At 39.8% G+C, this 144,179-nt stretch overlaps 2 protein-coding genes across 9 annotated transcripts in view; both read left to right on the plus strand.

Annotated features, from left to right (window-relative positions):
* Positions 1 to 23,827: 23,827 nt before the first annotated feature.
* ITGB1 (integrin subunit beta 1) lies at positions 23,828 to 70,279 on the plus strand. Of its 3 annotated transcripts, none has more exons than XM_069859373.1 (17): positions 23,828 to 23,930; positions 45,412 to 45,481; positions 45,721 to 45,806; positions 47,298 to 47,520; positions 49,454 to 49,624; positions 49,875 to 50,113; positions 51,226 to 51,381; positions 52,322 to 52,417; positions 53,685 to 53,774; positions 55,018 to 55,158; positions 55,267 to 55,469; positions 57,424 to 57,662; positions 59,134 to 59,356; positions 60,542 to 60,774; positions 62,449 to 62,615; positions 63,447 to 63,527; positions 69,066 to 70,279. In XM_069859373.1, the coding sequence occupies exons 1-16, from the start codon at positions 23,922 to 23,924 to the stop codon at positions 63,519 to 63,521; spliced, it is 2,421 nt and encodes an 806-aa protein (XP_069715474.1). In that variant the 5' UTR covers positions 23,828 to 23,921; the 3' UTR covers positions 63,522 to 63,527; positions 69,066 to 70,279. The 3 variants fall into 3 exon arrangements, with proteins under 3 accessions (XP_069715474.1, XP_069715473.1, XP_069715475.1); XM_069859372.1 differs by having other exon boundaries at positions 23,907 to 23,933; XM_069859374.1 differs by lacking the exon at positions 63,447 to 63,527 and having other exon boundaries at positions 23,907 to 23,933.
* A 41,758-nt stretch (positions 70,280 to 112,037) lies between these two features.
* The window catches only part of EPC1 (enhancer of polycomb homolog 1), a 67,938-nt gene continuing 35,796 nt past the window's right edge, over positions 112,038 to 144,179 (plus strand). For 3 of the 6 annotated variants that reach the window (XM_069859392.1, XM_069859394.1, XM_069859393.1), the window contains exon 1: positions 127,958 to 128,418. In XM_069859392.1, the coding sequence (XP_069715493.1) occupies positions 128,266 to 128,418 (153 nt within the window). In that variant the 5' untranslated portion in view covers positions 127,958 to 128,265. Of the gene's footprint in view, positions 112,191 to 112,569; positions 112,586 to 112,893; positions 112,998 to 127,957; positions 128,419 to 144,179 lie in introns of those variants that run through there. The other 3 variants (XM_069859396.1, XM_069859397.1, XM_069859395.1) reach the window with 3 other exon arrangements.

Below are 144,179 nucleotides of genomic sequence, written 5' to 3' on the forward strand. Positions count from 1 at the left end.
GACCCAGGATGTGGGACATTCCTCCTGTGGGAACTTAGGCAATTTTCCTCAGAAAGCCTGCTTCATGTGAAGAACACTAGATGGCACACAACAACCACTGTATTATTCCTTTTTTTGGTTCAGAAAGCATCGGCCTGGAATGTGACTAAAGGAGTGAGGGCAAAACATGAGTTTAAGTATGCTATAAAAACCCACTGGGAAGATAACCTTTCCAATAAAATCTCACCCTGCTTCCTCCATCAGAATTATTATTTTTCTATTTATAACTCTGTCTAACTTGGCAGCTTCAGAAAATAAACACAGATTTTTATTTAGTGGGTTGTTGAGAAGCAAGGGAACACTGCCATTTCAGTACAATATAAAATAATAGAGTGGCATGCAAAGTAAAGCCCACTTGGCTCAGCAACCTCTACAATTCAAAAGATAACTGCTGGGATGAGATTCAAGTGATAAAATAACCTATTAAATGGAGTCTGGATCTGTGCTTCACTTTGTTAGTAAAATCAAGTACTCATTTCCAATCTTTAGAAACCAGTAAGTATTTTTCTTTTGTCCTAATTGATCTAAAAGCCCAGAGAAACAGATACATTTTGCTATTCCAACTTCTTATACTTTATTGTATTTGTGGTTAGCATGAGTCTGTTTTCATTCTGGGGGCAAAAAACCTCACACAATAAACACCGTTTTGATCACAAGAATCTGCTATATTCTGTTGTTCATAAAAACACAGCACATAATAAGAAAAAAACATTTACAGGACTCTTTGCACTTCTTCTCCAAAGTGTTGAAGCAATCAGTTCCTGATGCCACTTCAAATTCATCACATCAGCATAAAGTGGTGCAGCTTCTGCACACGGGCAACTTAATGGTTTAACAGAAAAGAACTTTCAGCTTCCTGCTAACAGGTAGTAATTGTCACAGCTTCTTTGGAAAACAGAACCATGACCATGATTACCTGAGACATGTCCAATTCTACACTCACCTAACCAGGAAGCTGTAAACGTCAGTTTACTGGCAGAAGGGTGTTAATCCCTTCTTGCTTGCATTAATAAAAAGTAGCTGATGTAGGGGTCGGGGAGGGAGATTTAGAATCATAGAATAGAATAACCAGGTTGGAAGAGACCCACTGGATCATCGAGTCCAACCATTCCTGTCAAACACTAAACCATGCCCCTCAGCACCTCGTCCACCCGTGCCTTAAACACCTCCAGGGAAGGTGACTCAACCACCTCCCTGGGCAGCCTCTGCCAGTGCCCAACGACCCTTTCTGTGAAAAATTTTTTCCTAATGTCCAGCCTAAATCTCCCCTGGCGGATCTTGAGGCCATTCCCTCTTGTCCTGTCCCCTGTCACTTGGGAGAAGAGGCCAGCTCCCTCCTCTCCACAACCTCCTTTCAGGTAGTTATAGAGAGCAATGAGGTCTCCCCTCAGCCTCCTCTTCTCCAGGCTAAACACCCCCAGCTCTCTCAGCCGTTCCTCATAAGGCCTGTTCTCCAGCCCCCTCACCAGCTTTGTTGCTCTTCTCTGGACTCTCTCCAGAGCCTCAACATCCTTCTTGTGGTGAGGGGCCCAGAACTGAACACAGTGTTCAAGGAGCAGTCTCACCAGTGCCGAGTACAGAGGGAGAATAACCTCCCTGGACCTGCTGGTCACGCCGTTTCTGATACAAGCCCAGATGCCATTGGCCTTCTTGGCCACCTGGGCACACTGCTGGCTCATGTTCAGTCGCTGTCAACTACACCCCCAGGTCCCTCTCCTCCAGGCAGCTTTCAGTCCCTGTCTCAGAAGTGGGCTAGAAGGAGACCTAGTGTCCCGCTAGTTTCATTCTTCTGCGAAAGCAACCTCAAGCTGCAGAGTCAAGACCAGTATAAAGCACCCACCAGGTTAAGAAGTGACTCATCTAGGGAGAAAGGGCCTTTAGTGGTAACCAGAGTCCCTGGCAGAGATGACTGTTGGGGTTTTTTTTTAACTTTCATTTCTGTTCATGTATTTTTGCATGTTTTGCATTTCATGTTACCTGTTTTCAACTGTGTAAATAAGTGGTTTGGCGTTTTTTTTTTAACTCTGGTTTGTGTCAAGAATAGCTTCTGAGTAACTGGTTGAACCTTATGGTATTCTAGTCCTCCAGGATGGTAATCCTAAAAAAACAGCCAGGGTCCTGGACTTCTCTCCCCTACCTCTCCTCTTTGCCTCATACAATAAAGCACATTTCCACAAAGTTGCAAGGACCAGTCTGAGATGGAAAAGTAGATGCATTGGGAGAAGAATTCATGCCTGCAAGTATCATTAACCTAGAAAGTTCTCTAGTATTAGGTAAAAAGAGGATGAGGGAACACATAAATTCATGGGATTTTTAAGGGATATGTAATAGTTATTACTGATACCTTATTTTTCAGGGCTTTTTTTCCTACCAAACATTGCTGTCAGTTTAAGTTAAGTAATATCTGTTTTGAGGATGTCATGGTAAGAAAACTCATGAAAAATTTTGAGTACTTTGTAAGCCTGGCTTACAGGAAATACACTTCCAAAAATACTATTGCAAACTCGTGTGTGTGTTTTGACAATTTGCTGTAACAGCTGCATATAATTAAAGGACAGAAAGGAGCTAAGCATACGTAAACACTCCCATCTTTTGTAGAGAGTCATAAATTTTTGTGTCACTTGGAATTGTAGTTGTTAATTCTGTGTTTGTTGCTTGAAATGAATGGTATTTTTATTGGATTTGTTATTTATCCAAAAGATTTCATGCAAGATATTAGCTGAACTTAAGCCATCTACATACCCACTTCTTCCATATTTCTTTCACCTCCATACCGTGCTACAAATTAATGTCATTAAATCCTTAGTTCTTCAAAAACAGACTTTTACCAGCATCTCATGGGAACAGCAGTTTGATAAAGAGTGATTGCAAGCTTCCTAACAGTATGGGAAAGATGGAACATATCTATTCCAAGCACAGGGACAGAGTGTGAGAAGCAACTGCAGGAGCTGGAATCCTGTGCTTGCGATCAGTTGAATGCCAATCCATCTTTAACACTATCAGAGCTACACTAGTGCCTCCACAAGACATTGACCAGTTCCAGTTGTACTGAGCTGATGGGAAATAAGTGAAATAACAAAGAGCCATTCCTTTACAAAAGCATTGACGTCTCAGAATCAGAAGCCTACCAGTCTGTCTGAATATGCCCTTGGGGTCTTTAACCTATATACACCTGCATAATTTTCACTAACCTTCTACAGCAATTCTTGAAAATTCACCTTAGGACCTTAGTAGCAACTTAATAAAACTATACATAAATTAAATGTTAATATTTTAAATAACATTTTATCTAAACATATCCTATTATTCTACTTGATATTTCATTCTATCTACTGCACAAGAAAAATTAAAACGTGACTTGGTCGGAGGCCAGAGGAAACAAGAGCAGACTGGAAATGGGAGCAGTGTGATCGAGGCTGTAAACTGGCAATTCAGGCTGTAAATTGCAAACACTAAAAGAACATGCAAGGGCTGTGGTGGATTTCCCATCAGTTGAGGCTTTCAAGCAAAGAGTGAAAAGCTCTCTGAAAGATATACTTTATTCCAACTGGCATTTATGCAAAGCTTGTGTTATGTAGGAGATAAACTAGATGATCTCAAGGAACCCTTATGGTTTTACCATCTATGAATAAAGAGCCTCTTTCACTGTAACAGACTCTATTTCAGCTACTTAGGACCAAACATGGTGTTAGCTGGACTGCTACAAAGCAGAAATTGTGTCAGATGCTTCTAATGCTGCAAAGGGCCCTGCAGAACACAATGGGGGACAAGCATGTGAAAGGAGTTCTTTCAGGGCCCCATCAGGTCAGTTGATGGAGCACAAAGCAGTACTGAGTAAAGAATTACAGTATCTTTGTTCTGTACTCACGTTATGAATCCTTTTCATGGACATACCCGTGGACTCATTAAATGTGATATTATGGCTGCACAAACAAGAAGTCTTCCAAGATTGGGGAGAGGTACACAGGTCTTCTGTTTCACCATTTCATGTAATCATTACTGCTTGGGGCGATTCTGAACAGTGTTGAGCTTGGTTTCTTTCAGACTCAGAAGTAGAGCAGAAAAGTGATTCGTTTTTTAAAGGGTAAAAGAGAAACACTGATAGGTTGTCTGCACTGAACTCCAAATCACAGAAAAAATGCTTCGCTAGTACAAGCTAATAGGTATAAGCATCTAGACAACAGAAGAGCTGAGCTGTCAAAAAAGATCACATCTGACAAAGAAAAGCACTTTGTTTCTTATTATAAAAATGAAAACAATTTAACTGATGTAATCAGCAGCAACTTGGTTGTAGGAAGCGCTTGAATCGGTAACTATGATATCTTAAATAGTGAACGTGAGTCGGCTTGAAGAAACCCCAGGTATGTCTTGACCATAGCTTCTGCAGTATTTTTGGCTAATATATGCATAAACTAGCTCTTCCCCCTCTACTTCAGATATTACAAGGAACATAACCATGACACCACAGAGCTCAACTCCAGTTAACCACAGAACCACCCTAGGCGTATATTGCAAACCATTCTCTTTCATTTGGCCATTTCTATAGAGCTCTCAGTAACCAAGCTAATTTCAATTGGAAGCCAGCTCAGATAATTTTCATTTAATGCTAGTTGTAGCAGTCACTGAACCACAGGCATACTCAGAGTAGCTGGTGATAAAATACAAAGTAATTCTGAACAAAATAATTTTGAGCTGGAACAGAGAAGAGTACACGTCCAACAGGAAAACTGTTATGTCCCATTTAAAATATTTATTTAAGATTTAGAAGAGGGATAAACAGTACATTTTGAAACAAAAATTATACTAATTTAGAATGGGTGGCATATCTACAGCTCACATAAATCACCAGTTATTTCTGGAATGTAAAAGATTTCTCAAGCAGAAATATTTGCTCTCAAAATCCATTCTCAAAACTCAAATTCTTGTCTTGTTTACTGGAGTAAACTTCAGTTCAAAGGTTACTTCTTGATGCCTTTCAAAATTAAGCATATTAGATATGTACTTCTTGATGTAGCTTAGCTTTATGGGTGTTTATGTTTCTTATGTTCATTAACATCAGGGATAATGGCCAAAGTCCTCAGTTTAGCAAGGCAAAATCTAGGAAAAAGTAGAAAAGGAACAGTTTCAGTTCAGGCTGGATTTTAAGCATGCACATTCTTTCCCTCTTCACTTTTTTTACCGACAGTGCCACACCACTTCATGAGTAAGAGCTTCCTCTTTGTTTCTCTACCCTCATTTCCTGCTGCTTCCATCCTGTAAGTCTCCTTCAGGATGTTCAAAGTATTTTTCCACTCAGGCTGGGAGAATGCATTGAACTGAACAGATGGTGGGGGAGATGGTATGGAAGAAGAAATAGAAAAGGAAGTAAGAGAGAAAAAGGTGAAAAGAAGTCGAAAAAGAAGGGGCAGGTATAAATGAAATTGAGAAAATGGGAAGAAGGTACATGAATAAACATAAGAATGAGTAGAGTGGTGAACAGCAAAGTAGAAGCAAAAGGGAGCTTCTACTGCTTCCCATAATTTCTGAATACTAGTCCATGGAATGAAAAAAAAACCAACTCTCATTCTAATATTCATTATTTGTAAGAAAATTAAAACAGGTAATTTCTCCAAAATCTAGCTGAGCTGGTAGTGTTGTATAATTCAGACAAATCCTTCAAACTCTGATGCTACATTGGCAGCTAAATGGAAGAAAAAAAATGTCCCTCTGCATGCAGAGGTTGTAAGGTGGATTTAATGAGTAACTAATAAGTACACCTCTGATTTCAGGTCTTAAGAAAGCCTCATACTGTTCAATTTCATGTTTTAAAAATAGATAAACTTATGCGGCAGCTGCAACTCCAACATCACATGGATTTCAAATGAAAAAAATGGAATGGTTACCAGAACCACAATTCATTTTAAGAGTGTGTTAGAAGGCAGGACAGAGATCACTACTGATCTCATATCTTCATCTCAACAGGGAAGTCTTTACATAACTTCAAATACGTTCACAGAATCATAGAATCACAGAATCACTAGGTTGGAAAAGACTCACAGGATCATCAAGTCCAACCATTCCTATCAACAACTAAACCATGCCCCTCAGCCCGCATGTTCATTGAATAAGTTATAGGGTTAAGATATTCCAGTTAATTCTTTTTAAGTAGAAAAACCAGACTTTTTGTACATGTGAAAATAAATGTCCAAAACTAAAATAACATGCCCCCAAGCAGTTTTCTGTGTAGGTTCTGTACATAACTCACACAACAAGAGAGCAAACATAGCTTTGGGGTTTGTTTTGGACTGTACTGCAATCATTCAGTTTGAGAAGACTTATTATCCTAGAAAAGGACTAGGAGGTAAAGCCACAAACATTTTCAAGACTCAACCCTTTCCAGGCAAGTTACTCAAAAAAAAAAAAAAAATAAGGGGAAGGGCAGTTTCTCCTCTGCTCACAGATCAGGTTAGTCAGGTGGACAAGTCCATTCTAGCAGTATGTAAGGATGTCTGAACATGCACTAGCAACTTGTGTACTGAATCCCAGGCTGGTAAGCAGTCTTCAACATTAGGCTGTGCTTCTCTCTTTCACCAGTATTTAAAGAAAAGTGCAAAGTAATCTCTCTGCCACATTTTAGAACAGGACAAAGGCATCAAATGGAACAATTGAAGCTGATGAGCATTTTCCATCAACAACTGTGTTTCCTAGAGATCCAGGTAAACCAAATACCCAGGGCTGTGCTACCTACACACTTAGTGGATACAAGCCGAAGCTGTCTCTCTTCATTCAGACCTTATTCTGCAGCCAGATATGCAGCTCTGCAGAGCCCTCCAGGCTCTGGATTTCCATCATGCTGTGTCTCCAGGCTTCATTTCTACAGATATAGCTGCAGGATTAGGGTCTTTCAGGGCATGGATGGTACCTTCCTTTTATTTTTATTTTCTGTCTGTAGACTGCCATCATATAAATGACACCAACAGCAAATTTGTTTCTTCCTAGTGAATTTTGGTCATGACTCTCAGGTCGTCTTTTCCATACTTCTACCACATGCGTCCATCTGGAGTATTCCAGAGCACTCTGTAAATGATGGGATGTAAGGATTTTATTTCCGGAGTCTCTACTACAAAGCAGTAAAGTTGGGAAATATTTTCCTTGTACCTGTCCAAATATACGATTTTGCTCTATTTTATTCTTGATTCTAGTATAAGCTCTTGGATGCCCCTAGAAAATTCCTCTCCCTCTCTGATGCCAGTGCCCTTTGAATACTTGTAGGAATTAATCCATCTTCCTCCACTTTCTAGTCAAATTCTGCATATACACATCATTCCATTTTCTTACACAGATTGTAACAAAAACTCAGCAGAGGGACAGAAATCTCTTCAGAAAATTAAGTGCCTATAAATTTCATCAAAACAGGCAGAGGGGGGAAATCTGTCAAATTTCTTCACAGAGGCAAAGGCTACAAGATCCACTGATGTACTGGTAGGCAGCAGAATACGTATTTGGAAGCAAATCTGCAGAAACAGGGAATATATTATTGCTCAACAGCAGAAGAAGGTTCAACAAGGCTTTGTCCTTGCACACCTAAACAATGTCAGAATGATGATACCACAACCACTGAATCTACTGCTGTGTCTCCAACAACGATGAATAGCCTGGGGAAGAACCAGAGCAAGCAGACACCCACTTCCCTAGAAGTCTTGCTCTGGAGCCATGTGGACCAGGGTCACAGCTGCTGTTCTTGCTGATGACAAGGTCCAGTAAGCCAGTACTTGCATCACAATTTCTATGAAGGGACAGAAAAGCTAAAATCCATTTACAATCTCTATTAAAATTGGTATTTAAGCTAGATTAAGCCCAAGGTCACACTAAAAGATAGTATCTCCTACCTCCACACTTGGTGCCATAGCAAAAGCAGCTGAATTTAAGCTAAAGGTTATTAGAAGAGCACTTCTGCAATAGTTTTTATTTCCAGACCTTCGCCGATGCCAGGGTTTCCGAGGAAGCCTGGCAGATGTGGGCTGGACACCATCGCAGGAAGCAAAGAGTTACAGCCCTGTCATCAGGTACAGATCTGTGCTGGGAGACATGCAGGTTCAGAAGGTTCTGGCTCACCAAAATGTTTTCTAAAAATTGTATATTTTTTAAATAGATGCATTGCAAATGGAAACTCATCTTTTTAATCAGTTGCAGTAAACTCGGCTGACACTATCTCCATACTGATTTGCGTCTCTCCACTACTGGACTTAATTTAGTGCAGAGATGAAGAAGAATGCTGGAGTTTCAGGTCTGTTGGCACAATTTCAGTTTTCAGAAAAATGTGGGAGGAACTTTTTTCCTTTCTTCCCGCCCAAGAAAACAAGAGACACAAGGAGAGCCTACTGCCAGCTGAGCATTTTCCCTACTCTCCAGCAAAGAATCAGAGACTCAGAGAAAGCTTTGGTTTGGAAGGGACCTACACAGGTCATCTAGTCCAACTCGCTTGTAGCAGCAGGGACAATTTTAACTAGAGTATTAGTGTCTCTATATACTAATTGTTGATATTTCTAATTCTTTCTAGAAGTTGTTATCTCTTCTTTTCCAATTATTTGTGAGTGAAGAATTCTGACTTGTTTTATAAAATCCAATTTTAAAACAATTTTGGCAACATTTAGCAGAGAAAAAAATCATACCGTAACCACTCACTTAACAGTGTTAAAATGAGACAATCCCACATGAAGCAACGCTGCCCTGCCTTGCAGAACTATTGCCCAGAGGAAATACACACCACACCTATTGTACAGTTTCTATCTTCAGAAGCCTCTGCAAGAACCTTTAGGGTGCTGTTTTCTTTAACTGTCTACACAAGTGAGTAAACAAAAAAATAACAAAGTAGTTCTGTATTATTAAAATAGAAAATTAAACCAAAATTTAACACTAAATGGTTATTTAAGTTATTAGGAAAAAAAAAAAGCCCACACAGTTTTGTCATGTGAAATATAATTGTTCTATAGTTTCTGCATTTTCCATTTTTGTTCCTTATACCACTATTCCATTAAAAATATAGTCTGGCTAAGGTACCAAACCTTGCAGGGTACTCTAGAGTTAGAAGCCCAGAAGAAAATGAGCCTAGCACTTGCAAAAACAGCTGCTCAGGATACCTTGCAAAATCAGAACCATGCTTGATTTTGACTAATTTCCCTTTTCAGTATCACAATTTAAGTCAATCTATGAGGCCAAAGGACTAAATGGGTTTACCAAACTGTTACAAACAAATTGGTAATTTCTGATAGTCATCTCTTCTGGATCAAGTCCATGGAATTGTTAAGGACATAAACAACATCATCTGCACAGTAGAAATGTGAAAAGAAAGGTTTGGTAGTCTGTCAGGGAGGAAACCACTGGATTTACACTTTCATAGATTCAGTGATTACAATGGAGATGTGGATGAGAACAACAGCTGCAAACACAGCTGACACCCCCAAGTTTCCATAGAGTTTCCACCAAGCCCTATCATTTATTCAGAAGCTATTTTCCAGGACAACAGCCAGCCAGCCTGGAGAAGTGTTTTCAAGAAAGTAACTTTCAAAGGATGGTGGAACAACAGAATAAGCAGTCCACAGATATCAGCTTCCCAGGTTTTTCTATTGGGTTACCAAATTTGCATGTTTGAATAATAATTTCAGGCTAGTGGTAGTCTGTTAAACAGGTCTGACATCAAAAAAAGATACTGTGCCTGTAACTCTTTTTATTTAATAAATTTAGAAAATCAACTACTATCACCTTCAAAATAGTTCCTCTCTGAGGTGACACACAGCTGCATACAATGCTGCAACATTTAGAGCAATTCTGCAGAGCATTTTCTAAATGGCTTTGGAGGTTCTCCACCATTTTCACCTTCACATCTTCTACCAACAAAAAATGGGTTCCTTTGAGCACCAGCTTGACCTTTTGGAAGAGGGAGCCAGATGTGGTGAATAGAGAGAGTACTCAAGCACATTGATGTTGTTATTAGCTAAAAATGGTTTCACAGACAAAGCACTGTGGGCTGGCGCACACTGACATTTTCCAATCAAGGGTAAGAAAACGTCTACATTTGAACACGCATCCATTCATACTGAGTGGATGTGTTCAAGCTGAGCCTTGTCTCATTGTGACAGGTTAGAACATGTTCTGTAGCCATCTCTTTGTCTCTCCCCTCCTGCTTTTGCTTCCTAAGCTATAGGGTTAGTCTTGGGGGGGTTGTGTTGGACCTCATATTTCTACTCTGTGTGGCCAAATTATATTGCTACCCTATTTGCTCATTTTTTAGCCCTATTAAGTATGGAAACATGAAAGTTTTTCATCCCATCACTAGAAAGAGGTGTATATATGTGTGTCCCAGAGTGTTTGGACCCTTTAATGGAATTCCAGCTAATGTGGAAAGAGATGAGACATGAATATTTTTAGTTGCCTGAGGAATATTTTTTACAGAAGAATGTATCTTGAACTACCAAATACCTTTTTTTTTTTCTTTTTTAAAGGGATGTCTTTCTTCCTTCTCTGCCCTCAGATCTGTTCAGGTGAAACTTCAGCTCCAGGTGCTTCTGCCAAGCGCTCTGACAGCCTCGTCCAAAGCCAGAGATTTTGAACAGTGCATGGGGCAGCATGAGAGGAGACATCAAGGAGATATGAGATTGGGCCAGCAGCACCAGTAGCAAAAAAGACTACAGCAGCTGACCAGGTGGGAAAGCAGAGGCACAATGCTTTGGGCAGCCAGGGACGGACTGGGGCTGACAGCCCACAGCCTAGGACAACTGTTTGTGTGGAGGCTGACCTAGGGTAGGGACATGAGGCACTGGGATTAGAAAAAGGGCTGTGAAACAAAAAGCTTTGGCAATCATCATGGGACATCTCCTTGCCAAGATAAGTCAACCCAGGGGGCTAATACGAGGCAAGCATTATAAGCAGAGGGCTGCTGCACTATGCCATCAGCACAGCAGCACCCTTCATGCTGTTAAAAACAGGGTGCTGCAACCACAAACACAGGCGTCTGCATGCTGCTTCCCAAACATCCTATGGGAGAAGGGAAGAACAATTTAGTTTAACAGTACATGTTGATAGCAAATTGAAACGTTGTCATAGCTCATTTAAACTGCAAGGAAACCACAGGGATACAAACGCTCAGCAAAACAGGCTTCATGAGTTTCTCACAAACTCACATGTTCACTAAGGTTCATGTTTTCACTAGAACAACCATGAATACTGGTGGCATCCAAGGGCCACACGGCAGTAAAAGTGAGAAAAATTATCTATCCAAAATCTAGTGTAACTGAACTCATTTATTTCTAGAACTAATGTTCTAGAACTAATGTTCTAGAAATAAATGAGTTCAGTTACACTAGATTTTGGATAGATAATTTTAATAGGTACACTGAGGGGTATGAAACATGACAACTCAAAGGCTGATGAGACATGTCATTCTACTCAGAGAATGATCTTCCAACACTGCTAAATAAATCAAAAGAACTATTTTTGTCCTGGATTTAGCCCATAAAGTTTAGCCTATACAGTTCTTCATTTAGATTAGTTATTTAAATATTCTGAATCAATACTGAAGTCAGATAGTATAGACAGTTATCGCTTTCCTACAGTTAAAGAAATAAGCTTTTTTAATGCAAATGAGAAACTGATTGCTTCCTAGAAAAGGATGAGAGCAGAAAAAATGAAAATCTTTGTAAAACATATGCCTACACACATATATGTGTTTCTATATCCATGTATGTATATGTACAAACATAAACAGATGAAGATTTAGATTCCATTCACACAATACTTAATCCACTTTTCCCTCACTTGAAGAAATCTAAAACCAGAATATTTTGTCTTTTGTTTACCAGCACTGGAAAGAAAGGGAGCTAACAGGGGGTGATATCAAAAACTTAAGCAGCTAGACACAAGAAGTTACACTCATTCTTCAGCCAGAAAAGTGCTCTGTGCACTCTGTGCACTGGGAGGACACACTATCCCTGGATGTAAGCTTGGGAAATTAACCTTTAAATACCACATGAGAAACCAGTCAATGGACACCTACATGAAATTAACTGCATAGTGTGAAGTGTGGTGGATGAGACCTCCTCTGTCATAGAGTAGATCGTTTAGTACAAATGTCCTGGGATTTCCTTTTAGACATAAATTATGTTTAAATACGTGCCTAAATACTATTTTTCTCCTTCTACCAGTCTATCCATCATACTTCCTCCTCCAGTGACCAAAAGACTAAATCAAATTTCAGAGTACTGCAGAGTCAAACTGTAACAAACAAGTATTTTTGAGAGTCAAACAAAAATATGCAATTATCTCATAACTGAGCATTTTCTTCAATAATTTCTGCGAGAAGATAAAACAATAAAGTGTGGAAAATAAAATTCTGTTCAATTAGCTCATTTTTCTGTATTCCAGGACAAAACTTATTTCCAGAAATACCACAGAGGTTTTAAGGTAGCAAATCTCATAAGGAAAAGGGAGCAAGGTGATAAAACAAGCTCAGCATATAGATTTATCAGTGCTGTGTCATTTGGTTTTACTCCAATAACTGAATCAGAGCAAAGGACAAACCTGCTGTTGCAGATGAAGTGTAACAAATCTGGACCTTTTCCCACCGGTGAATCAAGTTCCTGTTTTCACTTGGAAGTCAAGGCTATCTCTTAAGAGCATGACTGAAATGAAAATGTCAGATAACAAGAATGACAACCTTCATTTTCAGTTCATTCCTGTCCTTCTCCAATAAAAAACAAAAAACCTGAATGCAAATGTTCTACCACCTTTATTCAGTTTACCTCCACTAAAAAGGACAAGGTGTAGCAGATGAAATAGTTACTGAAACACGCAAGGGCTGCCTGGTATAAAATTAAATTTTAAATAAGGGTGAATAAATAAGTCACTTGAAAGCCTTAGACATTCTATATAAATAAACCTGTGATGCTATCCAGTATCAGCTGAGCTGTAGACATCATCTGCCCCAACCATGAGTCAGCTTGAGTCAGTTCAGTGTACTTTTATGGTACTAGCACACTCAGAAAATAAAACTCAGTGGCACAAAAGAAGTCTCTGAAATATGGAACGAGTATTCGGGTGGGTAGGCATTCTCTACTGTAAGCTGGCAATGAAATTAGTGGAATAAATAAAATGCCAGCATACTTAACATTTCTGTCTCTTTATTTTTAGCCCAAACAGGGGACTGAAATCAACACATAGAATGAAAGGCAAATCACGTGTTCTTAAGGCCAAACAATTTGAAACTCTTTGTAAACTGTTCCTTCTGCACAGCACTTCTCCAACTCTGCAAAGAAGCACTGTGGCAATATGGATTCAGTAAACAGGGAATGCTTCCAGCTGTTTGAGTCCCTCCCACTTCCAGTATGCATAACATCCTGTCTGGTGGAAGTTATATTTGTGTTTAAACATGATAAGACTGATTTACATTAGGGGAATGTTTCTGATCAATCATTCATGCTGAATACCCAGTGACTAAGTAAAAATGCTTCACAGACAGCACTGCCGAATAAGAACTGAGTAAGAAGTTTATAAAACTTGAGGACGTGGGCAACAGTCTCTGCTCAGCAGACAGCAGCTTCCTGTAACCACTCAAACTGGGCACACACATTCCTTCCAATACTCAGAAAAGTCCCAGTATTCGTAAATCTGGACCGTAAAAGGTTGGGAGGGTTTGTTGCACATAACTTTGCCAAGGAAAAGTTAGCTGCCAAGTACAAACAGATTATTACAGCCAACGGAGGGAGATACAAGACTTTTCAGGCACTTATCTTCAGGTAGTATGAATCACTCTGTCCGCTGACTATGGTATCAGACTAGAAACTAATCAGCTTCCTCTGTCTGAGATAGATCCCACTAAAACTTTGGTGTTGTCCGCTAGTAGGATGGATCATCAGATGATGTTCTTTGTCAAACTGTCAACAGGTCTGGGTCCAGTGGAGCTATGGAAAACAGCAGAGGCGAAGCTCTGCTCCTAGGTGTTTGCCAAGTTTACAATCCAGTGGCCTAAGTACAACAGATCTGCTCTCAAGGGCTTCTTGCAGAATACTTTTACAGTGCACAAATAAATATTTACACAAGTAAAATATTTATTCTTTGATATTTGAAAAATAATAAAAGAAAATTATTGAATTTAAAATACAGTGTTAGTCTTCCATGATGTCTTCATAAAGAAAAGCTTAAAAAGGGGAAAGGGGTGAACAAAGAGTCTATATTGCATTTTGTAAAAGACATGTCTTGCCAGTAATGTCAGAAGATGTCAAATTATCAAGATGGACATATTTCAAAGTTGGTTTAATACTCACAATTAATCATAGCTTTTTAACTTACTGTGTTGGTTCTGGATAGACAATGAAAATACACAGGCCAATTTTAATTTAGGGTTCACATGTTATCTCAGTGCTATGCAACTCAGAGAATTATTTAAATTGAATAGCATCTTTTTGTTTTACAGTTTTGCTATAATGTTAGCATCACAGTGCTCTATTTTAAAGTACTAGGAATTTATTAATATCACCTCAGCAACACCCCTGTAAACCTACAGAAGAAATGTGTAGGTATTACTGTCTTCAGTCAAGGCTAAATTTCTGTTTATTTTGCAGTATTTATGCATTAGGCTGGAGTCACCTTAGAAAACCATCTTCATGAAGTTGTATGTTTTCCTTTGGAAAGCAAAAAGGGACCTGCTATTTCCAATAGTGTAAAACCAACATACAAAAAATGAAGGTAAAATAATTCCTACAACCTCCTATCCTCTGAGCAAAGGTCTTTGAGCCATTACAGGCATCCTTGGCCTTTCTTATGACAACTTGGTTAGTCAGGCTACTTTATGATTTTGGACTATCTCAGTTCACATGTATTTGGACTCGGTGATCCGGTGGGTCTCTTCCAACCTGGTTATTCTGTGATTCTGTGATTCTGTGATTCTGTGATAGAAACTCACTAGCATTTGACATTTTCCAAAGCTTTGTCTCTAGCAAGCAGATTCCAGTCTGGAAAGGGGGAAAACTCTTGGCAGAGTTTTCTTGGAACCTGCAGAAAGCTTCAGAGAACACTTTGTGACTCAAGTGACCTCAAAATTCATCCTTCCTGAAGGGCAATTAGGAACAGATCAGTGAAGCTAAAATGCACAAGCGTGAAGGTGTAGGTGTCACTGTTGAAAGGGACAGCTGAGAGTCCACATTGCAGACCAGAACAAGGGCACTATTCAACACAGGTGAAGAAACCTGGAGAGTGACAGATGAAAAAAGGGAGGAATAAAAGGCAAGACAGGATGGGATGGAAGGTGGATCTCATAGGGAACAAATTTTTCTGTGATACAAGCAAAGAGAATGAAGATCCACATTTACTAGCTTGAAGATAGTTTAATTTTCACAAAACTTCAGCTACAGCAGAAAGGCAATGCCACATATGAGGGAGACTGCATCGCTCTCTATAACTACCTGAAAGGAGGTTGTAGAGAGGAGGGTGATGGCCTCTTCTCCCAAGTGACAGGGGACAGGACAACAGGGAATGGCCTCAAGCTCCACCAGGGGAGATTTAGGCTGGACATTAGGAAAAAAATTTTCACAGAAAGGGTCATTGGGCACTGGAACAGGCTGCCCAGGGAGGTGGGTGATTCACCTTCCCTGGAGGTGTTTAAGGCACGGGTGGACGAGGTGCTAAGGGGCATGGTTTAGTGTTTGATAGGAATGGTTGGACTCGATGATTCGGTGGGTCTCTTCCAACCTGGTTATTCTATGATTCTATGATTCTATATTCAGGTATATGGTCACAGAAAAATACTACAGATCCTGAGAAAGCTGTGAGGCAAAACACAGAAAGCCAAACACCTTTCTACCACCTGAGCAATGAGACATCCAGCATGGCCTGCATGTGCATTATCTTAATAGTAACTTTAAAATACTTTTTAACATGAACTAGACTGATAAATTCACCTCACTGTGATGTTCTGCCTCATTCTTCTTGAGCTTTTCTAAGAATTGCTTGTGAATCTTTCTATTATATATTAATTCATTGACAACTATCTTTTCACATTCATTCCTTGATGGTTCTTTATACCCAGCTGAAATCAGAGTGAAATGTTGTGTTCATTACAGTTATAATGTCAGCTGTGGCCAGAAAACCCTGCTGTGAAGTATACTAGCCAATTACAATACTTCTTACTGTAGTTTCACAACTAGATTTTAATTAACGACGCATTTCATTTAAGAGCCTGCACCTGCAGACTGAGAATGAATTCTTCTTTTGATGAGTCCTATGAGTTACACAGTTTACTGTTGCAAAATACTGCAACTGCTGGCAGAGTCGTAAAGGAGGGGAGAAGAGATGGATGAATAGCACAACAGAAAGTTGGAATTGCTTTGAATCACCCTCTCCTTTGATGACAAGGTAGTGGGATAAATCATTAGTCAAGCAAAACTGCTATTAACTTCCATATGTAACCTATTAAGAATAAGAAAATTCATGATACTTGCGCTATAAAGAGCATAATATATGCAGATTGTTGAGAGTGTGGGAACAAGAGGTTTTGGCTGTAAATCACTGCCATCTTCACTCAAACACCATTGCTGCCAAAGCGTTTTAGATACAAGTCTAGGAAAAAACAAAAAAACTGTCAGTGAAACAAACTATTTGAAGAAACACAATCACGAGAATAAGTCCAAGTGTGTAGGAATGGGGAGGATAACTTGAGTGTTTCAGAACAATCTCAATATAGGACTCTTCTGCTTGACAGAACTAGTATAAAAATACTGTTCTAACTTTTTTGCCACTGTTTTCTATTAGAACAGCCAATCATCTTATACAATAGTGATTCTATTTGTCTGAATCTCCTTTCCCAGAGGTATCATTTCTATTTATTTCTTTCAGACTTTATTTGTCCTGTTTCTTGTCTTCTAGTCTTGCTTAAAATGTAATGTTTTCCACATAGCTCCTCTTTCCCATACAACCAATGAACATAAAATCTGTCCTTACTCCTGCTCTCACAACACAAAGCCTCTCACTGCTAGTAGGCTGTCCCCCGCTTCAACTTTTTCTGCACCAGATAATATCAAAATCCTCCTCTCTCATTCCTATCTCTCCTCTCCTCTAAAAACAAGTCTAAAAGGCAGTAATCTCATGTAGGAGTAACTACTGCATTGAGCTTAAAAAGTTGCAGCATGTCCCCACAGCAAAAATGAGGTAAAAGAATTCTGCAGTGGAAAGCTCTCAGAGACCTCCTTACACACTTCCTTGAGGCCAGTACTATTCATTTTTCCCCAAATGAGCATGAGCTGCCTGTCTAAGCCATGGGAATCCCCTGAGAAGGAGGGAATGGAATATGTAGGCACATGATCCCAGAGCCTCACAGAATAAAAGCAGCACATGGTAAGAATTAACTACTGAATCTCAGAAAATTATTGTACATTCAAAATTGCCATCCTTTGGGGATATTTCTAATTTCCCATAGGCATTTTTTCTTGAGTACCTAAACACTCAAATATCTTCAAGCTTGGAGTTTTTAAACTAGTTTCTCTAGAAAACATGCTTTATTTTAAGCAACACAACTAGCTGGTGCAGAAGTCCTCTGCCCTGTGTTAAGATCATAAATGTTCCCTTTGAACATGAGGCTCAAAGACTTCATTCTCTTCACTTATCTCCTGCCCACTTCCTTACTTTGGAACTCAGGAGGAACCTGTGCATCACGCCTAGATGTAAAAATAATTATTACCTTGTTTACCAAGAATCAAAATATCTTATAGAATTTCTGCATACAAAAAAAAATCTTCACAATGACATAGGAGCCCCATAAAACAGCTTTGGCAGAAATACATCCCTGTGACAAATAAGAGGAAACATGTATGCTAGCGGCAGCGGAGAAAACATGGGAGTGCAACAGCAACAGCTTAGATTATCCAAACAAAAGAGGAGAGCAGCTTTTTAGGTGAAGTGAATACAGAAAAGGAGTCAGAGAAAGGCAGAAGGGCCACAAGGCATAATGCATTTGTAACAGAAGCTGCCCTTCAGCCCCTCCACCCTAACAGCCTGCGCTGTGCCCATGCAATGGATGTCACGGGCTGGTCTCACCAGAAGGGCTTCGTGTGGCTGACCTCTCCTTTTTCCTTGCCTCACACCAAGAGGGGACAAGTTGCTTTTTAAACAGTGATGAGCTGAAGGAAGGGTTTGGTGGACTCTGCCCTTTTCAAGCTCACGCTCGACAAGACTGTTGATTGAACATAGCAGGGATCTAAGCGTTGATCATAAACCATGTGTTAACATATCTGGCTGATTGTGGCTGTGTGCCAAATGTTGCTCCTGTGAACAGAAGCAAGTCCAGCAGGTCATTCAGTGTCTTACAGGTAGATAATCATGGAGAGCAAACCTTTGCCCACAGACTACAACCTACCGCAATCTTCTAGCTGGACATATCTGTGACTCACTTCACTCCACCTCTTGCATGGGGCAGGAGAACCTCACTCCAATGTAAATGTACTGCTCCATATAATGGCGACATTGTATGTGGCTGACAAGCTGCCAGGTTTGCTCACTGACTGCCTCCAGAGAAGTGTTCCTCATTGTTCCTGAGGAGACAAATAGAGGTTGTTATCAAAAGCGATTACCACAACCATTTAGCACCATCACTTCCTGTGCTGAGTGACCCTATCTTCTAATAATACTTTCGGTATTAATCTTGTGTCCACATCTAACATCTCCCTCATCCTCTGTACTGGAAGGCATAGCCCAGTGCTGACAAGCTGCCAGTGAGGCCTCAGCGCTCGCTGTGCCCCTCAGCGACCGCACAGCTGCTGCAGGAATAAAACAGCAGAGGCAGCTGCTGCTGCTCTGCCCCAAGGTCAGGCCAGTAAAACCTGGTGCTCCCACAGCTGGCACAGCCCAGGTGACTTCAGCCTGCTGCCCTCCCAGGAGACCTGCCTTCTGCTCCTGGGTCTGTTGCTATCCTTGGGAAAATGGCTTTGGCTTTCTGTTTTCTTTCCCACCCTTCATCTGTCTTATGTATTTAGACTATGATTTCCCACCTCAGGTTTAACATTTCATTTTCTTTTGTTCGGAAAGAAAAATTACCTTAGACAGAGTAGGAGCAGTTTGAAAAGGCAGGGTAAGAAAAGAGGAGGGGTAGAAAGAGAAAACACATACTTTGCTTTCAGTAACAAAGTGTGTTGGGAAAGAGATGCTTTACAGATAAATGAACACTCTCTGAGGCAGAGGTGGCTGAGGTATCTTGTACAGTATGGGGAAGTAAAGCAAAAAGGATTTGTGTTAGTGGGTGGAGAGATTAGGAAGCTGCCCGGTAGGGTGCTCTGATGGGAGGCATTTGGGGGCTAATGTTCAAACCATGGCACTCCAGACTGTGGCCCTAGTTGCCAAGTATCTCCCTTCAAGCCCTTTGCTGAGCTTCAGGAGAGAAGGAGGAGATGGTGGGGAACAGGACAACAGGCTGTGTGGGCTTTAGTAACTCAGAGCTCAGTAGCTTGGCAGCAACATGGGGAGACCAGGAAACTGCAGCAGAGAGAAGACCCCGATAACGGAGTAGGAGCTGATGCATCTTCTACCAAGCAGCTGGTGCTTCCCGGGTAGCAGCAGTTCCCAAGGCAAACAAATGACCACTCAGCCCTGTGGTCACCAGCCAGGCAACAGGACAGACAGCAGTGTGGCTACCTGGCTTGAGGATGCTCACCCCCAGTCCTCAAGCTGCAGCTGAGCACCCACTCCCATTTATACACTTGGCCTCTTTACATATGCAACAATGAACACCCCAAAGCCATGTTTGGCATCCCTGGGTGTTCCTGGGTGTTCCCGTATCTGCAAGACAAGCTGCAGCTATTGATTCCTCCACAACAAAACCTTGTCATGTTGATAATATGTATGAATAGTATTTATTTAAAATTACTCACTGACACCAGGCCAAAGATTCTCAGACTGTGACCTATACACCCCTGATGGTCCACCAAGCTCTTCCCTTCTGCAACACCGTGGTCCTCTTTTGCCAGTGGCATAGATTAAAAAGTAGATAGAAAGAATCAAAATATATTCTTTAATAAGCTTTTAAAGTAAAACTCTAGTAGGTGTAAAAGATAATGCCATGTAATTAAATCAGCTGTATCTACTAAGTAATACATTTTGCCAGACATACTGTAAATACTGTAAATACTTCGAAAGCAATAACTAAAATACCAAAATATTTATTTTTTTGGTTACTTGTGTGGATCTTCCATTAATACAATACATTAATATATGCAGACATCACTGTAATAGCTCCCCTGTGACACTACATTCTAGACCACAGAAATTTACTTCTTACATTGTTCACAGAAAATTAACACAAGTTACATAACCAAAAGGCATCACTACCGAATGATAGCCCTTATTGTCTTCCAGATATAACCTGAGTATTACATACATACAAATAATCAGGGAAAATGGTGTGTTAATTTAATGTAATGAAGACAATCAAATAAAATTAAGTTAAACCAACTGGAGTATTATAATTCTGATATTTTCCAATTACTTATGTTTGACACATGCAAATATTTGGAGAAGGAAGAGCTGAAAACTTATATCCACATCCTATTACAAAGAAACATAGCCTCTCACAATCACAGAAAAAGTAACAGCAAACACAACAGTAAATCCAGCAGTTTCAAACAAATCAGTATACACATTAAGTGAATACATATCATTCACAGTCTTGCCTCCAGTGTCAGATTTCATTACCTGTTTTCTGTAAGACGCAAGGATGGGGATTTCCAGAAATGGTACCCAAGCCCAGCAATGACCCACACACTTCCTAGCTGCCCACTCAAACCATGGAAACCTGTCTTCTCTTGAGCCCTTCCATATAAAAATGTTCACTCACTTTCCCAGATGTCATGTACACTGCAGTATGGAGATGCTACATTAAACATTTTGACATCATCTGCAATTGCGTCTGCAGGCTCAGACACCTTGAGCAGTATTTTATGACATCTTTAGTACTTCAGAAGTGTTGGAAAATATCAAATGGTGTTCATATGCATCTGTACTCTCTAAAGGAGTCCAGAAAGCAGCCAGATAATTCAGTGATTTTCTTTTCAGCCTTTTGAGGGATTTTTCCCTGCCAATTTCCTATTGCACAGCACAGTCAGCCACTGGCAACTTGACACACAAATGTCTGAGCTAAGTGTTGGGTGGTAGTTGAAGCATCAGTTTGTTAAGCAGTTTTACTTACTCCTCATAGCCCCAGCAATCTGAGGAACCTTTTGGCCACTCCTTGTTTGGATTGCACCAGCAGGCTTCTGCTCACCATTTGCATATTCTGGCAAAATGTGCTTTTTTCCCCCTGCAATAAGGAAGAAGGGAATAATACCTTGGCTAAAAGTAATTTTTCTCCCCCAGTACTTAAATTTATTACATTTTTGGCAGATCATTATCCCTCCAGCATTTGCTTTCACTTTGCAAGGCATACATTTCTACCTGTTTAGAACTTTAGTTTTATGGCAGCTTCTTTCCCCGATACTGGCAGTATTAATATTATATACTAATTGATCTGTGGAAACATATGGTCTCTGACTTCCCCATCTCTGATTGTCAAAGTTATTTCTCTTCCACTTCATTTGTCCAGTGCTTGTTTTTGATGAAGCTGCGTGGAGCAGCAGCCTGTCATTTCAATATCATTTTCCAATACCACTAAAACAGCTTTACAGTTACAGATATGCCAGCATTAAAAGATTCTGCGAATGTAGCTGTGTTCACAGACTACATCCTCAACAACTGCACTGCCCAAACAGAACAGAGGGTTGGATCACGGGCTACGCCTGAGTCAAGGCAGAAACATCGTTATTTTTTTTATTTTAAAATGCAACTAGAAAAAGCACAGAAAAGTGATAAAACTATCAATTTGCAGCACACTTATTTAGTTAATCTTACCAACATAAGAACTGACACCAGCTCCAGCAGCTACACAAACCCACAGCTTTTGTCCCTGTGAGCTGTGAGTCTAGAGCTGGCGTTTGCCATCACTCCTTACCTCAAAAAAAAAAAAGCCACATCTTTATTGTTTTAACCAGTATATCCTGTAGAAACAGGACAAGGGGTAATGACTTTAAACTAAAGGAGAAGAGGTTTAGACAGATAGAAAGAAGCCATTTTTTATGATAACGGTAGTGAAGCACCGGAACAGGTTGTCCAGGGAGGTGGCAGATTCCCTGTCCCTGGAAACATTCAAACTCAGGATGAACAACCTGATCTAGTTGAAGATGACACAGCTCACTCCAAAGGGTTGGACTAGATGACCTTCACGGTCTCTTCCAACCCAAACCATTTTATGATTCTATGATCCTCCCAGACCCCACTGTAAGGAGCACTTCAAACTGCTCTGCACATGCCGAACAGCAGCAAGCTCTGGCCAGGGGACTCGGGGAATACCACTGCGCAGCCTGGGCTACCATCACTTTATGAGAAATACTCATTCACTGGTAAAATACTGAAAAGTACAAAGTCTTTGAAGCAAAGGCAATATTTTTTATTTTACAATTCAGCGTTGAATTGGATGTCCTTCTAAAAAAGGCATAACATCTTACAAAAGCAGTGGTATATATTCTAGTTTTAGACAAAGAACCGTGTTAAGTCCTCTAGGAAGATTTATATTTTTTAGGTTATCCAACTATGTCTGGAGACTTCCTTTGGGTTATCTTTTGACCTAAAACAGACACATCTTGCAAGACAATTAAGCGTATCAATAAATTCTTGCAACTCTCAGGGAGTGTTTATTCTTTCACGTTATTTATCCAGGTCTGCAGATTGTCTGCATATTATCCCTCGATACAAGAGAGATTTATGCAACAAGGTAATTAAACATACACACCACCTGCAGCAAAACTTATCAATTAATCCTGGTTTAGTGATTGATGGGAATGGTTGGACTCAATGATCCAGTGGGTCTTTTCCAACCTAGTGATTCTGTGATTCTGTAGAAACGAAGCTGGTGAAGGGGTTGGAGAAAAAGTCTTAGGAGGAGTGGCTGAGGGAACTGGGGTTGTTTAGCCTGGAGAAGAGGAGCCTGAGGGGAGACCTTATTGCTCTCTACAACTACATGAAAGAAGTTGTAGAGAGGAGGGTGCTGGCCTCTTCTCCCAAGTGACAGGGGACAGGACAAGAGGAAATGGCCTCAAGCTCCGCCAGGGGAGGTTCAGGCTGGACTTCAGAAAAAAATTTTTCACAGAAAGGGTCATTGGGCACTGGAACAGGCTGCCCAGGGAGGTGGTCGAGTCACCTTCCCTGAAGGTGTTTAAAAGACGGGTGGACGAGGTGCTGAGGGGCATGGTTTAGTGATTGATAGGAATGGTTGGACTCAATGATCCAATGGGTCTCTTCCAACCTAGGGATTCTGTGACCCCTCACAACTGCGGGACGTGCCCTGCTTTGGGGACCAAGCTGGGAGGGAGCGGGCCGGGCGGCCTTTCTGCCCCGAGGGCCACACGAAGGCCACCGAGTCGCCGAAAGGTCCAAGGGGAAGGCGCAGGGGGGCGGCTGCGGCCACTCGCTCGGCTAAGCGCGGAGCCCGGTCGGGGCCCTCAGAAGCTCGCTGGTCACTTCTCTCCGGTGACCGACGGCGGGACCCGAGGGGACGGGCGGCAGGAAGACGAGCCGGGGGGGTCTGGGGATGTTCACGCAGCGGGTGGCGGAGCGCTGGAACGCGGGGGAGCGGTGCCCGACCTCTGCAGCAGCGTTCGGACGAGGCCTTCGGGCACGGCCGCCGGGACTCCCCGCGCGGGGCGGCGGCGGCGCGGCTGACGGCAGCGCGGAGGAATGCGCTTCCGGGGCGGGCGGAGCGCGCGGCGGCCCCTCCCCGGGCTCCGCTCGGCAGCGCGGAGGCAGCGGAGCGAGCGCGGGCGCCGCGTCCCGCTGCGGCCATGGCTGAGGTACCGGGGCGGGGGGGTTGCGGCCGAGCCGGGTTGCCGCGCGGAGGCGCCGCCGCCGCCTCTTCGGCTCCTGGGCGGGCGGGCGGCGGGGCCCGCGCCTTCCTGCGCCCGCGGCCGCCTTTGTCCGGCCGGGGCGGCGCGGGGCCGGGGTGGGGCCGGGGAGCGGGGCGACCCCCGCGGGGAGCCGGTCGAACGGCGGCTCTGGGGCTGCTCGGCGCCGTCAGGCTCCGGCTGGGCTCGCCCGGCGCCCGGTGTGGAGGGACGCTTCGAGGCCTCCGTGTGCGGCGGCTCACGTGCGGAGCGCCGGGACAGCGGAGCCGGGGCAGCGCGGGGCCGCTTCCCTCTGCCCGCGGCGGGGAGGAAACGGGAAGGGATAGGAAACTTTTTCTGACTCGCCGTTTAGCCCGTGTCAGACGTCTTTTTCTTAGAATCATAGAATAGTTTGGGTTGGAAGGGACCTTAAAGATCATCCAGTTCCACCCCCGTGCCACGGACAGGGACATCCACTAGCTCAGGCTGCCCAAGGCCCCATCCAGCCTGGCCTTGAACACCTCCAGGGATGAGGCAGCCACAACTTCCCTGGGCAACTTGTGCCAGTGCCTCACCACTCTAATAGTGAAGAAATTCCTCCTTATGTCTAGTCTAAATCTGCCCCTCTCCAGTTTATAGCTATTGCCCCTAGTCCTATCGCTCCAAACCTTTGTAAACAGTCCCTCCCCAGCTTTCTTGCAGCTCCTTCAGGTGTTGGAAGGTCGCTATAAGGTCTCCTTGGAGCCTTCTCCAGGCTGAACAAGCCCAGGTCTCTCAGCCCGTCCTCATATGGGAGGTGCTTCAGCCCCTCTGATCATCCTTGTAGCCCTCCTCTGGACCTGTTCCAACAGTTCCATATCTTTCTTATGCTGAGGATTCCAGAACTGGACACAGTACTCCAGATGAAGTTTCACAAGAGAGCAATAGAGGGGCAGAATCACCTCCCTTGACCTGCTGGCCACACTTCTTTTGATGCAGCCCAGGATACGGCTGGCCTTCTGGGCTGCGAGCACGCAGTGCCAGCTTATGTCAAGCTTCTCATAAGAGTAAGAGTTCAACTGCCTGTTAGACTCATCAGGTAGTCTTTGTGACTATTTTTCTTCATGGAAAAAAAAAATAACTGTGTTCTTGGTTCCTTCTGCATTTACCCTTGATATAAGATGACAGTCCATTCGTGTCAACACATGTGCACATACTTGTTGGGTGAAAATGCTGATTTTTCAGGTAGGTTTACTGTTGGTGCTACGGTCCTATTCATGCCAAGACACACAGACCTTCAGGAGTAAGAACTGTCTCCATTCATATTAGTGGAACTGTTCATGGCTAATGCTGCACGTGTGCTGAAGTGTTGAAATGGAGCAGGATTTTATGTATGCGAAAACAGACTTATACAATCTGTACTCCTAGCACATTAATCACTCAGTAGGCGATGGTGGTAGGGCGAAAAAAAATCAGTTTCCTATTATGAAATGAGATGACTTGGTAGCAGCTTTTTTTTTTTTTTTAAAATAAGTATTTCACTTCTAGAAAGATATATATTAGACAAATTAAACAAAGCTTTAGAAGTAGTGAAGCATTCATTGTCCACATCCATGCCAATGATGAAACTGATGATTCATTCTCCTGTCACAAAAAATATTACTTGCCTCTGGCAAATGATTAAGTGGCATTTTGCAAGCCTGCCGAAGGCTATATTTATAAGGGTTGCAAAAACATTGAGCCATTGGCTATAGGTAGGCAAGACAAGGCAAGTTTATGATGTGAACACCTTCAACTTTTGTCCCTTTCGAAGATGTTTCAGCTGAAAGGTGCAGGCATGACAGGCATGCGGAATGAAATCTTACTTTAATGAGTTGGAGCTGGTAAGTGCTCTATCTGTTTGCCAACCATATGATAAATGAACCAGACTTATTTAAAAATCAAAACTCGGCAATTAAAAAATTGGTGTCCTTTGAGTGTCCATCCAGGGAGCTTATTCTGCTCTGTACATTTGGTTATCCAGTCTGCATCATGTTGCTAGTTATGGCCACCCTTGTGAAGAAGTGATTCAGAGGGATGAGAGTTTTAACTAAAATATGCATGACTTTCTGATGTCAGTGCAGAATTTGTTTTGTCAAGGTTTCAAGGGACTCAAGTGGTTAATCTTCTGCCACTTCCTTTGGGAAGCGATTCCCACAGCAGAAAGCAAACTGTCCGGAAACTTTTCCTGCTGTTCTTTCTTCCTGATTCATGTTTTCATCCCTGTGCTCTTAACCATCCTCCCTATACCTCCCTTAGGGTAGCTCTGCTATGCTACAGTTTTAAAAGAGTTCGTATGCTATAGCAAGTGTCTCAGGAAGTAGATAACTTGGGTAGCAGAAAAGCAAGCTTGGGGAGAGTGATGCAAACACAGGGTGGACACGTGCTCTGTTCTGTGTTGCCCTGAATATAATTCTCTTGTTGCCAGTGGTATGAATCCTCTTCAGTTGTTTGTAAATAGTTGTCATGCCTACCTTTCCACCCAGTCTTGATTTAGCTGAGTGATGTGATGTTTGCTTAGCTCGCGGTTCTCCCAGCCCTCTGATTAGGCTGCTACAGGCTTCCTGGCCGTCCGTGGCTCTTGGTAATGTGGCCTTCGAAAGCGTTTCTGACTGTGATTGCAGCAGGACTGCCCTGCAACAGGCCATTCAAGTACCTTTTCTCGATGGGACCATTTTTGTAAGCCATTACCAAAGGCTGTTTAGGAACAGGCTCCATCCCTGCTTCCTTTCCTTCTTGTGGACACGCATGAAGAGTCCTTGCTGTTCTTCCCCTTCTGTGGGCCAAGTGGCCTGGGCTTCTTTGAAGCAGACCTGCTTGGGATGTCTGGAGCAGCCTTTGCTTGTGTCACCTATGTACATGCGGTGCTGCTTTACCTTCTGTTCTCTGGTAGTTGCACCCACCACGTGGTGTGGGGAGGGCTTTTCTGGGCAGAAGGTGCAAGGCTAGATGGAGCCTTGCTGGGAATTGGTACGCTTGGGCTCCTCTTCCTCCTTACCCCTTTCCAATACATTATTTTCACTTCTGTGTGAGAGAGACTATTCTAATCAGTGAGACATTGCAAAAGTGAAGTTAAAACAGGCAGGGATTTTCGTAATTAGTATTAACTGTGGCAAGCTAGCTAGCTTTAAGATTGTTCATGCCTCCTGACTCACTTGGAAGAGATATTGGTTAGACAGATCCAGAAAAGCGGGAATCCAGGCTTGGCAGTTGAGGGGCATGTTCTGCCCTTATTCGCTCTTCTAGAACTTCAACTGATTTATTTTTTCCAACTTTTTTTTTTGAATGGCCAATCCCCTTGGCATCTTTTTTTATTCTTGGGAGCTGCAGTCAGCCCTCTGAGAGGGAATCCTTGTTGGGAATGCCTTTTTTTTTACTAGTTTTTTTTTTTTTTTTGATCAAGCAATTACATAAATTAAATGATTCTGAAAAACGTAATTAAGGCAATATGTAGTTTGATTCATTTTGGAAGCTTCATTAAAAAGTACTTGCCAGTATGTGTACTATCCCCCTGTGAGTAGATTTTAAAGTCGTCCGCTACATTCTGTGCCCTGTGGAAGATTTCTTGTTTCCCAGCAGCAGAAAACTTGGGAGTTAAGTCTGTTTTCCCATCTCCCTTTATTTTTTTTATATTTCCGATTCTACAAATTGTTCCTGCTTCCTCTGCTCACTGTGCTTTGAAGGCATTTAATGGTAGTAGTGTTTTCATTAGCAGTTCTAATATTGCTGATTAGATGACTTGAGATTTTTCAGGCATCTGTTCTGATGTGTGTGTGTGCATGGGTGTTTTTTATACAAACGTGCATCTTGGGGCTTCACAGGAAAATGAGTTTTTGGTGTAGGGTAGTTGTTGTTTCTGAAGAGGATGTTTGTTTGTTCTTCAAGAAGGGAGTGTCACAGAATCGTGAACAAATTCTGCGGCTTAGTCTCCTGGACAGAGACTGGCAATATCTCAGTGTGATTTAAGGCTCCTTTTGTGTCAAAAAGATCAAAATTTGTTGGTTAGTTCTAATGCTGAATAATGTTGTCATTTATGATGGCCCATACCATCTCCTTTTTTCTGTGTAGTTCCTCCTTGCACTGTTGCTGTGTTCTGTTGCGTATTCTGTTGCCAGCTTTCTGAGTAGGATGATGTTACATGCTGTACAGTACCTGTGGTGGACCACAATATTGACTGGTGTCTGCCAGTTGTTGTGGTTATGGCGTTTCTCAGATGACCCACAAAGTAATTTTTGTCTTTATCCACAAATGGGAAGACAAATTCTACTTTTTTCTTTTTTTTTTCTTTTTTTTTTAATTTGCTCTGCGTAGGTGTGGCCCAGAACCTGAACCATTAAATCTGTAAACCAGGATCAATTTATGACAAGACCTTTTTCTAAACTTTCCTTTCTCCCTTTATGTGGATTAGTACTGTAAGTACCAGTAGAAAGTACAGCTTCCTTGTCGTGCACTTCAGCTCTGTTTGTAACAGGCCGTATGAGTTTATAGCCCAATTTAAGACATCTCTAGGCTTTCTGAACAGTGTGTATTGGCGATGTCATGCAGAGAAAAATTAAAATTCTGACTTCTGTGAATAAAAAAGGAGACACCGGGCACCTGATTATACATCACTAGACAGTATAGTTGTCTTTTTCAGTAATAAGAGTGCTGTCTCTAACTGAATGTTATTACTAACCTTCATGCATTTTTTGTAATAACCACCTTTGTTTATTTTTCTATTCTTAGACTAAATGGAGTTGGTTAGTGGACTTCTTACACTATCATATTCTCCTATGAACGCACTGAAGATGTTCAGAGACAGTAAAATTACTGATTCAATACAAAATTAGCATATACCAAGTATATGGTAGAAAAAGTAACATGATGAGACTATATTAATGCTTTCTTTTGGGAAAGATTATAGGATTCCAGCCTGATCCATAATACTTCTGAGGTGTTATTGAGTAAAGGCTTTTTAATATCAGTGACGTTTTTGTCTGTATCTTTCTCAATTTCTCTTTATAGCCAGCTGCAAAAAGGGTTATGAAATATGCTTTCCGTATTAAAAGCTGTTTCATGTGCTTTCTTTCTTTTCCAACAGCAGCAGCAAAATATCATTAGTATTCTTGTGGTTTTTATTAGCGGGGCAAGTTTTGAATAACAAAATGGAGGCCGGAATCTTAGCTTTGTTATTGTTACTAAAAGCTAAGAAGTTACTGGTGCTTTCTCGCCATCCTTTTCTGTCTCCCACAGAAAAACAACTTGTGTGTCTCCGATAAATTAATGCAGTTTTCACATTCTGCCAACAAATCATTAGTCTTCTGTTTATAGTAATTTTCTCTAAATTTCTAGTTTGTAATACCATGTTTTTTGTAGTACCAAGTCGAGATTCTTCTTAAAATGCTTACAAGCTATAACATATATGCTATACAAGTGCCAATATTTTCTCCCAAAAAAGATCAGCGTAATATTTGCAGTTAATTTATTTCTGATTCATGTTTTGTACAAGACCACTTATGCTTAATTTAGTCCTAGTTTTGACTTAACTTAGTTTTAACTTTTGCTCTTAGTACATTCTAGTGTTGAAGCAGGAAGGAGAGCCATTGCTTACATATATTCTTATTGTAGTAAACTATATGTTTCTGTGTAGTGCACACACTACATACAATTACTCACATGTAGTTGTTTTTCTGTTACGGCTATTAATAAATAAAATTTTTTACCTTTAGAGATGTGCAAGTAAAAGCACTTCTGGCGTGGAAGCCGAACAGAAAAAGTGAAAGCTTTCTTGTTTTCTTGTCCTGTGTGGTAGAATGAAAAGCAATAATTGTATTGGTTTGAACTGAAACACTGAACTCGCCTGCCTGCAAAGATGACTGATCTGTGGTTATTTAAAGGAGAAGAAAAATAATTGCATTAGATTAATTTAGAAAGAGTCGGTATTTCACTTGGGAAATGGTGATATTGTGGGTCAAAGGTGGTATCTTGGATATTGATGCGCATTTTGTCCCTGAGGTCATGGTTTTGGAAAACAAACTTGAGACTGGGATGTATGGTTTGATAACTTTGACCTTGAAGTAAGTACTGAGATAAGGATGGGTGGCTGTGTCCTTTTGCAAAGGAGAAAGGAGGATAAGCTGTCTTTTTAGGGTTTGTTAATTTTCTTTGGTGGAATTGTAGTTCAGATTGTCTTTACGTGGTGCTAACCTCCAGCACTGGCACCAAGAGTCACGTCTGCCACTTGTGCAGTGAGCGTTCAAACTGTCCTCATCTGCCCTGTGTTTTCGTAGCCTGGCAGGACGTGCAGGGAGTGGTGTGTGGCCTGGCGCTGCCATAAAGCACAAACAGGACCCCGGGATGCTCTCCCAATGAGTTGTGGGGTAACCTGAGTGTCAGGCGTATCAGGGACCATACGAGGTCATTTGAAGGACCTGGCATTCTAGTAGCTTGGCCAGCATCCTCTGCAGATTTAGTTGCTCGAGTATTAAATTGGGCAACATGTGAGCCCTGTCTAGACCCTCAGCTGTCTGGTTTTCCAGATCTTAGGTAAAAAGGGGTTACAGCTGAAAGGAAAGGCTGTTTCTGAAGTGGAGATAAATACAGAAGAAGGCAATCTTTTTTTATTAAATAAACCCCAGGGGTCGAACAATGACACATTTTAGTAGTTGGTCATCTTGAAATTCAGATTAAATTTTGCATTGGGCTGGCTTCTCATAATATCACCGTGTCTTTGATACTGTAGTGGTTGAATACATCATGCTTGTTCAGTAAGCAAGTGCAATGCTCCCTCTTCTGAAAATAAAAAGGAGAAATGAGGAAATATTTGCTAGCGTTATCCAGTTAATTGACTAGGGTAAGTAAGGCTGATTTGGGGCTGCCAGTGTGTTCTGGCTGGGGTTTATTCTTATTAGGCTGATGGTTTATTTTCTTGTGCATTAGAAAATTAGTTTTGGTGGCCATAGGATAGAGTCAGTAAATACCTTCTTTGAGGTTCCTTTTCTGTTTTTGCAAGGTTGAATTTAGTATATATTTATGTGCTGGCTTTCTGGTGCTAGCTAAACATTGTCCTGGTGCTGAAAGGAGTACTGTAGCCTGTCGACATAAAAATACAAGGCTTGACCAGTTTGAAATGTCAGTTTGCTGTGTTTGTGTCAGAATAGATTAAAATTCTGTCTTTCATTTGTGCCTGAATGTAACCTACATGTATTTCCAGAATTTTAGGAGATAATATTTGTTCTTCGCACTGTACAGTTCAAAAATGGGGAATATTTTTGGTGCTGTTTTTGTAATTTCCATGCAAATACAAATCTGGTGAGAAATTATTGTTCAAGAATTTCTGTGTAATTTTTCCTGGGTGTGGACTTGCATTTTTTTTTTAAAAAAAAAAAAGGAAGCAGCATATTTCCTTTTTTGGAAGAACATGCTATACATATTGGCTATAGGTTGTTTAAAATGCATCTTAAATGATAAACAGGGATAAACATTTTTTTTATCTAGATGTTACCTTCCTCCACTGCAGATGTTCTTTATGTAACTTTTCAAAGACTGGACTAAAATGTTACATGGCCATGTTGCTGGGTCATCAGTTTCAGAAAAAAAACTCCACTTAGCACTAAAGCGTAACTAGTGCGTAAGGTTGCTGCCAGCACTTTTATCACTGCCAGCTGACCAATTTGGAGAGTGGTTAGATAGTAATAAAAAAGCTTATACAGATACTGGCTCTTTTTGGTGCAACTCAATGCAGTTTCACTTTCTAAATGAATAATGCCTGTATTTAATATGATTAACATTTGCTTTTAGCTGGAAGCAATTTTAATACTCTGCCTATGCAGAGTTAAAATAAGGAAGAGTTCACTCATGAGTGATAACTCAAAGCTCTGCAGTGGTTTGCAGATTCACCTGTATTTCATATTTTGTAAAGTGTTCCAGTGGCTCTTGAGTCACAAATTCAACTAAAAATTTGTCTTATTTTAATAGGAATGTGGCTTTGCAGCAATTTATGCCAGTGTAGTTCTTAACTGTCCCTCTTGCCTGTAGCTGTGCAGTCTTGCCATCCTCCTTGCATCAGCAGTAGAAGTCGTGAAAGCTGTACACTGAAGTCATTCAAGTAGCAGATATGGCTGAAAAATAGCTTGGCAAAAAAAATAGTCTTCAGCTAGATCAACTTTCAACTGAGTGAGGTGACCACATGTGTTGCTGGTAACATGTGTCAGGCCAAAGGGAGGAATAGGAAAATGTGCCTGTCATAGCGGGAGGATTGTGGAGCTGTGGTAGTGCAGAGGTGAGTTGGCATAACCTGCTGTGGAACCTCACAGTATCTGTTCATGCATGCTTCAGTGCTCTTCTGGCTTGAGTAATCTATCTCAGCTTCCTAGGTCAGGTGAGAAATAACTCAGCAAGGAGTTACTGCTCAGCTTGCTCTACTGTCTTTTTTAAAAGGTGAAAGTATCGTCCACGGTTGGCACCAGACAGATGAAAAGGGCAATGTGGGGAATTTTACAGCGCAGAGAAGTTGAGCTGTCTTGGTTCACTAGTGACAAACTGGTAAATCAACTTGGCTATTTGAGGAACCTCATCTTTTATTATCTTTTGCAGTCCTCTTGGAAGCAGGCTGTGGACTCGAGGCTTAAAATCCTGCTCTGGAAAGCAGCAGAAATGTATCAGTGGGCAGGTTGTATAGACAAGGACTGTTTTTTAATAAAGTGTTTTGTGATGGATCTGTTGTGTAAAAAAAAATAAAATAAACCCAAAACAAACCAAAACCAAAAGACATCCTTTAAGGTCAAAGTAATTTTTTTCCTGCGATCTATGAGTTTTTTGCAAATGCTCAAACCTCAAGATTAAAATCTGGGTAAAGTTATCACTACCATTGAATTACCATCATTAGTTATATATATATATAGTGTATATATAACATATATGTGTAAAATTAAGTATCTAGAAAAATAAATATATATTTTTTAAAATCTCATAGCTAGATACAGGTCTGTATGGCTGTACAGGTCTGTGAGATGATCAGTTTTTTATCGCTTCTGCACGTTCATTTTCCTGACCACTTACCCAATGTTGAAAGTACATTGAGAGAGAGAGTTCTTTCAGTACAAGTCTCATTCTAAATTGTATTAGAATAGTGAATTTCTTATAAAAATTACCATCCAAATATTGATAGTATCCATCTGCAAACATTATTCTATGTACTTAGAATCATAGAATAACCAGATTGGAAGAGACCCACCGGATCATCGAGTCCAACCATTCCTATCAAACACTAAACCATGCCCCTCAGCACCTCATCCACCCGTGCCTTAAACACCTCCAGGGAAGGTGAATCAACCACCTCCCTGGGCAGCCTGTTCCAGTGACCAATGACCTTTTCTGTGAAGAATTTTTTCCTAATGTCCAGCCTAAACCTCCCCTGGTGGAGCTTGAGGCCATTCCCTCTTTTCTTGTCCCCCGTCACTTGGGAGAAGAGGCCAGCTCCCTCCTCTCTACAACCTCCTTTCAGGTAGTTATAGAGAGCAATGAGGTCTCCCCTCAGCCTCCTCTTCTCCAGGCTAAACAACCCCAGCTCTCTCAGCCGCTCCTCATAAGACTTGTTCTCCAGCCCCCTCACCAGCTTTGTTGCTCTTCTCTGGACTCACTCCAGAGCCTCAACATCCTTCTTGTGGTGAGGGGCCCAGAACTGAACACAGTGTTCAAGGAGCGGTCTCACCAGTGCTGAGTACAGAGGGAGAATAACCTCCCTGGACCTGCTGGTCACACCGTTTCTGATACAAGCCAAGATGCCATTGGCCTTCTTGGCCCCCTGGGCACACTGCTGGCTCATGTTCAGTCGGCTGTCAACCAACACCCCCAGGTCCCTCTCCTCCAGGCAGCTTTCTAGACAGACTTCTCCTAGTCTGTAGCACTGCATAGGGTTGTTGTGCCCCAAGTGCAGGACTCGGCATTTGGCCTTGTTAAACCTCATGCCATTTGGCTCTGTCCAGCAGTCCAGCCTGTTCAGATCCCTTTGCAGAGCCTCCCTACCCTCCAGCAGATCCACACTTCCACCCAGCTTATTGTCGTCCGCAAACTTGCTAAGGGTGCACTCGATGGCTTCATCCACATCATTGATAAAGACATTGAACAGGGCTGGACCCAGCACTGAGCCCTGGGGAACCCCACTTGTCACTGGCCTCCAGCTGGATTTCACACCATTTCCCACCAGTCTCTGGGCCTGGCCATCCAACCAGTTTTCCACCCAGGAGAGTGTGCGCCTGTCCAGGCCAGAGGCTGACAGTTTCCCAAGCAGAATGCTGTGAGAAACTGTGTCAAAGGCTTTACTGAAGTCCAGGAAGACCACATCCACAGCCTTTCCCTCATCCAGCAGCCGAGTCACTTTGTCATAGAAGGCGATCAGGTTAGCTTGGCAAGACCTGCCTTTTGTGAGCCCATGTTGACTGGGCCTGATCACCCGGTTCTCTTGCATGTGCTTCACGATAGCACTCAAGATCACCTGCTCCATGACTTTCCCTGGCACTGAGGTCAGACTGACTTGCCATTGGAATCCTGAATTAAAAAACAAACACACGAACAAAAAAACCTACCCCAAACAGAAAAAAAACTTCCAGTGTTTTGTTCTTTGTCTTAATTTTTTTTACCAACTACTTTGTTCCAATAACCTATTGGAATAAATAAAAATAAAATCAGAATAGTTCCCCAAACTGGCTGGCTGTGTTGCAGAGCATCCATAAGCAATCCACCCAAGGCCAGCAGAATACGAAGGTGGGCTGGTGACAGCCCAGGTTTAGGCTGGTTTAGCAGCACTTGAAGAGCTCAGTGTAGTTCAGAGGTCAGTCAGTCTGACTGCCACTGCCATTTGATAGAAGTTGTTTACTCAGCACATGTGGAGATCTGGTTCAGCTCCCTGAAGTTTGCAGAAAGCGAGTCTCAATATGGAGGGGAAAGGGATGGCTGACAGTATCACTCTGCCAGCCCAGTGCAGGGAACTGGTGGGGAGGTAGGTCCATGAGTGGGAGTGTGAGGCAGAGGTTGCCTTTTTGGAGGTAGGGATGCTGTTGTTCCTTTCAGCAGCAGTTAGCTTTTACCTTGGTTTTGGTTGCTAAAACTGAACCCTGAGCTTGAATGATAGCTACTGGTGGGTTACGCTGCCATGTAAAGACAGAGTTTCTGCTGCGTTTGTGGTGTGCCAGCTTCTGGCTTCCTGCATACCTGCAGCAATAACCAGAGAGAGGTTTGCAACTATTTTCTCTTAAAGAAATAGATAAGTGAGACATGGTACTAACTATGCTGTAGCTTTTTACTTAAGAATGTACTTGCCTCAGTTCTACTTTTCCTTCTTCTGTTCTGCTTGGATTAAAGTAAGTTTAGCGAGATGTTGTGACAGTCGTGGACATTAAGACATTACAGCCTCGGAAGCATCTTTTGCAGTCAGCTGTGTAACAGCTATATTTAGATGTTTTAACTAAACTTTTCGTTTCCCCCTGTGTGGATGAATGTGAGGTTTAAGTTGCACAAAATTCAGTAGTCTCTTTATGGGAGTTCTAAGTGGTGCAGAGTATGTGGGAATTTAATACTACCACAAGGAATAGACACACATATTTTCTACTAGAATGGCTTAAATTGTTATGTGGCATTCCTAATTGTAATCTGTCTGAGATGGAAATGCTAAACTTAGCCCAGAAGTCCTGTAGACTAGCATGACCTATGTAAACAAGCTAAATATTCAGTTCATACTCCTCCCTCACCAAGAGAAGTGTCACAGTTAAGCAAGAGAAGAAATAGAAGTATTCCGGCAAAAATGCCTGATGGATCTAAAAGCATTTGGAAAGTGTTGAAACAACAGATTTTTTTTCCCTCTCTGTTTTATTCACAGTAGTGTAAAGAGGTGCTTGTAATAATGAAAACCCTGAAATATTTGTTATGGAAAAATGCCTGCTGGTAACAGTGAGTTTGGGTACAGTGGGAATTGTTGCGAATTATTGTAGACTATGTGCTTTGAGTTATTAAGGCTGCAGGGGACTTGAACTAGGGGGAACTTCTGTTGGCAAGAGTGTGGAAAACGCATATTTTTTACAGTCATGGTTTTAAAAGGCAAAAAAATTAGGTGCCTTGGTTGTTAACACTTACATGCCCTCATTATATATTTATCCCTAAAGAGGAAGCTTTCAAGGTGCACACGCACAGAAGCTACTGCAGATACAGAAAACAGTGGTTTCAACCACAGTATCGGTACTGTGGGCTTGGTATGTTGGCTGTTTAGCCTAAGAGAGGTGCCATCTTTGCGGTGTGCTAGCATAAGCAACACATGAATAGGCTTTATTATTTTGTCCTTGCTTAAAATTCAAGGAGCTTCACGATGTCCCAGTAGGAATCCCAGCTTTCTGTGCACAGGATGCACAAACATAGGATTTCTAAGTGAAAGAGAGGCGTGTGGCTGTGTGATGGTGGGACATTGTCTGGTTTTCCTGTTCTGTTCTTTTGTAAGCACAACAGTTTGAGAGGTGTAGGGTGGCAAGAAGTAGTTTCAAACTGGCTCTTCAGAAAAAGATGCAAATGTTTTAGTTGAATCTAGTTGTAAGCTATCAGTAGTAAACAGTGAAAGGAGATTGTTGGTATTTTAGTTAGATGTAGCTGCAGGCCTCTACCTGCTCCACTTGAGAATATGCAGGGTTGTATTTCTCTCCTAATTTAGTGTTGGGCTTTAAGCACAATATACCTGTTTGTTAGTCTAGTTTACCAAAATACAGTTGTAAGGGTTTACCCTATAAATTACAGATTGTGGATAATTGCCTGTTAAAAGCATCTTACATGGAAAAAATAATATTTCCATGAAAAAGAGCGCTTCACTCGGCTCTTAAATGCTTTCCTGTATGTGGTGATCACCATACAGAGGTTGGTTTTTCACATGAGCTATGTCCAAGTACTGCTTGCCTTTCAAGCATTAAGATGCTTCCCAAAGCAATTCCTAAACTGTGAAACCTTGGCTTCAAATTTTTATTCAATGGGTCAAGAAAACATTATGCAAAAGCCTCTTTGTCAACGATAGGACCAAGATAGAGACAAGAATAGTTAATACATCTAAGTCGTCTTCTTAATTTAGTAATTATTGGTGGTATCACAGTACTAAGGAGGTCTAGTCATGAATTACAAACATGTGTGCCTGGCGGTGTGTACATACCCTATTTGCAGAGAGGTTTCTATTTAAATAGTGAGGCTGACTAACCAATATGAGTCCTGCCCTCACTGCAGTGCTTTCCAAAAGACATTAGAACAAAGGGAATAGATCAAGGTTGCTTGGGGTTTGCTGCCTTGACAAATGAAGGCTCTCTGTTAGTGGCAGAATCTTCATGTTCCCGAGTGTCTTTTCTCATTCTTCTACTTTACATAATAGTTGCAAGCATGAAATCTGGACTTCTGTGACTCCTTAAGTAGGATTATATTACAAAAAGACAAACTGATAGTGCTGCTAGAGCCTACTTATTCTTCACAATTACTGGGCAGCTTGGTTTGTTTGTGATGAGTATTATTTAGGTTTTCAGCTGATTGCAGGAGTGTGTTATTAAGTGAAATTTTCAGTGGATTTTGCTAATGCAAACATGATTAGAAATACAGTATCAAGAAACAAAGCACGGTTTGTAATCTATCCTGACTAAACATGTTTGCTATGTTCCATAGAAGTCTTTTGGTAGGTATCCCCTTGCTTACCAGAAGCTCCTTTGCTGTCTTTAGGTGCACGTTGGGATAAGAATTCACTTTGACTTCTTCAAATTTATAGAGAAGTCCATATAGGTCAGATTGGCCAAGTCTGCAATTAAAAAGGGTTTTCAGCTCAATGTGCAATAATTGGAGTAGTCATGCATGATACAAGATGTTTACAGTTGAGGCTGTCCTGCATCTGAGTGTGAACATACACCTTCCTTCACTTTCCTACAGGTTAGGGCATTTGGTGAGAAAGAGATAAAGCTCATACTCCAGGTCATGCTCCCATGACTCTCTTTGCTTTTATCCATTGACAGTATGCTGTAAAATCTGTCTATATACGCTGGAACCTCACTTTAATTTTTCTTCTACCTCCCACCATCCGAGTGCATCAGTATATAAAGCTTTGACTTGTTTATCAGCTTGTTTTCTGTCTCCATGCCTTTCATTCTTGGCTGCATAGCAGCTTTGCTTTTATAAGAGCTGTGGAGAGTACTTTTAGTAGTATATCCTGTAGGATGATAGAACATTCCTAGGAAATGTGAATTCAAACCCTTTGGGACTGAGGCCCATTATCTTACTTCCCAAGTATGCCCCACTGCTGTAAAATATCTGAGAACCTTGACCACCTTCTGTCCTGTGAGCTATATCACAACTGGATCTACCACATTTTATCTTTCGCAAGGAGGAGGGATGTTAAATATCAGAAAACTTTATCATCTGCAGTTGTTCTGAAATCAGTACCTCTTTGTTTTTTTCTATTCAGAGGAAACTTATGTGCTTTATCAAGAAAGATGAACTTCCCCACCTCCTTCCCTGCAGCCAAGCACCTAATCTGAGTGGGTTTGTTTCCACTCAGTAATTCAAATCAAGACCAAAAAATGCTTTCCAGAAAAATCCCTAATTGCTTTTTGTTTCATTATGTAAAATTGTCAATAAATTGAGGGCTCCTGTGAAACCCAAGAACAAATATCAATAAATCCTATTTAAAGGAATCAATCATATGATCAAACCCGATGAGTGCTTGTGAAGTTTGAGCTTCTCTCTTGAAGCAGATGTGACCCATGTAAACTAAAAAACACCTTGTACTTTGGGGACAGAAGACAATACCATGAACAGCCTTCCAGATCTGCTCTCATGAGCTGTGGCCTCAGCCTGGTGGTACTTGTGCATGAACATTTTCATGTGTTAAGATGCAATGCAGGTGCCCATGTTAGGGTTTCAGTAGTGGTTTCAGACCCACAAGTCTATTTTAAAACCTAGTCCTTATTGATTTCCCGCCCACGCACTCCCTTTGAATCCAGACCGTTATGGTGAATTTTAAGCAACTTGTTCTCTTGAGAAATTGTTTAGAGAAGTGTGAATAAACTGTGGGTAGTAATGCTGTGTAACTGAGAGTCTTGGCAAACCAGTTGTGTTACAGTGTATGTTTGTCTGCCTTACTAAGCATAGGAGAGAGGCACAGTACTTGCCATGCAGTATTTGAAGAATTGTGATATGTTTCCCTGTGGTTCTGGCATGCAGAAATGTGTATTCTCATCTTTTCTAGGCCTCCCAGCCCTGCCAGGACTCTTCTGAACTAACCAATGGCATACAGTATTGTGGCATATAACCTCAGATAACTGTACTGGAGGAGCTGGTCTCCCTAACCTACGCAGAAAGTCTGTTTCCTGTAGTTTTTAACTCTTGGTAATGAAGGATTTAAACCCTAACTTATTTATTATATATTATTTTAACATATGGTGTCCTACTGAAACAGTAGGTTATGGAAGTGCTTATTATGAGTGTTTGGTGACTATGGTTGTTGTATTCTGTTAGCTTAGGTGTAACTGGCAGAGGGAAATGAAATCCAGTGCGAAATGCTGTTGATTCTTTTATCCTGTAGTGTCACAGTAGCTGAAGTGGTTATGCCTCGAAGCTTTTTCAGAGCAACTTGAGTATGTAGTCTTGATGTATTAGCTGTTTCAGTGCTAAAGAATTTATTTTTCACTTTAATGTGGGTTGATGTCCCATTCTTTCCACATTACTGCAGGCAGTTCTAAAACTGCTCCATTAACATCTGCAAGATTGCCAGGGAGAGAAAGGACATTGTGGTGTTGATGAACCATGCTGTTGGTAGCCTGGTAGACGGATAGACTGTTGAAGGCAGGTTTTCTTCTGGCATTTCCATTTGGATCAGGGTGCTGAGAAATCCTGCTCTTGAGACTTTACGTTTGTTGTCCGTCTTGACTATTTCCATCAAATTCACTTCTCCTACATGGGGATAGTCCACTACCTCATCTCTTATGGTGCAAGGTCAGGAGCTGGGCCTCTCTGTGACAGGCAGCCATCACAGGGCTGGTCTGCATCCAGGGAAGAAAGTTTTGCAGGATCAGTTAAGGTTTTGGTTCTTCAATTAAAATTTCTTGCTTTTCAACTGTCAGTGTTTACCCCAAACCTCTTCCAGAAGAATGCATGACATAATTTCTTGGTCTGGTGGTCCTGGAATTTACTGTTCATGCAGTGTGTTCCAGCTATATTTAAGTATTACAGTAACTTTTACATTGATTAAGTAAATAAAATAGCTGTTAAGGTCACAAATGAAGAATTACCTACTTAAGATTTGTTGAAAAATCAGCACCATGAGGTTGAAAGTTTTAATCAAAACTAACTCCTTGGTGTGATACATTTTGATTTCTGTACCTGTGCTTTTCTGAGCAATAGATTTCTCCCAAGACAGAGTAGCAAGATATCGTTTTGCCACTCTCTCTTATAGTGAATTGCTGCTCTGCAGTGAATTGTTGTACATGCAGACATGCTTAGAATTGTTGCTTGTCCAGGCAAATTTGAGTTAGTAATTACCAGCGTCTGTTGTGGGAGTTCTAGCCTTCAGGAGTGCTTACAGAGATCTGGGTCATTGCTGGAGGTCTGTAGTGTCTGTGTAATTGCTCTACTATGTCACTTGGATTGTTTGGTTTCTCCAGTTAAGAAAATCGCTGTGTCCTTTTTTCATGGGTTTTTTTTTTTCAGAAATGTGGATGAGATTCATCTTGCCAATTCATAAAATCCACGCTGAAAAGTGTGGCTGTTAGCTAAAGCCAGTAAACCTTCTGGAGTGAGGGCAGAAGGAACTTTTTTAGCAGGGTAGCCATCAAGTCCTGCAACAGGCATCTCCAGAGACTAATTCTGCTTATTTTAGAAACATGTCTCTTCCTGCTCTTTTTATAACCAGACCCTTGATGGCTGGGGGTTGGGGCTGACTGTGTGGCCAGTGCAGCCCAGCATACAGCCATGGCCTGGGGCTGAGAAACGGCATCCTTTGCTTTTTTTCCTCCTACTTCTCTTTTTCTCCATCCCCATCTCACCACCTCTACCATACCAGGGCAAGCACTTCTGTACCCAGATGGCTGAAACTAGCAGCTTACTTTGTTTGAATCTCTCTCCAGTGCTTTTTGATGACTGCACTAATGCTAGCACTGGTCAGAAAGGAAAGTGGTAAGGGTAATCAACCAGGAGGTTTATTAGCAAGGGTAAAAAAATCAACAAGGAGGACAGGAGAGCTCTCAACTGACTTTCCATCTTTACACAAGAGGAAGGTGGCTGTAAACATAATCTCAGCTCTAGAAGGGACCAGTTCCATACAGCATTTCTGAATCAGACTTTAAACCTATGAAAACACAGCTGATATAAAGAAGTGTCAGTCTCCGGGATGCACAAGAACTAGTCCAAAAGTGTGAGTTGCTTATTCATTTCTAGGTTTATAAGTGTAGTTAAGAGTGGTGTATGCAGATGTGAATAAGTATACTGTCTGGTTACTGTCTCAAAGAAGTGGCATTTGCACAACTCCTGAGCTCTTGGTAAACGTTTTCCCCGTGGTTTAAAGAGTGGTTAAGTATTTTAATAGAAAGCTTTGCAGCGAGGCACACTTCAGTACGCAGTGGAAACAGATGCCTTGTAGTGTTTTCCTTTGCTTGGCATTGGCCTGGGGGGTGCTGAAGGAGCACTGGGTCAGATGAGGAGCTGCTCAGCTGAGTGGAGTAACGCTGCAGCAGCCCAACGGCTTGTTATTGATCCCTTAACATCCGTATAAATTGTGGCCAGCATCAGGGAGGAGTGGTGAAAGGAGAGCAGCACCACCATCGATACCTAATTTCAAAGGAATTAATGTTTCTATAACTCTCACTCTTTTTTCTTGATCTCGTTTGCCTAGTTAATTTTCTGCACGGATGCAGTTTCTGTTCTAATAAATAAATTTTAAACGCTACAAAAGGCTTTAGTGCTGCAGGGTAGTAAACTTAATTTCTGAATGTCTTGATGAGTAGCAGAATACAGAAGTGCTAAATATTTGATTTACAAATTCAAAATTAGTCTCACTAAAATAATCCTTCCTTTTTCCTTTTGTCACTTGATGAGTCTCATTTAAAATTAGAAGCTCCAGAGATTTCCATCAAAACTGGTTTTACAAAGAAAAATTCTCTTCAAGCTTTGCTATTTGTAGAGACGATTAGCAAAAAAACTTGGAAAGCAATGAGTCCAAACTTTCAAGGTTATGTCCATGTTTTTCTTCCTAAAATATTTAACAAAAATAGACTAACAGACTGCGGTTCACAAATGTGCAGAAGTAACTTTAAAATCAGTTTTTCAACAGCACACCATTTGCAGCCTTTTAAAAAGGATCCAACTGGTGATATAGTTGTTAGAGAGATTTCAGTTCTTGGCAAGCTTACCTTTTGTAAGCTTTGAGCTGCTTTTTTTTGTGGGAGGGAAGGATTCATGGAGGGGAGAAATTCACTTTTTCAAGGATTCTGGGATGTTTTATAACGATTTAGTTAAAAGCAAGAACAAATATAATAGAAAATACGTAAATATTGCAAAAAAACAAAATTTATTTGTTTCTTGTAACAACAGGTTCTTTTCTGTTCCTGTCATCTGTAGTTGAATACTGACATGGAGTTTAGTTCCAGCTCCACCAAAGGCTTCCAAAGGCTTCATGTGGCTGTTTAGTGTAGTTAGGCGTTATTTGTTTTGGTTTATTCCCTTAACAAAAAAATCTGCATCGGGGCCATGCGTGGTAGTAACCAGTGACTTGCCGAAGAATCCACTTGCCGCTTTGTCAGTTTGTTGTGACCAGGTTGCTGCAGTGGCCAGGAGAAGTTTCGGAGGCTAAGCATGTGCAACACTTTCCTTGCATTAAAGAACAATCAAAATTGAATCCAAATGAGCAAATCTTTACTTGAGTTTTGGAAAAACTCAGCAGATGGAAAAGCGATTAAGCAGTGGAGGTAAAGGAAGCAAGCTCGCATGTGTTGGGAGGGTAGGCGTTTTGCTTGGGAGAGGCATTGCCTTATCCATATATGGAAAAGGACATTTTCCTTGTTAACTTTACGGGGAATCTGTGCCCAGAACTATATTCATCATGCGGATGCACTTCCACGGAACGTTTCTCTTCCAAACGGCCTTAGTCATAGTTGTAGCACTGTGTCACATCTTTGCTGCCTTATTTATGTAGTCTGCACGGGCTTGCTGTGCATCTGCTGCAAGTCTGCCCTAAAAAGGTGAACTGTTTCTAATTTTCTGGTTTTGGCTAACAGAAAAGACAGTACTAAACTGATGACAGCAGCTTAGGTTTTTTCTTACTGAAAGGCCCACCCAGTTCTAGGCTGTGCTTAAAGCGAAACTGTTTCTTGAGTAACAAAATACTTTTACATTTGAGAGAGGTGAGGTTTGCTAAACACCAAACATACCTAAATTAAAACCAGGAAAGAAGGGACCTAAAAGCTGAGCAACTTGCTAAGGCTTTCCTCTTCAAGCTCTCTGCCTGATAGGTGTGCTCCTACATCACGTAACCATTCTCATTCCCTAACCTTGATTTAGTCCTTTCATCTGTCTTCCAGTTGTTCCTCCCATGTGTCAAGTCATGGTTCCCCTCTGATCAGGGTTTGGGGTTGCACAGTTTTGATTTGGACAATTGCTTATAGAGAGGAGAGTGTTCATAAAAGAGAGTTTTTGTGAATGAGAGAATGATCACCTCTGCAGCGATGGGCAGAGGGAAAAATCAGAGTTAGATGTAGAATCATAGAGTGATTTGGGTTTGAAGGGACCTTAAAGATCATCTACTTCTAACACCCCTGCCATGGGCAGGGACACCTTCCACTAAATCAGGCTACTCAAAGCCTCATCCAGCCTGGCCTTGAATACCTCCATATCCATGGATATATGCAATAAGTAATGCTAAAAAGTAAGGTATAATTCATGCGTCATTTTTTTTCTTTGTTTTTTTTTAATCAGTAATTTCTTGTATGCATATGCATAACGTAGCAAAGTCACTCTGCAGCAAATTCTCTTTAATTCTCCTGTGTCTGAACTGCTCTGGCTACAGTACTCACTGAAGAGAAACGTGGGCCAAAATGATTTATCAGAGCAATATGAGCCATTTAATACTCTTGTTGGATACAATTTGTTAGCAAAGGGTTGGCTTCTGCTTGAAACCTTCTCCACCAGATTTTAGAGCAGTTGTCGTTTCTCTGTTAGGTCTGGCTGGCTCTGCAAAGTAACAGTAATGAATGACCTAAATCAGTGTGGGAAAACCAAAGCTCAGCTGTTGTGCTGATTTAAGCATTGCTCACAATTTATATGGATAATAGTACATCTTCTAGAATATGACAGGGTCATTTTAAAAGACTCTGCCAAATTCACTTTTCCTTGGCTGTATTGCATGATATTTTTTAGACCAAAAAGGTATTAAGATTATTGATGCTTCCAGGATGACTGGGAAGCTTTTAATTAGCAATGACATTTTAGGATGACCAAGGAAACTGGCAGCCACAGTCTAAGTTCTCAGAATTCTTATAATAAATAAAAGAGAAGTGGAATTTAAAATAATACCAGCATTTCAAAGATGTGACAACTGAACCTGGCTGATGCCCTGCTCTTAGAGTAGAAGAAAATTTAGGTAAAAATGTTCTATTTGAAACCTATTTTTAGAACGTAATCTTAGCTTTGGAATGCTGAGTGAAGTCTCAGCAGCAGTTAGGGAAAATGACAAGTCAGTAACCCTAAACTGCGGTTTGTAAGCATACGAATCTTGTCTCATAAAGCATATAGATTATATAGATTGTATGTATTTTTCCTGCCAAGCTTTCATTAAGATTTGTGGCACTGAACAAAGGGTAGAGTGTGTTATCTTCAGTACGGATGGTACCCATTAATTCTCTGTTGTCTAAAGAAGGAAGAAAGGGGCTGAGTTTATATCAAGGATGCTTTATGTTGCATATTATGAGAGGAGAGTTCTAGTTTGGAGTATAAGGTGCAAAGTTAGGCTGTAAAATGTCCCTTGAAGCTTTCAAGGAAGATGTTTTGGAAAGGGCCTTGACATTTATCTTAAAACAGAGACTTGAACAGAGAAGCTGCATTTCTATTTCTGTAGTATCTCTCTGATAACATTCAAAGCATATTTTATTTTAATAAGTTAATAGATTCATTTGGATTCTTTCCCACCCACCACCCCTGACTGAACAGTTTTTCCAAATTTCTCATCACTTGCTGGTTTACCTATCATAAGAGTATTTCAAAATCATTTAAGAAGCTACCCTTTTTGATGCCTACTCACGTGGTTGTATCACGCTGGTACAACTCAGATAATTTGTTATGCATCTGCACCATGTTCCTTGTCTCCTCTGAAACACAGCTTAATACCTGCAAGTTTCATGCAACTATTTTTTGTTTACTTATTGCGACAAATGATACAATTTGGTCTTCTGTTTCTGTATTTCAGACTAAATTAAAATTGCTTACATGGGGTAGTGTCTTCTGTTGCTTGATATGGAATGGATTTGCTCAGCAAGGTAAGTAATTTGATTTCATAGCAGTAGTTTAATGTTGCCTTAAAACTATGTATACTTAGCAGTTATTTATGTGGATAAATACATCACTGTTACACCAGTGTCAATGTCACTCATATCTCATGCTATTAACCTCTTTGCAGTTAGAACTTAGCTTACAAAGCCAGAATGAAACAAACTAAAGTTGTGTAGTTGTCAGCACATTTTTGTAAATGAAGTGACCAGTCTGTGTTCCTTGCTAGGTGGAAGTGACTGCATAAAAGCCAATGCAAAATCATGTGGTGAATGTATACAAGCAGGACCAAACTGTGGTTGGTGTAAAAAAGACGTAAGTGTTGCTAAATTCATTTTATGGGTTTTTTTTCCCCACTGGTGTCAAATTTTAGTAACTACTTTAAATGCATGGAAATGTCTATTTTCATTAATAATAGTTTCCTGTTGCTCTTCAATTTAATACTTATTTGTGCTTAAAAATTCAGATACTCTGGTTTTCCTGATGTCCTGCTTTGAGTAGAATTGGTTTTCATAATGTGCTTACCTCTCCTTGTCTAAATATTAAGGCTGTCTTCTAGCTATTAATAATCATTCCAGCGTGGATTCTGTCTAGGTATGCTTAATTATATTCTTCCATTCGAGCAAGAGGTAATTTTTGACAGACATAGGTGGAGTAGGGGAAGAGATTGGAAATGTTCTTTTATAAAAGAAAGGTGTTCAAATTTTAGTTTTCTGTTGGTGCTAAATTTGAGAGGTAGGAGATTTGGTTTGTGTGGGTGGATTGTTTCTTTCGGTATGAAACATAAAAAGAGTACTTGCTTTAAAAATCGAGTTCATGAAATACAAGGTATAAGAGAATCTTAAATTGTGCGACTTACCCAGTGTAAGTGTTATCTTCAGGTTTGAAACAACAGAAAATGCTTTCTACAGCTCTTCTTCAGTTTATTAATGAAAACTGGGGAATTTTCTTGTTTCTTGATAGAAGATGATAATGCATATTTATTTCCATATAGTACCAGCTTCCTATCTCCCAAAACAGCTTCTAAACTTTAAACATTTAAATAAACTGAGTAACTTTAAAATTTGGCCTTGAGCTGTCAGATTCATTGTAGGTTCTAGTCATCAAGAATGGACAAGGTTTAAGATATATTTATTTATATGCATTTTTGGGGGGCCAGGGGAGAGATCAGAATTGCAAGTTTCTCAGTTAGAGTCCTTATTTATTCATATTTGAGGTTAGAGCCTGTTTTAGGTTTGATATTATGGTAACTTCTTGCTCTGAACAAAGTTATGTATTTGTTTTGCTTATGCATCTTACTTTCTGATTGAATTTCTCCAAAATAAGACTCATTGTCTGTCTCTCCCCGGCTCTGTCAGCGTATTGCCATTATTTTGTTGTGGAGGTTCAGGGCACGCTTACATAATCTTTAATTAAAGCCTAAGTTAAAAAGGAAGATAGTTTTCAAGTGGGCAGTACAAATAGGTTCCTTTTATTGATAGCTATGTGAAGATGAGAGCTTTTTCCATCTGCTGTCATTTCTAGAGCAGCCAATGTAAAAGGATGTCCTGCTTGTGTCAAATGTGAGTTTAGTCATATTTCTTTCATCTTGCTTGCATCTTTTACACAGGCCAGTACAAGAACATGCAAAATCCTGGATTAAGTAATAGTCACCGATTTATTGAGTGCAATTTAACCTATTTCAGGACTGTGTGTTTTATTACTGAACTTAAAAAATGGAGTCACTGTAAAAAGTGTTATTGTGGATAGAGTATAACACGTTGCAGGTAGCTGTATATTTAATACTCTTTTGCCTGTGTTTTTTAGGACTTTTTGCAAGAAGGCGAACCGACATCTGCCCGATGCGATGACTTGGCAGCACTGAAGAGTAAAGGCTGTCCCATGGAAGATATAGAAAATCCCAGAGGCAGCAAACTTGTTCTTGAAGACAGAGAAGTAACGAATCGTAAGATAGGTGCTGCAGAGAAGCTGAAACCGGAAGCCATTACACAGATCCAACCACAAAAATTAGTACTGAAATTAAGAGTCGGTAAGGACGGTTTCATTCTGATCTTCAGGTGATTTTTCTGTCAGCACTAGATCTACCTTTTTTTTTGTTTTGAATGTGTAACCACTTTGTTACAGAAATGACTACTGTTCAGATAACCTGAATGTCAGCAGAGCCGTTCAGTTCAGCCCCAAGTATTTAGATACTCCAAATACTGTTTGATTTTTCTGGAAGGTTAGATACAATACTTTATCACTTTTTCCCAGTATAACTTCTGAGTAAATAGATACAGCATGGGTTGATAGATATATCAAAGGTAAAATTGTTTTCAGTATTTTCTAGTTGATTATTTATAGTGTGACTTCTTAAATGAAAGCAGAGGAGCATGCAAAAGAAATTACAAGAGCATTACCTTTTCCCTGAAGTACTGCTGTCACTTAAAGTGTGCATGTCTGAACTGAATGGTTTTGTAGTTATGCATCAAGATTTTTGGACCGCTATATAGAATATTTAGTTGCCAGAGGCTAAAGATGTGGACAGAGGATTACTATCATGAGAATAAATTAGTTATGTATCATTTCCATACCTTAAAGAGAATTTTATTTTATTCAAATGAGGGGAAAAAACAGGGCTAGTCACTTACACCGTACTTGAGCATAATGAGGATTGTGCTTAAGGAGAGTTCATAGGTACTGCAGATGCATTTAGTAACTACCTTGTATTGGCCTGGAATAAGAGACTACACTCAGGGTCAACTGCTTGGTGGTGATTGTATTAATGAATGCAAGATGATCTGAAGAAGCTTAGCACAATAAGGAGAGGGAAGGAAAGGAAAAGAATTAAAATTATTTTGCAACTTCAGCATTGCCTCTATTTATTTCTAATGTGACCCTTTCAGCTTCAAACCAAATTATTGTCCATCTGGTCAACACAAGTTTGTTCAGCAGAACATATGAGGGACCTGGGCAACCAGAACCTAACTACTCAAAAGTTTATTACTCTGTTTATAAGGACTTCTCTTGGTCACAGGTTCTCTGATAAGGGACTGTGTGCTTGTAGAGGGGGTATTTGCTTTCTGTGCAGGCTCTGTTAAACAGTAGCTAAGGAAAATCTAAAGCTTTTAGCTTACTTTGTTTTTTTTTCTGGAAGCCATGCTGCCTAGCTGCATGATCCATATGATGTTCATTTTACCCATCAATGGTTTTCCCAGTTTGCTACCTTTTTCTCATACTAAGGAAACATTTGATAATTATCAGTCAGACTTAAGCAGCAGAAATATCACCATTTAGCTTCAGTGTCTGAGGGAGGTGGGGGAAAAATTCTATTCCTTGTTTCATATACAGTAGGCAAAAGAATACTTTTCCATTTTATGGGATGGGTAATTAATCTACAGCAACCTCCAACATCAGAGTGAGACTATGTGCTACCAACAACTTTGTGCATACAGTGGTAAAAATAGTAACTTGTCATTATCTCACTGCCTTTTCTGTGCTTTCAGCCTGTATTTGATGCAAAGTATATTGAAATATTCTATCCAGAAGTGATTTTTCTTTTATAAACCTGTTTAAACAATGGGTTATTTTAAACCAAACACTGAGAATTTTTGGAATCATCTTGTATGCAAATAGATACAGAAAATTTGTGCTATCAGGTCTTACAGGAACCTTATTAGAATTGAAATTATAAAGATTTGAAATTGCAACAACAGAGGCTTGATTTTGGCAGTCCAGTATTTTCTATGGGGAGATAAAATACCTTAGAAGTATGAAGTTGGACAGCTAAAAGAAATACTTATTGATTTTTTTCTCATTGTGATTTCATATTAAGCATTTCAGTTAACAGGAGAAAAAAAATCACTCACCTTTAGTCCAAACCTGTGTCAGTGTTTCAGACTTTCCATAAAAAGGCATTTTTTCTTGTCAATGCAGTTGTGGAATTTCTCATGGTTTCTGTTTGTTGTTTATCTCTGAAACAGGGGAACCCCAAACATTTTCATTAAAATTTAAGAGAGCTGAAGACTACCCCATTGACCTTTATTATCTTATGGACCTCTCCTATTCTATGAAAGATGATTTGGAGAACGTGAAAAGTCTTGGAACAGCTTTGATGTTAGAAATGGAAAAAATAACTTCAGACTTTCGAATTGGTAAGAAAGATTTGCTTATTCTAAAAAAAAATAATGAAAATTTGCAATATTATGGCAGATATTCTAATGTATGGAACCTATTGAGGAACATAAGAATGCTTGGTGTTGAAGGAGAAAGTGGAATGTAAACAAGTATGAGAGCGATTTCTGATGTCAATTTAGCTATAATACCTTTGCATACTATTGTATCAAGATATAAGTAAGAGAATTCTATTCTTCAACTTACAGGGGTTTTATTGTTCTGTCTTAGGCTTTGGCTCCTTTGTGGAGAAAACTGTGATGCCATATATCAGTACAACACCAGCCAAGCTCAGAAATCCTTGTACAGGTGACCAGAACTGTACAAGTCCATTTAGCTATAAAAATGTGCTCAGCCTTACCAGTGAAGGAAATAAATTCAATGAACTTGTAGGTAAACAGCACATTTCTGGGAATTTAGATTCTCCTGAAGGTGGATTTGATGCGATAATGCAGGTTGCAGTTTGTGGGGTAAGTGTAAGTTGGTTTTCTTTACTATTACTGTTTGAATCCAGCCTTAGTGCTTTATGATGGCTGAGGTTTGAATGTGTCATCTCGTGCTAGCAAGACAAGGTGGATGAGACAGGCTGCAGGGATACTTTTCTCTTTTGTAGAGACCTCTAGTGAGCAAAATAAACTAATCAGCACTTTCACATTTCCCAGAGATTGAGTTCGCAGCAGATAGATGCATTCCAAAGACAGTGTTTTTAAGGGCTGCTGTAAAAGAAGAATCAAATTCTGCTCACAAGTGTATGAAAATCCTGAAAAAGCAGCTATTCTCAGATTATTTCAAAGCTTTATACAAAAGGATGTTTAGGCTCTGGAGCGTGTCCAGAGAAGAGAACTTTCTGAAGTAATCCCGAGTCTTACTTTAAAAGTGCAGTGTCAATCATAAGCCTTCTGGGTTTTCTGTTGTTTTTATTTTTTGTGGTATTTATGTGATCTTTTAGTATGACCTTCTCTCCTTAATTTTTTAAAAATAGAAAAGGACAGGTTACAGAATTAGGTGCTGCAGTTGTGGGTTAACAGTACAGCAGCTCGTGGTACAGCGACAACAGGCAGTCCTCTCGCAACATCTCTGTTGAGTACAAATCTGGAATAGATTGTCAAAGCCCAGTGATTCTTCAGAGCCCAACACTGGGCAAACCATTATCTTCCAGTTCAAAGTTGGAGCTGTTCTCTGCACACTGACATTGTCTTCTGTGCTTGTGCTGCATGGTAGAGGCATAAAGAAGTGGACTTGGGAGCATTGAAGAGTTGGACTGACACACTCTTGTATCTAAAACTGTATAGCTCTTCAGGTACTCTAGTGAGAACTGAACAGACCAAAGTGCATCTCAAAAACAATGTTTCTTGCCTTTGGTAGAAGTCCTACAGGACATGCTTCAGAGAAGGCATTTAATTAAATGCAAGTGCATTTAAGGTTTGAGTGAATTATGTGATTTCCGGGGTGATGCTTTGCAGTATGGCTTCTCCCTAGGTCTGTCTATTTTTTCATGCATTTGTCTCTCAAGTGTTGGTCTCTGTTGCTATAAAATAAATTGGTGCAGAATACCAAAAATCCATTTGTTTTGTTTCCCAAGGAACAAATTGGCTGGAGAAATGTTACAAGACTACTAGTGTTTTCCACAGATGCTGGATTTCACTTTGCAGGAGATGGTAAACTTGGTGGAATTGTTTTACCAAATGATGGGAAATGTCATCTGGAAAATAATATGTACACAATGAGCCACTATTATGTAAGTCTTTACATCATTTTCTAGGAGAATTAATATTTTGTGATGCTTAATATGAAAAAACCTCATTAGGTCATCTAGTCAATTTTCAGACCACTGGCTTTTGAACTTTATCCATTTACCTCTTTATTACATCAAGTGAGTGTAGCCTGACTAAAGCAAATGTGCAAGAATTCATCCAGTCTTGATTGGTAGATTTCCAAAAATAGCAGCTTTCACGCCAATTTGTGGTGCTGTATTTTAACCTTTTTAATAATTAATATTCCTGTTTATCCACTGGAAAGTTGTGGTGGCTCTGTCCTGTTAGTGTATCATTTCATTAGTCTTTGGGTTCAGAAGGATTTTACTGCTGTAAAAGGTAATGTAAAATAGAGTGTGATGTAAGTTGATGAAAGTATGCTTAACAACACTGACTTCATGGTTTATTGGTGGGTTGATCAGACAAAAGGTGAAAATAAAAAGATATACTGGGTGGGGTAAACACAGTATAAGCTTTACAAATTTTATGTGTTTGTATATTCTTGAAGTTAAGTGAGTATTGTTCAGTAAAAACCCAAAATTAATTCAGTTTTATTTCATCTTCTCTTTATGAAACAGTGCAAAAAGTAGTGGTTTTTACTGAGATAAGTCATATGGAAAGTTACCAAAGGTAATCTTCTGAGAACATCAAGATTAGGGATTCAACATGAAGCCTTTAAATGGCAGGGAATACGATAATGTTATTGTAGAAAGAAACCTGCCTTCATGGGGCATACATGGGATCTTTTCAATGTGTGTTTGTTTTCAGAGATTGTTTTGGTTTAGAACTGTGGCAGAAGCAGGCTAGTTACAAGTCTTGGGTGTGTTTCTAGAGGTGATTTGTATTTATGATGTTAAAGTCTTTCTGATTGTTTTCGAGCATGTGTCCCAAATTTGAATTGCGTTTTATGCTTGATTCTTATAGGATTATCCCTCTATTGCTCATCTGGTACAGAAGCTTAGCGAGAACAATATTCAGACAATCTTTGCTGTTACTGAGGAGTTTCAGGCAGTTTATAAGGTAAGATCAATAATGCATATCTCTGATCTCCATACGTTTTTCCCCTCAAACACAAAGATTGACTCGAATTTGCTCTGAAACCATTATACTTTCTTCATTTGAAATTAAAATGAACTAGAAGTAGATGATCATGACGATAATGTTTTGCTGTGCAGATTTTTATTGTTGAGGCTTTTTCACTTGTTCAAAATTAATCTTCAGCACATGCGTAATTTCCAAGGAGAAATTTTAGCTTTGAGAAGAGGAGGCTGAGGGTAGACCTTATTGTGCTCTACAACTACCTGAAAAGAGGTTGTAGAGAGGAGGGTGCTGGCCTCTTCTCCCAGGTGACAGGGGACAGGACAAGGGGCAATGGCCTCAAGCTCCAGCAGGGGAGGTTCAGGCTGGACATGAGAAAAAAATTTTTTGCAGAAAGGGTCATTGAGCACTGGCACAGGCTGCCTAGGGAGGTGGTTGAGTCACCATCCCTGGAGGTATTTAAAAGACAGGTAGATGAGGTGCTCAGGGACATGGTTTAGTGATTGATAGAACAATTGGTCTCGATGATTCAAGAGGTCTTTACCAACCTAGCGATTCTATGAAAGTGTCTGTCCTCCTTGCCCCTCTATATAAGTAGGAGGCAGTGGAGGACATATTTGCATTGCTGCTACTTATGACCATTTTTACAGCAAAATAGCGGAGGGGGGTGTGGACACCGAATCAATACACGCACTTATGAAAGAGCATATTTTGTCCTTTGTGGTCTGTTTGTATTCCTGATATTTAAAATTAACTGAACTGCTGGATGTGATTGTGAAATAGGAAATGACTGTGTAAAGGAGATGCATATTTTTCCTTGTTTTAACCTAAAACGGTTTTTTTCTTTTTTTAGTTATATTCAAACTAAACATTTTCTTTTTTTCTGGAAATAGTCTTTATCTGCCTATCTTTATTGCATTAGAAGTGTGGTGCTTCTTTAAAATCTTGAAGATATATTGTAGGTGGACAACTTGTACAGGAGAAGGTCATGGTATTCTGTTACCAACATGAAAATACAGAGGAAAAGAGAAGGATAGATTTTTTTTTTTTTTGTACTATTAGTAGTGTGCGTAACCTTAAAAATCATGACAATCACTGGCAACACTTTAGCCTTGTTTTTTGAAGTACATGATCTTGACTAGTTAATCCACTAAAGCATTGTGTCACCATACAGGTATTAATACTACAAATTATACTTTTTATTTTAGTAAAACTGTAACTTTCCTCTTACTTTTTTAAATATTGAAAGGAATTGAAAAATCTAATACCAAAATCAGCAGTGGGAACATTGTCTTCAAATTCCAGCAATGTGATTCAGCTGATCATTGATGCATATAATGTAAGTTCAGATTTTATTTGTGTTGCATTTCTTTTTCTTGCTTCTAAGTTGATATGAGTTTTTCAGGTAGGTGAGTTTTACTTTTTCTACAAAAGAGGAAGTTAGTACACAACCATTAATATACTGCCATTGCAGTAAAACCACTTTAGACCTATAGGCACTGTGGCAGTAAGAGGTTAGATGACTAGGGAGATGTACTCTTAAAGCCGCTTAAAACAAAACTACAAAGAGAAAGTTATCATTGATGTTTTCCCTTTTTAAAAATAAATCTCCCTCTGTACTCGGCACTGGCGAGACCGCTCCTTGAATACTGTGTTCAGTTCTGGGCCCCTCACCACAAGAAGGATGTTGAGGCTCTGGAGCGAGTCCAGAGAAGAGCGACGAAGCTGGTGAAGGGGCTGGAGAACAGGCCTTATGAGGACCAGCTGAGAGAGCTGGGGTTGTTTAGCCAGGAGAAGAGGAGGCTGAGGGGAGACCTCATTGCTCTCTATAACTACCTGAAAGGAGGTTGTAGAGAGGAGGGTGCTGGCCTCTTCTCCCAAGTGACAGGGGACAGGACAAGAGGAAATGGCCTCGAGCTCCACCAAGGGAGGTTCAGGCTGAACATTAGGAAAAAATTTTTCACAGAAGGGGTCATTGGTCACTGGAACAGGCTGCCCAGGGAGGTGGTTGATTCACCTTCCCTGGAGGTGTTTAAGGCACGGGTGGACAAGGTGTTAAGGGGCATGTTTTAGTGTTTGATAGGAATGGTTGGACTCGATGATCCGGTGGGTCTCTTCCAACCTGGTTATTCTATGATTCTGTGAAAACCTACAACCAAAAACCTGTTTATTCAGCATCTTCAGTTCTTGCCTTCTTTGCAGTTACAAAAGGGCCATTTTGCAATCTCTTGACCCCAAATAAAATGTCTGCATCAACCTTGGACTCCTGGGTTTGCCTCAAAATATTTTCTTCACAGCTGTGTTGTGTAAGTGGGCCCCATTTCCCCTTCGGACTATGAGGTGAAGAAGTGCCTCTGACATATGCAGAGATGTTCTCTGACCCTGTATAACAGTGTTCAGCCATAAGAAGGGATTACCACGGTGTGATTATGGGCAGTCCTGGGCTGATGTTTCTCAGCACACTGGAACTTACATAATTCCAAGTGTGCCCATGGGATTGATGTTTAGACTCTGCATGGTCTTTTCTTCAGCAAAATGCTTATGCAACTCAGTTCAAAGTTAGCTAATGACAATTGTTTTAGTCCCTTTCTTCAGAGGTTATTCTGGAAAACAGTAAGCTACCAAAAGGAGTGACAATCAGTTATAAGTCTTTCTGCAAGAATGGAGTGAATGACACACAAGAAGATGGAAGGAAATGTTCTAACATTTCAATTGGAGATGAGGTAAGTTACAGCCTATGTGGTGCTACTCAAATACAGAATCAATTTTAAATGTCCATCACACAGTATCTTTTTTTTAATAGTACAGACTCCATTTATTTTATTTTGCAGGTTAAATTTGAAATTAATGTAACAGCTAATGAATGTCCAAAGAAAGGGCAAAATGAAACAATTAAAATTAAACCACTGGGATTCACTGAAGAAGTGGAAATTAATCTCCAGTTCATCTGTGAATGTCAGTGTCAGAGTGAAGGAGAACCTAACAGTCCACTCTGCCACGAAGGAAATGGAACATTCGAGTGTGGTGCATGCAGGTAAATATAGTAGACATTATGTTTATTTTTGCACAAGAGAAATATGAGCAAGACCTCTGTTTTCTTAATTAGAATTTACTTGGGTTTACTTGTATACATATATTCCCATCCATTATTGCCCATCACAGGAATTAGGTTACACATTAATTCCTTATTACACATTTGAAAATTAAGTATAATGATACCAGATTTTCTGGAATTGCACACAATGAGAGCGAAGCAAAGTCTTAGAGTTTCAGTCAAGACTGGTTGAAGATCAACCTAGTAAGTCAAAGTTTAAGCTTTTTTTTTCCCCCAAAAAAACCCTACAGAAAAAGTGAAACTGTTTCTTCTTAGAAACCCTTGAGATGAGAATGGTAAGAGCAGAATGGAATTATTATCTTCTTTAGGAAAACACAATACGTGACTTTGGAAAATAGTGGTTCCTGCTCAGTGAGCTGTAATTGAAATAAAATGTGCAAGTCTCATTCCTCATGGTTTAATATATGACTTATTAAAAATAAAGCAAGATACCACTCTTGGAGGACTTTTGGTGTAAGATGAACTAACATCTGACTGGTGAACTTGGTGGTGCTTAAGGGGATGTTTGAAAGCCTGAGGTATGGCTCCCCTAACTGCTTAGTATTCTGTAAGTTGAAGAAGAAGCCACTTTGTATCCAGTATTTATGATCCATTGCTCCATTTTGCGGTCAGTTTTTGATGTTCCGTGTGAATAAGGAAAAAGAATTTCCCCAACTTTGTGTAGAAAGACTTCTTAAACTTTGTATCACTGTTGCCGGAGTCGCCAGTATTTCATGTAGCGGAGAACAGGCCTGTGTTAGAACAACCTTTTGCAACGGCAGCAGTTTCCCGAGGAAACTGTTTCTGATGCCCCACAACAGTTTGTCAGTCACTGGTGGGAACAAGAACAACCTCCATTTGTTCATCAGTACTTCAGTCTTCATAATGAGAAGTGCTGATCCTTGAAGATCCTGGCTCAGCAGCTCTGAAGGTCGTCTACTCTCCTGCCTAATTGCTGTTCCTGGGAAATCCTTTCATTGAGAGGTGACAGCAGCTGCAGTGAACAGTCACTGTCAATTAAAAGTAATTGTTGTTCTGTCACATGATGGAGGGATTAATAGTAATTATGTGGCAATTTAGTTAGAGGTGGTAACACATAGTTTGTGTCTGGAATGAGCGATCAACATGGGAGCAACTTTGTCCAGTTTATAGAATCATAGGATCATAGAATAACCAGGTTGGAAGAGACCCACCAGAGCATTGAGTCCAACCATTCCTGTCAAACACTAAACCATGCCCCTCAGCACCTCGTCCACCCGTGCCTTAAACACCTCCAGGGAAGGTGACTCAACCACCTCCCTGGGCAGCCTGTTCCAGTGACCAATGACCCTTTCTGTGAAAAATTTTTTCCTAAAGTCCAGCCTAAACCTCCCCTAGGGGAGCTTGAGGCCATTCCCTCTTGTCCTGTCCCCTGTCACTTGGGAGAAGAGGCCAGCACCCTCCTCTCTACAACCTCCTTTCCGGTAGTTGTAGAGAGCAATGAGGTCTCCCCTCAGCCTTCTCTTCTCCAGGCTAAACAACCCCAGCTCTCTCAGCCGTTCCTCATAAGGCCTGTTCTCCAGCCCCTTCACCAGCTTTGTTGCTCTTCTCTGGACTCGCTCCAGAGCCTCAACATCCTTCTTGTGGTGAGGGGCCCAGAAATGAACACAGGATTCGAGGAGCGGTCTCACCAGTGCTGAGTACAGAGGGAGAATAACCTCTCTGGTACCTGCTGGTCATACCGTTTCTGATACAAGCCAGCGGCCTCACAAATGGCCATATAGATGTCAGCTGGAAACTCGGAAAATTCCTTGAGAGAATAGTTACTTTTTTTCCTGTTCTTTGTGCTATTTTTGCAGTCTTTTTATTTTATGGCTTTTAATTTTATATTTTCAATTACAATTTTACCTTGCAGATGTAATGAAGGACGTATTGGAAGACTATGTGAATGTAGTACAGATGAAGTAAATAGTGAGGATATGGATGCTTACTGCAGGAGGGAGAACAGTACAGAAATATGCAGTAACAATGGAGAATGTATTTGCGGACAATGTGTATGCAAGAAGAGAGAAAACACCAATGAAGTGTATTCCGGCAAATACTGTGAATGCGATAACTTCAACTGTGATAGATCAAATGGTTTAATTTGTGGAGGTGAGAAACTACTTTAGAGGTTTCTGCAGGCAAAACTGGCCAGCAGTTTGCAAGTCTGTCAACTGTACCCTGTAGGGTAGTGATATTGAGCTTATAGATCGTAGCTAATTGATAATAGAGATGAGAATACTCACAGACTTAGTGATTGAAAATGTCTGTTAATAAATCAGCTTTCTGATCATGAACATAGTGTGTTAATACACATTTCACCTTCCTTGAATCGCAGCTTCAAGAAGTATGTAAAGTGAACTTTACTTCTGCTGTTTATTACAGAGTTACCCTCAGGTATTATAGTAAAGAATGCTGAGACAACTGACCTGAGATTATAATGTTATACTGGCTCAGTGTAACCACTGCGTCAATAAAAAGAGATAATGACCTCAGCTTACTTGTAATAGCAAGTGCTTGACTCTGTGCTTGACAAGATACCAGTGAGATGCTATCTTGAGACTATTCTGAAAGGTAAGTGAAGACTAGAACGCAAAAGATCCAGAAAAACACCCTTAAGTGCTTGAAACAAGACTCCAATGGCAGTTAATTTCCAAAATAAAAAGCAATTTAGAAAATCCTCCAGTATTTGGTGTGTAAATTATTTCACTGCAGGTATTTTTACCCTGTAAATTCCCCAGGCTGCTTTGTATGTGGAAATACCTGATAGGGAATTATTACCTCAATTTTGACTGTGATACAAAAATAAAATGGAGAAGACACTAAGGTTTAACTGAATTATGAGAATACTTCATTCATCTGATTTGTTCAGAGTACACCATCACTCACCAGCTCCACAAGGGATAGGAGCAATGGTGGTGGTGTTCCAAAATGCATGGTGATAGATAAGTATTGACCTAAACACTTTATTCTCAAGGGAGAAGGAAGAGTATAGCCAAATATTTTTCCATTTCATCCAAATCACCCTTCTGGAGCTACAGGAGTCTTGTTTTCTGTGTATGGAGCGTAAGGAGTATAAAGTTTGTTTGGTTGGATAAAGCAACACCTGAATGGTGGTGTTCTAGGGAGCCAAAGGTGCCTCGTTTTTCTGTGGTGTGAAATGTGAGTTGTTGCATTCCTCATCTTTTCAGGTCTTGCTTTATAAATTTATATAGTGATAGAACTGAAGATTGTAGTTATCAATGAATGCATCTTTTTACATGTAAAATTGTGAAGTGAAGCAGTGCTATAATGCTGTCCACTCAGCAGATATGGCTATCACATTATACAATTATAGATCAGCTTTCCCTAGTCTTGTCATGAAAGGAAATCCAAGTGTGGGAGAATGGGAAAAGGGGAGAAAGGCCTGCAAGTAGTTTTTCAAGTAGCTAAGATTTATTTTGTGGCTCTTAATATCAGTGTCTTTATTATCTCACCACTAGGGTTTTCTTTTCCTGAGATGATGAACATTTATTTCTTACTGTCACAAATTTTATGTTTTATATTAGACTTCATTTCACTGTAACATCTTCTTAATGCACAGGAAATGGCATCTGCAAATGTAGAGTATGTGAGTGTTTCCCCAACTTCACTGGCAGCGCATGCGATTGTTCTTTGGACACTGCTCCATGTATGGCATCTAATGGGCAGATTTGCAATGGAAGAGGAACCTGCGAATGTGGGACCTGTAACTGCACAGATCCCAAATTCCAAGGCCCCACATGTGAAATGTGTCAGACTTGCCTTGGTGTCTGTGCCGAGCACAAGTAAGTACCTAGAAAACCCAAGTGCAGCTTCTATGTATTTGAGTTTGTTGTATTTCCACGTGCAGGAATTTTAAAATGAGGCTTTTAATACTGTGCTTTTATACTACCCTGCAATGCAGGGACATCATAACATATCTTCTCTTTCGACAGTAGAAGTTGGGCGAGAATCAAATGTTACAAACAAAGCATTATTAATACAGTATTTTGATTGTTTTGAGGTAGGCTAATTATTTCTTTAATGCTTTCTGTGCCATTTTTTGTTGGGCATAGAAATGCATACATTATATCAGTTTTAACTATTCAGATTGGTTGGGGAAGGTTATAGCATTGCCTTATTTTTCTGTGTTTATCAACTTCTAACTTCAGCAGAGCTGGAGGGACCATAGCTCTGTAATGTGTCAAGTCTCTTCATCTTGACCTTTTGAAGTTAAAGTAACAGAAGTATATGCATACCTTGCAATTTCCAGAGTAGGCAAAACCAGTGAAGCTTTTTGCTTCCAACTTCTATTCTAAAACTCTATTGAAAAAGTCAAATTATCCTGACAGACAGAAATTGAACCTAGAATTGTGTGGGCCAATGAAATTTTTATCCCTGCCTTTGGAAATTAAACTTTCTGGAAGTGAAGCATTTTCTGCATGGAAACTTTGAAATGAGATTACTGACTGGGATGACTCCTGGCTTTGTGCAGCTGACTTAAAGTTTTCTTTCAGCGCAGTCTTTTTAATGTAAAAGTCCTGCTCAGCCTGCTTTTTTTCAGAGTGTATCTTACTGTGAAGTTTGTCAGTCTGTTCTTTTTAACTTTGCTGTCTCTGTGATACTGTTTCACTGTAAATATTCTGTTCCTACACTGCCTTCTCTGAGAGCATTCTTTTTACAGGTGGAGGTGTTGAAAAAGTTCTAGCCCTATTTCCGTTTAGAGATTCAGGTCATTTTTTTTTTCCTGTCCTTGAAGTTTGTGGGTCATCCAGAGAAAGAGGAATTTATTAAAGGGGGCTTTTGTTAATCGCAAGGTACATGGTGTTCTGACTGGCAAAAAGCTGTCTTGTGGTTTTTTTCTCCTGGCCTTTATGGCAAAAGGGTTGATTTTGTTGGATTTTTTTCTTGTTTATGTTTCTTTAGGTGAAATGCTAGAAATCTTTCGTGAACATATTAAAGAGCACTGTTTGTGATTTGTGCTTCCACAGGGATTGTGTTCAATGTAGAGCTTTCGACAAGGGGGAAAAGAAGGAAACTTGTTCTCAGGAATGTATGCATTTCAACATGACGCGGGTAGAAAGTCGTGACAAGTTGCCACAGCCTGGACAGCCTGATCCATTGTCTCATTGCAAAGAGAAGGATGTTGATGACTGCTGGTTCTACTTCACATATTCTGTCAACTCAAATGGTGAAGCCAATGTCCATGTGGTAGAGACACCAGGTATGAACATGATGTTGCTTACTTTCCTTTTGTCTTTGTACTTAATTCATGCCATTGTTGCATACTACAAAGTAGCTCCGGTTGATTTGCGTGAGGTAGGTGCATTTGGAAGTGAGTACCTGTTCCCTGACTGAGAGTTGTGGATGTCTGGAACTTGAATGGCTTTGCTTTTACTTAATTGAGGTGCTTTTTAGAATAGGTTTGGAAAGCATTTTGCTTAGTCAATTCTCTGCTTGATCAGTAGTTTACCATTTATTTACTGTAAGTATTTTTAGTTTGAATCACTGGATATTGCATCTAACAGTGCAAAAATTCTGGGTTTGTACATTATGAGTGTGTAGTCTCCTGACTTTTATAAGCCTGATACAAAATACACACCTTGTGTGTTGATAGGTTTAGTTCTGTATTCTACTCAAGGAACTTACAGCATTGATCATTTGGCTGATCATCACCTAATACAGATCAGTGGTTTGTAGCTCTTGGGCAGAAATACCAATTCCATTTAGAATATTTTAGACTAAAAACATAGGCCAAAGTATCAAGAAGGGCCCTGAGCCCCATCTTCATTTAGGGTAAGTCAACACATGCTGTACACTTCTGGAGTCTGACCTTTCCTTCACAGACAAAATTCTACTGCCTTAGTTAAAAGCTGAATCCAAGCCTTCGTGCACCAGGGGGCACATTAAATTTTGTGCCATACAAGTGCCTAAGCAACAAGCTCTGTTCAGTAGAGCTGTAATCAGTGGAGCAGACACTCGTTTCTTACTGATTCCCAAAGAATTCCTGCAGTGTCCCTTCCCACTTGTCTCCTTCTTGCAGAGGCAACTACCAGGACTAGGAGTCTGCAGTTTGGGGGCAAGCAGTGTTCCTTTTGACATCACAGGAGTCGCATTTATTTGCTTCTCCTTCAGACTCCTTCAGTCTGTGCATTGAGCTCTGCAGAAGCCCTTGTTGGGTTTGTGATTATTGAGAATTTTATATTAATATAAGAGTTGAGTTTTATTTTGGAAGATTGTTGTTTCTATTTTGGTGCCTTCAAGTCATTTTGCATCTGTATTGCTCTTCTCAAATATTTAATTCACTTATTTTGAAATACATGATACTTTTATCCAAAGAAGATGTGCAGAAATCAATCATAAGATGTGGAAATATACAGAAAAACCTCACAAATATATATGTCTGAAATAAAGTTATTACTTATCTCTACAGCTTAGCTACTAACAGTAACAACCATCTCAACTAAAATGAGGAGCCACCCTTTTTCTGTAGTGCTGTTGACAAATTATGCTGGGACTGTTTTGCTAATCCACATTCATACACTCCCCAGCATCTCCCTTGACTTGGGTTCTTACATGCATCAAACATGATTGGTAGCTATTTTACCCCAATACTCCAGACAAATAGCTTGAGGGTTGAACAGTGTTTAGACTTCATCATCAGAACATGAATTGTTCTACTGCTAAGATTGAACACAAATTAGAAGTATAAAAATAAGGTGGAATGTTACAGGATGTACACAGTCCAAAACTTCCATTATTTGAAAGGAAAATAGTATTGACATATCTCTGATATTCAAAATACTGGCTTCAGTCCAAACTAAGATCTTAAAAGCATCTGGATATGCATTACCTTTACCATTTTGTAAAATAATGCTTCCCTTGCTTCGTTCCCTAGAATGTCCCAGCGGCCCTGACATCATTCCCATTGTAGCTGGTGTGGTTGCTGGAATTGTTCTTATTGGACTTGCATTGTTATTGATTTGGAAACTACTAATGATCATTCATGACAGAAGAGAATTTGCTAAATTTGAAAAGGAGAAGATGAATGCCAAGTGGGATACGGTAAGTCAAGAGGCTTTTATCTGCATATATATAAGCTGCTGTAATGGATGAAGAATAGAAGGATTTTGTTCACGTGCCTTAAATGTTTGAGACTATTCCTGCCTTTTGGCCTATGGAAGAACAGAAATATCCTTACTTTAAGCCAACTTTAAAACAAGTTTTTCTAGCCAGAAAAAAAAAAGCCACCAGTCCCCTTGGAGAAGTACATCTTGGGTCAGAAAAGCAAGTAGTGACTTCAGTTGAAATAAATTTTCAGTGAGAAAAGGTAATGGTGACAGAATTGTACAGCCTTGCAGTTCTACCACACTTTACAAGATAGTATTAAAATGTTTATTAGAAGATGAGAGTCAGGTTTTTTATGGAATTAAGAAGAAAGTTTTGCATTTATGAAAGAGACCTTGTGAATATGCATATAGGTTTAGTTGGGAGATTTAAATAACAGGTCACAAAATCGTGACTGGTACTAGTTTGTTGAAATCTTCTCAATACCTCATCAACAGAAAAGTATGCAAGAAAAAACAGGGCTCTGGTCTATAGGCTTGCATAGGGTCACTGCCCCTGGGAAATTCTAGGAATCTGCTAAACAAAACCCCTTCACTCCTGTTCTGTAGAAGCAGACACCCACATATGCTCGATAAGAGAATACGTTTTAAAACCCTCCTAGGAAGTCTTGTTTTTATTGAAGAAAATTAACTCATTCTATGCTGGAAAAAAAATCACTAACTCTTTTCTTTATATAGAGCATGGTTTTTTTCAGTGATAGTTGAGAATTTTACTCTTTCTTTTTTTTCCTGTTGAATTATTCGCCATTGACCATTTCTTTTACTTCAGCAAGAAAATCCAATATACAAGAGCCCTATTAACAATTTCAAGAATCCAAACTATGGACGTAAAGCTGGTCTCTAAGTCTCAGTTTGTATCTTCTTTCATTTTCTTCCTTTTTTCCCCTTTGCATGTCACTTCAAACTCACTGTGTGTCACAACCAGTTAATCACTGTTTGAGTCTTGCTCAGTTTTACTGCTGCTTTGATTCTGGGATTTTAAAGAATGCAACTTGAAAATTTTTAACTTGTTTTGGCAGCAAGGTTGCTTTACTTACTAATACCACCAGGCCAGGCTTAAACTATTTGACAGTCAAATGTTTTGGGTTTTTTTTGATGGATTAATGTGTGGATATGGAGTAGAAGAGCTGTTAGGATTGAAGAAGCTGGAGAGAGACAGTGTTCAGGGGAGGCTTTGTCTTCTTCCTCAAATCAGCAGTAAGTTTGCTTAAAGTTGATATGTTTGCAAAGCCAGTTTAGATATTCCTCAGATATCCCAGTCTATAAATATCATTGTTTTTATTAGAATAACTCTGGCAACATTCAGCATAGCCTTACAGTTTGGATTTTTTTAACTGCTTTGACTTATTAGCCTAGTATAGAACTAGCCTGTGTGAAATGCATATACTCTACTGATTTTATAATTAAATATGCATCTTATCTTTTCCATCCTTATTTCTGTTTAAACTGGCAATATCACAGTCCTTGTAGCCCAGATAGCATGGGGGTCTCCGTAGGAAAAAAACATTAATATGAGATGAGGGAATGCTCTTGTTCCCTTTAGGTACATTATTTTTTTTTCCCCCAGTTTTAGTCCCTCCCAAACTCTGCCAGAACACCTTGTCTCTGTTTGGTGATGCTGACTTCAGTTCTCTTTACACCCAATGTGCAAAGAGCAGTGCCAGAAGAGCAAGTCAGTAAACCAGAAGCAATGGGTAGATAATCTTCTGTAGACTTCCAGGCTGCACTTTCTTGAATGCTTTACATATTCTGCTTCCCTGGGATCCCCAGATGCTGGGGGAGGAATGAGAAAGGGAGGATGAGGTGGGGAATGGATGTCGGAGAGCACTGCAAGATAAGTGCAGAGATCAGATTAGAAGGAGGGGAATGAAAAAGTCAGGAAGGCAGCACATCCCTTGAAATATCCAAGGGCTTTTTTCGGGAGCCAGTAGAAGGGAAGGATCTGTATCTAATTTTATTCTGTCTGCTGCCTCCCTTTTTCAGTGTTGCACTCAAAAGATTTTTGTAAAGGAAAAATGAGGGGAGAAAACAGGAATTAAAAATATTTAAGCTCTTACCTGTCTTCACTGTGACAACAATGTCTAGATTCCTAGCCCTTCCTTGATGAAATATACTTTCATTTTCTCTTTCCAATCATTTCACTTATGTCCAAAATTGATTGTGGAAGTGTTCATTTTGCTTGCCACACCAGCCACATTCACCTCCTTTCCGTTTTTCTTCTCAGTCAATTATTCTGAGAATAAAACAGAGTTCTTGTTCCTTCCTTACATTTCACTTAATCCATCTGGTTGAGTCTGTGTTACCTTCTCTTCTGTGGTTCACTTAATTGTGTACTTTGTTGCATGCAGGACAAGCATCTAACAAACCATAGGGTGTGTAGTGTGCATTCTGCGTTCTCATTCTCTGCCCCAGGACTCTTTCAGGATCTAATGTCCCCAGTTGCTGCCATTTCTTCCCAAAACATACTTCTTGCAGAAGGCTATCCTCTTGTGTAAATGGAGATTAACTTCTGCCTTTTTATTTCACTCATAGTTAAGATTAAAAGTATGAGAGAGTTTGGATTTCTAAACATGACATTATCCTTTTTGGTACTCACAGAGATACCAAAACTTTGAGGAGGAAGGGTAGTGGGTTTAGCTTTATTGGCCTCCAAAAAGGAGAAGATCAGTATTGGCAGAATAGGTGACCCACAGGAAGTAAAAGGAGAAAATCCTCCTTTCCCCGATTACTCAGATTTCCTGGGATTTTTAGATTGTTGAAGTCACCTTTCCTTTACATAAACAAAGAGTTGTCTTGTATTGCCAAGAGAAGAAAATCACCTGAAATCCCATTACAAGAAAATGAAACTGCAGTGGGTTCCCTCCACTTTTATACGTGTACAGTAAAATATATTTTTTTGTACGTGCCTTAGTTACCGCAGTGAGTAAACTGCAGCGCTGCGGAGCTTCTCATGGACCAGGTGTGCGAGTACTTCACCAGTTCTGGTGCATGACACTGTGAGTGACTTGTCACCGCAGTCCTTTGCACTGATATTCAAGCGTTCAGTTTGTCCTAGGCCAGCAGCGCTGACACTGCTGTCCTAGTGGCCTTTCGCTGCTGTGATCTCTGCCTGCCGGGCTTGGATTTGTGCTTTTAAAGGAGTGTTCGCTGAACAGCGGGCTGGCTGCTCTCCTCCACCAGTCACTGTAGATGGCGCCCTCTGTCGTCTGTATTGTCCTTTGCCTAATCCTCTGATGCAGTGGCTGTGGTCACAGGTTGACAGATGACTCATTTTATATTACTGTAAAATAATAATGGATATTAATGAGAGCTGAAAATGGTAAGAACTAGCTCTTCGACAATGTTATGTGGATGAGTTCAAATATTCTGGAGTGCAGTTTCTTGCAGTGACTTAAGACTTAAACCCACTATCAAAGTGGTTTAAGTAACTATTGAAACAGTGAGTCCATGGAGAGAAAAAGAATAAGAAGGTTAATTAAATATCCTGTGTAACAGGTTCATCTTTGTGCAACACTAGGCTGAACTGTTACCCTCTTTATTCTGTGCTGAAAGTACTTTTTTAAAACCTCTGTATTTATTTTAATGTGTTTCACTCAGTATTGTATATGGTTAGTGTGTGTGTTAGTTTTTATTTTATTTATATGGTTTAAGAGTGCATGGTGTTTTCATTTGCAGGGGCATGTGGAAAAGGGTTTTCTCTAACTTTGCATGCTTAAACCAATGTATTCTCTGCAGTGGTGTAAAGAAAATGGGTTTGTTTAAAAACAGTAGTGTTTGTCTAAGACAGCAAGTTGGGAATATCATGTTTTAGTGGCCAGTTAAAAATCTGGGATGCTGCTAATTTCTGAAAGTTTGGGCCCCAGGCAAGGTGGGAGTTATGTTGGACTAGTGGACATCTATTTACTATATCTTTGTTGTTCTGAGAGTTCTTGGGAACATAAAGTGCAAGTACCAGGGAAGACACAGCACAGTGTTTGAGTTTCTTTGTGGGTAGGACTTACACCACATAAAGGACGTGTACATTTCAAGTTTTGATTTCTCTTGAAAAAGTATTATAGTACAAATTTACAATCTTATTATGCAAATCACATTTTAAACCTGATTCCAAATTCAAAGTAATTGTATTAGCAGCACCTTGCAAACTTCCAAGTTTTAGTCCTAACCTTTAGACCAATTCCTGCACTATCTGATAGAAGTTATCTCTCTTTTACAAAGAAGGATATGTAAATATATACCTCCCTGTGTTTGCTGGGGTAGTCTGGTTTGTGTTAAAAACACAGTATAACAAGTACTATCAAATGCCTTGCCACTGACGAGCTGTTCAGTAGCTTCTAGTCTGCATATGATGCAACCCATTAAGCTTACAGACTTTCTCTGCATTATAAACTTTACTGATTTATAATTATGTTTTTAAGAATTCTCCATTAGAACTTGTCTAGGAAACAAACAACGTACATTGCCAAGAACTTCGAGGCATAATGAGACACAGATGAAATCCCTCATCCCTTTTTAATAAAAATTATGCAGGATGTAGTAATTTTGCATTGATTAATTTGTCTGACTGAGAGCTAGCCACAACGCTGTATTTCCATGATAAAGAAATCTTTCTCTTAACTCCCTATTCCTTTCCAAACAAGTAGCCAATAGGTTTTTCAACTAAGACAAGAGTTGTCCTGGGAACTGATACAAGGGTCATTACTGACTGTGTAGTTGTGAAGTATAGCCAGCACTGGGCACCTGGTTCCTCCTTCACCACAAGCAAGATGATGCTGACTCAGATCTTGAGAAGAGTGAACAGAACCTTGACTTCCAGAAAACAAACGTTGTCCAGCAGTCCAGGTTCTGGCTGGACTTGGAATATTAGGCTGGAGTCACCAGGTCTAGGTGGGGCTGGATAAGCCTCGGTCTTCATGTGTGGAGAAGCAGGCTTTAAGGATAAACACCCTTTTACTGTGGAAGGGACTAAGGCAGAAAGGCAGTGTATCTGCTAAATAATCTTCCTTACAGCAGCAGCTGCTGCTGGGCTAGATCACTTGCTCAGTAGCAGGACTTGCAAACAGAAGATGAAAAACTTCCCAGGAACTGTGATATGAAAACTTCAAACCAAACTGGTTTCTTTCTTGCCTTGTCACTTTCTGGCACATCCTGTAGGATTCCCGGCTGATTTTCCACGTTTATGACCCTGAAAAAAACAGACGCACCTGGTATTTTGTGTGTTTAGGGGGAGGATTTCCTTTAATTTGCTGTAGGAAAAAGTGTTTTAACCTGAAACTTTTTAAATTTGTAATTAAATAGAGTAGAATTCAATTAATATGGTTATATAGGCCATCTCACTCTTGGAGGGGGCTTCAAAGGGAGAGAGATCCCCTTATGAAGGGGCTGAAGGCTAGGTATGATTCTGTCCAGAACTGTGCTCAGGCTGACATCTGCGCTGCACTGAATGTCCTCAGGAATTACATGTGCATGCACAGCAGGGCTTCATACAGGTAAACAACATTTATTTAGGTTGAAGTTCAGGTTGTGATAAGAGCGCAGTACTGCAAATCCAGGCTGTATCTGCAGAGTCCCAGCGGTAGCTCACACGTCTACTAAGATTTATCTATTAATACTGATTTCAAGCTGTTCATCTTAGGTGTGCAAGGGTGCCGTAAATGAGTAAGATTCACTGAGATGAAAGGAAACCTGGGAATCAAGGAAGCTTAAAATAAGCTTAACTTAGAGGTTTTTGAATCTCAGCAAGAGAGATGTAAACAGTTGTTCTGTAGGCATTTCTATCAGTAGAAATAACATTTTTATTACAGCATTTGCACCAGTACAGTTTCTTAGTTTTGCTTATGCATTTTGCACATGTAGGGGCATGAGGAGCTTGCAGGAATAAAACAAGAATGACAAGCACTGAACATTCAGTGTAAATATTGAGTGCGTATTATGAAAATACTGTAAGCCTTTCCACTTTGTTTCTACAATGAAATAATACTACAAGATAAGCTATTTACTTGTTTGTTATAGCAGAACATGGGTCTGTGATCAATCATGATTTCAAGCAATGTTGTTTACAATTCTGTTCTTCTTTAGTGTGTCATGGGCTGCAGACCCCTGAGCTGACGGCTCAGCCCTGAGATGGCTGTACAAGGTTCAGCAGCTTCGAAGGAAATCTATGGTCTAACCTGAACAGGACCATGCCCTAACCCTTTGCTTTATCAGCTGAGCATGCCTTTGTTCAAGTTGCTAGAAGGAAAACTAGTTTGCCTTAAGCTCTTTGTGTGTACAAATAAAACATTAATGGATAATTTCTTAAGCTAATTTCCTAGGCTAATTTTTACACTTCTCACATAGTGCTTTTTTCATCTCTGCAAATGTTAATATAAATGTTTTTTTCTTTTTCTAGGGTGAAAATCCTATTTACAAGAGTGCAGTGACAACTGTGGTCAATCCTAAATATGAGGGAAAATGAACACTGCTTGTATAACTTCACAACACTGTATGCAGCATAGCAATTTTTGTAGTCACAGTAAGATAGATTTAGGGCAAATTGCAGTGATTTTACTAATTCATTACATATAGGTTTGTTTTCCTGTGCAGGTTTTGAAAATGTACCATATGTAATTTTTTTATTTTATTTTATTTTTCTTTTTGCAAATAAAAGTAATCAGTGCCAGGGGGTCTGACAAAAAAACTTGACTGTGTAGCCTAGTTAGCTAAGGTCACATGGTGCCTTCTTGACCTTTTCCACTCCCATGCTGTGAATCCAGGTCTTCTGCAGGGTGCAATACTGCCATGGCATGACTGGGAGGGAAATCATTAAAGCAATCAGCAGGAGGGCTCTGCTTAGCCATTTAGTATTAAACTTCTTAGCTTTACAGGGAAATCAGGGCTTGAGTTTGCAGATAAAATTAAACCCATGTAGCATGGAGCTGGTGGTTAATTCTAGACATGATCAAGTATATGGTAAGTTGTCTAAGTTGGAGGTGAGCAGTGTAAAGGACTGGAAAGTGTGTGCATACTTATTCTAAATTTATAAGTTGCTTATTGCCAGGTTATGGTTAAAATGAAAAGGTTTGAGAAGAATGTTAGGAAGAAAAAAAAATAGCTTTAAGCCACGTGCCATTACTGAAGAAGTTGCTGACTGGTAACTTGCTTAGTTTTCCTTTGTAAATTCCAGCCCTGGGTGACAGTACCATGAAGTACCTTACCCAGACACCCTCAAAACACATAAAGGCCTTACGTCATACTGTGTCTTTATTCTATAATGCTTCCTTGGTTTAAAGCCTGGTGCTTTGTCACCCTTCTAATCTTTTTAACGTATTGGTTGTGATTCTTTTTGTAATGTTTTTTATCAACATGAGCTCTTTTATTTTCCTTTTTGGGGCAGTCTTAGCTGTAAATTTGCCTTTACCCCGTAGCTAAGATTGCGTAGTTCGTCATGTGACATGAGTCACACATCATTTTTGACATGTGCCATGTACATTTGCAGTCAACCATTCAAACCGCATCATAGTCATATTCTTGTTTTAAGTGCCTTTTTATTTTAACAGATGTTCACTTTTTACAGTGCTATTACTGAAGTTATTTATTAAATAAAAGTACCTTAAAATACTTAAATCTTGTGTCTCTATCTTGTAGAAGATAGTACTATTCTAAAAACCTGAGAACAGTGTTTATTTGGGAAAGGGGTAACAGACGCTGTAGTAACACCAAACATCCTTTAGATCAAATCTGAGAAGTTAAACATTAGTTTTCTTGGGTAGCAAATGTCAGCTGTGGTGTAAAGGGTGCAGCACTGTGCTTTGGGTTACATACAGAGGCCACTGGTGTAAAGCCCCAGCCCTTCAGTTGCACGTGTGCTGAAGAAGTTCTCTAGTTTACTGGCTGCTCCAGCCAAGGGCCTGTTGGGTTAATACTGTTTCACGATACATGTCACTGCGTTTAGTAGGATAAGAAAGTCTTCCAATCTTTTTTAAGGCATAGATTATCAAAACCACTTTGTAATTATATACACTCCCAAAGTGTATTTGTAGAATCTCTATGATGATTCTTTATTTTTAACTGTTGAGACTTCAGGTTATCCTGAGAAGCTGTGTGAGTCTGTTCTAAAAGTTGCTTTTAACCTCCATCTGAGGGCAGAAGGAGCCTGGTTTCCATGAAGTGGGAGGGGCACATCAATGGAGAGGGTGGGCTGTGTGTGTCTGTCTCCATCTCTGAGGGACACAACTGGAGACAAGGGGATCCAAGGACCAGTTGCGAGGCAGACTTGGTTGTCTCAGTCTCTGGAAGGGTCCATAGCGTGCTGGGGTGGACAGGGTGGCTGTGGGTGCATGCAAAGGGTGGAGGTTGGCAGCATCCACTGGAGTGGGAGTAGCAGGAGTGAGCAGAGGCGCAGGGGCAGCTGCTGGACAGACATCTAAGCCACTGGAGGGACAGGCACTGCACCTGTGTCTGTAATTCCCAGTAATGGGACTTCATTCCAATCTGCCAGAAAAGCCAAGGGCAGGAGGCTTGTTTGTTTTTCTGTCAGTGCTGTTCTCTCTGTGCTGCTCTGTGTATGTACTGTACACATGTGGGGTGTGCTGCACACGCTGAGTGAGGATACATGCTTAGGCTCACTGCAGGCTGGATCTCGGACATGGAGCTGCTGCAGCTTCTCTTGGGTTGCCAGATTTGGCACAGGTACATTTTCTGCTGGTTGGTGCAAACGAGAGCAAACCCACAAATGGAAAGAAGCTGTGCAGTAATTCACCCTGCTGTCCTTCATAACTATGTCCCCCCACAGTACCACTCTGGATTTGTTCTTGCATCGTGAAGGTTCTTTTTTTATCGGCTTTGCAGATAAGGGAACCGAAACAGCCTGACACTTCCAACTAACCTGACCACAAGATATGAAACTAGTGGGAGCTGCAGCTGTACATACAGCTCTTGTTACCTGTTCATTCCAGATTTACAGAATTGACTGTGGCAATGAGAGATGAGATTTTATTTTGGACGTTTGAGTACTTATGCAGCTTTAGTCAATCCTCAGGATTGCTGGGGAAGCATCAGTAGCTCTCTAAGAAAAGGTGCAGAAATTTCTTCTAAACGCATTCCATATTACTTGTCTGTGGAAACTGTCTTCATTGGGGATAAGGCAGTTTAAATAAAAGGATAATTTCTGACCTTTATGGCTGGTTTTTTTTTTACGTTGTTAATATAAATACCAAATTTTTGTTTCAGACTGTATCGAAGTCCCCTTCATAGCTCTCTTTCACTTTCAGTCTTTCCCAGACTGCACAGGAGACTGGAATCCTGAACTGAGCAGAATGCACATCACAGAAAGAGCAAGATGCTGACCTTTAGTAACTGATTCTCAGGCAGTGTAACAGTCCTAAATTAAACAAATTTTTAATTGTGTGTGCATGAGCCTGGTTCTGTCCCCTCATCCGTGTTACATGTTCTGCATTTTCCTTAATGAATCTGGTTTCAAAATGCTTTTGTATTCATGCTTTGAATGCAAGTGGCCTGTTGCAGCTTTTAAGTCCTTGTTTAAACTGGGTTTCTAGTAGCCACTTCCAGCCAGATGGAACTTCCAAGTGAACAGCTGCTTAAACGAGAGGACAGCTGCCATCCTGCACTATCAGATTCAAGATGCTCTAAGTGTCACAGAGCGTATGCATGACTGGATGCTCTAGCTAAGAGAGAAGGTGTAGTTGAAATACCAAAAAATTAAGAGCTGGAAACAGAAGTGGTTGTGAATCCTTCCTGGCTTATGCACAGTGACCTCACCTGCTTACCCTGAATTCTGCAAGTTGGTGGAGCTATGAACTACTAAAATACCAGCTGCACAGTCTCTAAAAAGTGATCCCACACAAGCCAGATACAAGATCCCGGCAGTATATTCGTTAGATAAGAATTAGAGTCAGTGTAACCACAGTCTAGCTCTCATTAATCCATCCATTTCCCTGGTTCCTGTTCAGTAACTAAAGAGCTAAGCTAGAATTGCTTTATGGCAATTGTTAATAGAACAAAAATTTCTTATCCTGGATTTAAACTATAGCAGCAAAAATACAAGCCAGCTAAAGAAAATAATTCTCTGTAATCATATTGTTTAAGTAACATCCATGAACTAACTTTGGCTGAGCAAGTTGTGCCTCTTGCCTTAAGCTGCCTCTAGGCTGAGGATGAGCCCAGAGCACAAACTGAAACAGCCTCCTAGCACAGTCCTGAGCAGCTACATGTGAGGAAATACAGACTGATAAATACACACTTCCTTAAGAGTTCTGATATTTTTCTTTCCTTTTCTTCATATTTGCATTGCTGTACAATATAACCATTTTTTCTTTTACAGAGCAAGTATAAATTCATTCTTAGAAGAACACAGAATGTGAATAGGGAAAAAAAGATACTTTTAATAAAAGAAACAACCCTCTTTTTCTTACTAAAGCTTTGGTATTGATCAAGTAGTAGGGTGGAAAGAGTATGCTCTAGCTACAAAGTGATACTATTTCAAGGTTGTTTTCCAAGCACTTCTGTTTTTCTTCCTGAAAAATCAGCGTTGCTGCCAAATCGTTCACTAGCAGAAATAAAATATTTATAAGCAACTGTGAATACAAGTACCAGAACACAGAGTGCTGCAAAGTAATTCAAGTGAACATTCATTAATGATAATAAATACATTAACCTTTATTTCATTAATATGGATAAATTACACTAAGAAAAAAAAGCTGTAGGGCATAATTTTAAATAACTTGAGAATTTTGGGGTTAAATATTAAACTAATTTTGAAGGCAGGTTTTTTTTAAGACTGTATTACCACTAAATGGAACAGTTTCATACAGATCAATGTAAGAAATAGCTTCTAGAATACAGGGGAATAACAACAAAAAAAAAGTCTCAAATACCGTTAATGGAAAATTATCAGAAATATTGTATTTGTTTATTCTTCATAGGATGGTTATGAAGTGTCTCACCTTGCCTTAACACTTCATTACACAAAACACAAATCAAATACTAATATCAACAAGAGATTTAAAAGTTCTGTATTGTAGATTCTCTGCTATGTGAAACTTTCAGTTCTTGGTTCCATGCCTGACTTTACAGACACGATTAGGACTGACAAAGCAGACTTTAATAAACACTTAAAAGTGATGTAAAGGGCAAAACTTCTGTTATCAGTGTCTTGCTCTGCAAAGCAGAATTGAATTGAATTGAATCATTGAATTGAATGAGTACAGACTCAGCATCAAGGTCTCTTCATAGTCCCATGTAAAACAAGGCATCAAAACCCAGTAAAGATAGGATATTATAATTGCAAGACTGATAAAAGTGAAAGCACCTCTCACAGTGATGCCTAATTTTGAACACTGAGAGTATAAAAAAATAAACTCAAAGGGTGCTTAATTATGTTGGGAGGGCACCAGGTTGTTCTTGGGCACCACAGAACCTGTTAAAGACTTCAGAAAGGTCACACAAACAAAAGGACTGATTAAGCAGACAGTAAAAGAAGCTGATTAAACTAAGATGTCCTTGGAAAAGGCAGAATTGCATTTAAATTAAGAAACTAAAAAGGATCAGAAAGTTAAACAGTAAAAGTATGCTAAAGAAGATTTAGTGCCTCATGGAAGTCATAAAAACTAATAAATACACTGGAACAAAGAGCCTGGCACTGAGATACGAAAAGGACAATTGGAATGGAGAAATAACAATGTGTGAACACAATTCTTCTGTTTACTGTGAAGGCGTTTCATGGGCGAGCCGACCTGAAATTCCCCTTCCTGGCACAAATACCAGAGAAATCATTCAAATTGAAATGTCATTAAAAAAGGAATAACAGCAAACTGCCAAGAGCCAATGCTAATTATTTATAAAGGCTTAAGGAACTTGAGGATGGGTGCCAGATGTCAGTGCCATATGAATGGGAAATGGCTAACATACGTAGTCTCTATTTTCAAGAGGGTTTCTCGGAGCTAAATACAGAAGAGTTATCCAGATGTTTCTGTCACTGTCTGGTAGAAATGATAAGAATAAGTGGACGTATGGATAAGTTGAACTTGTGGAAGAGTCAACACGGGCAGAGGGAAGTCATACCTCACAAATCTACTGGATTTTTTTGAGGGAATCAGTAACCCACAGGCAGAGAGAGATAATTTCATAAAACTGGAGTTCCAAAGGTTCTTTTTATCAAAAATCTCTAAGAAACTTCCTGGAGATGTGAAGGAAGTCTTCAAATGAATAAATAACTATTGAAGTCAGAAGATAGAAAACAAAGCACAGGAATTAATTAGTTTTCTAACTTGAGAGGTGTCATTGACAGAGTCTTCAACCTGCTGGCAATGCTCCGTATAACACACTCCAGGATACCATTCACCATCTCTGCCCTGAATACATACAGTGACAGGCAATGGGGAAGGTGAAGAGGGGAAGACCAAGGAGTTATTATACAAAAATGGTTCCAGACGCAAAATAAATGTAAGATACTTATTCCTATAACCCATAATTAAGCTGTAAAATACCTTGATGTACTGTGGATACTAAGGATTTAAAATTAATAGATAAATTAACAAAATAAGAATTCGTCATGAGATATTAGCTTCAGAGCATAGCAAATACGTCTTAGTTTGAAACTGGAGAATATTTTGGGGAGAATCACACACTGTTCTCTACAGATCTGTTTTTAATGTAGATGGAGACAGGACACTGGATTATATGAACCTTTGATCTGATCCAGGATGGTTAGAATTTATGTTTGATATTTACCATTCATGCCACAAAGTTGACTAGCTGCAGAAGCCTGTCCTTATTGCAGACCTTCCCAGACTTATTCCAAGCTGATAAGCAAAAGCTCTTTTCTCTCTCTGTTGCCTCTTGCATTTTCTTCTCTATCATGAGATAAATACTTTGCAGCAATAATTACAAGTAAATTACATTTACTGTTTTAAAATCTGATTCAAAAGAAATAATAGACTTATTTTAGTCAGGTTGTCTGGCTACTACTTTTTGTCACACTAATGGGCACATTAACCCTCATCCTACTCAGAAAAGGAAGCAACAAATTCTCTTTATTTCAAGACTCTCCAGTGATGCAAAACTAGACCACTTTTCCATAAATCTCGCAAATGGCAACAGAAAAACAGCACATGTAAAGGGTTCTGGGAGCTGTTGCAGAAGAGATGCCTGGCAGAAAGAGCTGAAAGAGATGCTTTAATATGTCAGAAAAAATATGCTGGCACTTAGGAAGTCTAGGAATATGCCACCAGTCAGTTCCTTTATATTCTATTCTTTCACATGGTAAATAAATTCTATTACCCAAGCATCATATTTAATTTATAGTCTGTGATTTTCAAAGCCACCTATAACTTGGAAGCATCCAAATCAATCTCCATTTCTACAAGAACTGGTGTTTTAGTGAAATGAACCAAGTGCCAACCAGTTTAATCTCTAAACTACAAAATGGTGACTCTGTGCTCCTGTTTGAAGCATTATCTCCAGGCAGTCAATAAGAAACATTAAAAATAAAACTTTGTGTCAGTTGTTGCCTTTAACTGGCACTTCAGTGGTATCTTTATCCATTCAGGATCCAGAGTACTGACCCACCCCTGGGTGTGGGCAAGTACAATGCCGTTCAGTGGTTGGGATGCACCATCAAATAACAGAGTTTTGTTGGACTCCATTCTTGTTGAAACTGGGTTGCTGTGCAGTCAGAAACCTAGAAATCTTTTGGGCAGCTGACAACCAGGAAGGCACAATGCTGTGTAACAGGTAACTACTCATTCTCCTTCATCTGAACCACTTTCTCTGACTTGAGCACCTCAGTTCCTCATGAAATTTCTTAAGTGCAAAAGTGAGTTAGGTTTGACTTTTGCACTGAAATCGATCTCCTGTATAACACCAGTCATCAAATATTCCTCGATTAACTCCTTCTGAGGTAAAAAATTAAAATGAAAATAACAATCCATTTTTGTTTTACACTGGCAAGGAACACATCACAAAGCTGACAATTATACAGTTGGAATACATTTTACAGAACAGTTAATTCCACATTTATCTAATTTCATAACAAAAAACTATTTCTGCAAAATTTTAGTGATTTGTAGATCTCAGCTATGCCGACACTGTAACTGCTGTTAATCAGTTGGGTAACTGCAACACCACTCAAAAAAATAATTAATGGGTTTGCATGTTATCTTTCACAAAACAAGACTGAGTGACATCAGCTACGTTCTCTTCTCTTAGTTTTCTACTAATATAGTCCTGCTAAATTATTCTGTCCAAGGTAAATGCCAAGCTGATATTACCCTGTGTATCCTTCTAGACCACAAGCATAACAGTAGGTTTCTGGAAAACTTCCAGTGTTTCAAGAATTACTATGAATTACTGTTAACTGCCCAGACAGCTCCTTGATCAGCTCATTTATTCAGTACCTTTATAAGATAGTCTTCAGCTTGCAAATATGTAATCAGATAATGCATACGGAGACTGAAAAACTACCTATGTCTCTGTAGTACAAAATTTTCAGTCTACCAAGTTTTAACATTTTCTGAAATATCCCACAAGTTCCCCTGGCATTTAATAAAACCTAAAAATCTGACACAACGTTCCTCCACTCTTAAAAAAAAATCTTTCAGGGTTTAAATAATTTCTAATGATATGCTCAGTATTTAAAGTCTCACCATCAAAAATTTTATGTCAAAATGGTTTCTTATAGCTACAACATCATCTCTTTAAATTTTCATTCTAAGTTTCTCTATGTAAAGTTCTCTATCCACATAGCAATGGCAGATAGTTCTTAAATTAAGATTTGTACTTCGCTATAAAACATATTGTAGTTGACATCTTAAAAAATAATACTGTTTTTCAGAGGCTTGTAAAAACAAGATAGCTGCAGCAGAATAAGGTTGATGAATTCAGCCTGCAAGAAGGACTCTGCAGCTTTATTTGACCCACAAGGGCATAAGACACCATTGGCTACAGCAAAAATAACACAAAGGAAGTATGCAAAAGTCTGCATAAAAGAGTTCTGCCTCCTGTGCTTTAGAACACAGGTCTTCAAGGAATTTGGCTGCAACATCACAGAATCGTATTTTAAAACATTCTGAGAATTTTAACGTAAATTTGATTAATGTTAAAATTACTTAAACATTTGTTTGGATCATGAGTTATATTTTTCAGTTCTATTAAGTACAGGTCTGCAAAGAAAAAAGATTGAGGGCTCTATCAAAAAGAGGATTTGTAATCTTCTGATTGTTCACATTTCTTCTATGACTATGAAAAATAATCATCTAATATATTTCAAATCAGACACAAACGGTAATATATGTTTTTAGTACAAAATTAGATATTTAGGAATCCATCCTAAGACTGTCTACCAAAAGCCGTAATTTTTACCAGTCATTATAGATGAATGTAAATGTAGGGCCTCACCCTCAGACCCACGTCTGCCTGGCTGATTTGCTGCAGAAGGCTCCACTTTCTGCACTTCCTGCAGGTCTTTCAATTTTGCTTCCAGACTTGCAACTAAAATGCTTTTTAGCTCACATCCTCTCCTCTCTCTAGAAAATGACAGATGTATTAGTCCATTTAAAGGTTTACAACCTCTTATAATGGAAGATTTTAAGCTATGATGTTTAATGTTGAGAAATTGCCTTTGCATTCTCACAGTAAATGGAGTTTGCTGAATGTCAGGCATAGTAATGCCTCAAAATTTTCTTTTAAATATTTAAAATTGAAGAATGAAATCATTCTGTAAACTGTTATGGAATATTACACAATATATAACGCAGGTATGTAACACTCTCTGTAGAGCTTAAATAAAAAATCCTGCTGAAACATATACTTTTGATAACATTTTCCAATTATAGTGATAATCTAGTATTGCAGACATAGACCAGAAGTATATCTTTATGGATATTGAACTATTATGCTCCTCAGTTATCAGACAATTAGAATGTATTTTCTTTAAAAGTCATAGCACTCAGTCAATCTAAAATGTCACTCCCTGTTATCAGATATTCTGTCAATGACGATTATCACCTCTGTGAAAATAGATACTCCCTTCAACTTCTTACTTTTTTATATAAGTCTCAAGCAAAAGAACTCTTAATATTAAAATTTTCTAAAATCATTTCCATGGTTATAAAAAGCCAGTCCTGCACTCTTAGTCCTGGAGTGTCTCTGTGATTCTGCTCTATGGCCACACAAAACTGTTAGTGAAAAAAGAATACGGTATCAGATGTCAGCTCTGTGCTCACTGTTCGTGTCGCCTGTTTGGCCAGCTGCCAGAGCCAGTGATTCCTCTAGGTCTTTCAAATTTGATTCCAAAATTGCAGAAGCCTTCTCTGGTTTGGTAGCTCCCTTAGTCTTATAACTGCAGTAGATGCAAAATATCAGTCAGTTGGAAAATTACATTTGTTATTTCTTTTGAAAATTGAATCCTGCCAGACAGATGTAAAGCTTAAAATTTACTTTAGATTGGAAATAACATCCATGATATAATAAATGATTAGCCTATACTATGAGTAATGTTTAAAAGAAATTTCTAACCCTTGAAAATAAAGCATTGTCACTTGCTCATATTTAAGTAATAGCAAAATGAAAAAGTGCTAAGGAATTAAAAACAACGGCACTTCTATTATCCTGTTAACCTGCCCTCCTAAATGCGTTATATTTTAGATTTAAGCAAAACAAAAATTATCTTTTTGTTTGTATCACAACATAACTGTGATTTTCATTCTAGCTCCTGGATCATAACATCTCACACATTATGAAAGCAAGAAGGAATTATGGTCAGACATAGGACTGGGGATGAGCTCCTGATCCTAATGAAACCAGTACCAAAATCCTCACTAACTACAGCCAAGTCCATCAGAAGCCATGAAATACTATGGATCACCCGGGCTCTGGGAGCAGCCCGTTCCCCTCTCTCTCCTAGTTCAGCTACACATGGTCAAGGGCAACTCTGGTACGATGCAGCCTGGTAACCTCAGGAGAAGACTGCTATAAAAAGAGCTGTGTGAGTGTATAACTTGAGAGAAGACGGTCTCTTCTCCTTGGCTTGGGAGCTGTGGGAGCTCTCAGGGCTCTGGCTGAGCTGTGTTGTAGGCATGCATTGCCCAGCTGTGAACCTCATCTTGACCTCCTGACTTGATTTCCTGCCTCGACTTCAGACTCGTCTTGTCATTACAGATTTGCCTGACAGTTGGCTGAGCCTGGTTCCTGCGACCAGCTGTGACTCTGACATGCTGACTTGAATTCAGATTAGGTCTCATCATTTTGGACTTGTCCTGTGATCTGGACTGTTAGGTGATCCTCATTACCATAATCAGACCAACCTGTTTGCCTTGCCCAGCCACTGCAGAACTGCGCCCTTGTCAGTGGAGATACGGCCCCTGACGATACTGCTGTCATCGTCATCTCCCAGATGGCCTTCCTGCGTGGAGCAGCCTGTTCTTCCTGCTTCCTGACATACATAACCTTGTTGTCCTACATCTCCCATCTCTTCTTTCACTTTTGCCTTCTTCCTGTTTTTGATCCCATTCTTCCTTTCCTGCCATTTTACATCTGCTACATTTTTTGATCCAATTCTTTTCAAGACTGTTCTTTTAGTTTATCTTTTGATGAGCCTTTTTACTCTTTTCCCACTCTCTCATTATTCCCCAGGGCAGCATCTATCGCCTTTTGCTCTTACATTATGTTCACTCTCCGAGCAATTTCATCAGCTGACACATCTTCAGGTGTCATTTCCGTGCTGACGAATAACAAATCAAGCTCAGCATCATTAATTGTTCTTCTGGTAATGTTCTCCATCTGTCCTCTCAAATTGTGTCATTTCAAGGCTTTATCAGCTTTAACTAAACTTGTGAAAATGAGCTAATATCGTTCTTTCCAAAAAATTGATATATCTTTATTTTCCAAAACTAACTTTCTGAATACCCACGTGCACAATGTCAGGATGGTTTCAAAGCTCTCCCTCACATTGTTCTTAATGTAAAAAAAACCCCAACAAACAAACCACATGCCATTTTGGGATCCCGCTCTACCCAACATCCTCTTTTTTTTGTTTGCCCAAACAGAAGTGCCTCATTTCAATCCTTATAAAATGTTGTAAAAACCCTTTCAGTTTGTTCAAATAATACCCTTGCCTCAACACCATCCCATCTGAATTACTCCACCAGCTCCTGGTTCTCTTTGACATCAAATTTACATTTTTCAGTATTGCTTTTAAGTGTCCATGTAACATATAAATGTACATATTTTTAAAAAGAGGAAATAAATTAAATTCTCCATTAGGTAAACTATACCTAATTACTAAGCTGAAGAAACATCTGACCTAGTTTCAAATTAGCCAGGTATTGACAGAACTCAATTAGCAGTAATGAATTACCACCAGCGTCAGCGGTACTGATCTTCTTAGCAGGATGTATTAGGTCGTGTACAACTTTATGCATTTGTAGACAAATATCCTTCCTGTTCCCTCACAATGTATTTTCTCATTAAGCCTTACGCTTATTTACATTTTATGCATTCTGCCAGTAGTCCCAATCTTGTTTAATTTGTTTGACAGTCTATCATCTATATATCAAATAAGGTAAAGTCTTTTAGCCTATTTGCATGTTCCTCTTCTACTTTTCACAGTGTCTCCAGTAAATTTCACTAGTGTCTGCCTCTTCATCTTGAGACTGGAAGCTGTTAGAGCAGTAACACTTCTTGAATGAGTGCAGATGAAGTGTTAGAGCAAATTAAACAAGGACCTCAATAACAGGATGCAGATCTCCAAATTAATTCTGCATTTCCCAGTGTTTCTGTCTATTTCACTGTCTTCAAGAGCCTCCTTGTCCTTCAGATCTTCTATACCTTATGACAGCTTAGCAAGAACGCTGCAAAAGCTCATCTGTTTTCTTCCCTACATAAGGATAAAAGCTACTCAGAAAGATGTTCAGTAGTCAAAACATCTAAACAGGGTCTCATGTTTTTCCTCTCAAAACTGGCACAAGGTATTTTCTAAAAAGAATGAAGTAAACTTTCTACAATTTTAAGAATCAGACTTCGTTGCATTTCTTGCTGCAGGCAGGAGCATTCCATGCAGCAATAAAGACAATGTGTGTACCAGTCTGGGTCCAGGTATTCCAGCCCATTTTGGAAAGCAGATGCACAGCATGGTACTTTCGCCTCTTCATGACAATTTTAGATTTTGCTGTAGAATATCTTCACCTCACCCTTTACTGTATCATCTTTATTAACTATTTTACACAGATAGATGAGTAACTGGCACTAACATAAGATTTATGGAGGTTGTCAAGTTTTAGTAACAGTTGAGGAAAAAAAAAGAAGTAGAAAAAGCACTTAACTGACAGCAAACTGTCAACCTTTTCAGGTGATGTTCTATCTCATTGCAAGTGTGACAAAGCAAAAAGTAAAAAAGTTACATTAGAAAAACACATTGGTCTTAATCTAGAACACAGGAACAAAGTGACATATTTTACTTGAAAACTGTGGTCTATATTTAATGCTATGATCTTTTTGGACTACAGTATCTTATATATAAATACTAGTATATTAAAGACTTGATTATCATCTTTCTTAAAGCCACTGCAAATTCTTTGGTTAATTCAATGAAACTTTAAAATAGCTGCAGCACCACTACTGTAAAACAAATTCAGGCTTATGTTTATTGTTAATCTAAAGACTAAAAAGGGATAAATGCATATCATATTTCTGTTCTTATAGTTACCTAAATCCAAGGTTAGTAATAAATTTATTTGCAAGATGAGAATATGTACCCAACCATGCAAAGGTATCTGAAAACATAAGAAACATTCTCTCTCTCTACAGAATCACAAACTGAATGCTCAAGGGACAGGGATTAACAGTTTTACAAAAGCTTAAGAAATAAATTACTTACCAATGTAGAAATATCAGTGCAGCACCTGAATGATGTACTTTTCAGTCTTAAAAGACTGCAAAGAGACGTGGATAAACTCCAGTTCTCTTGGCTAAATATCAAACAAGATGATTGCATTAATTTGTAGAATTTAAAAAGCATGTCTATGTTGCCATACTTTTAACACATAAACAATGATCGTGGAAGGCTGACAGTCATTTTGGGAGCTGCATCAGAAACATTAGCAGGGCCAGGTGTATCTTATTTCTCCTGATAACCCTACAAGTTTCAGTATTTATCAGTTGAGACATGATCTAGTCATTCAAGGAAGACTACCTGCCACAGAAAACAACCCATAATAATTTGTGGAGTCATTCTGAAAATAACCATTGTCGTTTTAGGGATCCTACGTTATTGTTTTTCTCGATCTAACTAAATTAGGCTTATTTTCTATTCGCCTTGTGGCATAGTCTCATCATTTGACAGCTATTACAAAAATATAAGCTTTACTTGTGTAATTATTTCCCATGGAGCAAAAATATTTTTAATAGCAGAGCATATTAATTCACATCAATTTTCAAACAATTTTCATCGTATACTGTTTTACAGTTATTTAGGATTCATATCTTCTGCATGCCAGTATGACTGGGCGTGTTTTACATATAATTAGCTCAGCTAGAAATATGTTCATTGGTATAACAAATACCCAGTGTATCAGAGAGAAATTCTTCTCAGAACCACTAAAATACTTGATTTGGGAAGTATATATATGATGGTATTAGTTACAATCAGACACTCTTCTTTCAAAAGAAAAGATAAGATTTATCTTTAACATTTACAATTTCTTTTAGAGTACATGGAAATATTTCTTCCAGGTAAAGTGGTTTCCACAGCTACATTCTACAATGAAAAATAATAGCATTATGTTATATTTTTTTGCTATTATTACAACAGTAGTCAACTTATTAATGTACTTATTTTAACATATCCAAGTCCAGAATAAACTCATTCAAATTATGAATTAATAAGTTATCTTTAAGAACTCAGGAGTAACTTGTTAATACACTACAACTAACTTCTAAAAAGATCAATGGGATGATATTTCCCTTTTTCTCTCGCTTTGATGTACTCATCACATTCACAGCACTACATACAGAAATGGCATATCATCTTCTCTTTTTTCCATCAACTTTTCCAAGACTGAAAAGTCTGACATCAAACCAATGAGATGCTGGCGGTTGATAATTTAAAAGAAATTCTTAAATATTTGGAAATTACAAGGTATATATTATTTTGGGGTGGGGGTGGAGTGTTTAAGAAGGTACACATTTTGAACCACTGAACTCTGGGAACAGTGCTGGACAAAGAAGAGATCTCTCACAGATTAGTACTGGTGAGATGATGTCCTATCTCAATGTATAAGGAAAACCAGAGATGCCAGAGGTTTGCTGTAGATTACTGCTGCTGCCATTATAAAGCCCTTTAGAATCACACTTATCATTCCCATATGACTAGCAACCATTAAGGTATTTTATTCCAAAATATGTTATTGGTTATATTTTGACACTTCTGCAGAATAATCTAATATATTCCAATATCTGTGTTACGATTTTATCTACTTAAATCATGAGATTCTTGTAGACTGCTCTCAAATCAAAACACTGAAATGTAAGTGTAATATAACATTCAAGTACACTCCACTAAAGCCCCTGTGCTAGTTCTGTCATGTAGAAGAAGTGGCAAAGTCCAAAATCACCCAAAATCAAACTGTTGTGTTTAACTGCTGAATGGTAATCTATGAAAGAGTCATTTGCTTCACTATAGTTTATGGAAGAAAAACTCATTAATACATTCAAACATGAGAACCGAAAATAACCAAGAGTCAACTATTATTTTGGAAATATAGCAAACGTGTTTCACCTTTAATCTTGATTCAATTTCTTTATGTTTGTATTTTCACTCCCTAAAACAATGAGAAATGTTAAAGTGAAACATTTTTCAATGTTTTATTTTCACAAAACTGAAAAAAACAATAGGACAGGTAAGAAAACATAAGAATCCTTTCTACTTCAATCAATTTCTCCACATTTAAACAGCTTGCAGTTCAGGTCACAAACAAGACAGTTTTCTCACTGAATGAAGCTATGCCAAGTGTCAGTTGCTGATGTATAGAGAGCACTGACACAGTAATACTGTATTAATAAAAAAATATTAAGTTCACCTGCCCAGTGTATAAGAGAATTGAATAAACTCTGTCACCATTTGCCTCTGTTTCTTCTTTTGAAATATTTTACCACTATACTGAGTTCACAAAACAGACTTGAAGATTGGAACAGACGAAATGCAATGCAAATTTGCAGGTACTATGGTGACCAACATTTTGGAAAATAAGTACTTCAGAGTTTTAAGTTGTTTGTCCTAAAAATGATCTGATGTTATTTTGACTGAGGTTCACTGGCATATTTTATTTGGCATGAAAACTGATTTTAAAAGTTTCTGGCATACCACACTCCCAGCCAGTATTCCCTCCAGCACGCTACAGTTCACTGCCTCCTTGGCTGTACTGCAGTGAGTTGTAAGGCTGCCAATTGAAGTGACCTATATTTTAAAAAGAAGTTTGCTGTTTCTGCTATTTACTACTGCATTGAACTCTGCTAGTCCCCAAGGCACACTGAAAAACCCTAGCATCATTTTCAGACTAAAAAACACCAGAAAAATACATCCTTCTTGCAGAAACTGGACTGCACTAACTCCAACCTGGTTATTCTATGATTCTATGAATAATTTAATCAGGTTTTCCTGTACTGAGTTTCTACCTATTTACTGTAAACCAGAGTTATCACGGTTGATCCTTGATAGTGCATTAAAAAAAAAGTCTTAGAAATCTCACAAATCTTCTCTGGAAAATGACAAGCACAAGTATCCCATCCCACCTTCCTTCAAAAGTACTATGTTTTTCTCGATCATGAAGGAAACCTGCCTGAAAGCTGGTTAGATTTAGAGTTTACATGACTAAAATACAAGGCTTTTTATTCAGATGGAAATGAAAGAAATAAAACAGCTGCTGAATACTGATGTAACTCAGAACAATTATTAGAGATGCTGTAAAATATACTGCCGTAATGAATGTATTTTCATGGCAGAACCTGAAGTACTAGCTATGAGATCCTGGCAAAATCATCACATCTTTGTATCACAGATTTCTTCTGCAGTAAGTGGATAATGATGTTTATCCATCTTTATAAATAAGTTTAAGAACTTGAGATTAAAATTATTTTATGAATCAATCCTGTAAAAGCCAAACAATGCAGATGCAGCATCTTTCTCTTGTCTTTCTGAGATTAGCTGGGGTGAATCTTCCTATATATTTAAAGACTTGGGTAATAACTGTTGTTGATATTTTAAGGAAAAACAGGATGAGGTCAGGATGAGGTCAGGCCTACTTTTAGTATAACTGGTTTTAGCGTTACGGAACAGTTTGTAAAGAAAAAATATTTTACCAACTATATTACCAAAAGGAGGCTACACTGCTAATGCAAGAGGCAGTAAGACCGTGGTCATAGTATTTTAGAGTATTTTGGTACTATCTGTGTTGTACACAGTGAGGAACAACTGTGGTCCCTGGGCCAACTGAGACAAATCCATTTATGCCTAGAACCCCTCATAGCATGCTGGCTGCCTTCACGCTTCCTAGGAAAGGGAATACACCTGCCCCCACACATGTAAATGTGCTCCACATTCACTGTTCATTTGCCTCATGCACAACACATGAATGTGGCGGTATTTTTAGTACAAGAGGTTTGCGCTTGACATATCCCCGGTGGTTGTTGCTCACTGCTGAGTACCTCCTAGCTCATCACCCACTATCTACGGGCCACGCTAGTCCTCCAGAAAGGGCCAACTAAGCCACTACCATGTGGATAGTTAAGGACACTCTGGAAGAAGGGTATTCCTGGAAGAACTAGTGCTACTAAAACTTCAGGAGTAGGAAGAGATACTTACTTATCAATGGCACATTCCAGCATCCTGAGTCACAAATGCTATGGTAAGCTTCATTCTTTTCAGAGAAGGTTCTGAGTCCCAGAAGAATCGTACCTTCTTGCCAGCATTATAGTGCACAATACCACAAATGACTCAGCAACAAGTGTAATTTGGATAGAGAGAACACTTGCACACAGAGAAGGAAAATGCCATTGCTTTCACAGTCCTTGACTTCCACCAGCAGGCAGCTTACTGGGGCAAGGCCGCTGTGGCCTAGCTGGTGATGTCCCAGACCATCAGAATGTCCAAATCTGCATTCATTACAACGCCAGCTAGGTTGCATGGGCCAGTTCTCAGTAAGACTAGGGTCGAATGCAGAGAGACAGTCCCTAAGGTCTGATTCACACCTCCCACTGAGATGCATGCTCAGAGTTCATTTTGATCCTGAATTTCCTCAGGGTTCAAGACTGAGCTGGAATTTAATTGGCTGACAAGCAAGTAGAAAGATCATCAAAGATAAACAGAGGTAAACAGGATGCAAGTGTGGAACCCTTCAGTCTGCCTCACCTCACACAGGAGAATATGAACCAGCACTTTCAGAACAGGTTCTCTATGTGTATTCTGGTGCTGCTGTTATTACAAGCAAGCCAGGCTTCTGCAGAAGCAGATGAAAGCACAATGTCTCCTGCATTCCTCCTATAGTTATGGACTAGTTCTGGCCAACAAACAACTCACATGCCTCCGAGGGTAATGAACATGCTTAATATTGATATTGCAATGGAAAGTTGGAAGTCTTGGAGTCTTTTCAACGCTAAGAACTAATTCCTTTGGTTTATCCAACTCTACTTACTCCTGAACACGACCTTTTTCATTTAACTTTCTTGATTAAACTCCATCATTGTTACACTTCTTCCTCGCAACTAATCATTTTTTCATAGTTTAACATCATTTTTTTTGCAATGGTGCTGCAGCTTCTTCAGTTTCTTTCATTTTTGCAGGACTTCTGCTTTTGTTTATTGCTTGTTTCCCTTGATTTACTACTGGCAATTTCTGTACCAATTCATCAGCTTCAGTAATACACTTGGATGGTAACACTGTAAGGTCTTCTCCATTGGCTTCCCTTTGAGGTATGTGGCCTTTCTTAGCATGTTTCCTGCATTTCTTTTCATGGCTGTGTCAGAAACATCAATATTATCCTCTTCTGCATTTTTCTAACTGATGTGTGTATCTTGAGCTACTTGAGTCTCGAAAACAAATTGATTTTACTAAGTTTTTAAGTTCCTTGTTGGCATTTTCAACTTCCTATTAAAATATATATTGTAAACATATTCACATTAAAATTATGTTGCTATGTGGGTTCACTTCAATGCATTTAAATGCTTCCTTTAGCCCTTTTCAACTGAAGCATGTTCTCAAATACTTTATATTAAAAATTTTTCAGTCTCCAAGATAAATATACATTTACATAATCTAAAGCACAGCTCAGCAAAGCATCTTTAAATATAAAAGTAATATATAACAAGTAGTTAAACCATTCCTTCAAGCTTTTCAAATAGCAATAAACTGAAAATAGAAGAGCTGAATCAAGCTTTCATAAGAAATTACAAAAGAATTTTCTCAATAGTTTAACATTTCTTAATTTTTAAGTTAAAACTTGTTTAATACATTAATATATAACATCATCCATAAAAGAATTATACAGATTACACAATGGAATTTTAAAATAAAAGCTAGGAAAGGCAAATTAATGTTCCAGTAGATAGATAATTTTGCCATTCTTTAAATTTATATATTTTTAAATTTACAGCATTTAGTGCAGAGGACACAGACTGATCAAACTTCCATTTCCTTCTTTTTTATAAGCTACTATATTTTAGTGTTCCATCAGAGTTTTCAGTATATAGGAGGTATTTTTCAGTGTTCTGGTTAAAATATAAAGACAATTTGTAATCTTGTGTAATATTACTGGGAATCTGTAAGATTTGTCTGACCTAGCTTCCATGTCTACATTTGAATTAGTCTCTAATGGAACCTGTTTGTCCTTTTAGTGAGTGGAAAGAAATGTGTATTTCTAGAACACAATTAATCTTATCCCAAAGTAAAGACAGTTCAGATAAATTGTTAATTAGAAGTGGCAGGCTATCTCTATCTATTTTAAAGAGTTTTGTAGACCAGCTCAGATACAAATGTCTATGTGACAGATCTCTAATGTTAAGCAAAATTAATGCCTTGCTAGTTTTCCCTCTTCTTTGAAAGAGGCCTAAAAAAGTCCAGCACTGTGATTACACAGGGGTACAACAGGAGCAGAGCAAAACCTGAACAGGGCAACACAAACAGGTGGGGATCAGCAATTAACCACTAACCACTGCCAGGGTTGCCCAAAACATCTGCTGCCTACTGGAAGACCAATCACAACCAGCCAGCCATGTGCAGTTGCCACTGGGGCACATAAGCACACGTGTTCCCCATGAGCAGCTGAGAGAGCTGGGGTTGTTTAGCCTGGAGAAAAGGAGGCTGAGGGGAGACCTCATTGCTCTCTACAACTACCAGAAAGGAGGTTGTAGAGAGGAGGGAGCTGGCCTCTTCTCCCAAGTGACAGGGGACAGGACAAGAGGGAATGGCCTCAAGCTCTGCCAGGGGAGGTTCAGGCTTGACATCAGGAAAAAATTTTTCATGGAAAGGGTCACCGGGCACTGGCACAGGCTGCCCAGGGAGGTGGTTGAGTCACCTTGCCTGGAGGTGTTTAAGGGACGGGTAGATGAGGTGCTCAGGGGCACGGTTTAGTGTTTGATAGGAATGGTTGGACTGAATGATCCAGTGGGTCTTTTCCAACCTAGTGATTCTGTGATTGTGTGTCTTATGCTGGGCAGCTGAATAGCAAATACAAGGGAGAGAAGCCCAAAACAGCTCTGCGCGCACACCACGCTCGAACAGCCAGTGCTCTGCCTGAGGCAGCAGCAGCAGCAGCGCACATCACAGCTATCAAACAGGAAATGGAGAAAAGGGAATAGTCATTCACCACGCCTTGCAAAGCATTCCCAGACCTTTGCTAAGCACGGAGGTTTGCTTTTGGTGAGTTGACAGGCAGTGACATTCCATTGTATGTGTGCACAGGAGAGAATAAGAGAGATTACCTCCTTACCTGCCACCAGCCAGAACGTGTGGAGAGAAAACTGGGCTGAAGAGAGGTGGCTGTGTCTGAGCCAGGAGCACATATATGAAATGTGAAAGAAAAATCAGTGAAAGCGCAATGTCAAAATAAGAAGCTGCCAGAAATTCATGCTGAGTTTACCCCTTACTTCCTGAGAGAAAATACAAGTTTTTCAAAGGTGGCAGAAGAGCACTAAGGAGAGAATTACCACAATCACATGCTGATGATATGCAACTGTTACTTCTGCTGCCCATTAGCTTGAGTTGGCAGGAATTTTTGTAGCAACCACTACCATTTTCAACTCTCACAGCCGTAGAAGCTCTTGAAAAGCAACTCTAGACGTGCCACTGGCCTGCGAGCAATAGATAATACTGTCACTGTAAATTTCATTAACATGGGCTATCAGTTCTGTAGCAACAATGGGTATTACATATTGCAATACAATGGGAAAAATAAATTAATATGGGCAGTTTACTACCATTATCACTTACATCTCTGCAATCACATCACACTTACAAACTGCAATCATATCACCCTTCTCCCTGCCATGACATCTGGTTTTGCATCAACACTTGCTCAGTGAAAACCATGTAGGTTAAGTCAGTAAATCTCCAGGGCTAGGTGCAGTGAGGTGAAAGGATGGACGGCGATGCCCAGTACAAATACAGCTCTTTCAAAGTAACCGGTTTCACTGACTGAAATAAAGTTTCGATCATCTTCAACAAAATAAAGCAAGAATTTTTGTGGACATCCATTCTGCTGGACCATAATAAACCGTTCCTTGTTAAAATGGACATGAATTCTGCTGTCAAAGTAATTTTTAAGTAATGTGGTGTGAAAGCCGTATCACCTGGTCATTTTATTAATTGCGGCTGGCAACAGATGAACAAAATCCTGACACTTTTCCAAGAAGTAACTAGCTATGACAACCTCATGTAAGGAAAGCTACCAACCTAATGGGCCTGAGGTTTCTGGTCTTAAATATTTATAGTGCCGGACACTATTAACAATCATTGGGGATTTTTTAGGTTCTAGTCCAATTTAATTATCAATACAGAAGACAGTAATTTATTGTTTCCAATTGGCAGTTTGCAGCCCTGTGATTTATTCAGGATCTAGACCATTTACACACATGCTTGTAATTTTATCAAAAAAATTGTATTAATAAAAGTAGAATACTCTCGTGAGCTAAGTATCAGAGCTATCATTTATAGTGATATTAAAGTTCTAAGTAATATGTATTTTAAAATCTCAAGTTTATCAAAAAGTTCCTATACATACACTTGAGTCTTCATGTGCCTTTTGTTCTTCAGCTTCAACTTTTTAAAACAACAAATATTTTCCACAGTGTTTATAATCTGCAGGAGAATCAATATTATTAGTAACTACATTAAGAGAAAAGGCTCTTTGTATTGTGTGTATGTTGCATAGTTTTGGCAGGGGTGGGCTCTGTGGAAGGGGATCAGAGGATGCTCTGTGCTGGACACAGGTGCTTCATAGGAGTTTGCAGCACCTCTGATAACAAGATGAAACAGGCCTGATGTAACCCTACAAGCTGAAGAACAGAAGCATCACAGAAAATATATATAATTACTCATTAAGATTCAACTGTTTAATAGCTGGTTTTAAAGCTATTCTTTTGCTTAAAGCCAAATAGTTTATGTAAAGTAAAAAAGAATTTTCAGATGACATTCAACAGATCTGATTGTTGATCTAGCAAAAAGCATATAATTATACTCTGCTATATCATTTGCTGTTCTAGCTAAATGCTACAAGGACAAGAGCCTGAAGCTGTTACTGAAGAACTCTAAAAATGATACATTGAACAAGAGGCAATAATTGATTTCAGATCAAAGATGATAAATTGTTCTGACAAAACACTGGTCAAAACCAATTATCAGTCAAGGGCTTGTGTAATCTGGGTCATCATATTTTAAATGGGTCAACAGACACCTAAAATTTGCTAAACTTCAGGGAATTTCCCCAAGAATAAAATGATTATTGTTTAAATCTAATATATTTTTTGTATTTCCAATATAATTCAAAGACACGTATCTTCTCTAACTGGCAACGTTATAGTGTGATCATCCCATGCTCTGCTATTAAGAACAAAGCCTTTCCTAGCTCCTTGCATTTGCACAATCAAAATGAAAGGAGACTTCTAGCTCAAACTAAAAAAGTATAAATGAGAAAGCAATTTTTGTCATCTTGCAATAAAAGAATAAGAAGTTTTGCAGAAGAAAAACCACAGCAAAAAAAAAGCTACTATGAATCATAAAAATGGCATTTTTCACTATTGGCAAGTGACATGTTAGAAAATAGCAAATATCCATTGTCAGCTGCCCTTGATCCAAGACTATTACCACAGATCTTCTTTAAATTACGATGGGCCAACTACACTCTTTCAGGTTGATGATTAGGCCTTTACGTCCTCAAACAACTTTAGACACTTCTCAGCAACTACCAAAAGCATTAAAAAACTAGAGTCAGGATTCAGACAAGTTAATCAACCTAAGCAGAGACAACGCTTCTTGTTCACTGAAAATACAAGGGCTATGGTATTTATTTTAGAATCTGTGCTGAAGGCAGAAAGCCAGAGAGCAAGCAAAAGGCAAAGCTCACTGGTGTAAGTGAACAAAGAAACGTGTTTCTGTTTTGTTTAGGGAGACAGGAGCACATATTTGTGTTAGTAAGCAAGACTGCAATGAAATTATAACTTAGTAGTATCGATTGGTGAGAAGACAGGTCTAAAGGAAGATAAGGACACAATAAAGACAATAATTTTCTTAATATTTTCAATGTATAAACAGTTCCGTGAAGACTGCCAGAAGCCAAACGCACTTTAGTAAATTAGCCTCACTCAGCCAGTAACATTTTCATTCTGTGCTGTCAAGAGTTGTCCAAAGCAGATGTTTAAAACAAGCAAACAAAACGAGCCCTCACACCCACAGAGGTTAAGGAAAACTGAAAAGGAAGGAGAACCACAGAAGGAAAGACATGAGTGCAATCACATTTCCTGCAGTAACAGCAGCCGCCGCTGCCATCGCCACGGCACACCACGGGTGGATAAGGCTGAGTGCTGGGACTGGCTCAAGTGCTTAATGCACCACAACGGTCCCAGAGGAAAATGCAGCAAAACTAATTCTAATCCACATCATTTGAATAAAATGCAGGTTTTGTTGGTTTTGTCACAATACCACCACTATCAAAATTATCCCACTTGATTGCTGTTCTGGTTTTGGCTGGGATACAGTTAAGCCTCTCCATGGAAGCTTGTATGGGATGCTGGTCTGGACTTGTGCTGAAAACAATGTTGACAATACAGGGATGTTTTAGGTGCTGTTGAGCAGTGGTTATGCAAAGTCAAGGCCTTCTCTGCTTCCCACTCCACCAGAAAAGAGGCTGGGAGTGCACAAGAAGTTGGAAGGGGACACAACTGGGACAGCCGATCCCAACTGACCAAAGGGACAGCCCTTACCACATGACATCACACTGAGCATATAAAGCTGGGGGAAGAAGGAGGAAGGGGAGGATGTTTGGAGTGATGCCATTTGTATTCCAAAGCAGTTGTTATGCATGATGGAGCTCTGCTTTACTGTAATGGCTGAAGGCTTACCTGTCGACTGGCAGTAGTGAATTAATTCCTAGTTTTGCTTTCCTTAAATCTATGGCTTTTGCATTGCCAGTTAGCTGTCTTCATCTCATCCCACGGGTATTCTCACTTTTCCAATTCTTTCCCCTATCTGGCTGTGGAGGGAATGAGTAACTGGCTGTGGGGTGCTTAGTTGTCAGCTAGGATTAAACCACAACAGCTTCAGTAGGTGTTAGCAATATGACCAGGCGTCAGTAAAAACAGTATTGATACCCCCTCTCTTGAAAAGACCTCTTTTACTATTTTTAGGGACAGGCAAGACAAAAGCACTATTTTCTGATCTTTCACAGAGCAGGCTACAGACCTGAGACTCAACACCTAACTATTCAGGGAACTATATTGTCTGGGTAATTAACAACATGCCTCTTAACTGCTCTGCCTTACCCATTTCAAGGGACAGGTCAGGTCTCAGAGAGGTTCCTGTTCTCCCTCAACACCACCTGCACCAAGAAATTTTCTGGAGAGTTTCAGTGGCTTCCCAGGCAGTTTGTTGCTGCATCTCGAATACTGTGTTCAGTTTTGGGCCCCTAAGTACAAGAAGGACATTGAGTTAGTGGAGCATGTGCAGAGAAGGGCAACAAAGCTGGTGAAGGGTCTGGAGCACAAACCTTATGAGGAGCAGCTGAGGGAACTGGGGTTGTTTAGCCTGGAGGAGGCTGACAGGACACCTTGCTCTTTACAACTACTTGAAAGGAGGTTGTGATGAGGTGGATGCTGGTCTCTTCTCCCAAGTAATAAGTAATAGGACAAGAGGAAATGACCTCAGGGGTCATTTGTCTGTCAGCAGAGGCAGGGAGGTGGTGGGGGCTCTCGTGGGGTACAGTGGCGCTGAAGAGGGTGTTGGGGCAGGACCCTTGCCCCACCATCTGAAACAGCTAAAACTGTGGCAGCAAAAATTAATTACAATGCTAATTAGGATGGCAAGCAAACCTGCAAAAGGAGGTTCCCTTCTGGGAGATGTACTTCTTAATTTAGTAGACCAAACCAGCTTTTAACAATGCCCTCAGACACATGGTGTGAATTTTGGGATTGTCCTGTGCAAGGAAAGGAGTTGGACTCGATGATCCTTGTGGGCCCCTTCCAACTCAGGATATTCTATTATTCTATGATTCTGTGAAAGCAGAGTTAAAACAGCGATTCTTGATGTGTGTGGTGCTGCGTGTTTAGGTCACGGCCTGTCACGAGACGTGGGGAGCCCAGGCCTTGTTCAGTGCTGAGCACCCCGAGTGTGTGCATACAGGCACAGGGCACAGGGCCGGGAGTGCTGCGGGCAACCCCAGCTGGAGCTGCACAATTAAGAAATGAATAATGTAGGATGTCAAAAAGTTAGTAAGTAATTTAACGTTCTTATTGCTGCTGGAGCTTTAGGCTTTAATTAAAATAATCCCTGATCAAAGTACAACCGTATGTTGCTTCTAACGTCAGTGCTATCAGTTTTCACACTGGCAACAGATGGTGTGTTAACATGGCACACAAACACGAACCAGAATGGTCCTCCCAGGCTGGGGAAAGGGCCATCTCCTCTCACCCTGTGAGGAGAAGGAGGTTTTCTTCAATACATCAACTTAATAAATATACAAACCCCAAAGAATTCTGTTTTAAAGTGTAGAGGAGATGGAGGGTGCTAAGCACATAACAGAACTTTTTAAACAGAAAACTATCCAAGTACAACAAACCTACAAATTTAATACAAATTTAAGAGGAAAGTTAAGACACAACAATACACTTATACATACAATAAATTTATTCACTGACATTTTAAATACCACTCCTTGATGTGCACATCATTTTTTATCAAGAACGCCCAGTTCCAGTGGAGGGAGAAATAATCCCTGAATAAATAAACAGAAATCCCATCCCCTGTCGTAATATCCATAATAAGAGCAACATTTACACAATAAGTGGGGCAAAGCAAGAGTAAATAAGAGTACCTAATGATTTTAAAATACAAAAACAAGTAAACTCTGCAACTGCATGTTTATTTTGTGCATTCTCTCTTCATTAAACCGTATATTCTCTAACACACAATCATGCAACCAGCAAATAGATGAATATGATGACTCACTTAAAAAAAGGTAGCTGCTGAACAGCTTGTAAAAACACATGGCGTATGTATTCATAATTCATATTTAATACAACAAGGAGCATAATGCTGAGCAGATTACCAGAGTAAACTATAAGTATTGAACTTGCATATTAACTGTATTTAGATATTTATTGTTGCATGGTGAAGTACTTGCAGATTAGGAAATCCCATAACTAAGTCTGCACATAAAACTTAAATTCCTGCTTCTTTGTGTGTTGTGTGTCTTAAGGTCTCATAGAAAAAATAATAAGTTAGCATATACCTGAAACATCTCCACTTGACATGACAGCTATTGATAATTTTATTGTTTTCAAATTGTTGATATACATTACACAACTTTCCAGTCATGCTTTGGAAATGGATTATTATTTCCTTATGGCTTTATCTTCTTTAGTTACAATACAAGTCACTACTGTGAATCCTTTAAAGACATTTATGCATTTTCAAAGGCTCTTTTTATGATGGATGCGGTGATGGTACAATGGTTTTGAAAGTCCAAGATGAGCTTTGATTTTTCCAGTGTTAGCACTCCGTGTGTTCTGAGCAGGATTCTCACTGACTTCAGCTACACCTATGAGTAGCAAGTCCTGCTACACATTGTGAAATTTCCAGATTGTATTTTCCACCAGTTTTCCAATGGACCAGGGTCATTTAGGAAGACAAAAATTCAGCCCTGCTGGGGGCTATGCAGCTGCCTTAATCCTTTCCTTTTCTGAGGCATTTTTCTTCATCATTGTATGTTCAGTTTACATGTTCTGAAAACGAATGATCTGGGAATATCTGAGGCAACTTCATTCCCTGAGGATCATGTTTCATGCACTGAAGGAAGCAGACATCTCGTAGGAAAAGTACTAAGTGGCCACCTATTTAAGGCCCATACGCCATCATGCATGCTGAAGTTCTCCGGCTGAAGGTTGCACACACACCACTTTCTAGATTAAGAAACCTCAAGTTGCAGCTATAGTGTCCCTTTAAAATTGGGCCTCGTGCATGGTTTATTCTTTTCCATAAATTATAAATATAACTTCTCAGACATTAAAAAGCAGAGGGGTAGGGAGGATACACACATACTCTCTCTCTGCCCTGCCTCTCCAGAAATTTCATCATGTGGAAATACATTCATCCCACACAGAGTCTGAACAACACTGGACCTTTCAGATTGGCAGTGCATACAACTGCCCAGTAACTTGTTGCTGCCTTCTAAACAGCAAAATTAGAAGAGAGGTCAAATACCTTTCATTGTTTTCAGACATATTTGCTGATGGCAAATGCATGCATTGACTCCAAGAAATACAGATTAATTCCAGGCTCTCGGAGTAGTTTCTCCTCCATTAGCCATTCTACTTCTGTTTTCTCCTCCTAATCAAGTTCTCTTTGTCTTCTTTAGTGTGCAGCTGCCCAGCAAACTTGTATTCCAGTCAGACTGCATCTGCAAGCTTTCCACATGTTGGTGGCTGGACGAGGAAAACCCCAGACGTTACTCACCATCTTAGTTTTAGCACCACAGTAACTTTCAGTACCATAACAGAAATGTTAAACATTCTGCTGAGCTCTGGAGTCACCAGACTAAGCTCCTCTTTGTCAGCCAGCAGGGAGGCAGAGCTTTAGTAGGGAGGCAGAGCTGTAGCAACAGCTGTAAGGATCCAATGACCACACTACCTACAAGATGCAGTCTTGCATTATTAGGTAAGAGTCTAAGTAATACATAGGAGGTATTCAGTAATGGAGAAGTCTACATATAGAAACAATCTTTCTAAAAGGTGTAAACCATACAAGATTTGCATGTAGAAGTAAAAACTTTGTAAAGTAGTAAAGAAGTAAGAAGTAAAAACAACTGGATATTTTATAGGTGGAAGTAAGAGAAATCTATTACTATTTAGTGAACAGATGGAAATTGTTTTTCAGGGGCTTACTTGGCTAAAATTTGATGGCAGTCATAAAAATAGCAAACTCACATCACTAATATCAGACAGATTCTGCTGCCAAATTCCAAGTGCCTGCTCCAAAATGTGGCAATACTCGATCTGATAATTTTAAAATCCCAGTACCAAGGAAAATAAATGTGAGAAACATGATCCTTTGATAAGGGCTTCCAAGATGATCCTGGGAACTCTAAACCACAAAGACTGAACACCATATTGGGAAAATTAGTAGAAACTATTACAGATCTCATACTGAAGGACAGATGGATAAATGTGGTACAACTTGGAAGGAGGCACCATCACTTCAGTAAGCATAAAATAATGCACATTGGGAAAATAAAATATGATTACGTCTATGTAAAGTGGACTCTAAGGTGCTATTAATTCCTCTTTCCTCTTCTGAAAAAAATTGACGGGTTTGTGCTTAATTCTCCAAAGAGAACTAAATCTTAGTTAGTACTAAGTAAATAATGTTAAAAACTGTTGGGATATGAAAACAAAAATAAGCAGAGAATAATAAGCAAAGAAAACTAAAAGTCAAAAAACATCCTTGTCCTGCTGTATGTGTGGGTGGTAGGCCCACTTCTTGACTACTGCAACCTACCTCTGGCAGTAGAAAGTGGAAAAGGTTCAGAGGAAGGTGACAAAGATAACAACAAGCATTGAAACACTTCATTTCAGGTCAAGAACTTGGTTGCAGTTTCCACCAAAATACAGCAGAATCCTTCTTATCCAGTAGACACAATAAAGGTATAGAAATAGGAGTGACTGGAGAATGAGAGTCAGAAATTATTATTTGTCTTTTCTAAAATAAAAGAAATGCCACACTGTGTTAGAAAAATCAATCAGCCATTTACTAATTAAGTCAAATTGGAAACCATTGGATATTACAGAAATTAAAAATATTAATGTCTTTTAAAAACAGTGCACAAATTCATGGAGTGTAAGTCCATTGGTAGCTAATGAGCATCGTACACCAGAGACAAAAACAAGCTTCAGAAATCCCTAACCCACCACCTGTCAGAAGCTAAGCGAGTTCGCCAGTGCAGGGACCGCTCTGTACTTGACCCATTCCCCATATTCCTCCACAGGTATCTGCTATCATTAGTGGCAGCAACCTGACATTTCATTTCAGTCTCTGGCTATTCTCACTTTCTTACATTACTAAGCACTATTAGCAAAGCAAGCCTACACCAGATAAACAAGCAAAAGCATTCACAAATCTGCAAGTGGCCTAGATTCCTGTGCTTCTTCCAGTTTCTGCTAATTATATATTTGCTATGTTTTCACACCAAAGAAACTAAGGCAAGTATATAGAATAAAACCATTCATGAACTGCTGAGCATTATTAATTTGAAGTGTTAGGAAGAAGGAACAAATTAATTTATAAGCAAATTCAAAAGTTAATAGAGCCCCAAAAGAAAAACAGTACAAAAAATGATAATGTTTTCTAGAATATTTAATCTTACTTAATACTTCCAAAGAAGCATCAACAATTTTAGTATGGGTTTTAAGGCACATAAAAAGAACATTGTTAAGATCTCCAGAAAGCAAACCCTTTATTCACAGACTTTTTAAACCATCTGATTCTTGTTCAATTTTTTGTTTATCCGCATGAGAACATTTGCAACAAAACTTACCTATGTAAGTTCCTTTCTTCCTTTATTTTCAAGATGTTAAGCTATTAATACAGTAGTAATAAAGTCCATTCGATATTATGTTGGCTCGGTAATCTCCTCAATAATCTCCTAAGTCTATTTGGTGTGTTGCTTAATAAATGAGGAGAGTCAGTGAAGTCTGAGCAGTTAAATAGTGATTGATCAACTGATAACCAGTAAGTAATGAGAAAAATGGGTTAACAGTGGACAGAAGGACTTTTGGCTCAGAAAAGTAAATGAGACTAAAACTGAGTAAACCCAGTTAAGCTGCTTTTTTTTCACTGTGACAGAAACATTTATAACTTTCCTCTCTGACAAATGTCTAAAGTCTACCTGAAATAAAGGCCTATGCTAAAGCTTTATAAAAAGCAACCAAGATAAGCATGTGAGAGCTCAGCTCTATCTTGTGTAAAATAATTGAGTTCACCTCAGCTGCGAGTTCATAGTGTTTGTGAAGTACTTTGCATGCAAGTAGTACCATTCCTATAAAGTATTTCTAAGTGATATGAACCATCTTAGTTCATAGTTCACTTTAATACCATGCAAGAAGTACGACGATATACAAAGGATGCTAAAACTACCTGATAGTTTTGTGCACAGCTTCATCTTCATTATTTCTTCATGTCTTAACTTGTTGGCTAACAGTAGATGCTAAAGCCTTACTGCTGGTTCTCACAGTACTTTTCCTAACCACACAGAAGTTATCACTGTGTACATAAGTGTTCCAGCATTAGTCCTAGATATCCCATGTGGCAGATACGCAGAAGGTACTTCACTGTGTTTTCACACTTTGTTTTCAAATCAAGTAACTGTAGTATGCACCTGGGTACCATCATCCACTTCCACACAGCTGCAAGGCTCTCACATGAAAGCTTTCCTTATCATTCACATTTGAAACAATGCTACTCTCTTCTGCTAAATACAGGAGAATGGACATCAGGGCTCATATTAGAATCTGAGCAGATGAGAAAGCTCCAGTCCAGTTACAACTCAGCGGTCAATACTTTGGTGCAGGGATTAAAGCAATCCCTATGGAAATAGAGATGTGGAATTTTCAAAGCTGTTATCCATGATAAGCATGTGTGGTTCACACATATTGCACCAGGCGATACTTGCACGGGAAGTGGGCTGCAGTAATTCTAGCATCTTCAGTAAATCTACAGTTACTATGACGTATGTCTAAAGAGTACAGAAATTAAATCAGAAGAGAGAATTTCACCAGTTAATGCCAGATTTTAAAAGTGTGGTATTTGATTTCATTTCAGTATGAGTCAGAAGTCTGGTTTGGGGGGACTGAAGGCATACCAGTTCCTTATGAAACAAGACCACTTTCTAATGTTCCAGCCACGCTCTCAGTCGCTAACTGTCCTAGACATCAAACTGTCTTCAGCAGCTGTAGTTAGTGCTGGTGCTGCCAGTACTGCACGGATGGACAAGAAACTAGAACAGGAACAAAAAAATGTGACAAAAGATGGTACACAATCCAAAGCCAGAGTACTTATTCTTGAGCCACAGGGTCCTTGTGTTATAGCTAGCTTCCAGAAAAGACTGAAATATCAGTAATAACTTCATCAAGAGGGTTTTCCTGTGTGAAACCTATTAATCACACCAAGCATGCATTGAGGCCAGAAAATACTATATTATGGGTTAAAAGACATACTCAGCAATCAAAGGGTTTATTGTTATCTTCGGTTCATAAGATGTGATATAATTACAGTAAAAGAGATATGCTTTTCTTAATATTTTAGAATATAGATATTAAAATGACTTTGTACCAGATACTGATCTACTACCTAGAGCCTGTCCTTAACAATGTGAAACCACATGTAGAACTAAATAATGACTATAAAGCTATTAGGCAAAAAAATACTCTAAAATATATATAATACCTTACTTATTGCTTAAAAAGAATCATTGTGTTAAATGGAAATGTTACTGAGATACACTTCAGCAAAATTCTCAGGTAGATTGTTTAGTACAATTGTGCACGTCTACAGACATGGAAGGATTTTTAGCTTATTTTTCCCAGGGTTATTGATTTAAAGAATCTGTAGCTGAATGAACAGAAATATAGCATGGTATCCATTTTTCAGGGCTGTTTTTCAATGTCTTGCTATCAGATGACCAAAATTTAGTTGAAGACTTTTTAAAATATAATAAAACACAAAACTAGTGCTGCAAATACCTTTGATTTTTTTGTCTTGATATTTTAGAACCTGCTGTTCTTGGGCCCTTCCTTAAATTGTCAGCACTATTGTTCACCTCCTTGATTTTGGTTGCACAAAAAGCTTTATAAGGCTTATTTTGGAGTTTGTTTTTTATTTCCATTAAACCTAGTAGTCACAAAGAGATTTTTGTCCCTCAGAAAAAGTAGTTTTCCTTTGTGTTTTAATGCAGCTATGAAAAAGCAACATTAAAAGGAGTTATAAGACTTGGCCTTTTAAACAATGAACTTGGAGGAAACCAATAGCACATAAAATAACAGACAGAAATTCCAAACAAAAAGCACTAAACTCCAGTTCTTTCTGAGCTGCTCTCGAAGCAAGACTCAAGCTGAAGTGGGGATATCGCTGCTAATGGCCAATTCAGACAAAGAAGTAAGTTTAAGTAGCTTCAGGGCTGCTCTAGCTATTTGATGAAGGTTGCATTTATGTTGTTGTGCCATCTAGAGATCACAAGAGGGCAGTACCCAGGCACATGCTCCAACAAAGTCAGGACCTGGAAAATCATGGTTCCATCTTGTATGAGCCTGAACTACTTTTATTTGAAGGATTACTCTGGACAGCAGCCACATCTGCTTGTCTTTCTCCTACTCTTGCATTACAGAAAGGAGGAGATCGGACCAAGACTGGCCCAAAAATATATTGTTGATTTTAGGGATCATTAGTTACTGTTTGGGGGGGGCTGCCGTCTCCGTACTCAAGAATAAATGAGAATCCTTCAGAGTGAGACTGAAACAGGACATTACTACTTATTTCCCACTCCATAACTTGAAGCCATGAACATAATGTTATCCTACACATTAGTTCTGTTCATCTGCCAAAGACAGTTTTAAAGTTCTAATAGGCTGTAAGTCTTATCTTTTCAACAGAAGAAAAAGACAAGATACAGAATAGTGTTGCAAATGGCAAAATCCAGAAAACTCTTATAGGGAAAGAACAGAAGACACACAGTGCCTGTGGAATGGGGGCAAAAAAGAACAATGAAGGTCATGACAGGAAAAGTAAAATAAATGAAGAGTCACATAAAAGATTAAAAGAATGGCAAAGCTTCATACAAGAGCATCCAGGTGAAACCTCTCCTGTTGCAATTTGTACCCATTTCCCCTTGTCTTCTCCTTGTGGCACCTTGTGAAGCAAGAATCTTTGTCATCTTTGTAGCTACCCTTTAAAGACTTTAATATTGTCATGAGGTCCCCCCGAGCCTTCGGTTCTCCAGGAAGCAAATACTGAAGTCCTCTTACCTCACAGGGAACCTTCTCCAGTCCTTTGATCATATTTGTGTGCCCGTGTGTTTCTTGAATTGTAGTGACCAGAACTGGACACTGTACTGTGAGTGCAGCCTGACCAGCACTGAGTAGAATAGCATGATCACATCTCTATCTCTTGTCCCCGTGGATGCAGCCCAGGATCCAGTTTGCCTTTCTGGCTGCAGTGGTGCTCTGCTGACTCGTGTCAGATTGGGACAGACAGACCTGTCAAGGAGCAGAAATAAAAATTCAGGTGTATATCATAGCCCAGCAGTACATTGAACAGTGAAGCACAGCTATTGCCTAGTGCTAACTTGGCAGAAATGTTAAATCACTGGCCAGTTCCTTGTTGATGGGTCTTGCTAGAGCTTCAGTCACCACAGTTCGGCTCTTACAGGTTTCTCCTGGCCAAAACAGAGGTAGTCAGCTGCATGATCTTCTCATGGTATGCATTTCAGTGTATGCTCAGGTGTCATCTACAGAACATTCAGTTGCCGTGAGGACCTTCTCACATTTTATGTTTCAATATTTTAATTTAAGAGTAGAATGACAAAAATAAGAATGTTTTTAACACAAGGAACTTCAGTTCCAAGTGAACATGTATTAGAATAGACACCTTTGCTGTGTCATTTGCTCCCCTTAATCTAGTCATAAAGCAGCAAGTACACATACAAATATCTATAAACTATAAATCACTGAGGCTAATACAGAATTTTTCAAACTGAACAGCAAGCTCTGCCAGGTTTCAATAGTATTCAATCGCAACTAATTAGCCTCTGTTTTCTGAAAACATGTATGATTGAAAATACACATTTTGATTATAAAAAATTAATCCATTATTAGCTAATTAATTTTAGGGAAAGTTGCATCAGGAGAAGTGTTAGTGTTCTAAGGTAAAAGCTCAAGTATTATCATCACAAAAGAAATGCCATGCTGGTTTTAAAATTAAGAGAAACCTGAGATGAAATAAGCAGCTTTGAAAAGAAAGAACATATTCATAAACTGTTAAGCTCCCTTTCCTTCCATGGATTGATAACATACCTGGTTTAAGTTGGCCTGCATGGGTAAGGCAAAATTAAATGCTTTTTTTTCAGTTTTATACCAGACTGTGAACACATTTCTGTAAGTTTTACTGATCACTGTTACAGGTGTAGCTCATCACTTGCAGATGTACCATTTCCAAACCACTGAGAAATATCTGCATTAAGATTTTAGTGTAACAGCCTTGGCCTTGGAAGCTGTGCAGGATCTCCATCTTTGCTCAGACCAAAAGGGCTCTGGTACTGCTTCTTCAAAATTTACTGTGTAAGTAAGGCATTCTGGTCATGCTGGCAACAGGTGTTGTAGATCTAGCCTGTAGAATATTTAGTTTTAGTCTGATATTTTCTTCTTTATGGAAATTACGGAGCATTTTTTTTACTCTTCTTGGCCCTTGCTGAGTGGTGCTGCTACTTTTAGATACTTATGAGTGGAATCCACAGGGCAAGGAGCACATTTCTCACTGTACATGAACAGCATGGGAACAAATATTACTTTTGTCTCTGCAGCATATGCACGGAGAGAAACCAGTGTAACTTAAGATAGACAAGATACCAGATGAAAAGTCTGCATTCCTGCAACTTCATATGCCTATTAATAGAGACTTTCTCCTTCTGATTGATGATGTTCATAATCAACAAGCTAATTAAGTTGGGTCAACTTAGTCTTTAGAGCTTTTTGTAACAAAAGACTAGTAGTAAATATATTGTTTAAACTTAAAATTAGGGAAATTGCCATTAAATATGTACTCTAAGTCAGAATCTCTAGAGAATTGACAAGGATATGAAAAAGCAAAGAATATTTGACTGGCAAAATTAGGGATACAAGAAGGAGTTAAAGAAAAATTTGGTAAAAAATAGGTTGTAAGAACTGTATTTGTCCTGAGTGGTTTGAAATATTACAGCTGATAATAATAATGCAGAAGAGCAGATATGTCAAATAGGTAATTTCATATTGGGGAATATGATGGACGATGTAATAATACCAGAGGATGTGTATGAACTACTTTGTTTTCCAACAGCAATTAATAATGGTATGAAATAACAGCCACTGTATTCTGATATTGTAAAATAATTAATGTCTTGTCATTTACATCCCGGAATTTCAGACGGGCTGACCAATTAATGTATTGAGCTTGCTGACCAGAATTTATGCTGCTTGATTTTAGTTACTTAGTGAAAGGTATCCAAATTGAAATAGCATCATCTATAAAAAGGCTAAACTTAATAACAGACACAAAGAAGTTAAAGCTTTCATTATGTTAGTTCATAGTCTTTCTGAATCTGGAACTATAAAAGACTTGGGTTCAGTTATCTCAGACTTAAATATCCTCAAAGTTGCATGCAACTGTAAGCTTTTCTTAAATTCCCCTTACTATATACTCTTCCTATGCTCATCAGGCTTTTGCTGACTAAACTGGCTTCCATTCAGTATGTCACCAGCATCAGATCATTTCAAAAAAGAAAATTGAATTGTGACAGCATTGCCTTTGCCATACAGATGGTGCATTTGTTTGCGGCCACAGTAAACGTAAACATCATGAACAACTCTGAACCATTCTTACGTGTTTTCAACAGTGGTCCTTTATTCTGAATGACAAATGTGAATTCAAAAAAGAACAGATAAAAGCTGCTGAACACATAAACCAGTCACAGGCAAGTCAGCTGAACACAGATGGACCACAGCCATTATTCACCTTATCTGAATCCATAGCATTTCTGCTGAAATTTCCTGGGTATAATAAATCATACGGAAGAATTGTCTCCAATAGCAGGTCATCTAATAAAATCTGTAAGGGATCCCCTTAACTGTCAGAGGATGAAGATCTAACACAACCTATTTAAAAAAGCAGAAGCAACAGTTGCACATTCCCTTGTTTTGGAAAAGCACACTGTAAACAATCCAACAGCAGTAGCTACAGCTGTATCTTACAGTCTGGAAACAACGCTTGCACAAGACCACTGCAGACCTAAAACAGGAATGCAAGCAAGTGAAAAAAGATGCCTTAATAGGTACTTCTGCTTGCAAACATCTCAGTGAATATTTATTCAGTGTCAATCTTAGTACAAGAGTGAGGATCCAGTGCTTGGATTTAAAAGTGCTAAATAACCTTCCACCTGAGATTCCAAGACCTGGACCAAAGTTGATGTAATTGTTTTCCAAATAGCAGCACATAATGGGAAAAGTATGCAGAACAATCCCAATCAAGCAGTTACTAAAGGTTTCACAATGAACATTTTTCTTCCTAGATTTTTTTTCTGACTGTTCTGAGACCACACCAAATATTTCCCCAACAGCTTCAACCAATTAAATACAGACAATTAAATTACCAGAGTATTTTAAAGTACATCTATGCTGACATAGAATCATAGAATCACAGAATCATTTAGGTTGGAAAAGACCCTTAAGATCATTGAGTCCAACTGTAAACCTAACACTGCGAAGTCCATCACTAAAATATCCATCACTAAGTGCCACACCTACACGTCTTTTCAATGCTCCCAGGGATGGTGACTCAACGACTTCCCTAGGCAGCCTGTTCCAATGCTTGATAACACCTCCACTGAAGAAATATTTACTAATATCCAATTTCAATTTTCCCTGGTGCAATTTTGGCCCTTTCCTCTCATCCTGTCACTTGTTATTTGGAGACCAATACCCACCTCACTACAACCTCCTTTCAGGTAACTAAATGATAAGGCCTCCTCTCAACCTCCTTTTCTCCAAACTAAACAGCCCCAGTTCCCTCAGCTGCTCCTCATAAGACTTGTATTCCAGCCCGTTCACCAACTTCATTGCTCTTCTCTGGACACACTCCAGCACCTCACTGTTTTTCTTGTAGTGCGGGGCCCAAAACTGAACACAGTATTTGAGGTGCAGCTTCACCATTGCTGAGTACAAGAGGACTGTCACCTCCCTAGTCCTGCTGGCCACACCATTTCTGATACAAGCCAGGATGCTCTTGGTCTTCTTGGACACCTGGGCTCACTGGTGGCTATCAACCAACACCGCCAGGTCATTTTCTACCAGGCAACTTTCCAGCCGCTCTTCCTCAAGCCTGTAGCGTTGCATGGGGTTGTTGTGGCCCACATGCAGGACCCAATACTTGACCTTGTTAAACCTTATACAATTGTCTGTCCAAGTTCCTCTGTAGAGCCTTCCTACACTCAAGCAGATCAACACTTCTGCACGACCTGGCATTGCCTGCAAACTTACTGAGGGACCACTCAATCCCCTCATCCAGATCATTGATAAAGTTGTTAAACAAAACCAGCCCCAACATTGGGTCCTGGGGAACACCACTTGGTGTGGCTAAAGTATTTTTTTTAATAAGTATATTACCATGTAGGACTTCTTATATGGTTATAGATTTAATTCTGAAAGGATAACACATTTTGATTCCTACAACAATTCAACGGAAGATTTTTTCCAAAACTCATGAAGATTGTTAGTGCATAAAAAGATGTAGGTTGTGAGCTCACCAATCTGTGCAGTGGATCTGAGTATATACTTTCAGAACATCATAGAAGGATACAACAAAAATAATGGGTGAAAAAGCTATCCTTAGAGATGTGTGGCATACCTTAGCAACCAACAGCAACAGATGTTTTAAAGGTTTATTTCTGGGGGGGTTTATGTTCAGAAGTTTCCCATGCATTTTTGTACCGAATTGCTTTTCCACCTATATTGGCCTGGCTCCTTTTCCACAGCTTTTGCCACTGAACATCAGCCTAAAAAATTCTGAACTTTCACTGGCAGGACTTCTGATGTGAAAAGGATGAAGGACATACCACCCTGTGACAATACTGTAATTTAAATCTACTTGGTATAATCATAAAGTATTTGAAGGTGAGGTTCCAGCCCAAGGAAAGAAATTCAGCAATGCAACTTCAGTGTCTAAACAAAGAAAAACACTGCTTGAGGTAAGATTAATGAGAAAAGAAATCCTTACTGATGCTCACAGTACTGCAGGGTTTGAACGAGAGGAAAATAGTAGTGAATGGGTTATTGCTAAAAGGCAACTTGGATCTGCTTATTAAGGTGGACACAAGTACAGCAGTACATATACCTGTGTACAGGCAGAAGTAAAATTCTGACAGCAATGTTAAGTACTATTGATAGAAGTGAGAAAATATGACTGAAAAGGGATTACTGCAAGGGATACAGAAATAAATGGGATGGTTTGCTGAACAAGGGCACCTGTAATGGTAATGCAGCAAGAAAGCAAATTAAAGTTTGGGATATCAAGAGTTGCCTTACTTTAGTACATGGTAAGTAACATGACTATTGGCATATTTCACCTGTTTCTGATGTCCATGATTCTTGGAGCATGAAGATTGTTGATAAACTGGAGAAATGCTACAATCACCTAACATCCATAATCAAGAGAAACATTTTGGGAGTCTTATGTTCTCAAACAAAACAAGAACTTGGACAGAGAGATGAGAAGAAGAGGTTTAATAAATTACAAAGCCTGTAATTTAAGGCTAAATTTCAAGTGAGTCAACTAACCACTGTAACAATTTAGTCAAGATTGTGGTGAATATTTTTACGACTGTACATTTTCAGTCAAGACTGGATGCTTTGTAAAAATATCTGACCTGAGTCAAACCAGGATTAAGCTAGGGAAGTCTGTGTCCTCCTTTACAATACAATCAGGCATAAATGATCCATTCTTATGCTATAATTTATGAATTTTCCAAATTACAGCAAACTAGTTTTTTAGATTCTTCAGGAGCAATTATGCAGCTATATGAACATTATCTAGTGAATAAAAATGCAACGTATTTATGCATTTGGTGATCTTTTAACTAAAAAACGTTCAATGTAATTTTTATGAAAAGAAAATAAATGATCATTTACAGACCAGCTGCAAAAGCACTTTGATATCTTTCAGCCATTGTTATCTATCTAATGATTTACTGACCAAACAGGACTAATAATTTACTTCCTAAAGACATCGAGAAAAGATTGTCAGAAGAAGATCAGTGTAATTTGTTTGTTAGAAGTGTAGAGACAGAGACCTACTTGGAAAATACGGCAGTACAGTTAAATCTTTATGAGCAAGATAAAGATTAATGAAAATGAAAGATAAAGAAAAATAAAAGCAATTATACTGTGCAAGCAGAAAGTATAAAGTGATTTCACTAGTTTGAGTAAGAAGATGTTATTTGAATTCTATCTGGTTTTAGTCACTTCTTTTGTGTTAGTCTAAATCCTAAAATATAGCTAGTTGGTTTCTTTGCTCCCATAGAGATATTTCATTTCCCTGTTTTTGAATAAGAGCTCAAGATGAACATTCACACCAAGCATTGGACAATGTTTTAAAAAAAACAAGTGTGGAATGAATAGTGGTGCTTTTTGGAGTTATCCTGAACAATAAGAAATTTGGGGAAATGTTGCATCAAGTCAAGTGAGGGTTGTTTTTAAAGCATGTGAACATATTGCTCAGATTTTCTTGGAACACATATTCAGATTAAAAAAACCATAATGTGCATTTCAGTCACTATCTCAATTCTCAACATTTTGCACTTGATATACACTATTTTCAGTTAAGACAGATGATGAGATCAAACATGAGAGAAAATGGCCCTGGCTTAAGCAGTTACCATACATCAGGTCATCTACAGAATTACAAAGATTTAAAGGAAAGGGAATTTGGGATAGTCCAATGTAGTTTAGACTGTAACAAAAGAATCTAGTCAAATTATTTGACATTTGCCACACCAGAATATTTCTGCAGATATTCGCCAAGGCATAGCTCATTTGGGGTTATTTACTTTGCAGTGTTTAGCCCCAAACTACATGGTGGCTAGAAAACATACTTAAGAGCTTGTCACACTGTAGTAAACACAGTCTTATCTAAGGTATTTCATGCAAAAGAATGACAAAGAATTTGCAAATATGCCCCTGCTCCTACTGCAGTGCTACTAGTAAATGTGGAAAGAGAGAAAGAGAGAAAGAGAGCAAAGGAGGGAGGGAGGAAGGCAGGAAGGAAGGAAGTTGGTTTAAAAACCTACAGCAACACAACATAACAAAGAATGTACTGAGAGGGAATGAACCTATGGACCACAGTGCTCCTCCAAAACATGCTTTGCTCTCCTGGATGTAGCTGTGCCCTAAAACTGAGACGTGGCGCCCTTTCTGTCCTCTCCAGCTGTGCTGGTTTAGGGCAGATAGCAATGAACATTTAATTTATGGGATGCTGCAGGGAGATGAAGGCTTCTCGAAGAAACAGGTGACTGGAGAAGGAACCTTCCCAGAGTGCATGGTCATTTTGGTCCCAACCCTCCTGTGCGCTCACCTGTAATACTTGTGTTAAGAAGTTAAAGGTGACCTTTTAGTAAGCAGACGTTCATCTAATAAATGCCACCATCAGGTGCAGTGTTTATGAATTCACTAAATACACGTCAGGAGAGAGGGTCAGGTAATCGACACATGGTCCTCAAGCTGATGGTTAAGAACCGCATTTTTGTTCCTACAAAAAGCTATGCCTCTTCAGGCCCACATAATTTGAACTACTGTAGATCTTTTTTCCTAGGCCTTGTTAACTGCTAGCAGGCCTAGTTTATGATTTTTCCATGCACCACACCTTTCTGATCCTTCCGTTGCCACTCCTGTATCAAACACAAGCTCTGCATCTGTTATGTTCCATGCTCTCATAGCCTACTTCCCTCCGTATCCATTTTCTGTCATTATAAAGAAATTAATGCGAAATTGATTAGACTTCCATAGTTCATCCACTGCTTTTTCAAACACACATCTTTGCATTTTCTTCCAGTCTGTCCTTCTTGTTAGAGAAGTTGTCTTTCCACAGCCACAAACCCAATCATTTTCTTCATTAAATCCTACCTTACGTCTTCTTTGCCGTGGTGTGTACACAGAAAGAAGAGTTAGGCTGATGGTGTGTTGCAAACTGTGCCTTCCTAGCTGATCAATACAGTCTCATTGTTTCCGTCATCTGGCTGTAGCCATCTGCTGTCTTTTGTCTTATACTTTTGAGCTCCTCAGGGGAGGAATTATCTTTTTGCCCTATATTTCTGTACAGTACATGGTACACTGGCAATCATAGTCCAGGATTAAGGCTGCTAGATAGCATGATAATACAAACAAATAATAATAATGACAAAATTTTCTCTAGGTTCTCTGCAGATATTTATTTTGAAATCTAGAAATACAAGATGGTTCCAGGGGAAAAAAAATCACCAATTTCACTAAGTTTTCAGCGCCTCTGAAAAAGGTTTTGAATAGGATGCGAATATTAGTTCAAGTCTTCCAGTATAGGGCGGGATCAGGCTCAGCAGGTCTGACAGCCTGTCTCCATCCTAACTCCCGCTAAAGGCAGGAAAAGGGCTCCCATGGGGAACGCACCAGGCCCTGGGCAGCCCATCAGGCAAATGCCAGAGGAGCTGTGGCATTGCCCGGCAAGGCTGGTGGTTCAGATACAGGACCACATATTGACATTTTTATGACCAACTGTAATTTAAATATGCCATATTTTGCTATTTTGAAGGGGCTGGAGAACAGGCCTTATGAGGAACGGCTGAGAGAGATGGGATGTTTAGCCTGGAGAAGAGGAGATTGAGGGGAGACCTCATTGCTCTCTACAACTACCTGAAAGGAGGTTGTGGAGAGGAGGGAGCTGGCCTCTTCTCCCAAGTGACAGGGGACAGGACAAGAGGGAATGGCCTCAAGCTCCGCCGGGGGAGGTTTAGGCCGAACATCAGAAAAAAAATTTCACAGAAAGGGTCATTGGGCACTGGAACAGGCTGCCCAGGGAGGTGGTTGAGTCCCCTTCCCTGGAGGTGTTTAAGGCACGGGTGGACGAGGTGCTTAGGGACATGGTTTAGTGTTTGATAGGAATGGTTGGACTCGATGATCTGGTGGGTCTCTTCCAACCTGGTTATTCTATGATTCTGTATCTATATATAAAAAAAAAGCCAACACTACAAACACTACACAGGGTCACAATAAGAGAAAACCACATTATTTCCACAGAAAATACAATTCAGGCAGGCTAGCGCGACCCACAAATGCAAAAATATAAATATTACAAAGCTTGTGTTTCTATGTGAGAGGCCTAAATTGCAGTTTTCGCTGAGAATCCTCATGCCAGCGTCCTCCCTGCGCCTACGTGCTGCCTGGCAGGCTGTAATATGTCAGGGGGTAATTTTATCTCGCCCTGGCCGGGCCCTGCAGAGCCCAGCCCCGCTCCAGCGGGCGCTACCTGACTCAGCTCACAAACTACAGCCACCACAGCATCGAATTTCCCAACCCACTTCATTTGAAAGCCTGCCAAGATAGGTGAAAGACCTTATAAATATGTAAGAGCAGGAAGTTCGAATTACACAGGCATGTAGATTCCCAGTGATTGATGCCCTTTAAAAACCAAGAAATAAATAAAAGAAAAATCCTCGAGAAAGTACCACGTCGGAAACGGCGGCCGCGGCGCCCGCGGAGTCGGGCTGAGCCTTTGTACTTTTCGTGCGGATTTTATTTTGGATTTCTACCACTTCCTGGAGGCCGGGGGGAGGCACAGTGGGAGGAACCAAAAAACTCGGTGCCACAGCCATTTTGTTTGTGGGCAGCATGGTAGAATTCTGTCAGTCAGTATAAGGAGGGGTTTTTAAAACAGTATTTATGGAAAAACTATTCCTGCCGTAACGGATGTATCTGTTGAATTTAGTGTTAATTTAGTTCTTTTCGTAAGGTAGGTGTTCGTATTTGTAAGTAAATCGAGTATTCGCTGGGGTTCGGAGCCTTCCCTACTTTCCAGGAATCGCAGATTTTGTTCCAGGCATGACTGGCTTTTTCGGCTGCTGCGGGGGTTGGGGGCGCCCGGTGCCGCGGGGAAGGGCGCGGGGTGCGCGGAGGGGCAGAAACTTGCTCGGGGTGGGCGGCGGGGGCCGGGCCGGGCCCAGCGACAAACGGCAAAGTCTCGGAATTATTTTTCTCCAGCCGTCTTTCTTTATTAATTCTCCAGAGGCGGCCGCGCTCGGTGAGGGGAGGGATCGGGAGGGTGAGGTTGCGTGGAGGGAGCCGTAGTTTTGCAGTGTCACCGAAAACCAGCGCCAGACTCCGGTCCTGTGCGCTTCGAAGGCGGGTGTAAGATGGCAAAGCCGCGGTGGTTTTTTTTTTTTTTTTGGTTGGCTTTTTTTTTTTTTCCAGGCAGGAGGAGGAGGAGGAGGAGGAGGGAGCCGCGGGGCCGCTGCCCGCCGAGCCCAGCGAGCCGCCCTGGCAAAGTTGTGCCCCCGGCTGCCGGCAGCGCCCGCGGCGGAGCCGCCTCCGTCCTCGCCCGGCGATCCTGCCGGGGGCGGGGGGAAGGGAGGGAGGGAGGGAGGAAGGAGGGGGAAGGAAAAGAGGAAAAAAAAAAAAAAGAAGTCTCACTTTTTGCATTTGCGAAATATTTTAAGGATGTTCGGGGAGCCCTTTGCAGCGTGGAGGTGGCTGGGTGCTGGAGAGCGAGTATGCGGTCCATATTGTTACAGCCCTTCGGCGAGGGCTGCCTTCTCCGGGGGTAAGTTTTTGGCTTTTTAACCAAAAATATTCGTGGCTGCGGGGTTTTTTTCGGCGTGTGTTAGCGCTGTGGAGGGTTTTCGTTGTGGCGATGAACAAAACGTAGCCTTGTATTTTTCTTCGCTTTGATCTCGCGTGTATCCCACCCAGCGATGTCTCCTTAATATCGGCGATTGCTGAAGTCAGTTTTGCTTCCTCTTCAAAATTTTATACACGCGAAGCTTAACAGCAATTTAAGTTCAATTTGAGTATAAGAACTCGGGTATTTTCGAGATAGACTCGGTGTTTTTTGGTTCTGGCTTATTCTTTGGGGGTTTCTTTATCGAGTAATAAAGGGATCCAGGACCAAGTATGTGACCGCCTTTATAAATATAATGCGGCTCTAATGTAGAGGGAAGCACATTACGTTGCTGCTGTACGGTCTGGTCCTGGCTAAAAGAGTTTACAATGCCATTTGTGATGGCTCCTGGTGGATCACTTTGGTCTAAAGTAGGGGGGAAACTGCCCTTGGCTTGGTGAAGGTGGGGATGCACATAGCAGGGTTTGTATGAAGTTACGTCTCTTACTAAGCAGTGACCTTTTATTTACAAATTAGCGCTCTCGTGGCAATTAGCTGAAAGCATTAGTTATATAAAGGCTCTCATTTCACCCTCCTTCATTTAGGTGCCTCGGTGGGGTTTTCTGGGGGGTGGGGGCGAGCGGTTTGTTTGTTCTTTTTCCTCCTAGAAGGTACATTTGGGAGACATTTTGTAATTTTGGGCATTTTTCTAGGCGCTTTTTTTTTTTTTTCACACGGTGGGAGATCCTTTTTGTTTTGCATGGATCGGTGTTGGTGGCGCTGTGGGGCTCCGAAACAATTTGTGTCCCTGGCTCCAAAGGGGGAGGGGGCTGGGGTGGGGGGAGAAAGGTGGGGCACGGCTTCATCTATTGTATCTTTCTTTTTCTCCGTATCAAAACTAACCGCAGGTTGGGTAGAAAGACGATTGAATTGTATCTCTGACAATGGGTAGCGTTGCATGAACTGTGGCCCGGAGCAGGCATGACCTCACCCTTTCCCGGTTTGTGTAATGAGGCAGGGTTTTTTTATTTTTTTCCCCTCAATCCTGTACCTAGAGACCAGTTTTCTTCTGTAATGAGATTTTTCGGCCCCGCCCCCGAGGTGATTTTACAGTGGCTGTAGATGAAAGGTTTTTAAATGATTTTTGCATGCAATATGGAAGGCTTTGGTTCACATTTATTGTGCAACTAGTCCATTGTTTGCTTGTTGTGAAGTTAAAGGTTATGTTTTACCGCTGGTTATCAAACCATAAGGTCCCTCTTGCGTGCGTGCTTGCATATGCAGATTTCTTGTTGAGGTCTGTAGGAGTTTGGATTGTGTATAAGGGTGGGATTGTAAAGAAGGGAAAACCTAACGTGGTCCTTTGGATTGTAACAGGATTCACCTGAGGTGGGTGGGTTTTTTCCTTTCCTGTCTCTAAGTGGAGCATGCATGTATTTATAAATAGATACATATTAATATCTGTTATTTTTTCTTTTGTAACAACCTACAGATCACCGGTTCTAAGTACAAACGTTTTGGAAGGCTTTCTGCTAACATCCATATTAGATGGTTAAGAAAACAGGACTGATTAACGTTCTGAGAAGATGGGTGGGAAGACATAGCCAAGGCTATGATCGATGCATATATTAAAAAACTCAACAGGTTCAGGAATAAATTTAACATTAATTTTAAAACATGTTTAAGAAATCAATGTGCTTATTATTTTGGAGTGACATGAAGCTGACAATTTTAGAAACCTTTGCATCTATTTTATATTTCAATGTCTTCATTATTTTCCAAGAGTAAATTTGACAAATACTGGACAATTTGAAACAGTCTCCAAACTTCTCATTAGCATAAGCATTTGAATGTTCAAAAATACATTTAGATCTTGTCTTTAAAGAAAGTTTGCTTATTAAGTTATTTAGTTTTATGTAAACCGATATGCACTTCAAGTAGATCTCTGCAATGGTCTCCTTTTTTTCTGTAATAGGAGGTAAAATTTACTTCTGCCTTAGGTAAATATATCTTGTAACATTCTTCCACTAGAAGACATCTATATCCAAGAGAGCAGTCAGCTTTTATCATCTCTCCTCTATCAGAAAAAGTCTGCTTTCACCGAGTCTTGGCTGGAGCATAAAGTCGTGTTGGCCTTGCAGTGCAATATGATTGTTGCATCTTCAGTGCCCTGGTACAACTCTTAGGTCTTTAGGACAAATATAAAGATATGGACCCTCTTAGAAAGCGTGGATTTTGGACATCTTCCATCACTGAGACCTGATCACTAGGTCACAAGGTTGGCATTTTGGGTTATGCTAATGGAAATAAAGCCAATTGTTGTTGTTGAGTCTTAGAGAATCACTGGGTTATTTACATCTGAGTAATTCCGATACAACTTTCATTTTTCTTCTCTACATGCTGTGGACCGATGTTCAGTTTGCTCATCCATGGACAACAGTACTGAGCAAATGATAAACTACTGAAGGTAATTTCATGATTCTGCTCCTCTTGTCGTCCTGGCCTATGAAAGTGGTGATTTCTTGTGACTGCAGTCTGTGCACGCAGGCCATGAATGAACTGTTGTGAGTGGTCTTCTTGCTCGGAGCCAGCCTCTGGCTCATGAATGCTGAACAGAAACTGGCTTCACACTTGCTGTTCTTTCTCTCATATTGCTGACGTTTTGCAATTCAGAGATTTTCTTGCTTCTCTCCTGCTTCCTTTTTGACCCATTGTTGGACAAGAAGTACTTCCCAGTAGATGTGTTGCTCATAAGGAATAAGAATTGATTAAGATTTAGCATCCTTTCAGAGCTGAATGGTAACTAATTTACCTCCTGCATCTTCCGCAGAAGCGCCAGGAAGAGTCATTACCAAGGGGTGGCTCTGTCTTGATTATGTGCCTGCCTGTGGAATACCAGGACCTAAAACACAGGAGATTGGGTTTTTTTTCTTTTTTGTCTTGGTAGGTTTCTTAGTTTTGTCCAGTATATATCCCTCCCTTTCCAAGATGGCAAAATGAATATATTTTTCTCCTGAGACAGTGTCCTTTTTACCAAGAAATTCTGTAAACCTTTCAAAGATATTTGTCTCTCCTGGCTTAAAACTCTCTGAAGTATAACATGCTACTGTAAACCTAATAATATTTTCCAAGATCTTAACTTATCCTGACTGACCAAAATGTTCTGTGTGCCTTCATGGTGTTTCTCCTACCAATATTACTAGTATTATATACTCAAGTAAAAGGCACAGGGTGAAAACGAGCGTCTGTCTAAAACTGTCATGGAAGTGTAGATGTGTGTAGATCCCAGGCAGACTTAACCAGCTTCCAAAGTTAGCCAGTAATGTGGAGACAGTTCCCCAGATGTGTGCTAGTAGCATAAAACAACATCATTTGGGACTCAGTTCGAATAAAACTGTAGCTCCTGCTTCTTTCACTCCTGTAACGCTGCATTCTCTGTTTTCCTGTGGTGATCACGCATCTTGGCGGCTGGGACTCCTGACTTCCCTTTTGAGGGTTCTAAACTATTAATTGTTTCCTTGAGTCAACACTCAGCAAGGTTTCAGGAGCAGGGGAAAAGGTATCTTTATGTTCTAAACCTTGTGACATAGTCTTTGTTTTTCACTTTTCTTATTTCGTGGCTTTTCTATGTGTCCACATCATACACGTCAACATCAAGTTATAGCAAAGAATTACATCTTAAAAACTTGCTTTGAGGATGACCTGTTTCCCAGTTGAACAAAGGATGATGTATTTCTTGCTTGCTTCAGACTCTGGTCTTCTAGAAAGTTAGGCCACTCTTCCGGATTGGTATTTGCATGGCTTTTCAGTGTTATGAAATGATCTCCTATATGCCAGAAGAAGCTGCTATGGCTATCACATCCTTCCACCTTCTAGTAATCTTCATATTTTTTCTCTTTTATCAAATAGTTCAGGAAGTTAATTCATGTTGTGAAGAGGTCCAAATCCTTGAGACAAACCTAGATTTTAAAATCTTTAATAAATATATGGGAGGTGGAAATATCAGTGCTTTGAAACAGAATTTCTCTGGCTTGCTGTTGTAAGCAATGAGGCATGCTTTGGACACATACAACCACATACCAATAGCTTCAGCTTCCACAGGCTTCTTTAGATTCTTAGCTATGTCGTGTTTCCAGCATATCGTATTACCACTGGACTGTCCTTCGTTCCCAGAAGCAAGATAATACTGATACTACAAAATTTCCTTAATAGTAAGTTTTGTTCATAAATTCTCTACTGATAATAGCTAGAGTCTGAAAGTGGTAGTCAGAATTTGACCCTTAAAGAAGGCGGTGCTTAAAATGTAAGTAAATTTGCTAAAAATTCCTTCCTGCTTACCTCCCTCTATAAACAACAGAGAGAGATGGGAACTGCCGAATAACCTATGAGTACCAGTCTCCACCAGTTGTGCAGGGAGTTGAGACGCTGTTCCAGAGGTCCCAGATGGTAAATGCTCAGAGGCATACAGTACCATATGATAGAAAACAGTAGTTACAGATGCCAACGTCTATTGGTTTGAGCACCAGTAAAAACAGCAAGAGCTCTAAATGCTAGGCCTTCTGCAATACATGGGAATTCAAACCTGGAGCTAGTGGCTGCCAGTGGTGGGACGCCGACTCTCCATCTTCTGTTGCTGAAGACAATCTGGATCAGTTTTGCTAGGGAAAGCAAAAAGAAGAAGTTAGATTTTATAATGCGTGGAGCAGTGGGAGACCCAGAGGAAGCGTGAAAGAGGTGGGCTGGATCTCATCCTGCTCCCAGGGCTGCTTTGGGGATTTTACACCATAATGTTTAAATGTCATTTGTGGGAAGCCCCAGGAACAGTGAGCGGAACCGAGGACTTGTTCCTTCCAGAGCAATCTATTTTTGTCAGGTTCCATTTTGTGTTTTCTCTGAGACCTGAGCTTACACTTATACGGTGAGATATTTAGGGAACGATCCTGTAAGGTGGTATTAAGGTGGTATTAACTCCTGATTCGATGGGTTAACAGTAAGCTATGCTTCTGAGCAAATTGGAATCACTATATTGTAAACACTTAATGTAGGACTTGTTTTATCAGACTTTAGATTGGTATCGCTAAATCTGTAATTCTAGTCAAAAAACAGGTCAGGTAAATCACATCTTTAAAAAACAAACAAAAGAAGATCCAAACGGAAAACCTCCAAGTTTTGGATTTTTGCTACAATACGAGACATATTTTAAACTTCGCTGAGTATTCTGATCAGATCTCCATCTGCCTAGTACGACTAGCTCAGATGTGAATGCCTTCATTCAGTCAGATAAGTGTGTCCCCCCTGTGTATGCTCACACGGACCTGTGCATGGTTTAGGTTGCGTCAAGTTGGCTCTTAACGCTCTTTCACCCTCAGAGCCTTAAGAAACTCGCTAAATGGAAGTGAGACCTCCCTGGCCTCACAGGTTTGTACATCTTGAATATTTGTTAGTACAAATAAGAGAGATTTCCATGTTTATTCAAACGGGCTAAAAAAAACCCAGGTGACTCTGATATGGGCCTTTTAGCATTATAGGCATCTTAGGTCCTTCATGTGTTTCCTAGGAATCTTGGTGCTGCCATAACCTGATGACCAGAAGGATAATTTCTTCAGAGGGTCTTTTTTACCTGATAACTTTTCATCTGTAATGCCAGGCAGAGACAGGGCGTGTAACCTGGATGAATTGGTTCAGAGAGTTTTTTCTTAAGAAATTTTAAAATTTAATTTAATATTTCATAACACAGAGCAGATATGTTATATTGGATGGTCTTAAAGGCATCAGTACAAGACAGAATATTTTGATGCCTTTAGACAACGTGATTGTGTGGTCACAATTCAAGAAAACTGCCACAATCAGCGTCTTTTAAGGAGATAACAGAGAGGGGAAAAGCCTTGGGTGTAAAGATTCTGAAAACACACATTCTGTTTGGCCTGTATCTATTTATGATCACATAATGGATGAAGATCCTGTAAGAAAGTATTCTGATTTCTTTTGTCATCTCTGAATCAATTTCCAAGCTCAAAATTGGGTATTGCAGGAATCCGTGGGACCTGGGAGCTCTAGTCAAGTAGACTTTGAGATAAGCTGCTTTAATGTAAGAAGCCCTTTTCCTTCCTGTGATCTATGTTCTCCCGTGATTTTTTTTTTTTATTTAAATTAGGTCATGTCCTTTAACACCCTTCTTGAGTTGCTTCCAAATCAGATGAAGTTCAACAGACTTGGCAACTGTGACCAGTTCCTGGCTTGTGCACAGGCCCTTATGCTAGTGACAGTGACCTGTCTTCTCTGGGATAGATCAACAGGATGTCAAACAGCTGTAAAACTAACACATTATTTAATATGATAATGAGAATAGAACGTCTGTGTCACAGAGAGGTGAGGAGGTGAGAGCCTTAACTGCTTGTACCCTAAACAATTTGAGAGAACTACTTTCCGCTAGGTTTTGTTTCTCAGGTTACTGTTTCTCTTACAGCAGACTTGGGGACTTCACTGGGTAGGGAGGAGAAGAAAATGCCAGTGTTATCACATCAGCTTGGGTTTTCTGAACCCACCTACATTAGTGACATAGAGAAATCACCTTAGATTATTTTCTCTGTCTTTATTCTCAAGGCAACTTCATATTCCGATCTAAACCAAAACACTTCCCCTCTCAACACCCACCCAACTCTCTCAAGTTGTTTTTTCACTCTCTATATGTTGAAAAATCTCTGAAAATGTATTTTCTTCAGGTTAACCCTACCAAAGCTTTCTGCTTTTTTAAATTATAGCATCAGAGGCATAAAATATATACATATCAAAACAGTATTATCAGATCAGTTTTATATTCGGATCTAGCCTCCTCTGCTGGATATATATATTCAGACTTAGCTCATGAGCTCTTTTCACTAATACAGCATTATTAATTGGAACTTTCCAACATGTTTATGTAAATATTTGGTTATAAATATGATCTTGATTAGTTTGTATCCCAAAAGACAATAACTTAGACTATGGTATGTACCATAAAGGAGTCCACACCTGAGGTTGAAAGAATTTTTGTGTTCTTGCAAACTAATAATATCAAACTTTTGAAATCAAAAAGCTAAGTTATTTGTGTTTTTTTCCTTTCTTTGGAGAAATGTATTTATCTTAAGTAAAGATGGTATAACCTGTATTAGGTACTTAATACCACAGTCCCATTAATTTGATCTGGAATTCACGAGGGTTTGCTCATACCATAGGTATGTAGGTAGAGTCCACTAACATGTGAAATAAAAAAACGCTTGCTACCCCTCCTCCACTTCAATCTAAACTTATGCATTAGGAAATGCCTCTTCATTCCAAGATGGGAGTATACTTCCCTGCACCAAAACGCTTCTGAAGCCTAGCTAATTCCTACCTAGGATGTTTTCCTGAATTGCCTGAGGCAACCAGATATACTACTTTCATTCGGATTCGGGAACTGCAATTAAAACGTTTGACATTAGAGAGCAGATATCAGGCTGTAACTCCACATGATTTAATCAGCAATATAATTCCGATCTTGTGCAAATACTTGATTGTACTATCCAGAAGCTCTGAACCACTTGAACTAATTTTCATACGGTGTGTATCTTGCAAGTTAGTCTGTCATGAAAGTGCAAGATACTAAAATAAATTACTTATATTAAAAACAAAATTTAAAAAGTTAGAGCATATGAGCTTGACTGGATTGAATTTGCTATGTATTTGCATATAGAGCCAAGCAATTAACAGTGTGGTGCTCAACTTTCTAAAGTTATCCAAAGGAATGTAGCTTGTTGCCAGTATACTCCTTTCTCCCGGGTTAGTGTGTGAACTCTGCAGCAGCCTAAGGTTTATGGAGTGGTGTGGGGTGTCTTTGTAGGGGGGTCTTATTTTTGTTTGGTTTTAACTTAATGGTTAGCTGAAGGATTCAGGACAGAGCACATTACTGCCTACCGGCAGACCTATGTACAAGCAGAATTTTTCTATTTCTGTTCCATATTTTTAGCCTTTCCCCTTATCTTATGCAGAATATCAAAACAATCTGTACTTGGCTCTTTGACTAATGAATTAGCAGTTGTCTTGGCAAGAGAAGGGGTGGGGCTTTTTTATTTGGTTTGGGTTTTTTGTTTGTTTGTTTGGGTTTTTTCTTTGGTTTGGTCTGGGTTTTTTTTGTTTGATTTTCTGTTTTTGTTTTTTTCTCCAAGCCAAATCCTTTGCATTTCCAACAAGAAAAGGATGATTTTTGCCCTTCTGCTGTCTCTTCTACTGGTAATACGTATTTATATGATTAACTTCATTTGACTTGCAAGATATTCTTAAGTTAAAAGCCACCCACCCAACCAAAAATAAACAAACCCCAAACAAAAATCCAGAGCATGAAGTCACATATTTTTTTGTCCTCTTTTTCATTGTTTTTGGGGTTTTTTTAAACTTTGCAAAAGGGTTATATTTTAAAACTTTGATATTATTTTGTGGGACAAGTTGCTAAAGGTGATTAAGGCAAGAGCTCAAGGTTCATCTAGCATAATACTTTGGAGAGAATACATATTATGGAATGGAAGAGTGAAGGAGAAGCTCAGAAATCGCTTATCTTTTAACCCTTACAGTTCTTAGTATGACTACTTGAAATCCAGGGGAACTTAAACAGTGAAAGGTATCTTTCAAAACAGAAGAGTCTCAGCATAATTTTTGGCTTTTTATTGCTGCTATGTCTAACACAATAACTGCTTCCATTATTATGTGTTTTGCCTATGCACATAAAAACTTCTGTCTCCCAAAGAAGCCATATAAAGGAAGCTAGTTCCCTTCTTACTTACAGTACTGAAAAACTCCCACAAACCCTTTGTGCCTTCAGATACATTTTAGGCAAAAGAATGGTGAAATGGGCTCTGTCTGTAGAGGTGATGTTGGGAAAAATATTGAGTCTGGAAAATAATCATGCTAAATCATTAGATCCTCTTGCAGTCTTTTTTCTCCTTCTATGTAGGCAGCTGCCTCCACCACCTGCAACAGCTTAGCTATGGTTGCATAAGTAGAAATGTGGTGCTAGCTTTCCCTACTCCTCTGTTCACTTTGTTTCTTCTCTGTAAAAGAATGTCTGGCTAGAGGTTTTACCCCTTTTTTGGATACAGCTCAGTGGCATAACACCTTTCAGTTTCCCTGAGGATGCTGGACTCTGCTTTTGAATCGATGGGATTGATAGGAATGGTTGGACTCGATGATCCAGTGGGTCTTTTCCAACCTTGTGATTCTGTGCTTCTGTGGATATGTATGTCTGACACATTCCCCAAGTAAGATTACTCAATTAAACCGGCATATAACTCTTTTCAGTCATGTTGGAAAATATTGCCTGTTTTATATATGTACTTGAAACTATAAACCCCACCCATACATGACGATATGTAGGCTGTGTGAAAGAAAACAAGAAATAATTTATAGACTAGTTCAGACACTAGTCTTGTAGGCAAAGGTTTTCAACTATGGCATATGACAGTGTACTACTGTTTGGGTATTAATTGGTATATACAGTTATCATTTTCAAATCCTTTTGCACAGGTTTTATCATCCTAGACTACTGTATTCGGTAGCATTCACAAACTGGATCATGTGTAGGAAAAGGGCAGTGGCAGTAAGCTGTAGCTACTGGAACGTAACTTCCAACATCACTCTTTGCAAGTGGCTTTTCTGATTTATAAAGTTGGGGGTTTTTTTTCTGCACTGTTAAAGTATCTGATCAGATTCCAACTTGGTACTCAGTGCAGCTTCATAAGCAGCTGTGCTAATACTGATGAAGGGGCAGCAGGACTGCGGAGAAAAAAGAATGAATGGCAGAGCAGAAAGCGGGACCACAGTAACTTAAACCAATACTGTTAACAAAGGCAACACATTACAAAGTGAGTGTTTCCTGCAGAGAGACTGAGAGAAAACAGAAATATTGCTCGTTTCAGCCTATCTCATTTTTTGTTAGCATTACCTAATGCGAAATAGTGTTGTCTTGTGATTCCTTTCATGCAGTTTTCAAATATGAAAACTATTGATCACATGGTAATTCCTTATCCAGCTTTAAGTATGGCCTCTTGTAACAAGGTGTTAAAACTTCAGATTTTGTTGCAAGAAAGCCAACTTTTGTGCTTCTGTTCTGATTGTTAAAAACAACTAGTTTTGTAATGCTGCTTTACTGGTCATTTGTAGTAACATACTGCTCATGAGAATAGCAGTCATTGGTTTTATAGTGGAAAAATGACATGCTCCTGTTCAGCATTTCCAATCTTCTCATCTTACCAGGATGTTGTATCTCCAAATTTAATTTTCTTTAGGCAGCTTTGGAGTCTAAAGAATTCCCCTTACTTACTAGCTGTTGAAAAGTAGGAGACTGAATGCAGAATCAACCCTTCTCATCTCTTTTTGTTATTCTGCAGTATAACCTGGAAGTGCTTTCAAAAAACATAAAGGTAACCAAAAAATTTGGCCTTGCAGTACATGTACCTGCCTGTTCACTGCAGAAACAAAAACTGTTTCTGTATATGTAAGACAAATTACTTTCCTCTCATTGAGACGAATTGAGGAAGAGATCTTCTCGGTCATTACTTCAAGTTATGATTCAGAAAGAACTTCAGACAAGCTTTGTTGCTATTGTATCTCAACTATGAACACCTAAAATAACCATGTGAATATATCATACCATTCTCCGAGATGCCAAAGCAATGAAACACCAAATTATCTTCAAAAAACCAAGCAGAAATTATCACAAAGGCATTCTACGCCAGTTATGTAGTATGGCAGGTGAACTCTAAATATGTTTGACCGTTCCATTATCTCCCTTAAAACAGACAGTTGACACCAGCAAATAAAGTGAAATTCACTATGAATTACATGAGTTCATTTACGGTTGAAATCTTCATCCTCTTAAGATAATTTTTATATGCATCTACTTATTACTGTTGTATGATATTTTATAAAATAATGAATAACCTCTAGTGACATACTTGCCTACATTTATCTCATTTTAATCCAAATGCCAGGTGGCTCATTGAGATAATTTAAAAGAATATGGCTGTTTATGTTAAACATAAACAAAATCAAGGAAGTTGTGGATGCCCCATCCCTGGAAGTGTTCAAGGTTGGATGGGGCCTTGAGTGGCCTGATGTAGAGGGGGCTGGAATGAGATTATCTTTAAGGTCTCTTCCAACCCAAACCATTCTATGATAAACAAACAAACAAAAAAGATAGCTGAGAAGCAAATTTGAACAGAAGCATAACTAGCAAATGTAAAACATGAATATATGTACAGAATCCATAATAGCTTACTGCAGAACAAAAAAGACACCTGTATCTCTCCATACCCCTAGGAGTAAGTCATTCTGGAAAGAAACCTGAGTATAGTAACTTTTTAATCTGTCATTTCTTAATACTTGATTTTTGAAAGGAGTGGTGGGGGGAGACCAGTGATACTTTTCATCCATTAAGAGTAGTCAGCATTTATGGAGATAAAAGTCAAAAAAACTGGTCAACAAAATTGCTGTGTAAATAAATGATGAGTTAGTGTGCTTTACAACAGTACAAACAGGTTGTAAAGTAATGAAAAATTGCAAATATTTGTGGATATGCAAGTTAGGGTATAGTTTAGTGTATTCAGCATATTCGTCAGTTTATCAAAATACTGCATTATCTTCTGTATGCAAGAACTATTCTTCAAATGGCTGGCAAAAGACAAACATAAATCACAGAATAGTTAAGGTTGGAAGGGACCCTAAAGATCATCTAGTTCCAACCCTGCTGCCATGGGCAAGGACATCCCACTAGATCAGGTTACCCAACCTGGCCTTAAACTCCTCCAGGAAGCAGAGAACATGTTTTACCTTAAACATGTTCTACTTTTAGTTGTTGTCTGTTACAGTTTTAAGTGGGTACAAGAAAAGTATGGCCAGAGAAAAAGAGTGTGTATAAGGAGTCAAATGTATTTGGTTTCCAGTCGCAGTTGCATCCTGGATTTCAGTGTATCATTATTTGGGGGGGGGGGGGGAAGGAAGAAAGCTTAAAAAAACAAAACCCCCTCCTCCAGTGAGGCTGGAGAGTGGAATGACTTCAAGTTGTTCACTGTTAATACTAGGTATTCCTGTCGATATTGATTTTCTCAATTAAATAGGCTTTCCTTAAAAGTTGAAGAACAGAAAACTCCCATATGCAAAATCAGCCTTAATATTGTACTTTATTTCCACTTCTAGCTCCTTTATTTTGTACTTGCCTTTATATAATGTACTTACTTGGAGATAAATTCCTAATATAAAAAAATGAGAACAAGAATATAAAAATTCAGAAGACCACAACTTGTGTTTAAAGAAACTACTTAGTCTTTCTTTGCCTTAGAAATATTTTAAGCCACAAAACTAAATAAACACTAGAATTTTTAAGAAAGTTATTCCATTTTACTAAAGCTTGTTCTATTAATTAAGTATTTTGAAATCACAAAAAGCCTTAAAGAAATGCCTCCAATGTTAAAAATCTAATTTCAGTAGTTTGTACAAAGAAAGAACAACAATTCAAAGTGCCATATTTATTATATTCCATTTACCTTGCAGTTCATTAAATGTCAGTTTTTAAAAGACGCATAGCACTTCAGTACGAGTGAATTTACGCTTACTGATCTTTTACTGGGAGCTGGCAAAGAGTAGTCTGGTCATTATGCAAAACATACCAATTTTAGATTAACTGCTGTTGTAGTGGAGCAGTGATGCCTACAACTGTAACATGAACATTTTGGCAAGTGCTACAAAAAGGCAAAACTTAAAATATATCTGCATATCCTAACTGAAAGGAAGGTAAAATAGAAACATCAGTGTCGATGTTCTATACTTTTTCCTGTTGTCATTTTTACAGGACAGAAATCAGGGCTGATGTGGCATTGTTTCCAAATGTCACACTTTTCTTCATCTTACTAGCAAATTAATTTGGGTAATTTTGAGGACCAGTCAAAATAGTTAAACGTAAGCTATTTTATTGGCAAAACATTAAAAGCTGATCAGTGTAAGAGTTTCAGGCCAAAACACTTTCTTAATGCATACTGTCCTGTTTGTATCCAAACGTTATTGTCCATTCTGCTTGTTCTGCACTTTTCTCAGCCTGTGGTAGGGTTGGAAAGGCAAAGGTCATTTAAGGATAAGTTTAAACCTGGATATTCTTTCTTCACAGTTCAGAACATTTTCTATACTTTGCTTTTCATCGTGTATTGTTTTTCTTTCATCAGTGGAAGTGGAGGGTTTATTTAATGGCCTTATTTTTTTGCTTAACTGCCAGATATTTAATTTTCATTTAGCATTTTAGGTCGAAGCCAATCTATGATAATGTATCACTATATACATTTTTTGTCATCACCTTATCCTGCTAGTTGGGTAAATTAAATTATTCACTATTTGTGGAAAAGTCTGTAGATGTTTTATGTGCAATTTATTTTAGGATTACTCTAGAATAACTATTTCTACCTAGCGTGTGCTTTAACTTTAAATTTAGCATAAAAAGCAATGTGCACTTTTAACACTTGGTCCTGATGTAACTATTGAAATACAAATGAATACAGCGATATTCCTTAGTAGCGATATTTCTTAGCCCCTGTCCTTTTTTTAAAAACAAAACAAAAACCCCAACAACCTTGCCATAAAGAAAAAGTCTCCCTGTCCCTGGCAGCTGTCTTCCGCTGCATTACCCATTTGCAATACAGACAAACTTTCTTGTCCGAGGGAGGCTGTGAAGCTAAATGACTTGCAGGTGAAACAGTTTGGGAGATCTGTGGGGGAGTCAGACATGCAAATAGTTGCTGTTAACTGCATCTAGTGATATTTCATCTCAGGGCTAGGAGCTGTTTAAGGTCGAGGACGGCGGTACTATTGTCACAGAGGCTGTGTGATTAACAAAAAAAGGCTTTTGCTTTTATTATAAACATAGTTTTAAAATTACTAAGGAAAATAATGCTTTTCTCATGCTTTCATTACATTTACACCCTATTTCTGAAAGTTCTGTTTTCCATGAGTAGTATGTGATAAAGAACAAGCTTGGTCTACTGATTCTTACATAGCAGCGCCGGATTACAATATTTTGCTTTAGAAGTGTAGTGATGCTTAGAGTCAAGCAAAACACACTTTCTTGTACTTTTTAATAAGAACAACTCTAACTCAAGAATGTGGATTTATTGATTTAACTGTAGGACTCGAGTGGTGTTACAAACCAAAAACATAATGTTTGCACTCAGGGAAACGCTTCCCGAGCAAACAGCGCCTGGCAGGGCCCGGGAGAAGCAGGAGTTTATGTTTTTGGGAGAAGCAGGAGCTGAGAATTTTGGGAGAAGCAGGAGCTGACACTTTTGGGAGAAGCAGAAGCTGATGTTGGTGGCACAAGTAGGAGCTGACGCTTTTGGGAGAAGGGGGAGCTGACACTTTTGGGAGAAGCGGGAGTTGTGAATTTTGGGAGAAGCGAGAGTTGTGAATCTTGGGAGAAGCAGGAGCTGACACTTTAGGGAGAATTGGGAGTTGACCCTTTTGGGAGAATTGGGAGTTGACCCTTTTGGGAGAATTGGGAGTTGACTCTTTTGGGAGAAGCAGGAGTTGAGAATTTTGGGAGAAGCAGTTGACACTTCCAGGGCTGCGCTGCCGCCTGGGTGGCACGGGGCAACATTCCCGAGACAAGCGGGACTCCACGTTTCCTATCCCTGGCTTTGTGGCGCGTCTGTTCAATGCAGTCGCCGAGCTCCGAACGAGGGGCGCTCCGGGGCTCCCCGTCCCGGTGCCGGCTCCTCGGTGCCCGCTCCTCGCCGCCCGGGCGGCCGCGCGCCGCCAAGAAGCCGCCGCCTCGTCTCCCGTCCCCGCCCGGCCGCCCCGCGCGCTCCCGCGCTCCCGCGCGCTCACCCCCCCCCCGGGCGGCGCCGTGCGCGCGCCCCTGCGCGATGCAGTGTGGGAATGGCTGTGGCGCTGGGGTTGGCTGAAAGAGGCGGCCAGTCGAGGTTTAATGTCCGCCATGTTGGCCGTGGCGTATTGAGCGGAGCCGGAGCGGCGGAGGAGAGGAGCCAGCGCCCAGCCCAGCCGCGCCGACCGGCGCCGCCGGGCCCCGTGTCGGAGCGCGCCCCGCCCCGCCGGGGGAGCCTCGGTCCCTCCATGAGAGCGCTCGGCGGGGTCCGGCTCTCAGCTCGGAGCGCTCTTGCTGTCGCCCCCCCCTCCCCAGCCGGAGCCGCCATCGCCGCCTAACATGAGCAAACTGTCGTTCCGGGCCCGGGCGCTGGACGCCTCCAAGCCGCTGCCCGTCTTCCGCTGCGAGGACCTGCCCGACTTGGCCGAATATGCCTCCATTAACCGGGCCGTGCCGCAGATGCCCACGGGCATGGAGAAGGAAGAGGAGTCGGTACGTGAGACCCCCCCCCACCCCCCCCGGCCGGGTCCCTCCATCCCCCCCGCGCCCGGGGCCCCCACCTTCGCCTCTGCGCAAGCACAAAATGGCCGCCATCTTCTCCGCGCTCTCCCCGCCCGCCGGGAGGAGGAAAAGGGGGGGGGGGGGGGAACGACCCGGGGAGGGGTGGCGGCGGCCCCCTCGCCGCGCTCTCCCCGTCGCTTTCCCGCCGCCCCCGGCCCGCACCCCGCCAGCGCCCGCGGCGCCTTTCGGGGGGCCCCGGCGGGCACAAAGGGGGTCACGTGACACCGCGGGCCGCCGCCATTTTGTCTCTTGGTTCTCGGGCCGGGCCTTGTGTGCGGCAGCGGCGCGGGGCGCCGGGGAGCCGCGGCGGCGCCGCCACCACCGCGCTGCCCCACCGGGGGGCGCTGCCGAGCCGGCGGGGGGCGCTCGGGAACGCGCGGGCGCGCGCCGGGCGGGGGGCGCTGCGGCGGGAGCTGCCGGCGCCGGGGGTGTTCGGGGGCGCGGAGAGGGGGTGTCTGCTGAGATTCGTCTGCGTGAACGGGGAAGTCGGCGCTGGAGTGTTGCTGAGAGTGAGAACGTCCGAGTTTGGGGTCCGAAGCCCATTGCTTCCCTCTCAGTTTTACTGGCTCCGTGGAGAAGGAAACTTAAACCAACTTCTTAGGATCGTTTAATTGTTCGCTCATCACATCCCTAGACTGGCCTAATATGCAGCCGCGTTACTATCGAAAAGCCCTCCGAAATGGGTGGTTTGTGATTTTCAGTGTTTGTTTTTCTTCAATTACTTCCTTAATTGTTCGGTTTTCCCCATTAGCACATTACGCACAGCAAGGAGGAGAGATATGTAGAAATACAGCTATGTTAACAGGTTTTGAAATGTAGTGATAAGAACAGGTTTTACGATTTCGTAGTCGTGAGTTTTGCTGGCTGTCAGGCTTCCATTGTCCTTCGGAGGTGGTGGGCTGTATTCCTGTTAGTAGTTGTAGAGCTAGCAAACTTTGAGTTACTTCTTTAAAACTTAAAATTCAGGTATCTTCTTTGAATGCAGCCTTCTCTTTGGGCACTATTGCTCTGAGTTAATTCATTTTGTGAATTTTTATTGTCTTCAGGATGAAACATTTGTAAATTGGCGTACTCTTTGCATGTTGTCTTAGTTCAGTCACTACTCTTTGAGGCTTTCCTAGTGTAACCGCCAACCATTTTCACATATTTCAGTATTTCCAAGTCCTGTGCAAGTTGCTATAAACATTCATTTAAATGTATATTGTGAAGTGGTTTTTGTTGTTGGGTTTTTTACAGTTTTGGTTTGGTGGTGTTTATTTTTGTGAAGGCTCTCAAAACTTTAGTGCTGTATCCCTTCATTTAGGAGTAGTATTCAAGCAGTAAGTAGCTGTGCGTAGAAGCTTGTGTTTCTTTTGATGCAGCAGATGTGTTCTGGATAGATACCTGTAGTTTCTGAATATGAGAGAGCGCTTAACTTCCACATACACTGGAGCTTAAAATTTTGTATTTGCTGTGATGCTTGCTGGGTTTATTTCTAGGTTAAAGTGGGCAAGTGCGTGTGCATGCGTATGTTTATGTATGTAGAAATGCCAGGTTGTTGTCTTTGTCTTTTACTGTTTGCCTGGCAGTTACAAGTTTTCAGGCTAGAAAATTATATGGGGTAACTACATAGCCTTCATAAACCCAGAGAGATATGTTCTAGTGAAGGAAAAGTAGTCCTGGGCAAGGGAAGCCTTTTAAACGCTAATTACAAGACTTGTTTCCGTGGTTAATGCAATGCTTTTGTTTACTAAATCTAGCTTTGAGGATTAAACTTAAGAGCTGTAGGTGGACACATTCGGCAGTTAAAGTTTGCTCATGCTTTTGTTCTGAATATGTGTGTACACACACCCCCAAGAGAAATTTGTTTGCCATCAGTAAACACAGGGGTGTTCCTGAATCCTTTTCAGTTCTTTTACATAAAAGTCTTTCCCTGCCTTGTTTCTACAGGCTTAGTAAATTTCCTTCCTTCCCACTTGTTGTCCCAAAAAGCTTTCTCTTCAGTTTTATATTGGTGCTCACAACAGAGCAATGTGTAGTTGACTAAAGTTTTATGGGAAACCTCACAGGTTTAATACTATTCTGCATTCCGTTTCCCAAATTTCATGCCAAGCAGGATCTGGGAAAGTTGGGGGTTCAGTCTTCTGTAGCAGCCGAAAACTTGAGTTAGAGCATTTGTTCCTAATACATGTGAAAATACTAAATATTTTGTATTATCTATTTCTTTGCAAACAGATGGCAAAGTGTCTGTAAGACTCTAGGGGGAGGGGGCGGCTTCAACTGATGTGAATAGTCATTTATAACTATTTTTTAAATAGAATTTTGACATTGCTTTAGTTTTGCATAAATGTAATTTTAAATGAACCCATATTTGGAGTTAAGAGCTCTCCTCTTAACTAAATAACTTTCCCTAGGGAAGAATGCAATCAAAGCAATTTAATATTCAAGCATCAAGTCACAAGATATTTAAATGACTAATTAATGCTTTGATGAAAAAAAGAAATGTATTTTGCTTCCCTTCTATCTTTTCCCCCTTCCTGTTCCTACAAAGAATAAATACGGAAAATAGAGCATCTTATTACTACAGTTGGAAACTTCAGTCAAGGAGCAGCGTTCTGTAGGAGTTTTTACCTGGCTAAGTTGATTTGAGTTCTAAAATATGCTGTTGATAAGAGGGATATAGTAACCCTTTAAAAAGGAGTGGCAACTAAAGACCTTAGAGGAATGTTAATTTTGTTAAGGAGTATACCTTTCTGTCTAAAAACTTTAGCTACTGCTTTTGTTTGGAGGTAAAAAACAATTAACAAAAAGCTTTTTGGCGCACAGACAGTGGTACTTAAAGTTATCAACTGAAACTGTGTTCTGACAGTTGGTTTAGCTCCCGGGTTTCTAGGGTAAACACACTGTGGCTGTTGCCAAGTTTGCTGCTAGATCTAAGAAACTAAAAACTATCAGGAGACATACGCATGTCTAAAAAAAGAAAAAAGCCTCCAAAATGTAATGGCACTACTTACGCAACACTGAACATCCCCAGCATTACTTCAAAATCCTGTGTTTGAGCAAAAGATATCCTCAGTGCTGTATAATGTTGAGAACCAGACAGCAGACCGCTGTTAATGATGTAGTAATGCAGATTTGGCTAACAAGCCTATTTTGATTCATAACTGCCTCAATAAAGAAATAAGTGGGTTGTATTTGTTTATCCTATGTGAAGGATTTTTTTTTTTTTAAGAATGCATTAATTTGTTGGTTTTGAGGGGGGATGTTGCATTTCTTTAGCTTGAAATTCAGATTCTAGACTGAAAGGAGACAGCTGGAAAAGCAGAATGGAGGTAACTTTAGCTATTTGGTATAAAATGCTTTAACCCCCAAAAAAGGCATACAAGCTTTATGAAAATATCCAGTAACTTAAGGTTTGGAAAGAAAGCACACAGCTTTGCGAGTGTTCTACGTTTGGTGGCCTCCAACCAAATCAATGGAAACAGCATTCATTTTCCCTCCGTCTCTGTGAAAGGAAAGGAGATAGAACACACACAGCATCCCCAGCTCCTAGATTCTCTTAGATTGAAAATAGAAACTTTGAGGGGGTTTGAGACTTTGTCATAATATTAAAAAAAAAAAATAAAATGTTGTGGAAAACTGTGAATATATTTGTGTATGTTTTTTGTTTTTGTTTTTAAAGACCAAAGCCATGTGTTTGAAGTGCCTCGTACCACCATTTACAAGGCATATTTAAAATGTCAGGAAATGTGAACTTCTTAGTTGAAGCAGTGTCTCAACAAATGTTGGTGTGGGAGCAGAGATACTTCTAATTAAATGCCCTAGTATACATCAGAGAAATTAACTATCTAAATAAGAAAGTATGTTTATGTTGGTGAGATTTCCAGAGTTAATAACAGTTCTACGGATAGGGGAATTATCATGAGTTTGAGGGGGTTTTGTTGATTTTTTTTTTCTTAGCAGAATTTGCTATCCTGGTATAAATGCTGATACTTCATTGGTCATACTAAGGTTTTGGTTGTTATATTTCCACTTAGTCTGTGCCTTTTGAAGTTCATATCACTTCGATGCATGTTTTCCACCAGGTAAACTTTTCTAAATCTGTGTCTCTGTCATTGGTGTTGAGACAGGGCAGAAAGCATCAAGCACTGAGAAGTCCTGTTGCTTTATTGTGTTATTCTTAACTCCCTCTTTCAACTAAGGTCACGGTCCAGTGGTTGATCTTTGCCCTAATCTTAGCTCTGGAGTAGCAGCTTTCTTATCTTACTGGATCTCTGCCGTGCACTTTGTGGAGTTCTGCTTTTAAGGTTCAGTTTAAAATTCGAGCTTGCTTTCTAATTTTAGTTGGTGTTGCTCATAGAACATAGAAGAATTAAGCAACCAGAGTCTGAAATAAGCTGTACAGCTGTTCATTTGGCTGTTATTGTTTGCTTATGTGTCGTGATGTAACTAACAGGCTGCACAGAAAGTGTGAGACTGGATGTGCAAAGGTCTTTTTTTGTGCATTACTTCTTTGCCAGCTTAAGAATCTATATTCTGTGTGTGCTTGCATAAAAGTCTGTATTTTTTGGTAATTAAACTGTGTACATAGTGTCTAAGTATTAAAATGACCAGAACGTTGCTGATGCGTGATTCACTGATACTAAGTGTTTTAGGATTATGTAGGTGCAATCAGAATTGTATGAATGTAAAATCATAACAGATACTGTAACTTTTAGTTACACATATCGGTTTCAAGTATTGATTAGTCTTTTTTTTTTCCCTTCTTTTTGTAGCATCAGGAAGGTCCTTATAAAGTTTTTAGCTTGCTAACAGAAGAGAATTTGCGTGTCCCTACCTCTCTCCCTCCCCAGCTGTAGAAGTATAATCTTAAGATAGATGAATTGTACTCTTTTTAGTGGTTTCCTCTTAGACGAAGAGAGCTGAAACATTAAAGGATCTTGGAGTTAAAGAGGAGAGTAGATCCAGGTATTTTTTTGTGTTCTCTTGGATTCAGGAGTCCTGCAAATGAAGAGTATTGCTTCCTGTTAATGTCATGTTCCCCTTTGTCCAGGTTTTCTGCTTGCTATATAAAATCAGGGCCTCATACTATCAGCAGTCTAATCTTTTTTACACTTAATTTTTATGCACTTAACTCGTAGATTAGACTCCTGAGAGTATACATGTCTGATAACTTGATAGGAGAGGAACAGAGAAACAAAGGTTTGTTGCAGTTTTGTCTAAAGCAGTAGCGTACAAACACCTCAGTTTAGAGCTGGAAGAAATTTTTCTGTGAGGTCATGTAATGGCCTTAATTTTACCTTTTAGTCTGGTATTGAGATTTGTAACTTCAGATATGCTTGTGTGAAAAAGATCTGAGATCCCTAGCTAGAGAATTTTGGGTGGGGAAGATGGCTCACTACAAACAGCCCAATTTAAAATGTAAGAAAACTCCTATGCCGTGTCAGAATATGCAGGCAATAAGTGTGTGTTTGGTCTCCCCTCTGCTCGCCTCCACTCACCCCCCTCCTGCTTCATGCCTAGCTCCCAACTATTTAGTAACGCTGGCAGCTTATTGCGTATTTCATCTTCAGTTATACCGTAGCTTTCTGTTACATTGTGTTTAGTGTTGGAAGGTATTCTGTGCACCTGAACATTCAGGCAAGTTAGGAAGTTTGGTGAGAGGTAGCATTTATGATGAGCGATTTATGCACTGTCTCTGATGACCTAAAGAAACTGGTTAATTCTGTGGTGTGTAACCCACCTGTACCAGCAGTGTCAGCAGTGTTTGCCTTTGGAAGTCAGAGAGGTAGTGTTGGCTTAGGCTTTTGTTCCGAACTATGGTATTTGTTTGAGACTGGAATGAGATTGCCTGTCCCAATTTGAGATCAGGAGAGACAAATTACCACATTCATCTGGGAAGAAGTATAGATTACTCATATGGGATTTGAGAACTTCCTGGAAGTTAGCAGTTGTGTGTAGATGTTTAGCAGTTGGGATAGATGGCCTGTTGTATGCTATAGAGAAGTCGGGCACCAAACTTGAAATTGTGATCAGGGGACTGCAATGTAAGCAGTTTGATAATATATTAGTTCTGTATATGGTGTCAATTAAATGTGTAATAATGGTGAAGGTGTACATGTTGTGCTCCAATATTGAAAATTGTTAAGGTTTTGGAAAATAGGGAGAATTGATTGATTATCAGTGCTTTATGTGAGTCAGGGGCTTCTCCAGGAGGTCCAAAGTCTGCTTTGAAATTATGGAGGGTATGAATTGTTAAACTCAATTTGGAAGAATTTCAAGGCAGGACATTTGTGTTTGAGGTGGAGGATGTTCTTTTTCTAATTTGTTTTTTGTTTATTCCGAAGCAGTTTAATTCCCCCTAAAAAACTGTTCCAGAAAAGCTAAGCGTAGACTAGTCTGAAGGAATTAGTTTAATGTAGTTATACTCAAATTATTTTTGAACTTTTCTTGATTTCCCAGTAGTTACACAAAGAGAAGGCATGTAGCAGCAGCACCTTTATGCACAGCAGAGTTAATTACTGTCAGACCAGTGGTTTGTGTTTGGGCTTAAGATACAAAAGGTTGGACTTACTCAGTACTCCTCTGTTTACAGTAAGGATGGTTAACTACTGAAAGAGATTAAAAATCTCTCTCAAATTATTGAGACTGTCAGGAAAAAAAACCATACAAATACAATTCTGTTAGGAATATTGTTAATGGCACAAGAAGGAATACAACTGGCAGGATTTTGGAATTAAAGGAGAGGGACTTGTGTCAGGGTAAACTCTTAAGTTATTTTAAGGCCAGATTCATACAGAAAGACGTTGCCTCCTCGAAATTTTCACAGCCTGTCTTAAGAAGGAGATCCATAAGATTATCTCACTGACTGGTTTTCAGATTTGCTCCGTCGTATGGATTTCAGCAAAGGTTTGGGTATTAATTGTATACAATAAATGTTAAGAATGGGAAAGGGCAATAATTCAATTACCTTCGTGTTTGAGGATCCAGGTGATGTGACTTTACTTTTTTTATTATTATTATTTTGATAGCTAACATCCTGTATTTTACTCTGGTAAAACTTAAGTTGTTCTGGGGAACCTGCCTACTATTTACTTGTTTCAGGTAGAAAAAAGTGCAGTGTAGCAAGCCTTTAAGTCTCTTCATGTTTGCTTTGAAAAGACCACTTTGCTGGTTGTTGTCTCAATAATTGTGCTGTAAGTACGTGAAAATATTCCTTGGAAGTGTATATGCAATTATTTGAACATTCCTTACAAATTGATATTGAATGTGAATTTTTGAAGACATGTAAGTTTAATGTATTGCTTAAGTCCTTATTTTACAGGGATGTGTGTGTTTATGTGGGAGTCTGCTGTGCTGGTACTGCTCTGGCGAATAAACACATACCTACTTTATAACCCTAAATTGAGTTATAGAGTTTGATTCTGCAAAACACTAGAACAGAATTCTGTAATTGCTGGCTTTAGGTATATGTAATAGATTACTTGTTAGTTCTCTGCTTCATTTCCACTTGTAAGAGGGAAAACTAGCTGTAATATTAAGAAATGTATCAAATGACTATGCATCAGAATAATAATGCTGTCTGCTGCTTTTGTATCTGTATAGATCCTCTTCCTGTTTAATGAGTCTTTGCCTGTGCTCTGCTCTCTGCTCCACCAGTATACGTGCATTTCTCTGTATTCAGCTGTACTAGGACTAACCCTGTTATGGGAGGATCTTTCTGATTAAAAAAGAAGTGAAAGTGAATTGCATGAATTAAGGATGGAATAAAATTTTGAAGACTTCTTGGTCTGTCAGCCTCTTCAAGCACTGGTAGTTTGAGTGAGAGGAAACTATCCTCTTAAGTGTTGAGTACCACTCGGGAATATTTGTTTCCTTTGTATTTAATCAGGATTTAAGAAATCCCTGCTTTTTCAATTGGAAGCTTGTAAGAGGGTGATGTTGGAAAGGATTGCTTTCCAGTGTCCATTTACATATATACCTTTATACCAATTAAATGACTTCAAGTTTGTTCCTTTCTGGTTGTAAATAGAAATTGAGATCTTGTAGCTTGCCTGGAAGACTTGCCAAGCTTGCATTTGAGGAAAGAGATTGGTAGCAAAGGCTGTCCTTTATGTATGCTTCATATTACTGATCCTTTTCCCTTAAAATTTAAGGGCTGTAGTAGAATACAGAAACCAGAATAGACAACATTGACTGCGTAGTCTAACTGCCTGACCAATTATGGGGTCACCAAAAGTTAAAGCATGTTAAACGGCAGTGCCTCTAAAACACGAATGGGCCTGGGACATGGACCAACTCTCTAGGAAGCCTGTTCCAGTGTTTGACCACTCTCTCAATAAAAGTCTTCAGATTCTTCACTGATCAGATGTCCTAATTAAAGCATGGCTGCTAGGAAGGTGTTAGCGTGGAAGGCTGAATTCTGCATAAGCTTCTCCTTCCATAGTTTTCTAAAAACTCAATTTTGTATAAGGCTGTGCTGTTAACGTGTAATGATTATGAGTTAAAGCTGCAGAACTTGTTTTGGAAAGGGAGGAAGGCTACAAGTTGCTTTGCTGAAGTATTGATCTGTAATGAGTCTTGCCCAGAATGGCTTTCTCAGCATAGGTATGTAAACATATCTATGACATAACTCAATTTCTTTACTCTTCTGTCTGTCATTCCCTATGTTAGTTTCTTTATGTATTGTATGACATTTTTTCTTTCGGGCATTTCCTAAGATCTAGTTACTGGAAATGTCCTGTTTTCCTGTGTTTCTAAATTCTCTACTTGTCTTCTCCTTAAGTTTTTTCAAACACTGGTGATAAAATTGTATTCCTGTTTTCCCCTGTGCAGCTTCCCCCCCGCCTCCCCCTCTTCTCCTCAGAAAAGAGCTGAATGTAAAACAACAAGATGGTTTTACTGGAAAGTTGAGGAGGAAGGCTGCAGGTAAGAGCCAACCAATTTGGGTTTGAGCTCTGCAGAATTTTTGTATAGTTACTGGAATCCTTTAAGTGGGTTGCTTCTACAGAACTGTTGGATCCTTCACATCCTTAGGAATAAATTTATGCACTCCCGTCTGTTTCTCAACTTTTTTTTTTGTTACTATCATGTTCTTTGCCAAACATGATGACCTTGTTTGCCCTTCTCTTCCTTCTTAGAAAAACAGAAGATAAATAGCAAGTTATGATTAGTATTGGTGCACCAGCTCAGCTTTCTGATGAAGATGCTGTGGTCTTAAAGTAGGCCAAGTACTAGATGAGACTGTTCAAATTCAGGGGAAAAAGGTAATTTAAAATTCACAGTCCGTCTTGGGCAGCTGATGTATTTAATCAAATTGAAACTTTAACAAACTTCAAGTCAATAGGTATGGCATTTTCTTGCAGTTCATTTGACAGAAGGTAGCTTGAGCTACTAAAACTGAAGTAGGTCAGCTTCCCTTTTTTGTCAGTAATATAAGTTTTGCTCTGTGTGACAAAAGGTACATGTGGAAAATTAGTGAAAAATGCATGTTTACAAAGTGCCTCTGTTTAAAAACAAACAAACAAACCTTTACCAGAGCTGTGGGCCAAGAGTAACTAACAGAACTTTGTTTCATCTTATTCTCTCGGCTTTCCTCTGAAGGAGAGTTACTTCCTCTAAGGTGTCTTGTCTTGAAGGTATTTGGGAATACGCTTAATGGTAGCTAAATAGGGAAAACAGAAAGCAGTGAGGTTTTTATGATGATCTGTAGGGCTTTTTTTGAGTAAGATGTTGCAGACATGAACTCTTATGTCTGGTCTGGTTTTCTGTAGCATCTGTGTATTCACTGTAGAAAGATTTTGAGATGACAGATGGTAGTTGTTAAGTGTTGTCTCTGGGAGCTGTAGCTGGCTTTTAGGTAGTTGGAGTGTGGGCTACACAATGTCCTAGACATAAAGGCAACACCTTAGCATTGATAAAATCTGGAGAAGCTGGTGAGGGAAGAGAAGCTCTGAAGCTTTCCTAATGAGTTTATATGACTGAGGAAAGTGTATCACAAACTATCTAGAAGCTATAATTTTTTTAAGTGTTAACATCATGGGTGTGTTGCATGACTAGTCCTGTTAGGAGTCAACAGCTTCATCCTTGTATGGCAGGGTAGTAGGAAGTATCAAGGCCAGCTGGAAGCAATAGGAACAACATGAGCAGATGTTCCTGTTGGTAAATGACAGCCTGAAAAACCAAGCCCTCAATTTGTCTGTTACTGGTTTATTCAGCAGGTAAAGGAGGTCCTTGTGCATGATTTAATAACCTGAGTATTTTTAAATATTTATTGGCTTCTGTAATTTGAAAAATTAAACGATGAGGTATCTGACATCTTATTTTGGTTTATTTTAAATTAAATTGTAATTTCTTGGAAAAAAGTAACTTGAATGTCTTCCAGTGTTGGTCATATGAATATTACTGTCCTGCCTTTCAACTATGTAAGTTTGACGTGTGATCAAGAGAACTCTGGATAAGAAGCACTTTCTTAGTTAATAAGAGAAGGGGAAGATTTAGCAATAAATTTGCTGGAGTTGCTCTTACCGAAGACTGTTTTGCACTGTGGTCAGGAGTGCATACACAGTTCACTGCTGTGTTTATACTGGATGTTTGTCTTGTTTTTGTGGTTTATTCCCACCATTAACAGGGAGAGTGAGTGTGTCTCTGCGTGTTAGGCTGTGGTGTAATTTTTCTTCAGATGATCATAGAGCTAAATTATAGCCAAGAAATGTGCTTCCTAGGTTGTTTCAATACTTTTTCTTCCACACGTGCTAAATATGAGTTACACATTCATACTTCTTAAGAACATTAGACAATATTTATTGCTGAGGATTTGAAGAAAGTCAGGCCACCACTTCAGCAGAAGGTAGTGTCTGCACAGGTGGAATTTGAGATCCTAAGCCAGATTTTGGCAGCAGTAGTACTTCCAGGGATGCAGAGAACATCATTGCTTACAGTTAGTGAACCAATCTACTTGGTCAAATCTTTCTCATAATACTGGAGAGATTGAGGAAGTAGGAATACATTGTCAGGTGGGTAGCTAACAGTGCTTCATAGAGTAAGCTCCCTTTAACTTAGCAACTGGGAAAGAAGCAAAAACTGCTTAATGAAAAAGCCAGCCAATACTATCCATTTGAGAACTTCACCTAGTTAGTTATCAGAACAATTGTGCTGTCAAGCACCCAAAGATGCAAAAGAAGTAGATATAAAAAAACATTTTAGGTGTCTTCAAGCTATTACTATAATAACCTCTTGAAGAATTTTCTTTCCAGATTTCAATGATTTGTTGATAAACCTGAGGGAAACTGCATGCCCCTGCAACATTGGGGCTGAAGTGTGATCCTGAGTGCTGTAGACACTGTGGCAAGCACTTTGTCATCTCTGTTAGAATTTCTTATTAACAACACATCTGTTGTGGTTTAACCCCATCTGGCACCTAAGTACTGTGCAGCTGCTCGGTTCCTCCTTTCCTCATAGTGGGATAGGGTAGGAGAATTGGGGGGGAAAAAGGTAGAACTGTGGCTTGAGATAAAGACACTTTAAGAGGACAGCAAAGGAAGAGAAAAGAATTAAACGTGCAAAACAAGTGATGCACAGTGTAGTTGTTCACCACCCAGTGTCTGATGCACAGCCCATCCCTGAGCAGCAATCCTAGCTAACTCACATACACACCCACCCCTGATATATTGAGCATGATGTCATATGGTATGGAATATCATTTGGTCAGCTGGGGTCGGCTGTCCTGGCTGTGCTCCCTCCCAGCTTCTTGAGCACCTGCTTGCCAGTAGAGTGTGGGAAGCTAAAGAGTCCTTGACTGAGTAAAAGCATAACTTGATAGCATACCAATTATTTCAGTTGTTGCTAACATTCTCATACTAAATCCAAAACACAGCACTACACTAGCTGCTAGGGAAAAAATTCACTGTATCACAGCTGAAGCCAGGACAATATTTTATATTTATCCCTAGTTTTTCTCAGCTTGTGTTATAATGTTGATTTTGCTTTCTGTTGATCAGTTACTGTTTGGCCTTTCATTTTCAGTGTGGGGAAAGGATGCAGAAGTTATATACAATGATCAAATCATGTAATGTAGCAAGTGATGTGAAACTGAGACTGTAATTGGCAATTTAAAAGCATAACATGTTAAGCAGTTCTGAATTTTGTTCTCTAAGTAAGTATTCAGTGTCAAGTTGATGTTTTTCAAGGTACGATGTGTTAAATGATCTTTTGTAAATGCACTTGCAAATGGCAATATAGCAGAAACGGTCCTTGCACAGGAGGGATGTGATGAGTTATTGCAAAGTGCAAAATCTGACTTGAAAGCCTCTGGTGGTTTATGTGGCACCAGGTGGTGAGAGGGAGTGGTAGGATCTCCAGTGTAATGGGATGTTTTCTGAAGTCCTATAAACAGGTTTCTGTACTGATGTGTGGGTTGTATTCTTGGACTCAGTACTTTCGAAGGGCTCAAAGCACTCTCGGAAATGTCTGTTACACTTCAATGCATTCACATAATATATTGTGTAGGCACATTAAGCCATGAATATTCATACCACTATAACTTCATTCCTGTATAGCCATTAAGAATCAGTAACAGTCTGCAGCTGCAGGTGTGGTGGAGAAGCCAGTGGCTTTGTTCTGACTGTCATGATGGAGTTAAGTGTCTGTGCTTATGAGAGGTGGAGGAAATTGCATGTTTTTGTTCCTTGAGAGATCAGGTATATTTAATTTGTGTTGTGGTTAGAGGCTTTTACTAATGCAATAGACATAAAGAGCGAAGGAGCGATTAAAAGGTGAGGGGTGGGTTAGTTTGTTGTGGGGTTTTTTGTGTGTTTGGGGTTTTGGGTTTTTTTGGTTTTGTTTTTTTTTTTTAAATAAATGTGGATCATAAACTGACTTGAATGCTGGGGTAAGTGAAAGGTATTGAAATACCACTCATGTAGGGCCAGGGGATGAACAACAAACAAAAAAAAAATGGCTGGGCTAAAATTAATAGTGCAGCCTGAACTAATTGAGGCTGTCTCCTTGTAAATTACATTCAGTAGTCCTATTTTGTCCCAATCGGACACTTTGTATGTGCGTAGAGAAAATAACAATGGCAGTTACAATGCGTTCAGCTTTTACAAGCCTTAAGGAAATGCTTGCCCTTAGAGTACATGTTCATCATTAACCTCTGTTCTTCCTTCTTTCTTCCCTGCTGTTGTATGTCTTCACTGCTTTTTACCAGTCTTAGCTGTTCAATGTCTATGCCAGTCTTAAAAACAAGTTTGATCATAATTGCACGTAAAAGGTCATGAATTTGAAATGTTAGTCTGTCTTGTATTTTTAAAGGCAATCTAAATAAACATTGAGATTACAAGACACCAAGAATAGCTGACCTATAAAGAATAATGATTTGGTACTTGACTCATAGTGCGTGTAGCACTTTGTCATTCAAAGCACATTTTCACTGATCAAGAAACTTGTAAGTTGGTATTTAATCTGAACCTTTCAGCCTAATACAGGTCTCTGCTCTAGGTAGCATCTCTGTGCATTCAAATGTAGCTGTGCTTATTCCAAGCCAAGGAAAGTGTCTAAATCTGTAGATTTGCAAACCGAGGACTGACATCTGAAGCAGGAAATACATAGCTAAGCTCATCACAGTGGTGTAATCTTTGGAAAATCTATTTTAAGTTATTCAGGATTGCAGCTGTCACTGTTAAAGAAGCACTTTTCCACCTGAAATTCTGATCTGGTGTGGGTTGTGAATACAGAAGCCAAAACAGTTTAGCTGAAAAGTATTGGTAGGTTTTACTTGTGTTTTCATGAACATGTCTTGACAAAACTTATTGCTAAGTAGATTCCTTCTTTACTAGATGCCTTATACAGTCTAATACTAGAGTATCTCTTCTAACACTTGTACTTTTGGCAGGGGTACTTTTAGTTTTCTGAAATCTCTTAGCAGCTTTGTTGATACCTTGCTGTCTTGGTACATGGAAAGGTCTCTTACTAAAAGTTATAAACTGCAAAGCATTTTTTTTCTTAAAAATTGTAATTTGGAGGAATATGAGGTGGGGACTTAGCACGATACTGTTGACAATGTGACTGTTATCCAAGGGTAAGGTTAGATGTACTCTTTGCCAGCCTGTGCATATTTGTGCAGCTCACGTTTCTGCTCATCACTTATATGAGAGATAATTCCATTGTGTATTATACGGAGCAGTAAAGTACTTAAAATGCGGATATTATGGAGCCTACATAAGAGTGCTTGTTAAACAGACTAACTATTAGTCCTTACCATGATTCACTGTTTTTTGTCTTCAGACTTTCTCTTCCCTGTAGCAGTGAAGTGCATAATGCTGAAATGTGGGGAGTTGTTTCTTTGTCTTTGAAACCAGAAATAATCTTGATAGTTTAAGGTGGTGCTCTGATACTTTGATTTATTTATTTATTTATTAACTGAACTGTCATTTGAGCTCTTTAGTATGGGATGCACGTGTAATTTCTTAAAAGGTGCTTAGATTGTTCAGGTTGTTACGGCAAACTATTTTCTGATTGTCTGATGTGAGCTGCTGAGCCTTAACTCATGAATGAACAAATTTACACAAATGTTGATACGTAGACTGATAGAATGGGTTGGAAGGCACCTTGAAGATCATCTAGTTCCAACCCCACTGCCATGAGCAGGGACATGTTCCATAAGGTCAGGCTGCTCAAAGCCCCGTTCAGTCTGACTTTGAACACTTTCAGGGATGGGGCATCTACAGCTTCTTTGTGGAACCTGTTCCAGTGCCTTACCATCCTCATGGTGAAGAATTTCTTCCTTATATGTAATCTAAATCTCCTCTGTTTCAGTTTAAAGCTGTTAACCTTTGTCCTATCACTATATGCCCTTGTAAAAAAAAAAAAAAGGCTGCAATAATGTCTCCCTGGAGCCTTCTCTTCTCTGGACTGAACAACCCCAGCTTGCTCAGTCTGTTGTCATAAGGGAAGGACTCCAGCCTATTGGTCATCTTTGTGGCCCTCCTCTGGACTCACTCCAACAGGCCCATGTCCTTCTCACATTGAGGGCCCCAGAGCTGGATGCAGTATGCCAGGTCTCCTGTTTCCTTCCAGAGAGTGTCCACATTTTCCCTAGTTTTCCTATTATCACTGATGTACCTATAGGAGCTTTTTTTTTTGTCCTTAACATCCTTGGCCAAATTTAATTCTGTCAGGGCTTTAGCTTTCCTAACCTGATCCCTGGCTGCTTGGACAGTTTCTCTGTTTCCCTCCCACGCTACCTGACCTTGCTTCCACCCTCTGTAGGCTTATTTTTTTTCATGTTTGAGTTGGTCTAGAGGCTTCTTGCTCATTAATGCAGGGGTCCTGGATTTTTTGTCCAGCTTCCTCCTTGTTAGGATGCATTATCTTACCTTGGAGGTGATCCTTGAACCAGCTTTCTTGGGTCTGTCTTCCTTTGAGGGCTTTATCCCGTGGTAGCCTGCTAAGCAAATCCCTGAAGAGGCCAAGGTCTGTTCTCTGGAAGCTCAGGGCAGCGAGATGGCTGCGCACCCTCCTTGCTGTCCTAAGGATCTTGAACTCCACCATTTCATGGTCACTGTAGGAAGGCTTTCCTTGAGCTTCACGTTCTCTGCTAGACCCTCCTTGTTGGAGAGAACAAGTTATCAACAGATTCTGGGAACTTCCTGGATTGCTTATGCCCTGCTCTGTTGTCCCTCCAATAGATATCAGGGTGGGTGAACCCCCCCCAT

This window comes from Phaenicophaeus curvirostris, chromosome 6 (genome assembly GCF_032191515.1).
Source record: "Phaenicophaeus curvirostris isolate KB17595 chromosome 6, BPBGC_Pcur_1.0, whole genome shotgun sequence".
Taxonomy (NCBI): domain Eukaryota; kingdom Metazoa; phylum Chordata; class Aves; order Cuculiformes; family Cuculidae; genus Phaenicophaeus; species Phaenicophaeus curvirostris.

Bases quoted from the DNA above. Each gene is read 5' to 3' on its own strand.
- ITGB1 (XM_069859372.1), top strand. The intron at 51,382-52,321 runs GTAAGTCTTTAC...TGATTCTTATAG, and splicing joins ACACAATGAGCCACTATTAT to GATTATCCCTCTATTGCTCA. The intron at 60,775-62,448 runs GTATGAACATGA...TTCGTTCCCTAG, and splicing joins CCATGTGGTAGAGACACCAG to AATGTCCCAGCGGCCCTGAC.